The sequence below is a fragment of the Polypterus senegalus genome, chromosome 3 (genome assembly GCF_016835505.1).
Source record: "Polypterus senegalus isolate Bchr_013 chromosome 3, ASM1683550v1, whole genome shotgun sequence".
NCBI classification, from domain to species: Eukaryota; Metazoa; Chordata; class Cladistia; order Polypteriformes; family Polypteridae; genus Polypterus; species Polypterus senegalus.
Genome location: NC_053156.1, coordinates 275907334 through 276051512, shown reverse-complemented (window position 1 = coordinate 276051512; position 144179 = coordinate 275907334). Strand labels below are relative to the sequence as shown.

The 144179-nt window shown below is 40.1% G+C and overlaps 1 protein-coding gene and 1 long non-coding RNA gene across 3 annotated transcripts in view; both read left to right on the top strand.

Moving 5' to 3' along the window:
• Window positions 1-20945, top strand: part of LOC120526190 — a 23534-nt gene extending 2589 nt beyond the window's left edge. Inside the window, exons 2-3 of the long non-coding RNA XR_005633096.1 lie at window positions 19498-19558; window positions 19678-20945. This is a non-coding gene — a long non-coding RNA (uncharacterized LOC120526190). The remainder of the gene's footprint in view (window positions 1-19497; window positions 19559-19677) is intronic.
• Window positions 20946-50180: 29235 nt separating this feature from the next.
• Window positions 50181-118998, top strand: LOC120526184 (membrane cofactor protein-like). 2 transcript variants are annotated; one of them, XM_039749212.1, is made up of 12 exons: window positions 50181-50544; window positions 67646-67825; window positions 79759-79858; window positions 80030-80109; window positions 86455-86631; window positions 86922-87110; window positions 88230-88418; window positions 90314-90364; window positions 91545-91571; window positions 103230-103299; window positions 105584-105612; window positions 117125-118998. In XM_039749212.1, the coding sequence occupies exons 1-11, from the start codon at window positions 50469-50471 to the stop codon at window positions 105609-105611; spliced, it is 1167 nt and encodes a 388-aa protein (XP_039605146.1). In that variant the 5' UTR covers window positions 50181-50468; the 3' UTR covers window position 105612; window positions 117125-118998. The 2 variants fall into 2 exon arrangements, with proteins under 2 accessions (XP_039605146.1, XP_039605147.1); XM_039749213.1 differs by lacking the exon at window positions 88230-88418 and having other exon boundaries at window positions 50189-50544.
• The last annotated feature ends 25181 nt before the right edge of the window (window positions 118999-144179 follow it).

Here is a 144179-nt window from a genome sequence, read left to right as displayed (position 1 = left end):
ACTTTGAAGAACAAAAAAAGTCCGTCTACATGCGGCTCGAACCTTGTGCATGTTTGGTAGCACATATCTGTGTGAGAAGCTCTTCTCAGTGATAAAGACTAACAAAACAGCACACAGGAGTCTCCTCACTGATGAGCACCTGCAATCCATCCTGAGAATCTCCACAACACAGAACCTCACACCAAACAGAAACGAACTTGTGGCCAAAAAAAGATGCCAGGCGTCCAGCTCTAAAATGACATATGAGCAAGACAACTGAATGATTTGATTTGTTATTGCACGTAAGAGCGGGAGTCAACCGTTTTAACAAACAGCGTATTGCACTGATACGAAATAACTGTGTGTGTATATATGTAGATATGTATGTATATGTATATATATGTTTATATATGTGTGTGTATGTATGTATGTGTTTGTATATATGTGTGTGTATATATGTAGATATATATATATGTATGTATATATGTGTATATGTATAGATATGTATATATATATATATATATGTTTATGTGTGTGTGTGTGTGTGTGTATATATATATATATATATATATATATATATATATATATAGACAACAACACTCATCACTCACAACAGTGACAAAACAATTACATTGACAATCAGGTTACGTTATTTTCAAAATGTTTCCTTTTCTTTTTCATTGCTTCTTTAACACGCTACTTCTCCGCTGCTAAGCGCGGGTATTTTGCTAGTTTACTAATAAAAGGCAAAGCCCTCACTGACTCACTCACTCACTCACTCACTGACTCATCACTAATTCTCCAACTTCCCGTGTAGGTAGAAGGCTGAAATTTGGCAGGCTTATTCCTTACAGCTTACTTACAAAAGTTAAGCAGGTTTCATTTCAAAATTCTACACATAACGGTCGACAACGTCCACCATGTTGAACTTTCTTATTTATGGCCCCATCTTCACGAAATTTGGTAGGCAGCTTCCCTGCGCTAACTGAAACCAATGTACGTACTTCAGTGGTATGATGCCACTGTCGGCCACCATATTGAACTTTTCAACAGTCTTTGTTACTTATGGGCCCATCTTCAAGAAATTTGGTACCCGGGTTCCCAACGCTAACTGAATCCTACTTACGTACATATATACGTCCATAGCCTGCAGCTCAGTCACTGTGTGAGGCGGCACTGGGTCCCCCATCCCAACGCCTCCCACGTTGTTGGCTGCCTGCCTATATAAGGCCGTCCGTCGCTCCAGTCTCTACATTCCCTTCCTTGCTTCACCACGGGATTCACGTCTCCCTGCTGATAACTACAGCCTTTTAATTTAATCCACAGCTTCTCCGCTGTTTTATTGTTCATTTGTTATGATTATAGTTATTGTGTAGGTATTTTAGACTTACTTTACATTGTTCAGGTACCCATTTCCTTTATCATTCCAACCGTACCCGCATTAACATGTCTCTCGAGGTGATCACCATCGATCAAAGAACTGTCACTTACCGAGTGGTTTCCATGCCCAGAGATGGCACCTACCTTTTCCATTCTCTTTGTTACATATTGCACGGCCATATCAGGCTCACTCTTGTTATCTGGAAAAACATTGTGTCTTATGTATTGAATGACTGGGACAGGTTCAAGGTGTGGACTGATGACGGTACAGGAGATAATTATACTACACAGGAGCACTATAAGAGTGAAATGCTTAAGCCAACAACAACAACATCATTTATTTAAATAGCACATTTTCATACAAAAAAATGTAGCTCAAAGTGCTTTTCACCTATGCATCTGCATGTGAGTTGATGGCTGCCGCTGAATTGTTTGGTTGTCGCTTTCAAGTGTACCGAAATGGCCAAATATTTTACACCTTTGGACAACCGCCAATGCCTCTTAAACATCTTAGATTCACAGGTGACGATTTCAGTAGTGGACACTTTGATGTTTATGAATGTTTAAACTGTCAAAAGCTGGATGTGAAGTTATCGATGAAACTGGTTGTATACAACGCTTGACAGATGCCGAATGTCTCTTCAACACAAGTCCTACAAATACTGTCGTAATTGAAACAAACCATGAAACTCAAACCGATTATGACAGCAGCAATCCAAGCTGTGAGATTTGAAACAAGATTACTGTTCACATGGCCAACTGTACTTGCATGCTTAAGAATAAGCTCAGTGCACAGCTTGGTCATATTAAAACCGGAGGGCTGAACTGACAACATGGTATACAAAGAGATCCTTAACAAATAATTATTGGTATATTTTCCCTCAATTTAAAAAGGTTTAATTTTCTTCTTAATAAAACGTTTAAGACAGTACTTTGCCGCTGTGAAGCGCGGGTATTTTGCTATATATATAGATATAGATATATATATATATAGATAGATATAGATATAATGTGTGTGTGTGTGTATGTGTGTATATATAGATATATAGATATATATATATATATATATATATATATATATATATATATATATATATATATGTGTATATATAATATATAGATATAGATATAGATATATATATAGAGATATAGATATATATAGAGAGATATATATACTGTATATATAATGTGTGTGTGTGTGTGTATGTATGTATGTGTATATACAGTGGTGTGAAAAACTATTTGCCCCCTTCCTGATTTCTTATTCTTTTGCATGTTTGTCACACAAAATGTTTCTGATCATCAAACACATTTAACCATTAGTCAAATATAACACATGTAAACACAAAATGCAGTTTTTAAATGATGGTTTTTATTATTTAGGGAGAAAAAATCCAAACCTACATGGCCCTGTGTGAAAAAGTAATTGCCCCTGAACCTAATAACTGGTTGGGCCACCCTTAGCAGCAATAACTGCAGTCAAGCGCTTTGATAACTTGCAATGAGTCTTTTACAGCACTCTGGAGGAATTTTGGCCCACTCATCTTTGCAGAATTGTTGTAATTCAGCTTTATTTGAGGGTTTTCTAGCTTGAACCGCCTTTTTAAGGGCATGCCATAGCATCTCAATTGGATTCAGGTCAGGACTTTGACTAGGCCACTCCAAAGTCTTCATTTTGTTTTTCTTCAGCCATTCAGAGGTGGATTTGCTGGTGAGTTTTGGGTCATTGTCCTGTTGCAGCACCCAAGATCACTTCAGCTTGAGTTAACAAACAGATGGCCGGACATTCTCCTTCAGGATTTTTTGGTAGACAGTAGAATTCATGGTTCCATCTATCACAGCAAGCCTTCCAGGTACTGAAGCAGCAAAACAACCCCAGACCATCACACTACCACCACCATATTTTACTGTTGGTATGATGTTCTTTTTCTGAAATGCTGCGTTCCTTTTACGCCAGATGTAACGAGACATTTGCCTTCCAAAAAGTTCAACTTTTGTCTCATCAGTCCACAAGGTATTTTCCCAAAAGTCTTGGTAATCATTGAGATGTTTCTTAGCAAAATTGAGACGAGCCGTAATGTTCTTTTTGCTTAACAGCGGTTTGCGTCTTGGAAATCTGCCATGCAGGCCATTTTTGCCCAGTCTCTTTCTTATGGTGGAGTCGTGAACACTGACCTTAATTGAGGCAAGTAAGGCCTGCAGTTCTTTAGACGTTGTCCTGGGGTTTTTTGTGACCTCTCGGATGAGTCGTCTCTGCGGTCTTGGGGTAATTTTGGTCGGCCGGCCACTCCTGGGAAGGTTCACCACTGTTCCATGTTTTTGCCATTTGTAGATAATGGCTCTCACTGTGGTTCGCTGGAGTCCCAATACACAATACACCTGTCTGGTGTGTTCTTTGGACTTCATGGTGTTGTTGCTCCCAATATTCTTTTAGACAACCTCTGAGGCCGTCACAGAGCAGCTGTATTTGTACTGACATTAGATTACACACAGGTGCACTCTATTTAGTCATTAGCACTCATCAGGCAATGTCTATGGGCAACTGACTGCACTCAGACCAAAGGGGGCTGAATAATTACGCAACACCCCACTTTTCAGTTATTTATTTGTAAAAAATGTTTGTAATCATGTATGATTTTCGTTCCACTTCTCACGTGTACACCACTTTGTATTGGTCTTTCACGTGGAATTCCAATTGTGACAAAATGTGGAAAAGTTCAAGGGGGCCGAATACTTTTGCAAGCCACTGTATACAACCATATTCATGAGTGCTGCTACTTTGGAAACAAAGCACAGTGTAAACCTAAAGTTTAAATTAAGTTCATAGACAGGCTGCCGCTGGCGTTTGTCATGCCCACGGGTAAAGCGGGACACAAGTTTAATGAGAGGACGCAGGATATAAACGAGAGTTTTGATCACTTTGTAACTAAGTTAAAATTGCAGGTGAAGGGCTGTGCTTATGCAAATTCCGAGAGACTGTGTTTGTGGTGGATTGACAGTTAAGGCGGGTGGGGAAGTCACGTCATCATCTCCCCTCCCATTCACCTCATTTCGCTCTGAGCTGAGCTCCACAGCTAACGCAGTGTTACAGAAGCAAGTTTGTGACGCTGCCACCAAATACTCACAGAAAAATTCACAAGTTAATACATATGCTGTCTCTACAGTTTCTCCACACTGAATCCTCCAGGCACTACTTACAAAAGGTTACATTGACAATCGTGTTACGTTATTTTTAAAATGTTTCCTTTTCTTAGCACAAGCACAGCTGAGAAGCTTCGATGCATGTGCTCCATAACGCGTTAAAAAATCACGCATTTAATCACACTTTGCATTACAAACAAAGGGGAACTTATGTCAATGCGACAGCTCAATAGCTCGAATTTAGATATAAGTAGGTTCTATTTAGTCGCCAGAGATATCTTTGTTTGGAATGGAAGTTGAATTTAGTCTTTAAATGTCTATGGTAAAGAAAAAGTTATGCAATGATGACTAAATTTAACTATATAAAGTCAAAACTTGTGTATATATAAAGTCATTCCCGAATATATAAAGTCAAAACTTGATTATATAAAGTCACTGTCGGAATAAATAAAGTCAAAACTTGAATATATAAATTCAGCGTCGGTATATATAAAGTCAAAATTTGTTTCTGAATATATAAAGTCAAAACTTGAATATATAAAGTCATTCCCAAATATATAAAGTCAACATCTGAGTATATAAAGACGGCGTTGGAATATTTTGGAATATATAAAGTAAGCGCCGGAATATATAAAGTCAAAACTTAAATATATAAAGTAAGCGCTGCAATATATAAAGTCAAAACTTCACTATATAAAGTCAGCGTCGGAATATACAAAGTCAGCGTTGGAATATCCATCCATTTCCCAACCCGTTGAATCCGACCACAGGGTCATGGGGGTCTGCTGGAGCCAATGCCAGCCAACACCGGGCGCACGGCAGGAACCAATCCTGGGCAAGGCACATGCATCATTTTCAAAACATTAACTGAACAGTGTTTTTTTAATTTATTTTTCTGAATACGTTTTGTTAACTTAGTTCAGTTCAGAGTTGTTTCAATCAATAGATTTTGACTTTCACTTTATATATTCAGGAGTGAGTTTATATACTCCGATGTTGACTTTATATAATCAGGAATGACTTTATAAATTCCGATTCTGACTTTATATATTCAGGTTTTGACTTTATATATTCCAGCGATGACTTTATATATTCATCTTTTGACTTTATACAAACCGGATTCCAAAAAAGTTGGGACACTATACAAATCGTGAATAAAAACTGAATGCAATGATGTGGAGGTGCCAACTTCTAATATTTTATTCAGAATAGAACATAAATCACGGAACAAAAGTTTAAACTGAGAAAATGTATCATTTTAAGGGAAAAATATGTTGATTCAGAATTTCATGGTGTCAACAAATCCCAAAAAGTTGGGACAAGGCCATTTTCACCACTGTGTGGCATCTCCCCTTCTTCTTACAACACTCAACAGACGTCTGGGGACCGAGGAGACCAGTTTCTCAAGTTTAGAAATAGGAATGCTCTCCCATTCTTGTCTAATACAGGCCTCTAACTGTTCAATCGTCTTGGGCCTTCTTTGTCGCACCTTCCTCTTTATGATGCGCCAAATGTTCTCTATAGGTGAAAGATCTGGACTGCAGACTGGCCATTTCAGTACCGGATCCTTCTCCACGCAGCCATGATGTTGTGATTGATGCAGAATGTGGTCTGGCATTATCTTGTTGAAAAATGCAGGGTCTTCCTGAAAGAGATGACGTCTGGATGGGAGCATATGTTGTTCTAGAACCTGAATATATTTTTCTGCATTGATGGTGCCTTTCCAGACATGCAAGCTGCCCATGCCACACGCACTCATGCAACCCCATACCATCAGAGATGCAGGCTTCTGAACTGAGCGTTGATAACAACTTGGGTTGTCCTTGTCCTCTTTGGTCCGGATGACATGGCGTCCCAGATTTCCAAAAAGAACTTCAAATCGTGACTCGTCTGACCACAGAACAGTCTTCCATTTTGCCACACTCCATTTTAAATGATCCCTGGCCCAGTGACAACGCCTGAGCTTGTGGATCTTGCTTAGAAATGGCTTCTTCTTTGCACTGTAGAGTTTCAGCTGGCAACGGCGGATGGCACGGTGGATTGTGTTCACTGACAATGGTTTCTGGAAGTATTCCTGAGCCCATTCTGTGATTTCCTTTACAGTAGCATTCCTGTTTGTGGTGCAGTGTCGTTTAAGGGCCCGGAGATCACGGGCATCCAGTATGGTTTTACGGCCTTGACCCTTACGCACAGAGATTGTTCCAGATTCTCTGAATCTTCGGATGATGTTATGCACAGTTGATGATGATAGATGCAAAGTCTTTGCAATTTTTCGCTGGGTAACACCTTTCTGATATTGCTCCACTATCTTTCTGCAACATTGTGGGAATTGGTGATCCTCTACCCATCTTGGCTTCTGAGAGACACTGCCACTCTGAGAAGCTCTTTTTATACCCAATCATGTTGCCAATTGACCTAATTAGTGTTAATTGGTCTTCCAGCTCTTCGTTATGCTCAAATTTACTTTTTCCAGCCTCTTATTGCTACTTGTCCCAACTTTTTTGGGATTTGTTGACACCGTGAAATTTTGAATCAACATATTTTTCCTTTAAAATGATACATTTACTCGGATTAAACGCTTGATCTGTCATCTACGTTCTATTATAAATAAAATATTGACATTTGCCATCTCCACATCATTGCATTCAGTTTTTATTCACAATTTGTTTAGTGTCCCAACTTTTTTGGAATCCGGTTTGTATATTCAGAAACAAGTTTGACTTTATATATACCGACGCTGACTTTATATATTCAAGTTTTGACTTTATATATTCGGGAATGACTTTATATATTCAAGTTTTGACTTTATATATTCAGACAGTGACTTTATATATTCAAGTTTTGACTTTATATATTCGAAAATGACTTTATATATTCAAGTTCTGACTTTATATATTCTGACGCTGACTTTATATATTCACAAAATCAATGTATTTGCCTGTTTGGCATCCCATAGTATATGTGTGTGTGTATATATGTACACATGTATGTGTATGTATATGTGTGTGAATATATATAATATATATCTATATATATATATATATGCACCAGCAACACTCATGACAATGACAAAACAATTACATTGTCAATCATGTTACGTTATTATTAAAATGTTTCCTTTTCTTTTTCATAACTTCTTTAAAACACTACTTCCTCTAAGCCGGGTATACTGCTAGTATACTAATAAAAGGCAAAGCCCTCACTGACTGACTGACTCACTCATCACTAATTCTGCAACTTCCCGTGTAGGTAGAAGGCTGAAATTTGCAGGCTCATTCCTTACAGCTTACTTACAAAAGTTAGGCAGGTTTCATTTCGAAATTCTACACGTAACGGTCATAACTGGAACCTACTTATGTACATATATACGGCCATAGCTTGTAGCTCGGTCGCCGTGTGAGGCGGAGTTCCGTCCCTCATCATCACGTTTCCCACGTAATTGAGTGCCTGCCCACATAAGGCCGTCCATCAGCGGCAATCCAATAGAAACACTCTGCCGCTAAATATTCAGATGAAGATGAGATGGTCAGGGTGGTGTTTGGCACAAACTCAGCGAAACTGCGAGAGAAACTTTTAAGTACCGCGTCTTAGCTAACATTAAATAAAGCCTTTGACATCACACGAGATAGCACAAGCACAGCTGAGAACCTTCGATGCATGTGCTCCGAGTGGCTCACGTGAACTGACTGTGAATGCAGAGAACAAGGAAGAGCTCCAAAGAAAGCTGAACAAAAAACGCATTACACAATTGAGAAGGCAGCAAAACAATATGAAGCGAGTAACGCATACAAGCATATTCATAAATGCAGCTACTGTGGAAACAAAGCACACGGTGGAAAAAGTCAATGTCCAGCTAAAGGAAGACAGTGTAAAAAAAAAAACAGTGCATGCAGTGTTTGTGTCATGTCTCAAATAAAGAAGATGATGAACTGTTTATTGATGCAGTAAGAAAGGAATCAATGAATGAAACCTCTTATCTTTACAACAATTGACAAACAAGGAATGTAACTTGAACACAACACATCCTCCAAATATGAACCTGATTGAAGGAAAGAATGATAATCAAATCCTTGATGACAGCAACACTCATAACAGACACAAAACAATTACATTGACAATCATGTTACGTTATTTTTAAAATGTTTCCTTTTCTTTTTCATTACTTCTTTAACACACTACTTCTCCGCTGCGAAGCGCGAGTATTTTGCTCAAAAAAATTTAAAGGAACACTTTGAAAACACATCAGATCTCAATGGGGGAAAAAAACTTGCTGGATATCTATGCTGATATAGACTGAGTAATGTGTTAGTAACGAAAGGATGCCACATCGTTTGATGGAAATGAAAATCATCAACCTGCAGAGGGTTGAATTCAAAGACACCCCGAAATCAAAGTGAAAAAATGATGCAACAGGCTAGTCCATTTCGCCGAAATTTTATTGCAGCAACTCAGAATCGTACTCTGTAGTTTGTATGCCCCCATGTGCTTGTATGCATGCCTGACAATATTGGGGCATGCTCCAAATGAGACGATGGATGGTGTCCTGGGGGATCTCCTCCCAGATCTTTACCAGGGCATCACTGAGTTCCTGGACAGTCTGAGGTGCAACCTGGATGGTGTTGGATGGACCAAAACATAATGTCCCAGAGGTGTTCTATTGCATTTAGGTCAGGCAAGCGTTGGGACCAGTCATTGAGTATCCATTCCTTCATCCTCTAGTAACTCCCTGTATACTCTTGCCACATGAGGCCAGGCATTGTCATGCACCAGGAGGAACCCAGGACCCACTTCACCAGCATAGGGTCTGACAATGGGTCCAAGGATTTCATCTTGATACTTAATTGCAGTCAAGGTGCCGTTGTCTAGCCTGTAGAGGTCTGTGCGTCCCTCCATGGCTATGCCCCCCACACCATCACTGACACCCCCTCCAAACTGGTTATGCTGAACGATGTTACAGGCAGCATAATGGTCTCCATGGCTTCTCCAGACCCTTTCACGTCTGTCATATGTGCTCAGGATGAACCTGCTCTCATCTGTGAAAAGCACAGGGTGCCAGTGGTGGACCTGCCAATTCTGGTATTCTATGGCAAATGCACATCGAGCTCCACGGTGCTAGGCAGTGAGCACAGGGTCCACTAGAGGACGTCAGGCCCTCAGGCCAACCTCATGAAGTCTGTTTCTTTTTGTTTGGTCAGACACATTCACACCAGTGGCCCCTTTGGAGGTCATTTTGTAGGCCTCTGGCAGTGCTTATCCTGTTCTTTCTTGCCCAAAGGAGCAGATACCGGTCTTGCTGATGGGTCAAGGACCTTCTACGGCCCTGTCCAGCTCTCTGAGAGTAACTGGGTGTCTCCTCCCCTTGAGACTGTGCTGGAAGACACAGCAAACCTTCTGGCAATTGCATGTATTGTTGTGCCATCCTGGAGAAGTTGGACTACCTGTGCAACCTCTGTAGGGTTGAGGTATCGCCCCATGCTACCAGTAGTGACACTGACCGTAGCCAAATGCAAAACTAATGAAAAAACAGTCAGAAAAGATGAGGAGGGAAAAATGTCAGTGGCCTCCACCTGTTTTGGGGGTAGTCTCATTTAGTGCTGGGCGATATGGAAAAATCATATATCACGATATGGATTATTTTATATCACAATAATGATATATATCACGATATACCACCCACAATAAAGTACGTTTTCAGTTATTCTCTGAAAAGTTTGACAAAAATATCATTGCATACTTTTTTTTGCAACTTTATTTTGAAGTGACATTTTACTGAACTGTCACAAATGAGAAAAAATACATTTTAGTTTAGCAATATAAATGTATCAACTGACAACAGATGTGGTGGAGGTAGAGCTACAGTAGCCTTCACATTTTTTTATCCACATCATAGTTATTTAAATAGTATTATCAAAATAAACTTTATTTAAAAAAAAAAATTAAAGTGCACAACCATTTCAAGTTTCTGAGCAGAAAAGCACTCAATTATAAAAAATAAACACAAAACATTTATCAAAAGTAAATATCAGAGTTGAACATAACACTGTTTAAGGCATTAGCCATGAATAAAAGTGCAAACATAAAAGGCTACTTTGTAAAAGTAGAAAAACGACTCTGTCAAATTTATAGATAGATAAATACTTTATTAGGGGGTCTTTCTCGGAATTACTACAGTAAAAATGACAGAACTGTAAACTAAAAGTACCTCATACAAATTACTGCACGAGTAACGCACCTTGGGCTATCATGGCTCCCGTGTGGTCATCTGGAAAGTACGCAGTCTGTAAACAGCGAGCACAGAGGATCCAGTCTTTGCTGATGTAATGGATGGTTACGCTCATGTAGGGCTGCGTAGCTCTGCTCGTCCACAGGTCAGTTGTCAAGGCATAATGGACCACACTGCGAACATCCTTCTCTACTTGGGCCCGGCATGCGTTATATAAGCGAGGCAACTCGACTTTACTGAAGTGCTTACGACTGGGCATAACGTACCTCGGTTCAAGGACTTTGACGAGGTCTCGGAAGCTACCCTTCTCAACTGCATACACGGGGGTCATGCCTTTACAAATGTAATGCAAGATGGCACATGTGATTTCTTTATGGCGCTGGGACGTTGTTTCATACGGTGTGCTTTTTATGAAAGACTCTTTAATTTTAGGCTGGCTATATTTTTTCTCGCCACTTGCCCGGGCTGTTTCACAACTTTCTTTACGTCGCATTTCTTCGATTCTCCCGTATTCTTTTCGTGGACCTTCTTCAAGTTGTAAAGAGGTTTGTTGTGTTAGCGTCGGGCGCGGAAACAGTCTTTTGGCAGAGTTTGCATATGACTGTCTTCTGCTCTGTGTCAGAGCTCTTGAAGCCAAAATGCAACCAAATCACTGACGTACCCACGTTTCGGTAAAAGTACTTCTTGGGCTGCTGCCTGCCTAGCAGTTTCAGTTTGTTGCGACTCCGGGCATTCATCTTTAACCTCTTGCATCTCCATCTTTAAGCACTCACGAGTTAACTAGCATAAAGCATGTCGTAAAGCGTCTTGTCGCAAAACCACAAGACGGAGTTTCTTTGCGAAAAAGTTCATTTTTATTCTTGATTATCACTTATATAAAGGGTAGAGTATGCATTGCATAGCGACAAGACATTATCATACATTTGTCATAGCCTATTTAATGCAATATTTTATTTAGTAATTGATAAAATTAGGTTAGAAACGATAGAAACGATAGAAGAGAAATAGGACGATAGACACTTTTCTATCGTCCCCACAATACATATCGTCATATCGCCCAGTACTAGTCTCATTGTTGCCCCACTAGTGCACCTGTTATTAATTTTATTAACAACCCCCTCTGCTACTTAACTCACCAGATCAATATCCCAGAAGTTTCATTAACTTGATGCTATACTGTAATTAAAAAGTCTTCCTTAATTTTTTTGAGCAGCATATACAGTATGTATGTATGTATGTATATATATATATAGATAGATAGATAGATATAGATATAAACTGCTCAAAAAAATTAAAGGAACACTTTGAAAACACATCAGATCTCAATGGGAAAAAGAAATCCTCCTGGATATCTATACTGATATAGACTGGGTAATGTGTTAGGAACGAAAGGATGCCACATCGTCTGATGGAAATGAAAATGATCAACCTACAGAGCCCTGAATTCAAAGACGCCCCAAAAATCAGAGTGAAAAAATGATGTGGCAGGCTAGTCCATTTTGCCAAAATTTAATTGCAGCAACTCAAAATTGTACGCAGCACTTTGTATGGCTCCTGTGTTCTTGTATACATGCCTGACAACATCGGTGCATGCTTCTAATGAGATGACAGATGGTGTTGTGGGGGATCTCCTCCCAGATCTGGACCAGGGCATCACTGAGCTCCTGGACAGTCTGAGGTGCAACCTGGTGGCATTGGATGGACCAAAACATAATGTCCCAGAGGTGTTCTATTGGATTTAGGTCAGGAAAGTGTGGTGGCCAGTCAATGGTATCAATTCCTGCATCCTCCAGGAACTGCCTGCATACTCTCACCACATGAGGCCAGGAATTGTCGTGCACCAGGAGCCACTGTACCAGCATAGGGTCTGACAATGGGTCCAAGGATTTCATCCTGATACCTAATGGCAGCCAAGGTGCCTTTGTCAAGCCTGTAGCGGTCTGTGTGACCCTCCATGGATATGCCTCCCCAGACAATCATTAACCCACCACCAAACTGCTCATGCTGAATGATGTTACAGGCAGCATAATGTTCTCCATGGCTTCTCCAGACCCTTTCACTTCTGTCACGTGCTCAGGGTGAACCTGCTCTCATCTGTAAAGCACAGGGCACCAGTGGTGCATCTGCCAATTCTGGTATTCTATGGCGAATGCCAATCGAGCTGCATGCTGCTGGGCAGTGAGCTCAGGGCCCATTAGAGGACATGGGGCCCTTGGGTCACCCTCATGAAGTCTTTCTGGTTGTTTGGTCAGAGACATTCACACCAGTGGCCTGCTGGAGGTCATTTTGTAGGGCTCTGGCAGTGCTCATCCTGTTCCTCCTTGCCCAAAGGAGCAGATACTGGTCCTGCTGATGGGTTATAGACCTTCTATGGCCCTCTCCAGCTCTCCTAGAGTAACTGCTTGTCTCCTAGAATCTCCTCCATGCCCTTGAGACTGTGCAGGGAGACACAGCAAACCTTCTGGCAATGACACGTATTGATGTGCCATCCTGGAGAAGTTGGACTACCTGTGCAACCTCTGTAGGGTCCAGGTATCGCCTCATGCTACCAGTAGTGACACTGACTGTAGCCAAATGCAAAACTAGTGAAGAAACAGTCAGAAAAGATGAGGAGGGAAAAATGTCAGTGGCCTCCACCTGTTAAACCATTCCTGTTTTGGAGGTCATCTCATTGTTGCCCCTCTAGTGCATCTGTTGTTAATTTCATTAACACCACAGCAGCTGAAACTGACTAACAACCCCCTCAGCTACTTAACTGACCAGATTAATATCCCATAAGTTTCATTGACTTTATGCTATACTCTGATTTAAAAAGTGTTCCTTTAATTCTTTTGAGCAGTGTGTATATATATATATATATATATATATATATATATATGAATTCTACAACCACATCAACTCAATATTCCCAGCAATCCAACTCACAATAGAGAAAGAAATTAACCGACATATCAGCTTCCTAGACATCTACATTGAAAGAAGTAATGACGCCACCCTGACCACTAGTGTTTACCGTAAAGAATGCTACTGCAGACAAGATATTACACTTCGCCAGCAACCACCCAATATCTCACAAACGGAGCTGTGTTAAAACTCTATTCAGAAGAGTCCACACCTATTGTAATACGAAGGACGCTATCTCTTCCACTTTCTCACTTCAAACGGATACTCAAAAACATTCATTAATCGAAGCCTACACAGAAGACGCCAAAAAACTCAACAAACAATTGACTTGAATCAGAACCCCCACCCCACCTGGCACTCACTACCTTATCACCACAATGTGTCTGAAGGTGCTGCACGCATCCTGGCCAAGTCAGGTGTCAGAATAGCACACAAACCCACGAACAATCTGCGCACGGTCCTCTTTAATGCTAAAAACAAGAAATCGACAGCAGAAACACAAAACGCAGTGTACAGCATTCCATGCAGTTCATGCTCAGCTGTATACATTGGACAAACTTCAAAAAGAATCGCAACACATATACAGGAACACCGCAACACCGTCAGAAGAAAGGACTCACTATCATTGATCTATACGCATACTAAATTAACAGGACATAACATTTAATTGGGAAAGTGTACAAATCAAATTTAAAGCCAATAATGAAAGTGCCAGAGAGCTGGCTGAATCCTGGTTATCAAATAAGAACGCAATCAACAGACACTTGGACATAAATCCAGCATATGCAAACTTAAGAATAACGTATTCTTAATAAACAAGACTTTACTCTCAATAACCCCCCACCCCCCGACCACACGGACCTAGCCTACCCGTAAGTTATTGCTATATATTGCCTTTAATTCTTGTAAGTCTAAGCATTATCCTCTGATGAAGACCCCTGGTAGGGGTTGAAAGCTCAAAAATAAAAAACTACTTTATGATACGTGATTCATTTTCTCCCTTTGTGGATCTCCAGCTGCATATATGTGTATATATATATATATATATATATATATATATATATATATATATATATATATATATATATATATATATGTATGTATGTATATATATGTATGTAATATATATGTATATGTACAGTAATCCCTCGCTATATCGCGCTTCGACTTTCGCGGCTTCACTCTATCGCGGATTTTATATGAAAGCATAAATAAATATATAACGGATTTTTCGCTGCTTCGGGTTCTCTGGACAATGTGTCTTTTACTTCCTGTACATGCTTCCTCAGATGGTTTGCCCAGTTGATTTCATACAAGGGACGCTATTGGCGGATGACTGAGAAGCTAACCAATCAGAGCACGCCATTAAGTTCCTGCCTGCTGAATGCAGTGTTAACCAGGAAGTCTCGTCTCGCTCATTCAGCATCAACGTGTTTCGCTGTGTAAAGAGTTGTGCTCTTTTGTGTTTTTCTTTGTGCATAGTCAAGCCCTTCATTATGGCTCCAAAATGATCTGCTACTGCTTCAGGGGCCGTGCCCAAGCGCAAACGGAAGATGTTAACGATTGCCGAAAAGGTAAATGTTTTGGATTTGTTGAAGGCTACGATTCTTTTTATTTAAAAAGTAGGAAAGGAATATAAGATCTACGGCCGCAGTGTCCTTTTAACCAGGGTGCAAAACGAGTTGTAAGTGGATGTAATAAGGCAGTAGTCTGGATGGAATCTGCTTTAGGGATTTGCATTGAAGACTGCCAGAAGAAGAACAACGGCAGTGCTTCACAATCGCCTGAAGTGGCTCCTTTACAAGGGCTGCAACGCTCTCCTTTGTTGTGTAGTAAAATTAAACTCATTGTTATCGGACAAGTCATCGTGTCATTGTTGGTGAGTAACCATAATTAATTTTCTACTTACAGTACTTAGTACATGTACGTACGTTTAGTGTCACTTTTTCTTGCGTTATGTATTTATTGCTGGTGGCCTGTCTATCGTAATGGCTGTAACATATGTGATATCGGAGACACTCAATATCTTTAAAATAATATTTAGGTTTTACTGTATATAAACAGTGTGTTTATATACAGTAATCCCTCCTCGATCGCGGGGGTTGTGTTCCAGAACCCCCTGCGATAGACGAAAAATCCGCGAAGTAGAAACCATATGTTTGTGTAGTTATTTTTATATATTTTAAGCCCTTATAAACTCTCCCACACTGTTAACATTATTAGAGCCCTCTAGACATGAAATAACACCCTTTAGTCAAAAGTTTAAACTGTGCTCTATGACAAGACAGAGATGACAGTTCTTTCTCACAATTAAAAGAATGCAAATAGATCTTCTTCTCTTCAGGAGCAGAGAATTTCAGAGGGAGAGAGAGAGAGAGAGAGCTCGCAAAGAAAAGCAAACAATCAAAAAATCAATACTTGTGCTTTTAAGTTTGCCACGGCATTTTTATAGGAGCATTAGTATCTTCTAAGCAAACAGCCCCTCTGCTCACATCTCCGTCAGGCGCAGAGAATGTCAGAGAGAGAGAGCGAGAGATTAAAGCAACAATCAAAAAATCAATACGTGTGCTTTTGTGCTTTTAAATATGCTGAGCACCGCAATAAAGCGGCATTTTTTTAGAGGAGCGTCTGTATCTTTTAAGCAAACAGCACCTCTGCTCACAGCCCCTCCGTCAGGCGCAGAGAATGTCAGAGAGTGTGAGATATAGGCAGAGACAAGCAAACAAGCTCCGCGCGGGATGCATATCTTATAGCATTGAGGAGTTTTAGTTAATATGTAATACATGCTCTGATTAGGTAGCTTCTAAGCCATCCGCCAATAGCGTCCCTTGTATGAAATCAACAGGGCAAACAAACTGAGGAAGCGTGTAGCATAAATTAAAAGACCCATTGTCTGCAGAAATCCGCGAACCAGCGAAAAATCTGTGATATATATATTTAGATGTGCTTACATTTAAAATCCGCGATAGAGTGAAACCGCGAAGGTCAAAGCGCGATATAGCGAGGGATTACTGTACATAATTTCAATGAATCTTACCTAATATCTAAGATAATACAAAGGGATTATGCTATATAACTCTGCAGGGAATGTTTATAAACAGTGTGGGAGAGTTTATAAGGGCTTAAAATATATAAAAATAACCATACAAACAAACATATGGTTTCTACTTCGCGGATTTTCACCTATACCTTTTTCAGGACTGTGTATTTCAACAATAATGTTTTAAAAATCCAAATAACTTTACAGATCTTCATTGTAAAGGGTTTAAACAATGTTTTCCATGCATGTTCAATTAACCATAATCAATTAATTAACATGCACCTTTGGAATGGTCGTTAAGACCTTAACAGCTTACAGAAAGTAGGCATTTAAGGTCACAGTTCTAAAAATGCAGGACACTAAAGAGACTTGTCTACCGACTGTGAAAAACACCCAAAGAAAGATGCCTAGGGTCCCTGCTCATCTGCGTGAACGTGCATTAGGCATGCTGCAGGGAGGCATGAGGACTGCTGATGTGGCTAGGGCAATAAATTGCCATGTCCGCACTGTGAGACGCCTAAGACAGCGCTACAGGGAGACAGGAAGGACAGCTGATCACCCTCGCAGTGGAAGAGCCCGGATCTCAATCTCATTGAGCATGTCTGGGACCTGTTGGATCGCAGGGTGAGGGCTAGGGCCATTCCCCAGAAATGTCCAGGAACTTGCAGGTGCCTTGGTGGAAGAGTGGGGTAACATCTCACAGCAAGAACTGACAAATCTGGTCCAGTCCATGAGGAGGAGATGCACTGCAGTACTTCAGCATTGTGAAACATTTTTAGTTTATGTCTTATGGTGTTGACTCTTAGTGTTCATACAAATATTTACACATTAAGTTTACTGAAAGTAAAAACAGTTGAAAGTCAGAGGACGTTTCTTTTTTTGCTGAATATATGTGTGTGTGTGTGTGTGTGTGTGTGTGTATATATATATATATATATATATATGTGTATATATATATATATATATATATATATATATATATATATATATATATATATATACTGTATATATATATAATGTGTGTGTGTGTATATATATATATATATATATGTATGTATGTATACAAATAACAAATGTGTGTTTGTGTGTGTGTGTTAGGGATGTAAATAAAAAACATTCAAGCATTTTCTTCTATGCCGTGCACCATATCCCAAATCACAGTGTACTTTACATAAAGCAAAGTTTTACAATAGCCGTCTTGTTAAACAGCAGATCAAGTCTTTAAATCAAATCATTCTTTTCTCGCTGGTCCTTCCTATTGTGCATGCTCTAATGACACACACAGTTCAAATTCAATAATCCAGTAAGTGGTCCCTCACTGGCAGTTGCATTTTTTATAACTCATGCAAGGAAGTAGCAGTGAGGCTATAAGTCAAGCATCAAGCAAATAAAGTACAGGGAAGCATACCTTAATGAGACTCAGATATAATGACTTGTGTAGTATGGTTGTTCAGACTAAGGATTTGTGACCACAATCCTGAGTATAAGAAGCGATGTTTATCATCATTTGTAACAGTTGTTGATATCAGTGAGCACATGCTGCTTCATCCATTTTAAGCGCTGATGGTGTTACTTGAAGCTGTACTACTTATTCTTCTTATAGGCACATTGGTAGGCTTGTGGTGCATAGAGTGGTATACTATTTAATATTTTAGTTTTCATTAAAGAACATTAGATTTTAAAAGCGTTGTGTTTAAAACTGAAGGGCTTGCACTCTAGTGTTTGTTTATTTTTGCTTCCACCCCCACCAATACCCCCCCTTCCCTCTTAGTTCTTACTAGAGTGGCAGCATGGCTTTTTGTGCTGTCTTAGCACCTCCATTTCAGAGCATGTACAATCCCTACCTACTTGCGTGATCACCTTGTAAGATGGTCAATTACTTCATGTCATTTGTTGAATGGTAGATAAGCACTGCACATGTGAACCACCTACTGTCTAACTCTGCATTGCGTAAACAGGTTTTAACTAGATTAATAAAGTTCACCCTGTCTACTTTTTGCTTTATTCCCCTTTATTACATGTTGAGTTGAAATGGATAGAAGCAAACGGAAACAGGCAGAATTAAGCTACTTTATCAGCGACTTTTTCTCTGCCTAGCACAGATTGAGCAAGTAAGAGAGAGAAAGGGAGCACATGGCAAGTGGGCGTAACCAGAATACCAAACAGGAGTAGTCATGGTGCATGCCTTAAACTCCAGCTCCCAATGTTTAAGCTCTAGCCACCTACATTATTATAAAACATGGAATAAATTTGTGTTAAACTAGCAGACATTCAGGAGCCACAGTGCAATGAACATAACCATCCTGTACTTACAAGTATAGTACTTTGCCAAGAAAGACTGACATATCTGTCTGTTTCCAGTTACTGTAATTGGACATCAAAAAATTCAGATTTCTGTGTAAACATTTATACAATTTATGGAATTTCTTAGGTTTTAACACTTTTAATATATATATACACAAACAAATACAGATTTGTTATAGTAAAGTGCCCTATAATGGTGTTCACCTTAGAAAGGTGCTACTGTATATATAATAAAGGATGTTTGTTGTAAAAGCTGCTCAATTAAAATTGCACATGTGCATATGCACATTTATGTTCTTGTGCATACATTGAATGTTATCCATGGAGTTTTTTTTTTTATAATTATTTTATTCTTTTAGTATAATACTGATTAGAAAATAGAACAAATCTAAGCTGTCACTTCTGGATTGCGAAGACTTTGATCGGTCTTGGGATGTAATTATAAAGGACATAAATAATATATTTCAACAACAATCAGTAACTTAAATGCAGAATTTAATTGTTTTAATGTTTATTTTTTTGGTAGACGCAAGTGTCAGAACACCACTGAAATGCATTGCAAGAAAAATGGTATATCATCAGATGAGGTACAGAAATCTATTCCAATTCTTTTCATGCACCAAGTGTTATTTAGACATTAATGGGATGTACAAATTGAACATTGCAATCACACTACATAAAGCACTGTGTCCCTTTTGTTTTCCAGGAATCTAACAAGTTTAACACTGAGAATCTGTGATTCTTCTAGAAAGTCCAAGATGGTTTTTGTGAAAGAGTGAAAGCTTCTTCTTAGAGTGTGAACATCTTTTCCCTCTTGTATGTCCTGCTCACCCCAATTCTGTGGCCATCAGTTCATGTTGCCTTTTTTAGTGCCTTGAACATTACATCTAGAAATGCCTTAGTCATATGAAAGGTAATAAGCGGAGCTAATTTCCTATCCGTAGAATATGCCCTTATCCTTACCTTTGCCAAAATGTCACCTGTAGCCACAATGGAGCATGCTCAAAGAATGTTTGAATGTAACTTGTTTGTGTGATCTTGGGTTTATTATACTCATCCCATTGTTCCATGTTCTTAATGACAGTTGCACTTATGTAATAATGCTTATGATGTTTGATTGAATTTCTCTGCCTTTTTTCCCCATTACAGTCAGTTTATAGGTGTGTTTTCTTATTCAGAATTATTATGGACCTGTACATCATAGTAAATATATTTATTTTCTGTATTATCAGATTATTTTTAAGACATGTTATATTTAAATGGTAGAATCTTAAGTGATTCTGTAGTCCATGTCTGTTTATGTTTAGATGGGGCTGAAAACGATTAAGTGAAAAATCATAAACGAAAGGCATTAACTTTAGGTATAAGCACAAAAAGTTTCACCTTGTTACCTTCAACATAGTTGACAATTGATAAAGCTGAAACAAAATTATCTTAAAAAGTATACAACACCAGTAGTCTAACATTTGCTGACACAAAATTATTAGCTTGTGTGCAAATGTTTTTCTAAGTAACATTTTATTATTGAAATCTTTATGATTAATTTGAAAGCATTTTGAGTGAACATACCCAGTGATGTTGCCTCTAAAGTTGCACTGATGTCTAGGTAGAGAAATAATTTACTAAACTGTTAATAATGCTGAGTGTGGGAAACCATATCTAGCAAATTTAAAGTGTGCCTATTTTACTCCTACTGGTTATGTAGATTTTTAAGATGTATCATTTTGCTAACCAATGTTTAATTTAGTATTTTGCTGCTAGTAATTTCTTGCCAGTCCTTCCCAGGTGTGTGTGTGTGTGGGTTTTCTTCCCATATCACCAAAGATGCGCACATTGCATTCATTGGCAATTCCAACTGGCCCCATGTGAGTGTGAAAAATCAATAATCTTTTTCTGTAATGAATTAGAACATTTTTTTATTCTCATGTTTTTATGAAGAAAAAGATAAAGTTCCTACCGCAGTAGACTTCAAAGGGTACCAGCTCAGAAAAAAAAACAAACAGTAAGAAAACATCCATTGAGAAAAAAAAAAATCTCACTTTACTCAATATATCTGATCCACGTATCGGGTATTGCAGGCCTATGCTCACAATGCCCCAAATACACACACACATTTTCTAAAATCTTCTTAAATGAACCACTTGCTTAAAGTCTTCTTGTGAATGGCTGAGGAGCGCTGTCAAACCAAAATGATCTTTTGAATTAAGGTCTCGAATACTCAATCATTTGTTAGCCAATGTTCCTGCCAAGTAATAGTGCATTTGCTTTACGTCTGATCAAAAATTTCAAAGCACGATCTGAGAGAGAAGTACTGTTCGAGATTACAGATTAAAGAAATGATAGTGAAAACATTATCAGATGGAATTTAAGCCACATATACTATATTGTCATACCTGAGGTTCTCCAGCAAGCAGAACATCGATTCAGCATTGTAGTTTCCTAAGACCCAAAAATGACAAATGAATAAGTCAAAAAAGTGGTCTGTAATTCAAAAGCTTGATCATGTTGTGCTCTCCCATAAGAGGATTTCCAGAAGTGGTTTATTTAACAATATTTTATCAAAAAATAATGTTTTTGAAACATTGTGAGCATAGGAGTTTAGTTTTTTTATGAATATTTTATATTATTTACTGTTTGCACAGCATTGAGAGGCTGGCGAATCTGTCCAAGGATTGGAACTGCCATGTGTCCCATACATGCTGGGATAGGCACTGGCTTCTTCGTGACCCTGCTCTGGATAAGCAGGTTAAAAAGATGGATGAGTCCCTATTGAAGCCTATTGTTTTAGTAACTTTATCATCTCCATTCACCATAAAAAAACATTAGATTAACATTTTTTTCTTGATAATTACTAAAAACAACATGAGTTAAGTACCAGATTTTAAAAAAAAAAGTATAATTTTTTGGTGGATTATTCCTTTAATGCTACAAACCCCAGCTTTGCTGGAGCTGTACATGTGTGTCAGGCTAGCCAAAGTTTGGAGGAGGAGAAACACAATGGCAATCATTTTACCTTTATCTGCGACATATATTCATTACTTTTCAGTTATCTTCATTAGGTTATGACTTCTTAAAGTTGTGTTCTACCTGTTGCCTGCTCAAAACTTAACCGTACGTGAGACCATGTCTTTTCAGAATGTTAAGATCGCCACTTTAGAGTTAAAAAGACAATACATTAAGGATGATAAAAATGTTAACAGAAAGGTTTTAAAAAATAACTAAAATTAAAAATATATACAGTAATCCCTCCTCGATCGCGGGGGTTGCGTTCCAGAACCCCCCGCGATAGGTGAAAATCCGCGATGTAGAGACCATATGTTTGTATGGTTATTTTTATATATTTTAAGCTCTTAGAGACTCTCCCACACTGTTTATAAATATTCTCCGCACAGTTATACAGTAAACCCTCGTTTATAGCAGTTGATCCGCTCCAGACAGATAAATGGATTTCCAAGAAGTAGGATTCTTTATTTATAAATCTAATATTTTCGCAGTTAGAGCATTGAAAACCTGTTTACGACCTTCTAAATACGTTTTTTTAACATTATTAGAGCCCTCTAGACATGAAGTAACACACTTTAATCAAAAGTTTAAACTGTGCTCCATGACAAGACAGAGATGACAGTTCTTTCTCACAATTAAAAGAATGCAAACATATCTTCCTCTTCAAGGTGCGCCGTCAGGAGCAGAGAATGTCAGATAGAGAGTAAAGTAAACAATCAAAAATGAATAGGGCTGTTACGCTTTGAAGTATGCAAGCACCGTGATAAAGCGGCGCAATGAAGGGATCAACGTGAAGGTAGCCTTTCAGCATTTTTTTTACAGTTGCGTCCGTATCTTCTAAGCAAATAGCCTCTGTTCAAACAGCCCCTCTGCTCACACCCCCTCCGTCAGGAGCAGATAATGGGGCCAATCATACGCCGCCCTGATGGTATTGCATGATGGATAAGTATCTGCTTGTATTTCTCAGTGAGAGTGACAGACAGAGAAAAGCAAACAATAAAAAATCAATACGGACTGTTAGAGCTTTTAAGTGTGCGAAGCAGCGTCCGGGAAGCATATCGTATATCATTGAGGAGTTTTATTTAATATGTAATACGTGCTCTGATTGGGTAGCTTCTCAGCCATCCGCCAATAGCGTCCCTTGTATGAAATCAACTGTGCAAACAAACTGAGGAAGCATGTAACATAAATTGACAGACCAATTGTCCGCAGAAATCCGCGAAAAATCTGTGATATATATTTAGATATGCTTACATTTAAAATCCGCAATGGAGTGAAGCCGCGAAAGTCGAAGCGCAATATAGCGAGGGATTACTGTATATATAAAGTTTTAAAGGGAAATTTAATTTTGAAAATGTTTGCATATTTTTGATGACAAAGCAAATTCTACATATTTAAGTAGTACAGTAAAGTTTAGTGTTGATGTGCATTATATTTTAGTCCTATTTATTTGTTTATTTTTTTTGTTTTTTTTAATGGTACCACTTATTGTGTAATGGACTGTTTATTTTATTTGCATTGAAAACGGGTCAAGCAAACTTTAATAGTCTTATCTGTTTAAGTGTGGAAATTTGGCCTCCTGATCTACTTTCAAAACCTTGTTGGAAATATGGATATAAATTCATTGGTATCATGGTGTTTTGATTTTATTTAAACATCTGGATATTCCATTTAGTGAGACAAATTCTCCAAAAAACTTGCATACTGTGCTCTGCATTGCAGATGTGTGTGTGTTTTTCATTTCTTTTTAATAACTAAGTTTTCAAAACTTTTAATTTGAGCGAGTGAGATACACGGCAAGTATTTTTTGAACAACAGATTGTGCTTTGTATTACACCTTAATTATGGAATAGCAAATACTAAAGACATTTTTTTTAATTAACAAAATGACATGTTTCAGCAAAAACGGTGATGCTGTATCTCAATAGTCCTGTTGACTGTATTATGTACTGGTATTTATTCAGTGATGTACTTTCAGTTGTTGATATACCTACCACTGTTATGAAAAATTGCCTTTGTAAATATTGTGATAGTATTTATATGAAGGACACTTTGTAAAATGTGTAAAAATGTATCCTTTGATATATCATGCTGTGCTCATGTTTTGCACATTGGCCTGCACTGTTACCTTAGCCAGTTTAAAAATGTGTTTAATAAGAAAAGCACTACAGGCACAGTACATTTCAATCAAATGGTGTTATATTACACTGCTAACAAAACAGATTTTTTTTCGTCACATGAATCAGTATAGCTGAACTGTACATTATTTTTCATGATGAATTTAGATATTTAATCTGACTTTTTCAATCACACAAGGATTTTAAGTGGCATATGTTTAAAATATACAATACACTATATACTCTATACATGCTTGGAGCAGCTTACCTAAAAAGATATGAATTTACAATTTTCTGCTGTTCCTGGCCACAAGAATATTCCTGTTAAGGGTCCAGCAGTAGTCCACAGTAGCCTTGGTATCACTTTTCCATTTTAGAAATGTCCTGTTGAAACTGTTTGCCATGCTCATTGCTGACTGCTTACTGAATCATTTGTGGGAAATTAACAATGCAAACAGCCACAGCACCTAGCAAGCATTTGCTAGGCGCATCTTCTTTGAGCGTTGCTTCATTCACTACACTTCTCCAGACGGATGTCATTTGCGTAAACCAGCACACCCTATTTCTCTGTCAGCGCTGTGGTGAAACTGGGGATGTAGTGCATTAGAATGTGCCAGTCGCTAGACTTTTATTAATGAAAATTACCAACAAATATAACATGTACTTTATCACCAAATTTCAATCAAATCCACCAAGGTATTTTTAAGAATTTGGAGTATTTAGTTTTTCTTTCCTGTGGTGGGTTGGCACCCCGCTCAAGGTTTGTTTCCTGCCTTGCTCCCTGTGTTGGCTGCGATTGGCTCCAGTAGGCCTCCGTGACCCTGTAGTTAGAATATAGCGGGTTGGATAATGGATGGATAGTTTTTCTTTCATTAATCCTAAATATTGATATAGCAAAATGTCCTTTCTTAGTAGATACCAGCTACCCTAGATATAATGTTCTACCAAATGTCTGCCTTTAAACTGAGCAGGAAATAGTGTTTTTTTGGTGAGTGGGTGAGACATTTTACATTATCTATCTATATCTATATCTATATATATCGAGGGATATCCAGAAAAAAAGGTTACAAGTGCCCTGGAGGGTGCAGGGAATTTTTTTTTTCGAAGGTTGGCATACCTGCGTGTAGGGGGGTCCTAACAGTCAAAATAAGCTTGGGACCGCGTCAGTCAGTTGTGAAATGTCATCACAACAAGCGAGTTCGTCAACCTCTGCTGAGGCCGTTTGCTCCACCTACCGCCGATGCGAGATTCATTCAGAAAAGGGGTTTTGTTGGTGGATTTCATGGCCAAAGGGACCACCATCAATGCTGAAACATATTGTGAGACCCTAAAAAAATTGAAAAAAAAGATTAAAGACAAAAGGAGGGGAATGCTGACTCGTGGTGTGTCCCTCCTTCACGACAACGCCAGACCCCATACCGCTCGTGTGACTCGGGACCTGCTTGTGTCCTTTGGATGGGATATTGTTACCCACCAACCCTATTCCCCGGACCTTGCGCCCTCAGATTTTCACTTTTTCACCAAACTGAAAGAATTCTTGGGTGGGAAACGTTTTTCCAACGATGAGGAGGTGAAGGAGACAGTGGAGAAGTGGCTTTCGGAGGTGGAACAGAGCGTATTCAACGAGGGTATAAAAAAGCTGGTGCCCAGGCTGAAAAAGTGCATCGAAGTTGACAGTGATTATGTTGAGAAATAAACACATATTTTTATTTGCACTATAACTGTCAACTGCATTCCAGCCGCCATGGCTGTCAGTGACTGTACATACAGTAGGTCTTGTTTCGTGAGTAGCAAAAGTTGAAACAATAGCAAAACTCAGTTAATAGGTCCTCCACAATCTCAAGACAGAGGGTCTGGATAGTATATGTAGTTCATGATATTATTTCTTTCAACTTTTTCTCTTCTGTAGTCTTAACACCTCTCCTGTTTTAAACTTCATAAAAAGATTTTCTCTTGGTTGTCTACATTTGAGACTGCAGTGTCATCTTTCCTGTACACACGATAAGGTAATTACACAACAATTACAGGGTGAAAAACAAATGCAGTGCTGACATTTACAGCTTTTCACTCTCACAGTACTGGCACTTTTCACAAAGTCCCCTTGTACTCATTCTAATTACACATTTCCATCTGCAGACTTTGAAGGAGGACCCAACACTCCTCCTTTCTGAAGCGGTTTACATCTACGTTTATACCTGCAGACTTTAATCCACAAAACCCCCTCCCAAATCGTGTAAGAAGCTACTCTTCCACTTCATTCAATAGACAAAACAACTTCAAAATAAAAATGTTCCATTCATTGCATGGACCACCTAAATATGCCACCTGAGAATATCATTGCTGTTTGTAATAAGTTAAAGTAAAACATGATTCAGTGTACAACTTTGTCTGCCTATGTGTATGGCAAAAAAAAAAAAAATACAAGCTTTAACACAAAAATGATGAAAAGCACGAAAAGAAATGCTTAAGTGAAGAACAAAAGAAAAAAAATCATAAACATCTAATAATATATACTCTAAATTCACATTATTATATCTGATTACACGTTTCAATTTAAATAATACCATTAACAAAGGCCAAGGTGACAGTCAGAAGGAAAACCAAGAACTGCTCTACAGCTGCCATGTTTTTCTCCCTGGTAATTATATGTAGCTTGTTCAACAGTAAGGAATTCCAGTGTGCTTGTAATGTTAGTTGGTAAAAGGAAATATAAATATTATATATGCCAAAAAGTAGTTAGTCACATAGTGTGTCTCATTCATCAGATTAGCTGGTGGCCCATTTTCCTAAAACAATTATTACTACATGTTTAACTAAATAAAAAAGAAACATAAACTCAAAATCTGTAGGTGTTAGAAGAATTTTGATTACATTTCTGAACTCAGCATGAAAGAGGTACTTTTAAAACTCCCCTAAGTTGATCTGTGACAGAATCTTTGTTCACCAATGTTATTCTTTAACTGATATATTAATGTATTTTTATGTCGTAGAATGTGGAGTGACCTGCACATCATAGTCTTGATTTTTTTTAATATGCAAATGTGTATAGAAGGCTTGTTTTTGCATTTTCTGAGTCACGGTTTTTGTATTTCTGAGACTTCATTATGTTCTTATCTATTATAATGTTAAATAAACACCTTTTTTTAGAACAGATACTGTATTTCTCTGTGTTACCAGTTGACTGAAGCCCCAGGTCTGGCTAAAGAAAAGCAGCCCCATGGCACCATGGCTCTTCTTTTATACTCCTCCCCTGATTGGTACCTTTCAACAGTGAGATACCATTCATGTTTGCAGACCATGGCTTTTGTAGTAGGATATGCAAAGAAGATATCAGCACAGTCGTATAGGAACAGCTGAACTTTATTTGGAGGCAATCAGAGTCACTGTGTATGCTAATTATTATTTATGGTGAGCTTGAATATGAATGTCAGACTTTGAGCACAGCCACAATCTTAATTATTATATGCTGGGCACACTTATGCATCTATTCTTTTTCTTTCCATAAACTGTTTCACCCTCTTTGTATTGGCCACACTTTCACAATAAAGGTTGGAAAAGATCTGACAATTTATCTAGGTTTAATTTTTTTACATCTCAAAAACCTGTCATGTTAACAGTGGTGTGTAGAACTTTTATAGTCACTTTATGCTGTAAACAGATGTAATGGCTAGCAGGAAGGAAATGTTCAAGATTAGAGCAAAACATTTTGAGGTGGAATTCACAGGGCTGTTCTACAGTGCTGATTTTTGTAAGTGGCCAAAGATTGGCTGCAGTGTATGAAAATAGTGAAATACAGGTTCCCAGCATATTATATGTTTGTTTCAGGCAACATGAGGCGGAAAATCACAAAATCAAATGTTTTATCATTGGGTTTCTAACACTAGAATTGTTTTGTCAGTTCTCAAAGATAATACAAAATCTGACTGGCGTTAGATATTTATAACAGAAGGAAATATCGCAACCATTGAGGAAATTACAATGTAGAATCACTGAGTGACAGTGCATGTAATAGTAGTGCATGGTATACTGGTACTGGAGAAGTATAAATCCCATCTTTTAAAAATGGTACACTACCAGCATTTGGTATTTTTCACTACTGAAGTAAATGTCAGTTTTCCTGTCAATCTCCCACCCTCCAACCTCTCCCAAAATACTCAACTATTGCAGTTTTTGGAAAAGAAAAACCCAGTTGTTTCATTAAGTCTACTACATCAAACTACATACTTCAGCACATCCTCCCCCTTGCTTCAGTGTGATCAGAACTTCATAGGAGGCCATCACCTGCTTTCTTCACCGTGATCAGAACTTCATGGAGGACCAATGGCTTCGGTGCGATTTGTTCGACTTCATGGCTATCGAGAGGGAAGTGGTGCATTGTAGAGAGCACCAGGGAGGCTGGAATAAGATGGTGGGTTTTGGAGTTACCCATTATTTGCTTCAGAAACCAACGTCCAAAAGCTGGTATCGATACCTAAGCCTAACACTGACCCAACAATAGATGGGAACAAGCCCAGAAAGCTTGTTCGTTCTATTCACCTAGATTGCCCAGAATAGTATGAATGAGTGTAGCTTTTTTTTTTGTTGCGGCCAATTTCTTAAATAATAACCAGTTATTTCTGCTAATGAACAGACTTCTTTTACCTTAACTTTAACTAACGTGGTTTCTATGATTCAGATGATTTAATCCTTTCTGATTATTTAAGCATTCAAAAAAAAAAAAACTTTGGATTTAATTCATTTTGTTATGTCAACTTTTGCTTTTAAATAAATTATGGAGATAACTGCTTAAAAAATAGCAGTTAATATATATTGAATATACACTGTGTGCACAATTATTAGGCAAGTGAGTATTTTGACCATATCATCATTTTTAATGCGTATATTCCAACTCCAAGCTGTATTAACTTGAATGCTTATTGGATTTAAGCACGTCAGGTGATGTGTATTTGTGTAATGAGGGAGGGTGTGGCCTAAGGAGATCAACACCCTATATCAAGGTGTGCAGAATTATTAGGCAGCTAGTTTTCCTCGGGCAAAATGGGCCAAAAAAGAGATTTAACTGACTCTGAAAAGTCAAAAATTGTAAAAAGTCTTTCAGAGGGATGCAGCACTTTTGGAATTGCTAAGATATTGGTGTGTGATCACAGAACCATCAAACATTTTGTTGCAAATAGTCAACAGGGTCGCAAGAAACGTGTTGAGAACAAAAGACGCAAATTAGCTGCCAAAGATTTGAGAAGAATCAAACGTGAAGCTACCAGGAACCCATTATCCTCCAGTACTTTCATATTCCAGAGCTGCAACCTACCTGGAGTGCCCAGAAGTACAAGGTGTTCAGTGCTCAAAGACATGGCCAAGGTAAGGAGGGCTGAAACCCAACCACCACTGAACAAGAAACATAAGTTGAAACGTCAAAACTGGGCCAAGAAATATCTGCAGACAGATTTTTTTCAAAGGTTTTATGGACCGATGAGATGAGAGTGACTCTTGATGGACCAGATGGATGGACCTGTGGATCAGTAATGGGCACAGAGCTCCACTCCAACGTGGAGGTGGGGTACTGGTATGAGCTGGTATTTTTAAAGATGAGCTAGTTGGACCTTTTGCATTGAAGATGAACTCAAAATCAACTCCCAAACCTACTGCCAGTTTTTCGAAGACACTTTCTTCAAACAGTGATACAGGAAGAAGACCATGATTTTTATGCAGGCCAATGCTCCATCACTTGCATCGAAGTTCTCCACTGCGTGGCCAGCCAGTAAAGGCCTTAAAGATGAAGGAATAATGACATGGCCCCTTCCTCATCTGACCTAAACCCTATCGAGAACTTGTGGGCACTTCTTAAACGCTAGATTTACGGGGGAGAAAAACAATACACCTCTCTGAAGAGTGTCTGGGAGGCTGTAGTCACTGCTCCACAAAAAGCTGATCGTCAACAGATCAAGAAACTGACAGACTCCATGAATGGAAAGGCTTATGACTGTTATTGGAAAGAAGGGTGGCTATATTGGTCATTCATTGATTGATTTATTTTTTTTGAAATGTCAGAGATGTTTATTTGTAAATTTTGAGGTGTTTGTTTATTATTCTCACTATAACAGATGAAAATAAACAAGTGAGATGGGAAAATTTTCATTTTTCCTTTAGTTGCATAATAAATCTGCACACTAATAGTTGCCTAATAATTGTGCGCACATATGTATTCCCCTGATGATGTTCACACTCACATTTCCGTTGTGAAACATTCAGGTTTCAGGTTTATTAACATTTTGGATTGACTGATAGCACTGTGTTTGTTCCATATTAAAATGAATCCTCAAAAATACAACTTGCCTAATAATCCTGCACTCCCTGTATTTACTCAATATATTTACATTATTTTAACATAATGAATGAAACCACTTTGGATTTAATTATTTTTTTTTTTGTGTCATAGTTTTTCACCTAAATAAATTAAGCAAATTCCCCTTAAAAATATGTTGTTTACTAAATACTGAATATTCTTTTACTTAATGAAATGATTTAAACCACACTTCATTAACGATAAATTGAGGCTAACCCAATCAATACTGCCATTGTCATTTAAAAGTTAAGTATGTGGTGGTTCATACATATTCACATAATAATAAAACAAAATCTAAAGTCTAAGTCCCTGACTCTCTGTGGGCTTCTTTTGAAAAGAGTAGGATGGACCCTGATGTTCTGACTAAATGGCTCACCAAGTCCTGGTAATTCTGGCATTGTCTAACTGTCTCTCTCACCACTTCATAGTTAATGTGTGCTGAGCATACTGGCGTGATAATGGCTGCTGTCTCATCATCCAGGTGGGTGCTACCCATTGGTGGTGATTGAAGTGGCTTTGTCTATGTAAAATGCTTGGAGTTGCAAGAAATGCACAATATGAACATTATTATTATTCTTATTATTACTTTGTTCGATTGCAGATTTTTGTGTAATCTTAACATTTTTTACAATGTTGTATTAGAAACCAAGAAAAAGATGCTTTTCTGATGTAGGGTTGGCAACGTGTACCAAAAAAAAAATCTCATAAATGGTCTTCCACAACTACACAAAGCCCATGGCATTTGGGGAAAATAAAAAGTCAATTTACTAAATGTCTTGAACTTCCCAACTCGACAAAGATGTGCAGAGCTCTTGGAACATGCGGTCAACAAAAGGAGTGGACCAGTATGCAAAATATCATACTTTATGCAAATAGGGCATCGTCATGTGTATAAAACTTGTTCTTAATTCAGTTCTGCATGGGGAAATAAGAATACTATGTTTTAAATAGTAAAAAAGTAAGTCGGGACAACAGTCTCTTGGACGGATTTAGCCTCTGTTCAAAGAAAATAATCGGATTGCTTTGGTTCAACATAAATTGCGTTATTGTGACATCTAACAAATTTAATGTAGTGCAACTATAAATAGTTAAGTTATGCCATCAGAAGTCATTATTTGAAGTTAAATTAACTTGAATTAATGCATAAAGTGAGCATCCCCAGTCACTCATTTTTTTAAGCGCAGAAGCCAAGCGATAATGAGATGAAAAGTGGCATAACCAGCTAACTCGAGGGTTTCAGATTCAGTTCCTGGTGGGCCAGCATTTTCAGTCCAACCAGTTTCTTAAGTAGGATTGCTGTTCATGAAACCTCACAGTGGTCCCACACCAGGCATTTTCCAAACTTTTGTCCTGAGAGTGTCATCAAAATGTTTTGTGGTCAAGAACAAATCAATATTGCTCAGAATGTATTGCGTGATGGGCACATTAATAGAACTGAGCTGAAGTTAGCTGCTCATCTGTTGATGTGCTGTGCGTCTCTTTATCATTTACATTCTAGTTAAGCAAAAAAAAAAAAAAAAATGGTTTGTGAATATTAAAATGCAAGCCAGTTCAAACATAAGGCAGATATATGTTACACTGATCATAGCAATGAACTAATTTAGAAAGTGACTGGAATGACAAACCTACAGCAACAGTGTCTCTCCAAGATCTGCGCTTAACACCCCTTTTATATGAGTTTTAAAAATAAATTGGGGTGGAGAACTTGAAGGCCAACTGCTACGTACTTCTGACTCAGTAGGACGGCCATGTAGGATGCTCTTTTTTAAAAAGAATGATTCAAGATGTGCCTTCAGGCCGATGGTTTCCTGATAATGTCATCTACATCAGAAGCACCAGCCTAATCAAGCACAGTATGAAAACTGAAGGCTTTGGTACATCCCTTTCCTCTTGTAGAAACTGGCTACTCTAAATGGGTAGGGTGAAGTAACAGGAAACGTTACCACATGATAACCTCTGAGAACTGTGGTCACACCCTGTAAAAGTTACACTTTCAAATGAAGTGCTTGTAAAGCCAAGTTTTTTTTGGCTGTAGCTGAAACATTAGAATGTGCCGCTTTGAATGTCTGGAGCCGCTGCGATAAATCTAAAGATTCCCTTATAAGGCGGTCTGTGTACTCTCAACAGTTTCTTCATTGTCTTCAAGTTCTCCTGTTCAGGATGGATGGAGCTGAGCAGCTACATTGTTACTGCATAGCCACACTTACTCTGGCTGCCTGGCTCAAACTGCAGGATTGAAATGTGTTTTTAAGGAGTTCATCCTCGTCAGCAACAACCACTGGTTCATAACTTTCAACATTCAAAGCTCACTTAGCTGGGTGGCATCCTCATTGTGGATTTCTCCCAAGGTCAAAAAAGGCAGCCATGAATCTAGCAATCGGTTTGATATCCCTCCTTGTTCCATTTTTAAGTACAGGAAGGCACTGGTTAGTGCTGCTGGTTTGGAGCACTGAGTGTAAATCTCAAACTGGTCTGTGAAGTTCTTTATCCCCAGTCTACAGGATGTTTCTCCTACACCATTGTTTTCTGTTCCTATATCCCAAAGACATGTAGGGTAGATTAACTGGAAACTCTGAGCTGGAACTGTGATGGAGTGGCGCCTATCTAGGGTTGGTTGCCATCTTGTACCTTGTGTAGCCAGGATAGACTGTGGCTCCCACAACCTTCAACTAAAGTCATGGGAAGAAGTACACCATACGGAAATTGTTGAATTTTTCAACATAGATCAACAGGTAAACATTCAGTCTTCGTGCAAACGGTGCCTACAAACAAAGGTGATATTCTTGAACTAATGATGCATAATATTGATATGGTGTATTCATTCTCATAACCTAAATTAAGAAAACTGTAGATTTGTCACATGGAAAGAAGCAAATCCACCCCGTCATGTGTCATAACTTCAAATCCATCAAATTAGAATCAGGTTGTCCAGATGAGATGCCAGTAATTAGAACCTCCTTACAGGGTATTCATGTGCGCCCTGCCTTATTTTAAACCACTGTGGTGGGCGGCCGGGGACTTTGCCCAGCCGGGACACCTGTATAACGGAGGGCAGCACCCCTGGGTTGTTACAGCACCACAGATTCCCAGCAAGGCATGCTGGGAGTTGGAGTTTGTCGCAGCCCTGTTGGGTTCTGTGGGTGCTGGCAGGGAGTGTTGTAGAACCTGCACAGCCCTACTACGTACACTCCTGGGTACCCTATAAAAGGAGCCAGCCGCCACCACTCTGGTAACCAAAGTCGGGAGGAAGCGGGCGAAGCTTGAGGGAGGAGTGGAGGTGGGAGAAAGAAGAAAGAAATGTGTGCTGTGTGGTGCTTTGTACTGTGCTGTATAAGGTGGGAAGCGAGGAAAAACCGCCTGCCTACTGAATTAAACATGTGTTGTGCTGAACTTGTGGGCTCTGTGTCTGTTGTGTGCGGGGTTTGGGGAGCTGTATGCCCCTGGTGTCCACACCACAGATATTGATGGTCCAGTGCTCTCTATCCTATTTATGTTTGTGGCGTCATCAGGCCAAGACAAAAAGAGCACTTCAACGCTTCCAGAAGGAAGACTGTGGATACCTATGAATCTGGCAAGGAATTTTAAAAGATTCTAAATTATTTGAAATCAAAAATTCCACTGTAAGAAAACTCATCCATAATTGGTATAGATTTCAAATGACTGCAATTTGTTTTATACTAAAAGAAATATCCAAGAACCTGAAATGTTTATGTTGGGATCTGCAGGTAACGCCTGGAACAGTTGGCGTCAAAGTGCAAATATCTACAATCGGAATAACATTACATAAATTTGACCTGCATGAGAGATGTGCCAGGAAAAACTTTGAACATCTAGCCAAAGACCAGGCCTTCTGGAACAATGTGTTCTGGACGTGTGCACCAAAGACAGCATTGTTTGGCCACAGTAACTGTAGACGTGTCTGGCACAAAGCAAAGTCAGATTTCCAAAAGGAATTTCATCCTAAATGTGATGTGTTGTGGTGAAAATGTTATGGTTTAATAATAATAATAATAATACATTTTATTTATATAGCACCTTTCCCATGCTCAAGGCACTCCACAGAGTTTAAGAAAGAACGGCAGGGTATGCAGTATATAGCATTGTACAAACCAAATAAATAAATAAAGAAGATTAAGACAGTAAGTTCAGAGAAAGCCTAACAGACAACATAATTGATGGTCTAGCACACACACACACAGGTTACATGAGCATCTTGACAGAGAGGTGAACTGAGAGAAGGGGAATGAAGTCAAGTAGAGCTAAAAGCCTTCCTGAACAGATGAGTTTTGAGTTGTTTTTTAAAAGAATTCATGGAGTCAGCTGACCTGATTAACTTCGGTAGGTCATTCCAGAGTCTGGGCGCCATACAGCTGAAGGCCCTACTATCACCCATGGAGTGTAGATTAGTGTGGGGCACAACAAGACTGCCAGAATCAGAGGACCTTAGTGAGCGGGCAGGCACATAGTGATGGAGAAGGTCGCTGATGTAGGTTATTTAAGGCTTTGTAGGTTATCAGTAGGATTTTATATTCGATTCTGTAAGACACAGGGAGCCAGTGAAGACGGAGCAGGATGGGTGCGATTTGCTCGTTGCTGCTGGTTCGAGTTTTGAATAATCTGGAGCTGTGATATAAGATTATAAGGGGCACCTGCCAGCAGTGAGTTACAATAATCTATGAGGGATGTGATAAAAACATGGACAAGCATCTTAGCATTAGAAAAGGAGACGAAGAAGCGAACACAGGATATGTTACAGAGGTGAAAGTAAGAAAGTTTCTTAATGTGATTTATGTGAGCGGAATAAGAGAGGGAGGATTCAAAAATGACACTAAGATTCTTTGCGGTAGAGGCAGGTCTGATGAGATCACAGCCAAGATGGACTGGGAAGGAGCTCATTTTATTAAGTTGCACTTTAGTCCAAATTTGCAGGAGTTCAGTTTTGTTGCAGTTTAATTTTAAAGAGTTCTGCTCCATCAAGGTATTAATTTCACTGAGACAGGTTGTGTGCTGAGAAAGCTCTGATGAAGTTTCACTTTTAACATTGAAGTAGAGATGAGTATCATCTGCATAAAAATGATAACCTCGTCCAAAGCTACAAATAATATGGCCAAGGGGAAGCATATAAATACAAAAGAGAAGAGGGCCGAGGACAGAGCCCTGAGGAGCTCCTTATGTGACTGGCGCCAAGCTGGATCTGCTGTTGCCAAGACTAACAAACTCTTGCCTATCAGTCAGATAGGACTTGAACCACTGGAGGGCAGTGCCAGAGATACCCAGCATGTTCTCCATTCTGGACAGTAGAATTTGCTGCCTCAGGGCCTGGGCTGCTTCCAGGCATCAAGTCAGTTATGAATTTTGCGTCATATCACAGTGAGCTTGAAGCGAATGTGAGGCCATCTAGTCCCATACTTGAAGTTGAACTGAAAATTGACCTTTCAGCATTATGTGAATTTCCCCCAGGGATTAATAAAGTATCTATCTATCTATCTATCTATCTATCTATCTATCTATCTATCTATCTATCTATCTATCTATCTTTAATGATCTGAAGCACAGCAGCAAACACACCAAGGAGTCGCTCAAAAAGAAGAAATGGAGGGTTATGGGCTGGCCAAGTCAAAGCCTTGATTTGACCCCCCCAATTGAAATGCTGTGTGGGAGTTTAACCCAAGCAGCATATGCAGGAAAACCCACAAACATATTGCAGCTGAAGGCATTTTGCATGGAGGGAGGAGAAATCAACAGTTTTACACAGTCGATGTCAGAGACTGGTGGGTAGTTATGCCAAATGCCCACAGGAAGCCATTTCTACTAGAGGGCGCAATGCCAGCTTCTGAGGCCAAGGTGGACTTAATTTGTTTTGAATAGACCATTACATGTATTGATGTTTTGTTAAATAAATGATTGAAAAGGCAACTGTTCCTTGTGTTTTTGTTCAAGTAGATCACTTTTATCTGTCTGCATGATGATCTCTTGTTGACCTGTTCAACAACACTTAAATTGTCACATGACTATAAATTAGAAGGGTTTGAAATTGTAAGCATGATAGTCCCCTTATTTTTCAATACTCTCCCTTTTGGTTGTGCTGATTGTACTGCTTTTTAGATTGGCACCATGTAAAATGCTGGGCCCTTCTTTGTCACAAAGGGCCAGTGCCCTATGGCGGACGCTGTACTCTTCCTTGTCATTCAGTTTGCCATATGGGTGTCACTTCTATGTACTGAAAAATGACATTCAGATATATGCTGGCTAGATGGATGGGGTCTCATTAATTTTTTATGTTATGTCATCCCATGTTTTCCTATGTAAATGGCGGAGTGGTGGCATTTACTGGCATTTACTGGATTTTAGGAGGCCCAGGCCCCTAATGGACCCTGTGATCAGAGGTGACTGTGTGCAGAGGGTGCAGACCTATAAATACCTGGGAGTGCAGCTGGATGATAAATTGGACTGGACTGCTAATACTGATTCTCTGTGTAAGAGAGGTCAGAGCCGACTATACTTTCTTAGAAGGTTGGCGTCCTTCAACATCTGCAATAAGATGCTGCAGATGTTCTACCAGATGGTTGTGGCGAGTGCCCTCTTCTACATGGTGGTGTGCTGGGGAGGCAGCATAAAGATGAAAGACGCCTCACGCCTGGACAAACTTGTTAAGAAGGCAGGCTCTATTGTAGGAATAAAGTTGGACAGTTTAACATCTGTGGCAGAGCGACGGGCACTAAGCAAACTCCTGTCAATCATGAAGAATCCACTGCATCCACTTAACAGGATCATCTCCAGGCAGAGGAGCAGCTTCAGTGACAGACTGAGGAGACCCCACACTATGCGACTCTTCAATTCCACCTGGGGGGGGTAAACACTAACATTATTCAAAGTTATTGTCTGCTTTTACATGCATTTTTATTACTATTTAATTTAATATTGTTTCTTTGTATCAGTATACTGCTAGTGGATTATGTGAATTTCCCCTTGGGATTAATAAAGTATCTATCTATCTATCTATCTATCTATCTATCTATCTATCTATCTATCTATCTATCTATCTATCTATCTATCTATCTATCTGTCTATCTATCTAAGGAGCCATGCAGAATGAACATTAATTGATAAGATTGTCCGATGTCCCTTCCAGGACCTTCTCCTGTCTTGTGCCCACTGATCTCAGTATAGTTTCTAGCTCCATATAACCCTGACCAGAAAAAAGAAGTTTATGAAGTTGACGGATGGATTTGTAAATGAATTACTCAAGGGGTTCCTTATTTATTATATTTTAATTCTGTCAGGATTTCTGAGGATGGCAGTAGACCCCCTTGTAGTGAAGGCAGAATTAAAACTGAAGGTATGGGCACCCACCGCCATATCTCCTTTTGATACAAACGTTTTGGAGGCTTGAACTAAAGTGTTTGAACAGCAAGTGATGAAATGGGGCATGTGCTGCACTGTAGATAATGGTGTGTAACAAAACTGGGCAAATGGCCACAACTGAATAGTTTAGAAGTGCCAGCACCAGGCAGTGGTGCAGCTGAGAGAGTAGTGGGAGAAGCTTGCAGTTCATATGTGTAGGAGAGACCGTTGTGATGAATGAGATATTTGATACAAAAATGTCAGTTTGAATTTGTCCAAAATGAAATGACCTTCTCTAGGTAAATGTGGATTTCTAGTAGTGCTTTTTGTTTAGGCCTGGCTCTCAAAGCTGGATGAAGGCTTTCATTTAAAAGAGTCGCCGCAGTCCTGTGAAGAAAGAAAATAAACAGCAGTGTCAGGAAAAGACTAGGCGGCTCTCGATAGAACAAAGTCTCGAGTTCAAGAGCTATAAATAGGGCCACCAGCAGACTAGCCGGCCTCCAGAAGACGTGTACTTAGAGCACATGGCTTTGCTGCTCAGCATAATAAACTTTCAAAAGTACCTAGTTGTGTGTGAAGCCATTTTGCTTATGTCTGAGTAGATATTAGAGAATGAAAAAATGTGCTCTGCATTATAGACTTAAAAAACGCGCATGGGAATGTGCTGCCCACATTGAGCTGGTCTACTGGCATCTGAAGATCAAGGGTGTGTCGGAAGAAGATTATTAGAATAGTCCAAGAAAGGCATGTCGGAGCCAATGCAGTGATGCAAGTGGAAAGTGGAACAACTGAGACTTTTAAAATAAATAGAAGTTTACATCATGGCCAGATTATGTCCTGCCACGTGTTCCAGGTGGCCCAAGGAGCCCAGACGTTTTTAAAGTTCCTCATGCATATTGACTACATTTTTAACCTGTGACTAATTCAATTCAAATGTGCCCAGTCAGAATCCACACTCCCAAGTTTGAGTGTTAATGGAGGTCCTAAATATGGCCTCAAGTACAAAATAATGGTTGAATAATGGCATTTTATGGTTCTTTAGTGGGTTATGTTATTCTGCGTAAAACCATGGCTTGACAAAGCACCATTTCATTCTGGGAAGTGTTAGTTGAAAAAGTTGCTAATATGTAGAAAAAAAGCTGAAATCTTTATTGTATGGTAGGCTAAATAGCAGGGCCCAAAACATGAACTTGGCCCCAGACACACTGAAATCCAATTGAAGCTTTTGATAACTTTACCTATGGAGGCTTTTATAGCTCTGTGTGACCACCAGGAGGCGCACCAGCTCCACAACACCCAACACAGCAGACACAGGCACAAGTCTAGAAATACACACATTTATTTATAAGGTGGGAAACGCTTCCCAAACCGTTCCCACAAGCAGCACAGTACAATAAGTACAGCAGAATAAAAAAAGCACACAGCACTTCTTCCTTCTATTCTTCCATCTCCACTCCTCCTCAGGCAAGCGTCGTCTTCTCCCTCCCGACTCTGACTCCCTGACTGAAGGCAGGCGGCTCCTTATATTATATTATATATTATATTATATTCAGAATTCCAGGAGCACTTCCAGTGTCACGTAATTAGGGCCAGGGAGTACTTCCGGGTAAGGCGGGAACCCTTTATAAAAGGGCTCAACAGTTCCTGCAGCACCACCAGAACCCAACAGGGCTGAGCCGACAAATACCAATTCCCATACAGGCCTGTGGGGATCCTAGGCACTGTTGCACCCCAGGGGAGCTGCCAAATAGCAGCTCGGGGCAGATAGTGGCTTCATAAACCATCTCCCCCGTCCATCTAGTAAAGAGGTGTCTCAGCCGGGTAATGGTCCTGGCTATTCCTCATAGCTGTCAAATCAAGCAAAAAATAAAGTTTGAATACTCAAATGAAAAATGAGTAAATATTTGTATATATTTGAAATTAGGTTAATGATTCTAGCTGTTACTTGTATTTACAAGCTTTTTTATATGTTACTATTACAGTGGAACCTCGGTTTACGAGTGTTTTGCAAGACGAGCAAAAATCTTTAATAAATTTTGACTTGATAAACGAGCGATGTCTTGCAATACGAGCAGTATGGATACACTTTGTCTGCTGAGCGTCATGTGATCACAACTGAGCTGATGGTTCTTCTCTCTCTCTCTCTCCTTATCTCGCTCGCTTGCCCAGCGCGTCTCTCTGTTTACTACAGCATTGTGACTGTGTGTGTGTGCGCTGTGAAGTGCGAGTCCCCATCTTGCTCCCCAAAACAAGAAGCTGAGTCTACGTACTTTAACACCAGCTTTATTCAGCTTGAAACAGCAACAGCGCTGTTATTTATTGCAGCAGGATCTTTATAATGTTCCTTTTATGACCCATTGACGACAGGCGCTTATAGTATGTCTGCGATCTTTTTGGATGCGCTTATACAGCATTGGGAGACTGCGATTGCTTTGGGACACTCTTCCGCGTGTCGTCCCGTTGAGTGGAATCCACCATGAGTCTAGAAACTCACACCAGCCATGATTCTTTTTAAAGGTAAAGTGCAGGTTAATTTGTATTATGTATTTTACTTTATATTTTGTATTAATCATTTTTATATGAACAGTTTTGGGTTGTGGAACGAATCATCTGAGTTTCCATTATTTCTTATGGGGAAATTCGCTTTGATATACGAGAGTTTTGGATTGCGAGCACGTTACCGGAACGATTTATGCTCGCAAACCGAGGTTCCACTGTATATTAATGACAGAAACTTCAATAATATAAAATGTAAATGTGCACAGGCCTGCCTTGAAGCTGCCACCCATGTAAGCTCGTTCAGAAGTATCCCGCTGTAGCCAGGATAGTTTTTAGCCTCCAATGGATCTGCGTACTTCAGATACTACGAGGCCTGCAAATTGCCGCCCCCTTCTTAGTATCTCTAATACAGCTACCCTCTTTTGATCTATTTAGTGCCCGGAGAGCTTTGGTGAGCCCAGACATTTATTAACAGGAGCACTCACATCACTGCTTTCTAGCCAGGCTCATCATGATGTAATCTCTACAAACTTTCACCTTAATATTTGCTGATCACTGCCAATTTTTTTTTTAACCAGTTTCTTAGATCTGTTCATCCGGTCCATGACAAAGATGCAGGCACTAGCACTTTCAGTTCCTGATGGTGAACGAGACCTTTTATTTCTCTGGAAATGTGGCACACCATCAGTTCCGAATATACCAAATAATTTTAGAAGCTACATTGAAATGTGTTGATTCATGCTCTTTCTGAAGCCTCTTTATCAGTAATACAAGAATGCAGGGTGCGGCGAACTCTTGCATAATCATTTCATCAATTAGTCCTTTTATTTTCATTCACTATGTTGCCCTCATGCAGCTCTTGTTTTTTTTTTGGCAGCTGCAAACTCCTATCAGTACTATCCTATTTTACTTTAATTTATACAGTGCAACTGCATGTATTTACATAATACACTGTTCAAAAAAAAATTAAGGGAACACTTAATCATCAAAGTCTAACAGCAAGTCAATTAAACTTCAGGGATATCAGTCTGTTCTGTTAGGAAGCATAAGCGATTGTGAATTAACTTCATCTGCTTTGGTGCAAATGAAAGTGACAACAGGCACACTGGAGAGCCAACAGCAAGACAATCCACAGCAAGGGAACGGATTTGTAGGTGGTGACCACAGACAGTTGCTCTCACCTTATTCTTCCTGACAGATTCTTCTCTAGTTTTGTGTTTTGCTAGTGTCCTTGGGCCTCATGTATAAACTGTGCGCATAAAAATGTTGTGTATGCCCGTTTCCACGCTCACATCACAATGTATAATAACGAAACTTTGTGTAAAGCCACGCACATTCTCACGCCAGCTCATTCCCTGGCGTACGCAAGTTTTCTGCTCACTTTTGCAAATTGATGGCACCCAGCATCAAAGCAGTGCTACGGTTTCTGTGTGGTTTCCCTTTATTTTTTAGATTCACATCCCTGATGCGGCTTTATCAAATGCACTGAAATTAACCACATATAGTTTTTTAGTTTAAGGCATCCGATTGTAATCAGCCTATAACAACAACAACATTTATTTATATAGCACATTTTCATACAAACAGTAGCTCAAAGTGCTTTACATAATGAAGAATAGAAAAATAAAAGACACAATAAGAAAACAAAATAAGTCAACATTAATTAACATAGAATAAGAGTAAGGTCCAATGGCCAGGGTGGACAGAAAAAACAAACTCCAGACGGCTGGAGAAAAAAATAAAATCTGTAGGGATACCAGACCATTAGACCGCCCAGTCCCCTCTGGACATTCTACCTAACATAAATGAAACAGTCCTCTTTGGATTTAGGGTTCTCACGGAAGGACTTGATGATGATGGTCACATAGACTTCTGCCTTTTGATCCATCCATCATTGTTGGAGCATCTTGATAAAGAAACAGAAGAGAGAGTAGGGGTCAGTATGGATTTTGGAGCCACCATGAACAGTTATTATGATGAATTGAACATACAGAGTATCAGGATTAAGTTAAAGCGAAGTTAGGAGAAGGCCATGTTAAAGTAATGTGTTTTCAGCAGTGTTTTAAACTGCTCCACTGTATTAGCCTGGTGAATTCCTATTGATAGGCTATTCCAGATTTTAGGTGCATAACAGCAGAAGGCCGCCTCACCACTTCTTTTAAGTTTTGTTCTTGGAATTCTAAGGAGACACTAATTTGAGGATCTGAGGTTACGATTTGGAATATAAGGTGTCAGACATTCCGATATATAAGATGGGACGAGATTATTTAAGGCTTTATAAACCATAAGCAGAATTTTAAAGTCAATCCTGAATGACACAGGTAACCAGTGTAGTGACATCAAAACTGGAGAGATGTGCTCGGATTTTCTTTCCTAGTTAGGATTCTAGCAGCTGCATTCTGCACTCGTTGCAAAAGATTTATGTCTTTTATAACAATGTATCTATTACAATGTAATGGTCCACGGAATGGCCAAACTATTCCAAATACCATAGCTGCTTTAGCGTTGTTACTCTCATTGTACCGCTCAGAGTATTTTAACGCACTGTATCCAAGTTTGGAATCACAGCTCTACAGCAGCTGATCAGAAAGCTACACCGCAGATTGTGTCAAAAGCAGAGAGAATTATGGTGATACAGTCTCTAGCACACACTGCCTCAGCCATGGGCACAGTCTATTTGAACTTTCCCATCCAGCAAAACCCTTTCCTGTAGGGACTTCACAGTTCAGAAACAGTTTCATCCCAAGAGCTATAAATGTACTCAATCAGTCCATCAAGTGTTCCCGGTAGAACTGTTTGTACTTATAAGTACAATTACCTCACTTTAAACTTGCATTACAATTGTAATATTGCACAACCTGAGCCATGTATGCTTTCTTATTGTATATTTTTCATTGTTTTTTATCGTATTATTATTTTTGTTGTTCTTATTTTACCATTTTATAAGAAAATAAGTTTATGGAAGATTTGCATATTGAATCTCATTGTACCATACAATAACAATAAAGGAGTTCAATTCAACAGAAGAAAGTGCGTAATTACAGATGATGACGACTGGCTTCTAAGTCTGTTTAGATTTTCAGGTGCTATCTTCTTGGAGCTCTTGATATCATTTTTAAAATGAAATGCAGTAAAGTATATGTATTACATTATATAGATAAAATGTTAACATCATTTAAATAATGTATACGGTTAACAATTAAACATGTGGTTACGGTGGACAGCATTAGCGATGAGCTGGCGCCCCATTCAGGGATTGTTCCTGCTTCGCGCTGTATTCTTGCTGGGGTGGCGCGACACTGGATGGATAGATGGATGGAATAATTAAACATGTACTATGAAGATATTTCAATGTTCCTTAAACGTTTTGAAGAATTGGCATTAAAGCTTACAGATGGTTTGACATCTATTACAGAGCTGATTGTGTGGCGACTGGGTACTTGGAGAAAGAAAATAATGGACAGGAATTGGGGGTTAGTACGTTTGAGAGAGACAGTACTGCTGCGATAAATTGTTTTGTTGAGAGTCACGCACGGTGCAGCAAGCATCTTGTGGGAGGCAGGAACAATCTCTGGATGGGGCGCCAGCTTGTCACTACCACTGCACCAACGTGTCTCAATGTTTAATACATGCTTTGATTCAAATCATCATGAATATGATATCAAGTATACATCTTAGTATTTAAATTGTTCAGAGAGCTGTAATATCATGAATGTAATTTATTCTGTGTCCTGTCGGAGGAAGAGAAAGCTCGTTTAAGAAGCACATAGTGATTGACACACATAAGAGTGCATAGAAGAACACATAGAATACGAAGCATTTAATGTGCTACTTTAGTTACTTTAGTTGAGAAACTAGTAAATTAAACAATTAAATAAGCTTCCACATGACACTCAGACAGTGGGCAACGACTCACCTTTTCACAGCGACTTTGATATCTGACAACTTCTTTTTTTTTTTGGCCACTGTGCGACTTTGTGAACTTGAGCTTTCGAGTTTCTCCGACACTCCATGTCACTCGATCAACTTCCTTTTCTTGTTTATACCACTGTTTAAACCAACAAATAGTACGTTTTTCCTTGCCTCCACTTGGTATTCGCTGAAATTCTTCTATTTACCCCCATGCTTTTGCCATTGCCTTTTCACAGGATGCTGAGCTTAAGGGCTATTTATATTGGTTTGCATATTCAAAGAGGCGTAATTCTGTGAGGAGACAGGGTGGGGTGGCAGCGCATGCACATACGATACATATCACACTGACCAGGATTTGTGTAGCAGAAGAATGTGGAAGTTGGTGTACACACAAATTTATGCATCTGAATTTTTTTGTGCATACGCACATTTCTGTTTTTGTCTGTACACCATGTTTTAGTGTGAATTCTACGCACTGTGTTATACATGAGGCCCCTTGTCACTACTGGTAACACGAGGTGGTACATGCAGCCAATTCAGGTTACACAGGTAGTCCAGCTCCTCTGTGCCATCACAATAAGGTCTCAAGAGCATGAAGGAGATACCAGGTGATGAGAACCTCCAGCAGTCGTCCTCCATCATGATGACCTCCCGATACCTTCTTTCCATGTCCTTGATATTCTGATGGAATCTTACACCATGCTCTTCACTCACTGCCACAAGCTTTTCAAGGAAAATTCCAAATGTGAATCCAAACAATAATCTTTGATAGTCACATTGCAATCCAATTCCTTAAATTTAAGCAATATATTTTTCACAATTCTTTATAATTTAGATCTGTATTGTCACCTAAAAACTTAAAAATTGCTTCTTTGACTGAAACCCCAGCCTCTTGTTCCAGGTCATCCATTGCACCATCTCATTCTGCATCAGAAATAAGTTTTCTAATAGCAGGTCTGGGAAAAGAGTTGTTCTTTGTCAATGTATCCTCAGATAACCCTAGAAACGTTTAGTAATAAATATATAAAATGGGGCTCCATCTTCCAACAGGGCTTTGACAGACTGCTTCATTAAACCAAACGTAATATGAAGTGCTGGGAGCAGCACTGGATAAGGATCTCCCTAGCAAGGTCCGGTGTTTTAGGCACCAAGCTGTAGCTTTTCACTAGCGGGTCAATCCTTCTGAACCCAATCTGCTGTTTTCTACTGCTTTGTTAATTCATACTCTCCATGAACCTGGCGAAAAACACCCAAAGCATTCAGTCAACCTCTAGAGGCCATAGTATGAATTAGAAGTACAACAACAACAGCAAAAAGAGAAACACTGTCCTGATCATTTTCAAGTGCACTGATCACGTGCCCGAGTCACACTGAGGTATGTTTGTCACACTCTGGTGAGATTTATCATTGGTGCGAATGGATGGGCCCAGACCCGCTACTACCTGCTGCAAGGACTCATCATCATGTTCAAGTCCAGCTACTGTATATTCTGACTTTATTGTAAAATAAAATAATGGTTTTGCTTTAAACATACAGTTAGGTCCATAAATATTTGGACTGAGACAACTTTTTTCTAATTTCTGTTCTGTACATTACCACAATGAATTTTAAATGAAACAACTCAGATGCAGTTGAAGTGCAGACTTTCAGCTTTAATTCAGTGGGTTGAACAAAACGATTGCATAAAAATGTGAGGCAACTAAAGCATTTTTTAACACAATCCCTTCATTTCAGGGGCTCAAAAGTAATTGGACAATTGACTCAAAGGCTATTTCATGGGCAGGTGTGTTCAAGTCCGTTGTTATGTCGTTATCAATTAAGCAGATAAAAGGCCTGGAGTTGATTTGAGGTGTGATGCTTGCATGTGGAAGATTTTGCTGTGAACAGACAACGTGCGGTCAAAGGAGCTCTCCATGCAGATGAAAGAAGCCATCCTTAAGCTGCGAAAACAGAAAAACCCATCCGAGAAATTGCTACAATATTACGAGTGGCAAAATCTACAGTTTGGTACATCCTGAGAAAGAAAGCAAGCACTGGTGAACTCAGCAACGCAAAAAGACCTGGACGTCCACGGAAGACAACAGTGGTGGATGATCGCAGAATCATTTCCATGGTGAAGAGAAACCCCTTCACAACAGCCAACCAAGTGAACAACACTCTCCAGGGGGCAGGCGTATCGATATCCAAGTCTACCATAAAGAGAAGACTGCATGAAAGTAAATACAGAGGGTGCACTGCAAGGTGCAAGCCACTCATAAGCCTCAAGAATAGAAAGGCTAGATTGGACTTTGCTAAAGAACATCTAAAAAGCCAACACAGTTCTGGAAAAACATTCTTTGGACAGATGAAACCAAGATCAACCTCTACCAGAATGATGGCAAAAAAAAGTATGGAGAAGGCGTGGAACAGCTCATTATCCAAAGCATACCACATCATCTGTAAAACACGGTGGAGGCAGGCAGTGTGATGGCTTGGGCGTGCATGGCTGCCAGTGGCACTGGGACACTAGTGTTTATTGATGATGTGACACAGGACAGAAGCAGCCGAATGAATTCTGAGGTGTTCAGAGACATACTGTCTGCTCAAATCCAGCTAAATGCAGTCAAATTGTCATGATACAGATGGACAATGACCCAAAACATACAGCCAAAGCAACCCAGGAGTTTATTAACGCAAAGAAGTGGAAAATTCTTGAATGGCCAAGTTAGTCACCTGATCTTAACCCAACTGAGCATGCATTTCACTTGTTGAAGACTAAACTTTGGACAGAAAGGCCCACAAACAAACAGCAACTGAAAGCCGCTGCAGTAAAGGCCTGGCAGAGCATTAAAAAGGAGGAAACCCAGCATCTGGTGATGTCCAGGAGTTCAAGACTTCAGGCTGTCATTGCCAGCAAAAGGTTTTCAAAAAAGTATTAGAAATGAACTTTTTATTTCCAGTTATTTAATTTGTCCAATTACTTTTGAGCCCCTGACATAAAGGGATTGTGTTAAAAAAATACTTTAGTTGTCTCACATTTTTATGCAATCGTTTTGTTTACCCCACTGAATTAAAGCTGAAAGTCTGCACTTCAACTGCATCTGAGTTGTTTAATTTAAAATTCATTGTGGTAATATATAGAACAGAAATTAGAAAAAATCTGTCTCTGTCCAAATATTTATGGACCTAACTGTAGATTTTAATATTAGACAATATTACATTTACATTTATCTGCTTAGCAGGCAGTTTTATCCAGAAGATGTCAACATTATCAAGTAAACAGCAGCCTGTTTAGGAGTGTCTTACAGGACAAAGGTATAACATTAATCATAAGTGAAAAGCTCAGAGCAAAATGTATCAAGTTAAATCCCTAGGTTATAAAAACCTAACAGTATCAGTTTGAGAGAAATTCATTAGAGAACACATTGAGGGAGTCACAATTCCGAATGGAGGTGGAAGCTAATTCCACTAGACAGGAGTTACACATGAAAAGAGTCTGGACTGAGATGTGATATCCCGCAGAGGTGGCATCACCAGATGCTCTTCATTAGCAGACCAGAGTGGTCAAGAAGGAACATAGGACCTGAAAGTGTCCACATATACTATATATACTTGCGTTTAAGTTCTCCCACAGATAAGTTGGGGCTTCATTTTACAGTATAATTTCGATTATTTTATAATGTCGGTCGTATAAGTGGAAGTGGAAAACCGCATATCATAATCTCTTGGACCAATAGGATAACGCCCACCTGAGAGAGTCGCCACGGGCGGGCACACTGCCTTTTTTTCTCTGTATTGTGCCTACGTAACCACACATTAATACCCGAATTATTCCGAAGTCACATTTACACTGTTTTGTGTTTTTTTTTGTAACTCATACACCTTTAGAGCATCCCTTATCTACAATAGAGCGCTTGATCAGAAGAAAATATGAAGCTGGTTTTAAATTAAAAGTCATTGAAGTTGTGAAAGAAATTGGTAACTGCACTGCTGCAACAAAATTCGCTGTATCTGAGAAACTGGTTCGAAATTAAGTGTCGTATTCTTGAACGGGCGTATTAGTCGGGTCTTGAAACCTGATCAGTTTTTCAGGTTTCAAGGCCTAACTTACACGTGAGTATACAGTATATAGTATATATAGAGGCGCTGACCCATTGACTACACTGTAGGCAGGTATCAATGATTTGAGACCGTAACAACATGGTCCCTGAAGGACAGCAGGTCCTTGATCACCACCCTAATGTTGCACTTGGAGGGTGTTAGTGATAATGAGCCAAGCTGAACAGAGATGAGGTGCTGAATGAACGGCTGAACTAGGATAACAAGAAGGTCCATCTTTGCCAGGCTGAGCTAGAAATGGTGATCCTTGATCCAGGTTGCAATTTCAGTGAGACATGCAGAAATTCTGTCTTATACTGTGTGGTCCTCTGCAGTGAATGACAGGTGTAGGTGACTATCATTAGCACAGCACTGATTTGAGAAGCCATGGGACAAGATGATGGTGCCTAATGAGGATGTGGATAGAGAGGAGAGGGCCCAGCACCGATCCTTGGGGCACCCCAATGTTTGTCTGATGCACCCTTGACATCCCTCCATGTCAGGGCTCTTCATTCATTTGTTTTGAGAAACATTAAACAGACCTGACATTCTGCCCCTTCTTTCACTTTACCCCCTCTGTCTGGCCAGGTACACAGGGTTTGCATTTTTATCACAATTTATGCTATTTGTTCCAAATTTTTTTGTAGTATTATATATATATGTTGTATTATAGCCTGAATTATTGCCTTTTATTATATTTGAATGTTTTGTATAATCTGTATTTATCTTTATTTAGTGAATATATTTTTGTAGCCAATGTTATATCGGTCCTGTTGTTCTTTCTGAATTTTGGGCATATATATAAATTATTGCTATATAAATAAATTGTGTTATTAGTATTTTTTTGTTTGTTTGTTTTGATGGCTGATCGTTTATAATAATAAGTGACAAAAACTAGAGCAGTTCTATATAAGGCAATTAATATATAGCATAATTCAGTGTAGAATATTTATTGCCGTTTTCTTCACATAGGCTACATGTTTAAAAATATTAGATTGCCCTAAATGTTTATTCTAAATTGGTTTAGAACAATATTGCACACATGCATTATATATTTTAAAAAATGTATCACTTTTATTATTCACGTTTTACTAAACTCTAACGTGGTGTAAACATTGTAATTATATGGAATATTTCGTTTCATGAATGTAAATGAAAAACTATTTTCAATTAACACAGATCTTAATGATTTTAATTTTGTCGACATGTTAAATGGTTCCCACAGACCCGAACACAACGTAAATGTTATTAGTGTATTTGACAGAAACGATCCTTATTGTTTAGTTTTATGTTTGACACGACGTGATGGCAGAAACCCTCCGAACTTCACAATGATTGCGTATTATTTAGTTTGATGTACTGTTTTTCCTTCTCATTTTTATCGCCTGTTTTTTGAATGGGTCCTTGACCTGATGTTACTTTCCGGGCTTTGCCGAGATCTGCCAAAACCTTCCAAAAGTAATTTTACGAAGTCAGTCCTGCAACGGCGGTGTTCTGACAATTTGTCCTACTTTGTCGAAGTATCCTACCTACATTAAACTTATAACGTTATACCCTGTCATCATTTAACATGTTGTATTTAGAAGTCGTCTATCAAATTTATAGAAATGTTAACATTTCTCAATTGATTCAATATGCATCATTTAATGCCCGAAAGAGACACAGCCTGATGCAAAGATTTCACAAGACGTTCATTACTCGTGCATGGATACAATGGCCTGTACAAGATTAAAAGTCACACCATGCAAAATATACAACTTGCCAGTAAATACTTATGCAGTAAACTGTAATAAATGCATTAAAGTAGTAAGGCTAAGAAAAGCATACATAAAGTTGCGTAATTTTGGTCTGCGCATGCGTAATATCAGTGAGCAGATCATTTCGATGGGTAGGATGTTTCGTTAGAACAGAGGCCACTTCCGGATCTGTAACTGCGGGTCTGTAATTGCGGTGACGTAAAGTGCTGCGGCTTTGCAAGTTGATTGCGTTTCGTTTCAAGGGGAAATGTGAGTGCGGCCACTTTAAGAAAGAAAAAAAAAATATTGTCTCCTCCACCCCTTTTTGAATGTTGAGTGGCTCAGAACTGCAGGCGGACCTGACGCACTTTTAGTTTGTTTTTCCTTTTTATCAGCAGGGATTAGTAGTGCGGATCTTCTCATTTTGTGTCGGACGAACGAACAAAGAGCCTGGTACCCCATCATTATGAAAGCCGTGCCCTGTGTTTTCGGAGGATTAATCCAGCTTTTGCTGGTATTGGGCCTTGTTGGACTCGTAGCTGGTGAGTTGAGGCCTGGGTTGTCGATCCGGGTGTATATTGTATTTATTTAGGAGTTCAGGTGGGTAGTGAAGTGGGAGAGGATAAAGGGGCAAATTGGCTGACGGGTTGGACGGACGGGTGTGTCGCTGCCAGGGTTTTCGGGGCTCTGCCGTACACATAATGGGGTAGCTGTGTTTGGAATACTGGTCATTTGCACAATGTGGTTGTGCCGGATGGATCGGTAGAACTCAAAACGTGTTCGGTACGCTGTAACGATTACCGTTTCGAGGGAGTGAGCGCGCCTGCCACGCCCCGCGTCTTTGTGGCGTTTACCTTTAACATTCTGTCCACATTTTTACTGGCACCCCGTCGCGTACGGTAGCACGTGTTAGTATCATATTAACAGCTGATCCTATGATATTGTCGAAACCATAGTAGAATAAGGGTCTAGTGGCAGTCAAGAAAGCTCGATGTTGCCTGTGTGCCCTGAAGGAGATGTTTCATATCGCATGGCACCGGCTTGATGGCAACTCAGGTCTGTACCGGGAACTAAAAAGGACGATTGCGAGAGCGCTGAGAGCAGATAAGGAGGCTTTTGTTAGAATCTGTGATCAAGTGACTCGCCATCTATGGTCTAGTTAGCCATGTCCTGCTTACAGAGGAATGGAAGCATCGCGCACATCCAGATCTGTTCCTCGGAGAGGCGCAGTCAGGGCTGGTGGGGAGCTGTCCTTACTTACACATGATGCTGCAGTTCTGACCCACTAGGCTGGCTACTTTGAGCAGTTGTTCAAAGCTGATACACACACATCAGCAAATTGGACATCTCTGGGCCCACAGTTCTTGAGGCTAATCATCCAATTAGCTGTGAACCACCCAATTTCACTGAGATGGCACAGATGGTCAACCAGCTTAGGGGAGGGAAGGCTGCAGGGATCTGTGGTATTCAGTGTGAACTTCTCCAGGCAGGTGGTAGGGCTGTCCTCCTTGCATTGCCAGCAATCTTTGCTTCCATTTGGGAGAATGGCATCATCCCAACTGACTGGAAAATGTGACTTATTGATCCTATCTGGAAAGGGGTGGGTGATCGCCTGGATTGGGGGGACTACAACTGCTCTCTCTGCCAGGTGAGATCCTTGCAAGGGTCATCCTCAGTAGGATCCGTGATCAGTTGCTCACCTACGAGCGACTGGAGCAGTCTGGTTTCATACCTAAAAAGTCTACCATCCTAGCACTGAGACTCCTCGTGGAGCAGACATGTGAATATGAGCAGATTTTCTTTGCAGCTTTTGTTAATTTTCGTAATATGATCGACGTGAGACTTTGCAGGATCCCCCCAAAGTTGATGAATATTATGACTGGTCTGTACACTGGTACTGTGAGTGCTGTGTAGAGTGAAGGCAGAGCCTCTTGTGTTGTGCTGTGGGATATCCGTCGGTGAAGAAAAATTCACTGATCTTGACTTTGCTGACAATGCTTTGAACTTCACAGAGTCAGTGGAGGCTCTGATCAGGACTCTCGGGAGACCGAGCGAGGAGTCGGTGAGTGTCTGGGCTTGTGAGTGTGCTGATAAAAACCAAAGATAGAGGCCTTTAATGATCACGTGGCCACAGCCATCAACAGTGCGTCTGTCTGTGAAGCAGTGTGTCTGCATTGTGAGGATCCCTCAGTTACGACACTACCCAGAGGATGATCTGGCTCGCTGAGTCCTCATTTTTGAGGACCTGAGTGGCTGTACCAGGCCAAGGGGATGTCCACGTAATATCTGGCTTTAGCACCTGGACGGTCATTTCCGGGAGGTAAGACTGGATCACATGTCTACCTGGTGTGGTTGCCAGTCAGGATCCTGAGCTGTTTCGTCTTGTGGTGGGTGCAACAACGTGCTGTAACGGTGCATGCCCCCCAACCTGACCTGAAACACTCTATTGCACCATCATCTGGGATTTATTTCGCCTTATACAATTTCTTGTATTAGGAATTTGTTAGTTTTCGCATACACCTTGGGGTCAGAGTGCAGGGTCCGCCATTGTACAGCGCCCCTGGAGTAATTGAAGGTTAAGGGCCTTGCTCAAGGGCCCAGCAGAGTAGGATCTATTTTGGCAGTGACAGGGATTCGAACCGGCAACTCTTCAGGATACCAGCGCAGATCCTTAGCCTACTGGGTGTCTGTGGAGATTCAGGTTTGCAAAAGGTGTCTGTAAGTCAAGATTAGTGACGAAAATTGTGAATTGCTCATGAAAGGTGTTCACTTTTTTTTTTTTACAAAACTGTTTTATTATTGAGCCAACAACATTTGTTAACCTAATCTGTGGAAACGATCAATTATTACCCCAGTATCTAAGGTTTCTAGACCAAGCTGTTTAAATGACTACAGACCAGTGGCACTTACATCTATTCCAATGAAATGCTTTGAACATTTGGTGAAAAACATTTTAATGACCGAGACAAAGTCTTTTCAAGACAATAATCAATTTGCGGGTTGTGCAAACACAAGTGTGGAAGATGCTCTGCTTGTTATCTTACATCAGATCTACACCTTTCATGATCAGCCTGGTTCATATGTCAGAGCAGTATTCTTGGATTGTTCAATACCATACAGTCTCATAGACTGATTCGGAAATTGAACAGTATGAACGTAAACCCATTTATTACACTATGGATTCAGAACTTTCTTTTAAACCGTTCACAGACACTTTTTAATAGTCATTCATTCAAACACAGGACGTCTGCAGGGGTGTGTGTCTTACCACCATTACTGTTTACTCTCTACACAAGTGACTTGAGACAGAACAATGACCACTGCTTCATTGTCAAGTATGCTGATGACGCCAGGCTCATAGGACGCGTATCTGGGGAGCAGGAGAGCCACACTGTAAATCAAGTGGACTGGATGGTAAACTGGTGCAATAAAAACTCTCACTCTGAATGTAAAAAAAGACCAAAGAAATGAGATTTGATTTTAAGAGACCGAAATCGGTATGTTCACCGATTGTAGTTCTGGGAGAGGAGGTAGAAATAGTGACTGAATATAAATACTTAGGAACTAACCTAGATAACAATCTCAACTGGAATGCAAATACAAAAACACTATTCTCTAAATGCAACCAGCATTTATTTCTCCTCCATAAACTCAAACTATTTAAAGTAGACACGGACCTCATGTTGTCCTTCTGTCGCAGTCTGATCCAGTCTGTCATCACTTTCAGTTTAATAGTCTGAAAAACCAAAACTCAAAAAAAGCTCCAGAAGATTACGAAGTATGCAGCTAAAGTTATTGGGGCTGATGGAGATGATTTGACTAGGGGGTGTGTGTCAGAGGGCAACGAAACTGGACATCATCTCAACTGATGACAGACCTCCATTACATGTAGAAGTAAACTTCAGTAAATCAGGAAGGACAGTCACTTTGAAAACCCACACCAATCGCTCCAGAAACTGCTTTCTTCCTTGTGCCGTACAACTTATCAATTAGAAATATCGGAGATAATGATTAAGGTTTTGATATATCCTGTAACCCTTTTTTCTTTCTTTCTTTTTGGTGGAAATATGTATTATCTAACTGCCTTACCTTAACCTTTCTTGTTTCTATTTATCTGTTTTATTTCACTTCTGTCTGTTATTAGATGCAAATGAGAAGGCAAATTTCATGTTTTCTTGTGTAAACATGACTAAATAAAGAAACTTTAAACATTTGTTTATAGAAATTACAGAAAGGACCATGTTGTCTGGCTAGAAAAGGTGGCAGTTTTTGCACATCTTATTTGATTAAATGAATAAAGTATTTGTAAACTTTGTGCACATGCTATTCTGCAGACAATAAATCCGGGTTTCCAAGTCAGAAATTCCATATTGTCGCAAAAACCAGACATAAGAGTCATAAAAAGGCCGCCCGTATACTGGTATCCTGGCATCAAAGTTGCAAAATGTATAACAGCACTGATGTGTACAGAACGGAGGGAATAGGGAAAAGGTAGAGGCTTTTAAAGGGGAAGGCAGGAAGTGAGGTCAAAGGGGTCGGGCTCATAAGGGTCTTCAGCCATAGGCTCAAGCCTGGACCTGACATCACAGGGGCCAGAGCCGACAAGGTCTTCCTTCATAGGCTCAGACCCGGAAGTGACATCAACAGGGCCAGGTAGAATCTCCCGTGAATGGTGTGCAGGAAAGCAAGAAAAAGAGTCCGTGCACTCTGCCACATCCCGGTCTGATGCAGAACGGCCCTTACCCAAGCCCTTTAGCTGCCTCCCGTGCGCACGTGTGTGACAATATGAACACCCTCAGAACCTCCACCTGGTGGCGTTGACTCCAATGGGCGCCAATAGAGTGTAGCTGCAGACCTCGCCCTGTTGCACTATGGTTAAGATTAGAGTTGTTGAAGGCTTATCTGTCTCAAATAAAGAAGCCTGTCCAGTAAGACATCTTCTGGTACTTGGAGGTCCAGGGTGGATGCTCTGGGCAGCAGAGTTACCAGATTCTGTAATTCGGAGAAAACAAAGCAAGTTGTGAATTAATATTGCCTTAATCTTAGTCAATTGTGTGAAATAAAAAAAACATATATATAACCTGGTCAGCCACAAATACCAGTTTTTGTGCTCAAATTGCATTTGGAGCAATGTGATAAACATTTAATGTTTCGTTAATAATTTATCTTCATAATAAAAATACAGAAGATCTTTAAATGTTTTTTTTTTTTAGACCAAGTAGCACATCATTTTCGTTTGTTTATTTACTTAGCGAACACTTTTTTCTTTTTTCCACGAACATATTATGAACTTACAACAGAGTTCATTATCAATTAAACATTAGTCTGGATTCTTGATTCAGAGCAATTATTACATGAAAAGAGTACAAATTAATAATCACAAATGAAGAGCTCAGAACAAAAACCTAACAACTATTATCAAGAGAGTCTTCCATCACTTCTTAAACACATTAATAATAATCTTACTACAGTATATAAAAGCGGTCTGGATTGTCCTTCCGTCCCGTGAGTGCTACGCAGGCGCGGAGTTTCACGCACGCCCCGTCCATTTTGCAATGCACAATGGGATTTGTAGTTCGTTTTCCAGGTAAAAGATGATTTTCTACTCCAGACTGTGTGATATCTTCTTCTTTCTTACTATATAAAAGCGGTCGGGATTGTCCTTCCGTCCCGTGAGTGGAAAGCGTAGTGGTATTCTGCTTATCACAGACTTACTACTTGCAGCTTGCGGTACGAGCGACATGATGTGAGCAGAGTTCTGGTGCTCCCATCGTTCCCTTGCTTTTGTGCGCGATGCGCTAGAAAAATAGACAAAATTATGTCTCTGGAAATAATTAATGTTGATGGAGTACAAATGCCTCACCGCGTAGTAAATATCAGGGGTTCAAAAGGCTGACCTCAATATAGAAAAAAGTTTCAATTTCATCACAAAAATAACAGAAACTACGAGTATTAAAGTAATACCGCTCAAATGCAATATAACCAAATGAACGAGTTTGTATAAAATATCAAATTGATCTACATATTGAATTGCCTTAAGAAGTGGTCAACTTAAAAGTCGGTCGCCTTAAAAGGCGGGTCAGCCTAGTATATTGATAATTCTGTACATTTATATAGCACTTTTCTCACAATTCAAAGCACTGTCCACACAGGGAGGACCCGGGATGTGAACCCATGATCTTCTTATTATGAAGCAGCAGAGCTACCCCCGCACCACCTGTGCATTTGAGGGAGTCCGAAGTTCAAGTGGAGGTGGGCATCTCATTCGACTACCAGGAGCTACACATGTATAGAGTCTTGGCTGAATGTGGCATCAGCAGACCTGAGTGGTCAAGAAAGAGCATAGGACCTCACAAGTGTTTCCATATATAGAGGCGCTGACCCTTTGACTATTCTGAAGGCAACCATCAGGGATTTGAATTTAATTTGTGCCGCAGCAGTGAGTGGCACGTACCTACCTTGGCTGGTTGAATATGAGGCATGCCACTACATTTTTATTCTGAGAAAAAAAAAAATCCGTACTCCCAATTGGAAATTCACATGAATGTGCTGAAGTGGAAGCGAGAGACATTTCAACTCGTAGCACCAAAAGCACTGATGACACGTGAATGCAGCATAAAATCCGCTTGAACCAAATTACAATCGAGAGAGTAAGAGTTAGAGACGGGTGGTAAGCCCTGGACAGAGCTCTCCATGAATGTGCTTACAGTATATCTTATGCACAGTTCTGGATTTTTTTGTGTGTGTACGCACATTGCTAGTTTTGTCTATACTCTGTGCTTTAGTGTGACTTCTATGCACGACATTATACATAAGGCCATCACAAGCGAAGAGCTCTAAACCAAGCAGAATGACACAAGACTCATTACTTACAGTATGTCTAAGCTCTAATGACCCTAATATTAAAACAGTTATTAATTAGAAAGGTATTCCCAGAACATGAGAGTATTAAACATCATGAAGGAGTCGGCAGTTCGAACGCAGGTGAGCAGTGTGAACTTGGCCCGGACACAGACGGGCGGACATGTTGTTCTCAAACCACCACACGTTTATTTACAATATTTACAATTAATATAATGGTCACAAAGACCCAGTTCAATGGTCACTCAGACCTAATCACGTGCACAAACCCCAATACACAGTCCTGGCCTCACAATGCCTTGTCTTCGGGCCGCCTCCACAGCTCCTCTTGCCTCGTCCTCCTTCCACCCGACTCTAGCCTCGAATGAATGGAGACGGCCCTTTACAGAGGACCGGATGAGCCCCAGGTGTTCCGGCAATCTTCTTCTGGCACGCCCCAGCGTGGCGGAAGTGCCGGCTGTCCTCCCGGCTGCTCTCCGGGCGCCGTCATAAATCTTCCCCCCAGCACTTCCTGGTGTGGCGGAAGTGCTGGGGTAACAGGTCCCCAAGGCACTGGGGCGCCTCCTGGCGGTGACCACGGGCCCCTACAGGGAAAGGCTTCCATGCCCTTAACCCGTGGCCCCCAAAGCAACCCGGAAGGCAAACCCCACGTGATCCAGGCAGGGCTCTGACCCTCTTCCGGTCCCTCCTGGCGTCCCGGCCGGGTCATGGCCCCTGGCATCCCTGACAGCAGGTTATTCCACCATCTAGGAGCTACATATGAAAAGAGCCCGAATTGAGATTTGATCCCCTCGTAGAGGTTCACTAGCAGACCCGAGTTGGTGAGGTGGAGCATAGGACCTAATGAGTGCCTCCATTGACTGCTCTTTAGGCTAGCAGTAAAGATTTGAACTTCACATGTGCTGTGCCGGTTCCCACTATAGCGACAGAGGAGTGACATGGGCGATTCTCACAGAGTTTTGAGTCTTGGCTTGGTGCCCCTGCTAGTGAGGTGTTGCAGTCGTCAAGGGACAATGTGATCTGTGCTTGAACCAGCAGCTGTGCTGTTTCTCTTGTCAAATACTGCCTGATATGCTGGGTGTTGTGTAGAGTGAATCTGCATCAATGTGAGAGAAGTGCATTGTGGTTAATAAAGGATAGCTAGTGACCAGCATCACAAGGAGATGTACTAGGGATGTCAAATCAAACTTTGCTATTTAAATTGAATTCAAATTTATTTAAAAAGGGTCTCAACTGAAACTCAATTGTCATAGAGCATTTTTTGTTCTACCTGCAATAATTTTGGCATCCTGTTACTCCAGGTGTGGTGTGGTATGCTGTGATGGCCAGTGTGATTTTCTATACTGTGGTATGTTTGACTGGTAATTTGACTTTAAGAGACGCTCGCCAGATTAACAAGCTAATTGTAACGGCCGGCTCAGTTAAGGACATAATCTGGATACCCTCGAGATCATAGCAAAGGAGAGAATTAAAATAAAACTGAGTGCCATTTTAAACAATTCTGCACATCCTCTCCCTGACACACCAACACTGAGGACTTTCATCCAGTGAATCATTCAGCAAAAGTGTGTCAAGAAACACTATGGTGACTCCTTTTATATCAACACCGATATGTCTGTATAATGCCTTACTGGGAATGGGAATGACGAGTTTTCTTTCTTTTTTTAGTCATTCCGGTGTGTGTGTTTGTATATGCTATGTATTTATTTAAAGAGCTTCTATAAAAAGCCAATTTTCCCCTGGAGGAAAAATAAAGTTCTTTCTAACTATCAAAGTTACAGTATTTTAGTGATCTATTTTATGCACTTCACTTCTTTGATTAGCCTTTTCATAATTTTAAATGGTTAGTTTATACCTTGATTAGTAAAACTTCCAGTCAGACCCCCTCCAACTTGTTTTTTTCCTGTCCCACTGCTCTGCACTTTGATCTACAAGTGAACTCTGAGCAGTCCTTCGAAATGCTTTTCCAGTGCTCAAAAAGTATTGTGTTGCATCCGATTCTGACCCATTCACACTTAAACTCGAGACCCCTGACTGTTTAATGCTAAGACCAAAAGCAAATGGAAAGTTTCTGATTTTCCTTTTATTACAAAGCTTTCAGACACCAACTTTGAAGAGCCTCGTCATGCAGTCCCACAATTATTTTCTGTCTTGTTCATGGCTGTTGGTTTGAATCAGAATCAGAAAAAACTTTATTAATCCCAAAAGAAATTACTTCTGTTACAACTTAACAACAGACAAGGGACATGTTACACTAAGAGCAAGTATAAAGTAATCATGTAAATATAAATAAAGTATAATAAATGTAAGTATCAAGCTAGAATGCAGAGTGTTGCATCTTAAGTTAATATTGCACATTCTGAGAACAAATACGGTTATTCTCATGTGAAGAGAAGACAATTTGTTGCACAAGAACAGAGAGTATGTTGCACATTTCAAGTACTTGAAAAAATGTACCTGGATATCCAATAAAGAAAAAGGGTAATAGCTTAAAGTATGGTGAGTGACCAGAAAAGGAGTTCTAGAGTCTGATGGCTGTGGGGAGGAAGGATTTTCTGTGACGTTCAGTGGAGCTCTTGATGCTAGTCAGTCTACTGCTGAAAACGCTCCTCTGTCCATCCACAATACTATAAAGTGGGTGATTAGCATTTTCGATAATAGACCAAAGCCTAGACAGCATTATGTGATCTGCCACAGTTTCCAAGCTCTCCAGTTTCTCTCCTACCACAGAGGAAGCCTTCTGAAATTAGTTTGTTTAGTCTCCTGATGTCTGCCACTTTCAAGCTGCTCCCCCAGCATGCCACAGCGAAGAAAAAGGCACTGGCAACCACACTGTCATAGAACATCTGCAACATAGTGCTGCTGACACTGAAAGATCTGAGCTTGCGTAGGAAATACTGCCTACTTTTGGCGCTTTTCCACTGCATAGTACGGCACGACACGGTTCAGTTCAGCTCACTTTTGGGGGGTTTTCCACTGGGAACAGTACCTGGTACCTGGTCCTTTTTTTAGTACCACCTCAGCCGAGGTTCCAAGCGCGCCGAACCGTTACCAAAGCGTGGCGGTAAACTCTGCTGGTCACTGATTGGCGGAGAAAATCGTCATTACTGCATCACTGGCTATTCTTTTCTTTAAAGGTACACACGTGGAAGTTTGTGTCCGTCTCTCCATCGCTGGCAGTTTGTTGCATAAGTGGATGAATGTTTCTTCAGACATTCGAAAGTTCTCCAGCCACTGAGTGTTTGTAAAACCGGGAACAATCACATCCCACCACTCTGAAGCACGGTTAAATGTCCAAACAGATGGTCTGTTGCGGCGACTTTTTTGCAAAATATGGAAGATCTGTAATATACAGAATCAGCATTTTAATGTTACACTGGCAGTTAAGTTCATTTTATGCTTTGCAACAGTGATAAAAGTTAGCTAGTGATGTGCTTTTTAGATGCTTACCCTTCCGCGTCGTCGAGCTAAAGAGTTGTCGTTGTCTGCGTGTTGTTGTAAAAGTTCCACGGTGTCACGGCAGTAGAGCGGCGCAACTATAACAACACGTGAATAATCCCGCCCACTCTAAAGCGGTACTAAACTGCAGTCGAAACGCAAACCGAGCCGAACCAAGGTGAGCTGTGCTGAACCGTGCTGTGCCGTACTATGCAGTGGAAAAGCGCCTTTTGACCCTTCTTAATAGACAGGGGAGTGGCTGGAGATCGCGATCTTCTTAAATCAACTACCAGTTCTTTAGTTTTACCGGTGTTGATCTGCAGTTGATTCAGCTCACACCAGTCAACAAAATTGTCCACTACCTTCCTGTATTCCGTCTCTTCTCCATGTCTGATACTACCAACTATTGCAGAGTCATCAGAGAATTTCTGCAGTTGGCAGCCCCTGTGTTGTAACTAAAATCTGTAGTGTTCAGGGTGAAGAGGAATGGTGACACCCAGTGCCTAAAATGATGAGGCGTAATTAAAAATATTTTGCCACCTTTATTAAAATATTGCTTCCTCTGTAAAGTAGTAACAAGTAGGCAGATTGTGCAGACCCTGACTTGATACTGTGACAGTCCCATTTTCCTGGGTGAGTAGACAGAAGCTGAATGGCTTTTTATTCTGAATGTGTGATGTTGACTGTACCCTGCCATCACCTGTTTCACACTTCCAAAATAATAAAACAAGTCTGCGTCCGACCTGACCGCCTCTTGCTTGCTTTTTACTTCTCTGTTCTCATCCTGTTGTTGTCTTCAATCAGTCAATCAAGAGTATTTGTCATTTCATCTATATACAGTGACATGAAACAACATTCCCCCAGGACCATGATGCTTCACAAAACACAGGACAACAAAGAATCCACAACACATAACATAAAGACACATAATATATAACAAGGTGCATGTGAGTCAAATGTGCAACCATGTGCAACACTGCAGAACAGAACACAGATATCAGACCGGTCCATGAGTGTTCAGGAGTCTGACTGCTTGGGGGAAGAAACTATTACAGGTTCTGGTGGTGAGGGCCTGAATGCTTCGGTACCTTTTTCCCAATGGCAGGAGTGTAAACAGTGAATGTGAAGGGTGTATTGGATCATTCACAATGCTGCTGGCTTTGCGGATGCGGTGGATGGAGGGAAGAGAGACACTGATGATCTTCTCAGCTGTCTCCTCTATCTGTTGTAGGGCTTTACGATCCCTGACCGTGCAATTTCCAAACCAGACAGTCATGCAGTTGCTCAGGATGCTCTCTATGGTTCCTCTGTAGAATGTTGTTAGAGTAGCTGGTGGAAGATGGGCTTTCCTCAGCCTGCGCAGGAAGTAGAAACGCTGCTGGACTTTCTTGGCTAAAGAGCTGGTGTTGTGGGACCAGGTGAGGTTCTCCGCCAGACGGACACCCACGCATTTGGTGCTATGGACGACCTCCACAGTTGAGCCGTCAATGTTCAGTGGCAGATGGTCACTCTTAGTCTTACTCACTAAGTTGAATTCTTCCTGTCCTAAGACTGCCTTAGCTGTGCCTGTTTGCCACCAAGGCACATCTCATTATATCTGCACCATGAGATTCCTGACGAATGCTGCAAGTGACACCTATGCAACGGTGTCATAAGCGCTTCAAGATTTGAGGATGCACAAGTTTTAAAAAAAACAAAAAACCAAAACAACTATTAATAATAATGATTTCCGCTCCTTTTCATGGCTACTTTTATGGCATGCTGTCCCGGGAAGGAGTTTCACACCCAACCGTTCGTACTAGACTGAAAGAAATATGGTGGTGCAGATGCTAGGAATTTTGATGGCTCTTCTATTTCAGTAACAGTTACCCGAGTACCACTAAGATTCCTTTTTTTTTTTTTTTTGCCACACGTTATTTCTAATTTGAAAATACAAACCATATATTTTTGAATAATTTGACAGCCCTATTATGTACTGACTTGTAGTTGTTAATGGTATTGAACTGAGCTTTAGGGAGGTAAATTATTAAATAGCCGGAAAGGCTGAAGGAAATGGCCAGTACAGCTGACAGCAGTGATATGAGAATGCAGTGGACTAGAAGGTAGGGCCTAGTGAGGTGGTGTCCAATCAAAAGAGGAGAGAATGGAGTACCAATTCTTCGGGGCACCCCTGTGCATGCAGTGCAACTTTAACATCCTCTCTTGGACACCTGGTAGGATCTGCCCAAGTGGAATAATTCAAACCATCCGAGTTCAGGCCCTGTTATGTTTAGGTCAGAGAGGGTGGCAGCTTAGAGTTTCTTTCATAATAACCAGCACTTAATTTGTAAATCATGAGGTGCTGCAGCTCCTACTTACTGCCCAGAGGCAGATTAGAGGTGCACTTACAACAGAAATTTGGACCCTGAAGTGCAAAGCAGCTCTGTTAATGTTGAATTGCATTGTTTCCTTAGAAGTATGGCGTCCTTCAACATCTGCAATAAGATGCTGCAGATGTACAATCAGACGGTTGTGGTGAGCGCCCTATTCTACGCAGTGATGTGCTGGGGAGGCAGCATAAGGCCTTGTTCACACGGGCGTTAAGTTTTTGGATAAACAAACTTGCTCTGAACGTCCTAGACGTTTATGTTGCATTTTGTGGTGGCGATCGATTGACTTCTACACCGGCGTTCGTTTGTCTCTGTCTAACGCCAGCCTGCAGCCCAAATTGTAGTTTGTGTGTTAACCTGCGGAGGCAGTGTCGGGAACTGGATATGAAAGCCCTTGTCGTTTTATTTGAGGTGCCTCCTTTCAATATGGACCATTTTGCTATGTTAGATATTAATCTTGTTGTTTTAAAATACTCTTAATACTGGCGTAGGGAGAGAAAAATCGCCGCCGCTACTGGGTTCATCCTCTGACTGCACAACGTCGGGTTAAAGGAAGTTTTTGTGCTTTATGAAGAAGTGCAAAATTTCCGCAAGTTTTTAATTACTGTTGGATGTCGGTTTCCACTTTTGATTGTCTGCTGCAGCTGGTGCAATGCCACATTGCACCGATCAACCAATATGCGACTTGGTGTTAGCCCCAAGAGAGACTACTTGTCACTTTGAGGTAAGGAAACAGTAGTCGAGTGTGCGCTTACACGGGGTTATGCACTGAAATGCCCCCGCTCCTCCGGCGTAAAATAAACGCGCAGAAAGCGAACTAGAAGCGGTTTCCTTGCGTTCGTTGGGTTTTGAACGCCAAGAAAAGCTGCATGCAAGCGTTTTTGATGCGTATAAGCGCGCAGCGGACAAACGCCGTCACCAATGCCCGTGTGAACACTCTCATTGACTCCTACGTAGAAGACACTCGGCGCTTGATCTGCGCTCACCGGGCCTTCGGATGCAAAAACGCTCGATTTTAACGCCCGTGTGAACAAGGCCTAAAGAGGGACACCTCACGCCTGAACAAACTGGTGAGGAAGGCAGGCTCTATTGTAGGCACAGAGCTAGACAGTTTGACATCCGTGGCAGAGTGATGGCCTGAGCAGGCTCCTGTCAATCATGGAGAATCCACTGCATCCACTGAACAGGATCATCTCCAGACAGAGGAGCAGCTTCAGTGACAGACTGCTGTCACCGTCCTGCTCCACTGACAGACTGAGGAGATCGTTCCTCCCTCACACTATGCGACTCTTCAATTCCACCCGGGGGGCTAAACCTTAACATTATACAAAGTTTTTGTCTGTTATACCTCCATTGTTATCACTCTTTAATTTAATATTGTTCTTTATGTATGCTGCTGCTGGAGTATGTGAATTTCCCCTTGTCATTAATAAAGTTCTTTCTTTCTTTCTTTCTTTCTTTCTTTCTTTCTTTCTTTCTTTCTTTCTTTCTTTCTTTCTTTTCTTTCTTTCTTTCTTTCTTTCTTTCTTTCTTTCTTTCTTTCTTTCTTTCTTTTCTTTCTTTCTTTCTTTCTTTCTTTCTTTCTTTCTTTCTTTCTTTCTTTCTTTCTGGGATATTTATGTGTCTTGCTTATCTTACAATCTTAAATTGTTTCAGCTTCCATTGTCCACACTGGTCGTCTTCATCTCCATCGCCTTGCTGCCACTCCTTTTATTTCTCAGCCACCATGTTCATACTGGAAGCAGCTTTTTTTGTTTATTTTGTTTTTATTCAAAATTTGTTTTGATTTCTTTTTCACATCAACCATTCAAAACACATATGTAATGTTAGCTAGGCTACTTTTATAAAGATTAGATAAAGTCTTGTTTATTTAAATGTTATAAAACATACAAAAATAAATGATTTATGTAGATTTTGTGGTCCTGGAGCTGAGCCCCGGCAAAAATTAACTGCTGACAGTAATTCTTAAAATTGCTGCTTGGGGGTTGAGCACAGCATAAGGATTAACAGCCACTGCTATCTCTTATGAATGGAAGTATTTAAAATTACAGTCCAAAAACAAGAAACTCTTAGTCATAAGGAACTAAAGGCTGTTGTTTAGCCATGTCATTGCTTCCCATGCTCAGTCTTAGGAATATTTTGCATTTAAAGATTTTTTCCATCAGGAGGACGTGTCGTCGCTGCTTTTATTGTTGGGCGGCCAGAAGAGGTGTTGGACTCATTCCAGGGCAGTTTGGTCTTGAGACGTTATGACATTTTGGTCCAATGCCTTTTTATTTTATGAGACGTTGGCTGTGAATAAGCTTGTCTATGTTGAGCCCAGTTTTGTAACTTACCATTAATGTAATAAATCCTTTCAGTGGTGCAGGCTAAAGTTTGGGATGAAGGATGGGGCATACAGTTAAGAAATACTCCACCAAAAAAATTTTTTTTAAATGTTACTAACCACATGTGGTTTGTAGTGATGGTCAAGAAAAATGTTTAGTCTCATGTTTTCATGCAGAATGGTGGTAACAAGTAGTAAGGAAGTAGTTCTCAGTCTGGAAGTTCTTTCACATGGGGAGGAGACCAGGAGGACAAATAAACTGGCCAGTGGGGCAAGAAAAAGTCTCTGACTGGTATCAAATAATGGATGGACCAGCGACAGACAGGAATTGGGAGAAGTTCCACCCTGCATATGCCAGGTGGCAGTGGTCCTCGTGTGGGAACCTAGTTGGAACACCAGCAGGGTTGGTTTTGCATATGGAGTCCGGAAATGCAGCCTTGTTGGGGATCAGTCGAGGGTGCTGTCAGGGGAGGACCTCCCTACTTTTTCTATGGCTCAGAAGTGCTTTCAGGAAGATATGGCATGGAACCGGAGGCATTCCTGGGACTGATTTGAAAGGGAGCCCACTGCCACATGTGGATGGCACAGGAGGCAGTGGGCAACACTTAAAAGGAGGACGGAAGAATTGGTTTATTTTTGTTTTTTTTTTTTGTTTTTTTTAGGGTAGTCTTTGCAGAAATGATTGTGGAGTGTACTTTTATTTAAATCAATATTCTTTATTTGAACTCCAAAGTTTTTCTGGGCATTACTGTGTCTGTGGTTTGGGGCTCTCTGGTGCCTTCTGTCGATTCTCCAGGGACCCAGACAGGGCTGTATTTCCAGACTCCATATGCCAAACACCTCTCCGGGTGCCCTGACTGGATTCCTATGCGAGGACCCCTGCCACCTGGCATCTGAGGGCTAGAACTGCTCCTGATTCCTGGCTATCACTGGTCCATCCATTACTTGACACCGGTCGGACACAAAATTATTTTCGTGCCCCACCGGCCGATCCATTTGTTGTTCTTCTCTAGCCTCCTGTCTGGGTGTGAAACCATCCTCCTTCCTGGCTGGGATGCCTGTTCTCCACTTACAATGTATGTGTACATATGATGGATGTAAAAGGAATTACTGACAGACAGCACCCTCTGGAGTCATTCACACCTTTGTTAAAGGTGAACAAAAAAGGATATAAGGAAGATGTCTTTATTGTTCATAAGCCTTGTCTTACACTCACATTTTGAGATATATCTGACATGGCAGAGGTAAAATTATTCAGTGGAAAAAAACTTTTTTTCTCAAAAGTTGCTTTTTTTTTTTTTTCCTTAAACCACAAGTATCAAAATTTATCGAGGGGGATTTGGCTAAGGACCTCCAGTGGCAGACCCCTTTGTGGCTGCTGTAGTTACAGGACCTTGTGATGTCTCTCAGAGGGCCTGTGGATGGAGGTGTGAAGTGGAGAGTATGGGCACAGCTCTATCTTGAAAATGTGCCCCCTGCATTAAAACATCAGTTTAGTGAATAAACATACATACTGTACATGTGTAAAGGTATCTATGGATGCAAGCATAAATAATTGATATATTTAAGAAATGTAATGTATTTTAGTAAGAAAGACTAATGTTATACCTCAAGTTGTTGATTTATTGTACTGTGTAAGGTTGCATGTGTGTTACCCTGCGTGGCCAGAGAGTTGAGCAGGAGCCTTTAAGGACGAGCTCCCTCAAATCTGCTGTTTTATTCCTCTCCATTTACTTACCTCCTCATAGAGGCAGTTAGTCTCAAATGAAATGCTGCTTGATGAATGATGTGGCACTGCAGAAGACCATCTGTGACTCTGGTGTAATTATAACAAGAAAATCAGAATTATGATTTATTTTCTATTTCTGCTAGTGAGAACATCTTCGCATAAAAACAATAGTCAGGGATCTTAAGTTTTAGACTGAATTGGATCAATGCCAGATGCAGAAACATTCTTTTAGTGTACTTGGGTTGTGTTTAAAAATCTGTGCTTGAGTACACCCGCAGATCAAAAAAAATGCAATGGGGTAAAACAAAAAAAAAACGGCCAAAATGTGTTGTTTTCAGGTGTGGCTACAAATTTTACTAATTAGGATTAACTAACCATTTAAAGGTATGAAAAGGTTAAACATGGAAGTGATCTGCAAAATACTGCAACAGTGCATCCTAAGATGATGCCAACATTAGTGGTAGGTAAAGCAAACAACTGCTGTTTTACAGTCGCATGTCAGATTTTGCTTTTGAATCACACCTTTCTCAGTAAATTCTATGTGAAATAGTGACTTTTGATCAGACGGCCTTTTTCCTGACTTTTGTATGCTGGAATACAACAATTATACTGCTCCTTCAGAGTTACTCCATTTATTTATTTTTTTTCCTCTACAATCTTTTGTTAAAATTGCTTTCAAATCACGCAAACCTTAAATTCTGCATTTATTTTTTTAAAGTCTTTTCTCTGTTCACTTACATCACCGTCAGTGTGTCTTATATGAAACTGACATGATGTTTAGCATATTTGACCCTGTGGTTTTATAGCTTTATTCTTTTCCTGGGACAATTCAACCTTTTATTTACACCTCTGCCCTGCAATTTTTCTTTAAGTTCTTGAGATAACCTGAATGTTTAAACCTTGTCATTTTTCAATTTTAGGAAATTGTGGTACGCCTCCCTCTGTTACTAATGCGGTTCCAAAGTTTGATCTTATGGGTGATTACAGTGATGGATTCAAACTGTCATATGAATGTATACCTGGCTATGTGAGAGAACAGGGATCATATCAAATCACGTGCTCTGGAAGTACCTGGTCTAGTCCAACTTTAAAATGTAAAAGTAAGTATCACTTCTGATATTAAATGGACTTTTGTGATTAAGGAATGCCTTTTTTTTTGATACAGTATACTTTATCAATCCCCAAGGAGAAATTGCCTTTTTGCAGTAAGAGTGCAGGGTCAGTCATTGTACAGAGCCCCTGGAGTAATTTTCACAAACTTGCATGAAGAATGCTGTGCATTTATATAATAGCGAGGGATGCACTGACAACGTTTCTCTAAGTATAATTACTGATGCTTGACTTTTAGTACTCGCCAATACTATTGTATTGAGACTAAAGTCTAGAGAATAGTATTTTTGTTTATTATGTTTATCAGCTGTCAACCTCACTGTTAACATCAGATATAAGACTCGTAACTTGGAATAAAATAATTCAAAATTAGACAAATAGCTTTGTAGGGTATATTCCATACAATACAATACAATACAATACAATAGTATTTTTAAATTGGCTCAAATTTCGCAGAAAATAAATAAACATCGCCTACACAAAATTAATTTAGGTAAACCAAACCAACATTATTTTAAGTCTTTCAACATGGAATGTAATAGTATAACACAGAACAACACAGTTTTTATAGGAATTTGGCTAAACCTATGGGCGGCACGGTGGCGCAGTGGTAGCGCTGCTGCCTTGCAATTAGGAGACCTCCCTCCCTGCATGGAGTTTGCATTTTCTCCCCGTGTCTGCGTTGGTTTCCTCCAGGTGCTCCGGTTTCCTCCCACAGTCCAAAGACATGCAGAATAGGTGGATTGGCGATCCTAAATTGTCCAGTGTGTGTGTGTGTGCGCGTGCTGCCCCGCCCTGTGATGGGCTGGTGCCCTGCCTAGAATTTTTTTTCCTGCCTTGCTCCCTGTGTTGGCTGGGATTGGCTCCAGCAGACCCCCCGTTACCCTGTAGTTCGGATATAGCGGGTTGAATAATGGATGGATGGCTAAACCTAACTATCCCATTTTTAAGATCGCTATCCTAGTGTTGTAAGGTATTTCAGGTCAAGAATTTTTGAGGGACACCTGCTCTTGGATAGATCTAGGACTCCTTTGGGAAGACAAGTGACAGATTTCTTTTGATGAACAGAAGCATCTCTGCGTGTTCAGCTATAAGCTTGTTTCTGGTTTCATTAGCACATGTGAGAGTGCACTAAATAATCTTTCTCTTTGTACAGTATGGATGGGACTGAAAGGTATTTCCTTGACATCTGTGGAACTGTACTTTAACTGACCAGTCCTTAAGTAGATTGTCTGGACAAGAAACTGTGGTCTCTCCCAGATATGTTTTCAGCTCATTGATGCCACTGCATGTTCATTTGAGATCTCATTTAACATATGCTCCAAACTATCACTCGGCTGGTCCTTCCATATTTATCGCTTCAGTTATATACATTGTTTCAGATACATTGGTTTGAATACATCCGTTCAGATATATACATTGGTAAAGGGATATCTATTGCTTGAAATATATTCATATATATACATATACATACACAAACAGTGCATCCAGAAAGTATTCACAGCACATCACTTTTTCCACATTTTATGTTATAGCCTTATACCAAAATGGATTCAGTTCATGTTTTCCTCAGAATTCTACACACAACACCCCATAATGACAACGTGAAAAAAGTTTACTTGAGGTTTTTGCAAATTTATTAAAAATAAAAAACTGAGAAATCACATGTACGTAAGTATTCACAGCCTTTGCTCAATACTTTGTCGATGCACCTTTGGCAGCAATTACAGCCTCAAGTCTTTTTGAATATGATGCCACAAGCTTGGCACACCTTATCCTTGGCCAGTTTCGCCCATTCCTCTTTGCAGCACCCCTCAAGCTCCATCAGGTTGGATGGTAAGCGTCGGTGCACAGCCATTTTAAGATCTCTCCAGAGATGTTCAATCAGATTCAAGTCTGGGCTCTGGCTGGGCCACTCGAGGACATTCACAGAGTTGTCCTGAAGACACTCCATTGATATCTTGGCTGTGTGTTGAGGGTCGTTGTCCTGCTGAAAGATGAACGGTTGCCTCAGTCTGAGGTCAAGAGCACTCTGGAGCAGGTTTTCATCCAGGATGTCTCTGTACATTGCTGCAGTCATCTTTCCCTTTATCCTGACTAGTCTCCCAGTACCTGCCGCTGAAAAACATCCCCACAGCGTGATGCTGCCACCACCATGCTTCACTGTAGGGATGGTATTGGCCTGGTGATGAGTGGTGCCTTATTTCCTCCAGACGTGACGCCTGGCATTCACACCAAAGAGTTCAATCTTTGTCTCATCAGACCAGAGAATTTTGTTTCTCATGGTCTGAGAGTCCTTCAGGTGCCTTTTGGCAAACTCCAGGCGGGCTGCCATGTGCCTTTTACTAAGGAGTGGCTTCCGTCTGGCCACTCTACCATACAGGCCTGATTGGTGGATTGCTGCAGAGATGGTTGTCCTTCTGGAAGGTTCTCCTCTCCACACAGGACCTCTGGAGCTCTGACAGAGTGACCATCGGGTTCTTGGTCACCTCCCAGACTAAGGCCCTTCTCCCCCGATCGCTCAGTTTAGATGGCTGGTCAGCTCTAGAAAGAGTCCTGGTGGTTTCTAACTTCTTCCACTTACGGATGATGGAGGCCACTGTGCTCATTGGGACCTTCAAAGCAGCAGAAATTTTTCTGTAACCTTCCCCAGATTTGTGCCTCGAGACAATCCTATCTCAGAGGTCTACAGACAATTCCTTTAACTTCATGCTTGGTTTGTGCTCTGACATGAACTGTCAACTGTGGGACCTTCTATAGACAGGTGTGTGTCTTTCCAAATCGTGTTCAATCAATTGAATTTAACACAGGTGGACTCCAATTAAGCTGCAGAAACATCTCAAGGATGATCAGGGGAAACAGGATACACCTGAGCTCAATTTGAGCTTCATGGCAAAGGCTGTGAATACTTATGTACATGTGCTTTCTCAGTTTTTTTATTTTTAATAAATTTGCAAAAACCTCAAGTAAACTTTTTTCACATTGTCATTATGGGGTGTTGTGTGTAGAATTCTGAGGAAAAAAATTAATTTGATCCATTTTGGAATAAAGCTGTAACATAAAATGTGGAAAAAGTGATGCGCTGTGAATACTTTCTGGATGCACTATATAATATAAATATATATATATATATATATATATATATATATATATATATATATATATATATATATATATATATATATATATATATATATATATATATTTGGACAGAGAGAGATTTTTTCTAATTTCTGTTCTGTACATTACCACAATGAATTTTAAATGAAACAATTCAGATGCAGTTGAAGTGCAGACTTTCAGCTTTAATTCAGTGGGTTGAACAAAACGATTGCATAAAAATGTGAGGCAACTAAAGCATTTTTTTAACACAATCCCTTCATTTCAGGGGCTCAAAAGTAATTGGACAGATTAAATAACTGGAAATAAAATGTTCATTTCTAATACTTGGTTGAAAACTCTTTGCTGGCAGTGACAGCCTGAAGTCTTGAACTCATGGACATCACCAGATGCTGGGTTTCCTCCTTTTTAATGCTCTGCCAGGCCTTTACTGCAGCGGCTTTCAGTTGCTGTTTGTTTGTGGGCCTTTCTGTCCGAAGTTTAGTCTTCAACAAGTGAAATGCATGCTCAGTTGGGTTAAGATCAGGGGCCTCATGTATAAACGGTGCGTACGCACAGAAATGTTGCGTAAGAACTTTTCCACGTTAAAATCGCGATGTATAAAACCTACACTTGGCGTAAAGCCACGCACTTTTCCACGGTACCTCATACCTTGTCGTACGCAAGTTCTCCGCTCGGTTTTGCAGACTGGCGGCACCCAGCGTCAAAGCAATGGTACTGTTCCTGTGTGATTTACTTATTATTTTCATGACGCGGCTTTATAAATACACCGAAACTAACCGCATATTGTTTATTAGTGTAATGCATCTGATTGTAATTAACTCGTAACAATATAATGGTCCAGGGAACAGCCATAGTATTCCAAATACCATAAATGCTTTAGCGTTGTTACTCTCACTGCACCTTCCTCTTCTTATTTTTCTTCTTCTTCTTTCAGCTCCTCCCGTTAGGAGTTGCCACAGCGGATTATCTTTTTCCATATTACTCTCACTGCACCGCGCGGAGTATTTATATCACTGTATCTGAGTGTGAATCACAGCAGCAGCTGATCGGAAAGAGAATTATCGGTATACAGCTTCAAGGACACGCTGTCTCAGCCACTGCAAAACGTTTTAAAGCCTTTCCTGTACGGACCTCGCGGTTCAGAAACAGTTTCATCCCAAGAACTTTAAACGCACTCAATCAAGTGCTCCTTGTAGAACGGTTTGTACTTATAAGTACAATCACCACACTGTAAACTTGCACTATAGTTATAATATCGCACAACCTGAGCCACTTTATAAAGCGCGTATTTACATATGATGACGATATCATTTTTATGGTGAAATGCAGCAAAATATGTTTGTTAAATTATACAGATAAAATTTTAACTTCATTTAAATAATCTATATTCTTCACTGGGAGTGTCGTTAAGGATAGAATAATTAAACATGTACTACGAAGATATTTCAATGTTCTTTAAACATTTTGAAGAATCGGCACTAAGCTTACAGATGGCTTAACGTCTATTACAGAGCTGATTGTGTGGCGATCGGTTACTTGGGGAAAGAAAAGCAAGGACTGCAGGGGAGGCTACGCCAATATATATTAAAAATAAAACAGAAAGAGAAAATAACAACACAGCAAAAAACGCAGTGACAAATTTCGGCAAAAGTTAAATGCTTGTGTCATGAGCACAAGGCGGCTATGCAGTGTTTGCAACAGACGTGGCCATCCACCGTGCATGACATTGGCGAGCGAAGGAGTCACCGATTCTTCCTCTGCCCACTGCCACCACAAGCCTAGAGCCGCCCCTACGTGATTAAAGTGGAAATGTCAAGATTGAAGTTGACATTTCGTGCTTTTTCCCCACTGTGTGCCTTTTTTTCTCTGTACCCTAATAAGCTTTCATATGACACTCAGACAGTGGGCTACAACTCGGCTTTTCACGGCGACTTTGATATGTGACTTGTTTTTATTTCTGGCACTGTGCGATTTTGTGAACGTGAGCTTTCAAGTTTCTCCAACACGCTATGTCGCTCGATCAACTTCCTTTTGTTGATTATACCACGGTTTATTTGAACAAATAATATGTTTTTCTTTTGCCTCCACTTGGTATTCGCTGAAATTCTTATATTTTCCCACGTGCTTTTCCCATTGTCTTTTCACAGAAGGCTGCGCTTAAGGGAGATTTATATTATTTTGCATATTCAAAGAGGCGTAATTCTGGGAGGAGTTGGGGCGTTACATAAAGCACGTGCACAAGCGTTACTTTTCACGCTGACTGAGATTTATGTAGCAGAAGAACGTGGAAGTTGGAGTACGCACAGATTCCTGCATCTGGATTTTTCTGTGCGTAAGCACATTTCGGCTTTTGTGCTAACGCCATGTTATAGTGCGAGTTCAACGCACGGCGTTATACATGAGGCCCCAGGTGACTGACTTGGCCATTCAAGAATTTTCCACTTTCTTTGCTTTAATAAACTCCTGGGTTGCTTTGGCTGTATGTTTTGGGTCATTGTCCATCTGTATCATGACAATTTGACTGCATTTAGCTGGATGTGAGCAGACAGTATGTCTCTGAACACCTCAGAATTCATTCAGCTGCTTCTGTCCTGTGTCACATCATCAATAAACACTAGTGTCCCAGTGCCACTGGCAGCCATGCACGCCCAAGCCATCACACTGCCTGCCTCCACCGTGTTTTACAGATGATGTGGTATGCTTTGATAATGAGTTCTTCCACGCCTTCTCCATACTTTTTTCTTGCCATCATTCTGGTAGAGGTTGATCTTGGTTTCATCTGTCCAAAGAATGTTTTTCCAGAACTGTGCTGGCTTTTTAGATGTTCTTTAGCAAAGTCCAATCTAGCCTTTCTATTCTTGAGGCTTATGAGTGGCTTGCACCTTGCAGTGCACCCTCTGTATTTACTTTCATGCAGTCTTCTCTTCATGGTAGACTTGGATATCGAAACGCCTTCCCCCCTGGAGAGTGTTGTTCACTTGGTTGGCTGTTGTGAAGGGGTTTCTCTTCACCATGGAAATGATTCTGCGATCATCCACCACTGTTGTCTTCCGTGGACGTCCAGGTCTTTTTGCGTTGCTGAGTTCACCAGTGCTTGCTTTCTTTCTCAGGATGTACCTAACTGTAGATTTTTCCACTTGTAATTTTGTAGCAATTTCTTGGGTGGGTTTTTTCTGTTTTTGCAGCTTAAGGATGGCTTCTTTCATCTGCATGGAGAGCTCCTTTGACCGCATGTTGTCTGTTCACAGCAAAATCTTCCACATGCAAGCACCACACCTCAAATCCACTCCAGGCCTTTTATCTGCTTAATTGATAATGACATAACGACGGACTTGAACACACCTGCCCATGAAATAGCCTTTGAGTCAATTGTCCAATTACTTTTGAGCCCCTGAAATGAAGGGATTGTATTAAAAAAAAATACTTTCGTTCCCTCACATTTTTATGCAATCGTTTTGTTCACCCCACTAAATTAAAGCTGAAAGTCTGCACTTCAACTGCATCTGAGTTGTTTCATTTAAAATTCATTGTGGTAATGTACAAAACCAAAATTAGAAAAAAGTTGTCTCTTTCCAAATATTTATGGATATTTATGGATAATATACACACTCAACACACTAGGGGGTTCGATAAATTCTGTAAAGAATGATACCAAACATATATATGTAGATTTTAAAATAAACCCAATTTAAAGCTTAACAAAAACGTCACTATTGCACTTTTAGGCTTAGGATTCAGCTGCTTTGGTGTTAATGAAATTAACAGGTCCAGTAGAGGGGCAACAATGAGATGACCCCCAAAACAGGAATGGTTTAACAGGTGGAGGCCACTGACATTTTTCCCTCCTCATCTTTTCTGACTGTTTTTTCACTAGTTTTGCATTTGGCTATGGTCAGTGTCACTACTGGTAGCATGAGGCAATAGCGGGACCCCAAAGAGGTGGCACAGGTAGTCCAACTTCTCCAGGATGGCACATGTGTCATTGCCAGAAGGTTTGCTGTGTCTCCCAGCATAGTCTCAAGGGCATGGAGGAGATTCCAGGAGACAGGCAGTTACTTTAGGAGAGCTGGACAGGGCCGTAGAAGGTCTTTAACCCATCATTAGGACCAGTATCTGCTCCTTTGGGCAAAGAAGAACAAGATGAGCACTGCCAGAGCCCTACAAAATGACCTCCAGCAGGCCACTGGTGTGAATGTCTCTGACCAAACTATCAGAAACAGACTTAATGAGGGTGGCCTGATAGCCCGACGTCCTCTAGCTGGCCCTGTGCTCACCGCCCGGCACCGTGGAGCTTGATTGGCATTTGCCATAAAATACCAGAACTGGTAGGTCCATTATTGGTACCCTCTGCTTTTCACAGATGCGAGCAGGTTCACCCTGAGTACATATGACAGACATGAAAGGGTCTGGAGAAGCCGTGGAGAATGTTATGCTGCCTGTTACATCGTTCAGCATGACCAGTTTGGTGGTGGGTCAATAATGGTCTGTGGAGGCATTTCAATGGAGGGACACACAGACCTCTACAGGCTAGACAATGGCAACTTGACTGCCATTAGGTATCGGGATGAAATCCTTGGACCCATTGTCAGACCCTATGCTGGTGCAGTGGGTCCTGGGTTCCTCCTGGTGCACGACAATGCCTGGTCTCATGTGGAGAGAGTATGCAGGCAGTTCCTGGAGGATGAAGGAATTGATACCATTGACTGGCCACCATGCTATGCTTGCCTGACCTCAATCCATTAGAACACCTCTGTGACATTGTTTCAGTCCATCTGACCCCAGGACACCATCCATCATCTCATTAGGAGCATATATATATTTTGGTTTAAATGAATCAGTTACACACTGTACATCGGTTCAGATGCGTATGTTCACATATATATAATATATATATATACACTGCTCACAAAAATTAAAGGAACACTTTAAAGAAACACATTAGATACATCAGATCTCAATATGAAGTTGGATATCTATACAAATAACGACAGGGCAATGTCTTAGGAACAAAAGGGTGCCAAGTCTTTTAATGGAAATAAAAGTTTTCTGCCTACAGAGGGCTCAATTGTGTAGACACCGTAAAATCAGAGTGAAATGAAGATGTGGCAGGCCAGTCCATTTATTCAAAAACTTAATTTCTGCTACTCATAATGCTTTTCAGTATCTTGTGTGGCCCCCACGAGCTTGTATGCATGCTTGACAACGTCGGGGTATGCTCCTAATGAGACGGAGGAAATGCCACAAGACACCATCCGTCCAGATCTGTATGAGGGCATCCCTGAGCTGTTGTACAGTCTGAGGAGCAACCTGGCGGCGCCTAATGGACCGAAACATAATGTCCCACAGATGTTCTATTGGGTTTAAGTCAGGGGATCGTGAAGGCCATTCAATTGTTTCAATTCCTTCATCCTCCAGGTACTGCCTGCATACAATGCCACATGAAGCCGGGCATTGTCGTGCATTAGGAGTAAACCAGGACCTACTACACCACGTAGGGTCTGACAATGGGTCCAAGGATTTCATCCTGATACCTAATGGCAGTCAAGGTGTCTTTGTCTAGCTTGTAGAAGTCTGTGCGTCCCTCCATGGATATGCCTCCCAAGACCATCACTGACCCACCACCAAACTGGTCATGCCGAATGATGTTACAGACAGCATAACATTCTCCATGGCTTCTGCAGACCCTTCAACGTCTGTCACATGTGCTCAGGGTGAACCTGCTCTCATCTGTGAAAAACACAGGGTGCCATTGGTGGACCTGACAATTCTAGTATTCTATGGTAAATGCCGATCGAGCTCCACTGCGCTGGGTTGTGAGCACAGGGCCCACTAGAGGACATTGGGCCCTCAAACCACCCTCAAGAAGTCTGTTTCTCATTGTTTGGTCAGAGACATTCACACCAGTGGCCTGCTGGACATCATTTTGTAGAGCTCTGGAAATGCTCTTCCTGTTTGTCCTTGTCCAAAGGAGCAGATACCAGTCCTGCTGATGGGTTAAGGACCTTCTGTGGTCCTGTCCAGCTCTCCTAGACTAACTGCCTGTCTCCTGGAATCTCCTCCATGCCCTTGAGACAGTGCTGCACATCCTCTCTCAGACACACTGAGTACTTTCAGCCAGCAAATTAATTATCAGAAGTGTGTCAAGAAACGGTACTGGGGCTGATGTCTGTTCAGACCGAAATGTGGTTTTGATGCACATTTCAGATAAGTAATGAGTACTCAGCAATGACTCCAAAACCAATGACCAAATTTTTTGGAGATGTTCATGATATTATAAGCTAGCTTTAGTTAAAAAAAAAAAAAAGACCAATTTTAAAATCTAGTTTGTTTTTTTTCTTTCTTTCCAGTACTCAATTTTTAATATTATAATCACTAATAACATGGTAATTTTTTATTTTGGGGATAGAATAGTATTTACTCAAAATATAATATATTTAGGGAGATATAGCCAGTCAAAGTCATAATCCCCATGCACACAATAAGTTCAAACCTTGTAATCTTAAATCTCTCTTAATATTAATCGAGGACACATGCAATTTCAGTTCCATATGACCAAATCACCTTGTCAAGTTTCATTACAATCTGTGATTATTTGACATGGAATTACCCTTTACCAAATAACAGTTGGGTGAATACTTGAAGGTGATACTACTATTTAAAGCTATTAGTTACTACTAGCCATGTGCGCCCAACTACGTTGCGCATGTTAAAGTTGTCTGTGAAGGGCTACCTGTTTAAACGCGGCTACCAGTCGTGAACTGGCCCTTCGTCGCACAGCATTATGATTTTTTTATAAGGGAAACAAAATTACAAAAGAAAACCCCTGGATATTGATTCGATTGGAACAGCCTACTCGGAATCACTGTCCGAATCGTAATTATGTAGTGGTGTAGGAGCATTTCTGCTTCTGTCCGTTCACAGTTCGTCTCGTTTTCACGATGCTGTCATTTCCTCTCACGATCTCTTCTCAACCTTTCTCCAATCTCAGAGGTTGCTTTGTAGCAATCCAAAGAGTAAGGCAATATACATGGAGAAATGGTTATAAAAGGAGGACACATAGGTATCCAGGCTCTTTAAAGCATAATTAGAGATCACTTCACTGACATGTGAGCAAGCGACGGTACAACTGTGAGATGTGCAGCACTCGCCGGCTACAACGTAACAGTAATAATTTCCGGAACGTGCTGTTACGTTGTCATTCATTTTACCCACTGTCTTTCTTTCATTCATATGTTACGTAGGCACGTACCTTTTATCTTCGGCAATCTCATTCTCTAACCAGGCCTCAGGAGCTAACCAGCGTAACACTGTCCACCACCCCTTTCGTTATTACGGCACATTGTTGACATCCGTGAGTAACAACAACGTACTAAACTGGAAGGTGGTCTACGCCTGCGTGGAATTCGATCTATATGAAGATCTCTTTAGTTAATTTAAAGCACATGTTTAGTCTGAATGTCTGTGTTTTGAGGTGTGACTGGTGTATCACAGTCTTCAGTAGTATAAGCCTGGAGGAAATTCATAATGCAATGCCTATGTTTTAGCTGTCTCTCTACTGCCATCTAGTGCGTCGTCTTCTAATTCATTCACGGACAAAGATCAAGATCCAAATGAAGATAATATATAGAGATTGCTATTTACATATTTTTAAACTGTGTCTTAGAATAAAAACAATATTTTTTATTTGAGTAATGGATCTAATTTTAATAAAAAGCAGCTGTTTTGCACTTAAAGTTTGCATCCTGTTGAGTGAATTTTTCTTTATTCATACAAAGTTTTTTTTAAATCTGTGGGAGATTGAATGGGATTTTTTGCCAGGGTATTAAATGGGTAGTGAGTATCATGAAGTTTCACTGCTATTGTAATCAACTACTAACATTCTGATATTGAGGCAACACTATTGGCTGCGTATGTGCCAGAGCCAGTGACCGCATTTTCACAAATAAGAGCATTGCATTCATTGTTTTAACTCCGTCATACCAAGTCTTTAAATTCTCAATGAAAATGATGAGTAGGGTCTCCATAGTAGGAAAAGCCATCTCATTGACCACATCGGTGATATCGTGCAGAGCAGGAAGGTGCTACATTCTCTGTTTTAGATTAGTCAGAAACTTAAGCCTAACTAATGAGTCGGAGTGTTTGGTTATGCAAAAGTTAAAGCGAGTGGATACTTAAAGGGAGTATGCTTGAACTTCCCTAGCCACTGTGGGGACTCTATAGAAACCCCACTCTGGAGGTACTTTAGTTTTCTGTTCACCTAAAAATGTGTAAAAGCAGAATATTACTTTGCAGTGAGCCAAAACTATATTGTATTCCTGGGGTGTGGGGTACAAATAGCAAATAGCTTGTTTTTTTTTTTTTACAAAGAAGTTGACCAGCAACACTGTTATGTGTGGGATACTAAAGTGTTATTAGCTGTTTATGTCAATTGTTTTTGTTTTTAAGGAGTCATTTAATCATTTAAGAAACATAAGCAAGCAGTGATTTTTGTGTATTGATAAACACAGTCAGCTACCATAATTTATATACCACTGCATAAAATGTTTTACATATGTGTATCCATTGCAAAAGTAATGTCACTGTATTATACTATATAAAGTAATTTTTGAGGTTTTCTGGCTTTGTGTCAAAAGGATCTGTGAAATGCTTAATTAATGCTACATTTGTCCTGTTTATCAACCTGCACTTATCGTTCTCTTTTTAAAGACGCTTGTAAAAATGGTTACTTTCACTGTGTTTATTAATTTACTTTTTGCATATTAAAATGTATTGTTTTTATGTCTTCCTTTCTCTTTTCTAGGGAAAGATTGTGGAAGTCCACCAGAACTTTTTAATGGACATTATGAGACAAATGAGGGAACAGAGTTTGGTGCAACTATAACCGCTGTATGCAGTGAAGGGTAGGTTTAACAAGAAAATGCCTTCTAGTCCTCAGAATTGGGCTAGTAATGTTTCTTCTTGCCGGTGCTGTACTACTGCTGATGCGGGATCTGTTAGTAAAGGCTCTTTGTTGTATATAATAGTTTTTTGTGGTTTGAAAATGTGAGTGTGTACTTATCCTATATTTTCAGGTATGTCCTTGGAGGCAGAGATAACCGTTTAACTTGTGGTGCTGATGGGATGTGGTATGGTGGCAGTCCAGTTTGTGATCGTAAGTAGTATTTTTGTTGTAGAAGAAAATGTGTAATGGTTAATTATTTTAGTTGAAGGTCTTATAAAAAGCTTGTCATTGTCATGGCCATGTGCATTTAATCTTTGCATGCAGTAGAGTTCTTCTTACAAATTAATAAGTTCTAGTGAGGGTAATGAGGTCTGTCTGTGGTCAAAGTCACAACCACTGATATTTTATTCAAGTGGTGAGATGTTATGAAAAGTGAAGGGTTACAATATAGCTTTTTGCACACAAGGAGTTATGTTGTATAGGTTAGGTCATCATATTTAATGGCCTTAAAAGCTGCACCTATAGGTTATCGCATTTAAAAATGTTTGAGGGGAAACCCTTAAGTATCTCTAGATCCATTTAACTAGTGTATGTATTTGTGTGTGTGTGTGTGTGTATATGACTGGACCTTTTGTTTTCCAGAATATTCAGAAACTAAAGATGTGGCATTCATTTTTAAAGCCACATTCAAAGCCAGTTAATGAACACATTTTTAGTCAGCAGTAGCAGTAGAGGCTGGTTGATGGGCAGTGTGTACGTGGCTTAACAATACCTGTAATCACAGTTTTTGTTTGTAACAGAAAATTAAGAGCATTTTAACAGGCACGTGTCAAATGAAATGAACAAAATCCTCCTCATCTAATGCTGATGAAGCAGTTTCAAATACTGTTTTGCCTTCCACTACCACTGGCTGTGCTTTCTGATTTAAGCTGTTACTTCTTAGTTGTCGTACAACATATTTTTCTATGGTATGTTACAAGATCAGTCTACTTTGTAGCTTCGATTTAGTTCACAGAACAGCTTGGGCCAATGCATATCCTAGGCGCATTGGATACAAGGCAGGAACCAGCCCTGGAAAACACATCCATGTTTAAAGAGAAGTCATGTAGACATTTCTACTGAGGCTCCACCCTTGCAAAAGGGGTTTTGTGCACCTTCAAGGAGGGCCTTATTGACCCCATTCATCTTTACTGAAATACATAGCATTTCTAAGACTGGACATTTCCACCTAATGGGATTAATGAAGGCTACTTCACTGTGCATTTGCAAAAGGAACAAAATAATTGTTATACCCATTTTGGAAAAAAACAAACAGATGGTTGCCGACAATGTTTTCGCTATTTACAGTGCATCCGGAAAGTATTCACAGCACATCACTTTTTCCACATTTTGTTATGTTACAGCCTTATTCCAAAATGGATTAAATTCATTTTTTTCCGCAGAATTCTACACACAACACCCCATAATGACAACATGAAAAAAGTTTACTTAAGATTTTTGCAAATTTATTAAAAATAAAAAAACTGAGAAAGCACATGTACATAAGTATTCACTGCCTTTGCCATGAAGCTCCAAATTGAGCTCGGGTGCATCCTGTTTCCCCTGATCATCCTTGAGATGTTTCTGCAGCTTAATTGGAGTCCACCTGTGGTAAATTCAGTTGACTGGACAGGATTTGGAAAGACACACACCTGTCTATAGAAGGTCCCACGGTGAGTAAGGGTGAGGATCTGACTTTCTAGCCTTTTGCCAACTTGATGCAGACCAACTGCAACTGTGGGCATTCGCCTTTTTTTTTCTTTCTTTTTTTAATCTCTTAAATTTTGTCAATTTTAAATATTTTACTCTAGTGAACAAATTACAAATCATTAAAACCTAAAGAGGTACATCACTTTCAAATCAGAACATACACAAAAAAGGGAGAAAGAAAAATATTTAATATGAAGTTAATCACCTGAACATAATAAAATATCCAGAAAACTAGCAGGCATAATTAAAGAGGAGAACATTGATACATTCCCTGTTTGATGTTAAGGGTGTTTTGAACTCCTCATCCTAATGTGAATGATATATTTATATATATATATATAAGTTTTAAGTCAAATACGACACCATGCTGACAGTGTATTGTAATATCAGTACTATACTTTCTATTGAACTTCCATATGTCTTGTTACAACACTTTTTGGAGTTAAGCTGGGAAATGCCTTGCAAGAACTAAGCGCTTATTTCATTTACTTTAGTTTGCATTTTCCATGAGCCTAAATGAAAGGATTTAGATTAACTAGGGCAAGGTTCTTCAACTACTTTCTCTTGAGGGCCATATTACCAAATGTAAAATTTTTCTGATGTCCAAGCATAACTCTTGGCTGTCAGCATTCACATGTGAACAAGATGAGCAACGCTAAATATAATACTGTGTATCCCAGGGTTTATATTGACATTAATATTGATATTTAAATCAACTAGTGGTATTTGCCCCCTGCTCACTTCACTTGCCAACCCCCAGGCCTGCACTACTCGCTAGCCACTTTGCAGTTCAGCACCTCGCGTAAGGGGATGCGGATGTGCAATTTAAGAAGATTTTTATTTTCATGGGAATTGTGACATATGCATAATAGAACTAACTATTTTATATTACTGCAAGTAATTAACCATATTGAAAAAGACTAAAATATAATAATTTGAAAGTAAATTATGTTTCATGTTGCATTTAAGTTATTAGTTGATAATACGATTTTGTTCCGTTTGGCTTTGAAATTAACATGCAAAAATTTTTTAAACTTCCACTTTTACTGTAAAACTTAAGTAAAACAATTTTTTGAATGAAATTTTTATCAATATCGCATTGAATTTTCATTCTGTGTTTAGACTTTCATTTTGACAACACAACGTATAACTGCCCGTGAGTGAATTTCATTTCTTTCTTTCTATTAAATAAAATGACTTTCGAATGTTTGGCTCTGAGATTTGTTAATTGTCTTTGCAAAAGCTATGCTAACGGGAAACTGTCAATGTTATAATACGAATGGCATATCGAGATCTCCTTTGTTGTATAATGTTTTCCATGGAAGATGTACTACATTACCTTTCTTGGATACATCCTTCTTTCAACAGTAATTTGTGTGGTGGAAGACGGGACGGTGTTAACGGTTGTAGATATTTTTCGGGATGTTGTAAGTTGATATTTTCATCTTCCGCGTGATCACCACCAACTGTTTCAGCAGAGTCTATTGATATGCATTTAATCAATTCGCCGTGTAACCAATCGACAATTTTCGCATTAATTTGTTTAACTTTATTGTTTCTCATTGCTAGGATTGCCCGTGTATTAATTTTTACTGTTGATACCCTTCATAATAAAAATCTTCAATAAGATTTGGACATAATAAGTCTTCTTTAATTGAGAACTTAAATTGAAGAAAACATTAAAATTTATAAGAGCTGAGAGAGCAGAAAATGTGTCTGTCAAAAGCATTCACACAAATGAGAGGTGAGAGGACCGTGGGCGTGGTTGAGTATGGTTGAGGGGAGGGCAGGACTTAAAAAAAAAAATAAAAAATAAAAAATCTCATGGCCAAAGTCTCATCTCGTGGGACTTGAAAAAATATTCCAAAAAAGTCTTGTCTCATCTTCCAAAAAGTCTCATCTTGTTGCAGGAATTTTTTTTATTATAATAGAGATATGAATAGCACAGACACAAAAAACTTACAAATTTACTTAGGAATGACATTTAATTTAATAACAATGGTCTGAACTATCAGTCCCTTGACAGTATACGGTAGGCCGATGTAGCCTTTTTCTGCTCAGAACATGATTGAACCAGGATAACTTGTCTGCTTTCATAGCTCATTACTAGGCTTTGCACTTTGTCTATGAAAATCTGAGACTGCTGAAAAATTTGTATCAAACTTTGAGTGCTTTGTGTTAAAGTGTCTTCTCAAATTGTGTTCTTTCATGTCAGAAACAGACTTGTTACAGAACATACAGTTCTAGTTTTATTAAAACTTGCACAAATACAGTAGCTATTTCTCAGTCCAGTTCTTATTAAACTGCCTATTTTCATTGCCAACTCTTCTCATTTGTTAAGGTTGAGAAAGACATGTTTGTAGATATTTGCTAGTTGAATAGAGGAGTCGTGGAATCTCAGCACCCCCAGCAAAGCACTGGAACCGCACATACTTCAGAGGCATCTAAACCTGCTTGGGCAGGGCAAAAACGACAAGGCATTTTCTGTTTAAGGAATTTGAATATTGTGCATTGGTGCTCAAAAACAAGTATGTTTGCAGTAATAAATACATTTTAATGGGCCAGATGAAGAGCACTAATGTGAGGGCTACTGGTATAGTCTGATGATATTACCCATACCAATTATTGTAGCATTCTATAGTACTGTATATAGTGAATTCAGTAAGTATTCAGACCCCTTCTCTTTTTTTATGTACATTTTGTTATATTGAACCCTTGTGCTAAAATTATTTTGAAATAATTTTAACCCTTCCTCAGGCAACACTCATTACTTCCGAATGATAAAGCGAAATGGGGATTTTAGGAATTTTGGCAAATTATTAAAAATTAAAAAAAAAAAAAAAAGTAATATTACATTGACACAAGTATTCAGACTCTTGGTACTTATTTGAAGCACCTTTGGCAGCAATTACAGCCCAGACTCTTCTTGGGTATGGCGCAACACATGACCATCAGTTGTCTAGTCTGACATACCCAGTTACTTACTCCAGCTAGTCCTGCGACTTGACCCAAAATATACCAAGCAGGTTTGAATTTTTTTTTAAGTTGTTAAGGGTAGACTATATGTGAATGAGAGGCGACCACCAAGGACCGCTCTCCTGGAAGTACATTGCATATAATGCTGTGCTGAGCATTAAGGAATGCCGATGCTCTGGACCTTGAAAACCGAAGAGAGGCTTGTCTGTCTAAAATGTCTACTTTTTATGTACCACACACAGCAGAATGGAAAAAGGAATGAAAATAAAGAACAGATTGCATCTAAACTTGCTGTACCTATTTACCCTTTGTACAGCACCAGCTCCACCAGGCTACAAGTTTGCTGCCAGAAAAAGGGGCAAGCAGGACTCTGCTGGAAGATTTGCACACAGTTGCATAATTTGAGATGGCCAGCGATTGCCAGTTGTGTAAGCTGAAGTAATCCGGTGATGAGATCACCAAGTGCAGTTGTCAAATTTGATGTATCCTCTCACTAGAACTCATATAATGTAACATGAGCTTTAATTGCATCAACCATGGCAATTCAAGGCCTCTCCGCAGATATTCTTTGAAGAGTGTTATGGTTGTTGTCCCTCTATTTAGGTTTTGCTAAAGAATTAATAAATTAGACCAAGTAGAACCATCCATAAACCCATCTTCCAGCAGTTAGCTTAAACAGAGTGTCCTTGAAACTTTCGACCAGTCTAGATTTTATTTTTGCCCAGCTAGATTTGTAATAACGAATGCACACAAACAGTATTGCTTGCATTAACTGACAAAAGAAACATGAAACGTGCAAACAATATAGAGATATTCCATCAAGCCCTGAGAGACTGAAACTATTGAATGTTTTTTTTTTTTTTTTTTGTGTGTGTTTGTGTGTATGTTTGGCAGCCTCCTTACTGTCAGTGGCCTACAACAATATCCGTCACCTCAGGTGTTTCCCCACGGCCATATCGCACTGTCTTGCCACATACTGTTCCTGCTCACCCCAAGACTTTTTTTTTTTTAATTCAGAAAAATGTTTTGTTCCTTTTCTGCGTCTTAATTTTTCACTGTCTGTAGTAATGTGTAGTGATGCAAATTAACATTTTATTTGTTTGGGTGATGAAAAGTAATGTTGAACTTTAGAATATGTTTTAAGCTCTGCTTTAGAGTTATGTTTAATACTACAAGTGCAACACAATTGTTTGAAGTGGAAGCTTGGAGGATAAGAGTTGGATTTGTGTGCTTCGAGAACTTTTTGTACAATAAGCAGTGAAGAAGTGCTACATCTGTACTGATTATTGTTTTATACTTTGCTTTACTTTTGTGGTGTTTAATATATAGTGCTGAAAATATTTTATAATAGATTGCACATTATTAATTCTATACCAATTAACAAGGTACTTTTTATTTTAATGGGACCATATGAAATTGAAAATTTAAACTCTCAAATCCACGCAAATCCATTTTGCTTGTTAACGTCCAGTGCATTTGTAAATAGTCCTTGATATACACAGTAAAGTATCAGGAAGGTTGTGTTTTTTTTTTTTTTCTGATCAATTAAGACTTCATAAATGGCTGTTATCTCTGCCTTTAAATCTGCTGCAAATGGAGTGCTCTGTCTTAGGAGGTCCCCAATGATGCCTTATGCATTTGTGACATCCACCTGTGTTGAGGACAAAGTTAGCCACAAGGTAGTTTGTTTTAAAAACATTGCAGGAAAGCTAATAAGTTGAATTAGGAATGTTGTCTTTGTAATGTAAAACATGACATTTCTTGCATTTGTGAAGTGTGGTGTTTTAAAGTGAAAAAAGTCTAACTGTAATGTCTTCTCTGTTCCTAAAGGTGTGAAATGTCAAGACCCACCTGAGATTGAAAATGGGTCTCATAACCCCGAGAATGGTATCGTTTCTGGATCTGTTGTAACTTACAAGTGTATTCCTGAACTTGATCTAATTGGAATTGACAGGATTGTGTGTGACAACAATGGAGAGTACAATAGTCAGCCACCAGAGTGCAAAAGTGAGTATGAATATGGCTGACTTGCAGCATTGTCTATTATTAGTGTAAAACCTGACAACTGACTGATGCATATTAGGTGTGTGTTTAAGAGGAAGAGGTTTTTTGTTTTTTTTGGTGGAAAGGTCACTAGATGTATTAAAAAGTTGTCAAGTTTTTAAAGTGGTGTGAATGTGGAATAGGTGCTTTTTAAAAGCAACCGTTACTCATCCTACGTGATAGGACTTAACACTTATTGTATTAAACTGATTAATATTCTCTCCTTTGCTGCGTTTATTTCTGTGTGCATCCAGAGGTTAGCTGCGATAACATTAACGTAGTAAATGGACAGAAGACATCAGGATTTGGTCCCTCATATAGATACAAGAACTCCATCACATTCACTTGTAACATGGGATTCCAATTAAAGGGACCAAGCACCATAGTCTGTGATGAAAATAACAGATGGAAACCTGATCCTCCAACCTGTGTAAAGGAAAGCGGTAAGTAATAAAGCACGAGTGAAAGTAAAATCTGGTATGCTATCTTTGTTACTTTAAATCTCCCATAAGTCAATTTTATACGTCACTTTCAGAGTTTTTTTTTTTTTTTTTAAGTAAATTGTGGTCCATCATTCTGCAGTGATGTTTTTTTGATAGTTGTTATACCTAAATGTAATCCCTGCTGTGATAAAGTGTCTGACGAGATATCCAGACATCCAGTATATACAGTGTGCTGATGAGTGCAGGATCACTAAGAAGTTAAATTTAAATCACCTAAAGTGCAAATAAAGGTTGTAATCAAAAAATGCACAAATGTTACATTTTGTGTTTAAAAAAAATAAATAATTGCAACTCATTATTATACTGTATTTCTTAAGAGCTAACATGAGGAAGAGGATAATCCATATTATTTTCACTAAACTATTACTAATTGCACCTGCGCTCCACTAGGACGTCACACAGTCTGAACATAATGTTTTTTGATTTATGTTCAATATAACCAAATATTTTATTTTACAAATTAATATCCTCTGTTTCATTTCTTGGACTAAGAGAATATTGTCACAGCGTAATTATCCTAGCTTTTTTCCCCCCAGACATTGTCTGTCGTAAATTTGCACCATTCATCTGATCGGGATGATTAATGATCTTTTTGCCTGCATGCTATCCTTGGTGTTCTTCAAAATCATTTTTGCTGTCTTTTCAATTCTGATGCAATCTGTAAATTTCACAAATTTGCTGACTATGCCAGAATTCGCATCATTTAATATAAATTGAAATGAGCAATGATTCATTATTCTCAGCGCTGAGATTTTTTTAAGTCTTTACAAAATTGTCATATCCTTCATACAATATTCAAACTATAAGAAGTGGAACACATTACCACTTTTTTTTTTTACAAAATTCTCTTATTCTTTATATAATATTCAGGATATAACCAGAAGGTTTTTTTTTTCTGCTAGATGTATTCAAAAGTTGTCAAGTTCTTAAAGTGGTATGAATGTGGAATAGCTGCTTTTTAAAAGCCACCATTACTGTTTCTACTTGATAGGACTTAACACGTATTGTTTTAAACTGATTCATATTCTGCCTTCTGCTTTTATTTCTGCGTGCATCTAGAGGTTAGCTGCCCTATTGTTAACGTAGAAAATGGACAAAAGACATCAGAAAGTAGTCCCCCATATAGATACAAGAGCTCCATCACATTTACTTGTAACACGGGATTTCAATTAAATGGACCAAGCACCATAATCTGTGATGAAAATGGCACATGGAAACCTAATCCTCCAATTTGTGTAAAGGCAGGCGGTAAGTAATAAAGCACGAGTGAAAGCAAAATTGGGTTTGCTAACTTCATTACTGTAAGTGTCCCATAAATCATTTTTATACATCACTTGCAGAGTTTTTTTTTTTTTTTAATATATTGTGGTCTATAATTCTGCAGTGATGTTATTTTTATACCTAAGCTTAATCCCTGCTATGATGAAGTGGTTGACAAGATCTATAGTGTGTTGATGAGTGCGGGATCACGTAGCACTTTAGGTAATATGAATTTAACTTCTAATAAAGTTTGTAATCAAAAATGCACAAATGTTGCATTTTCTGTTTTGCAAAAAAAAAAAAAAGTTACAACTCCTCATTATACTGTACTTCTTAAGAGCTAATAATGAGGAACACAATAATCAAATATTAAACATTCACAGCACCAATATTTGTTTTTTTACCAAACTGCTACTGATTGCACCTCCTCCTCACTAGGACATCGTACAGTCTGAGCATCATCCATCCATCCATCCATTAACCAAACCACTATATCCTAACATCCCACTATATCCTGCTGGAGCCAGTTCCAGCCAACACAGGGCGCAAGGCAGGAAACAAACCCCGGACAGGGTGCCAGCCCACCGCAGGGCACACGCACACACTAGGGACAATTCCGGATCACCAATGCACCTAACCTGCATGTCTTTGGACTGTGGGAGGAAACCCACTCAGACATGGGGAGAACTCTGAGCATAATGTTTTTTGATTTATGTTCAACATAAACACATTTTATTTTACAATTTAATATCTTATGTTTTATTTCTTGGACCGTGAGAATATTGTCACAGTGTAATTATTCCTAGTTTCTTTCCCCAGACTTGGCCTGTCATAAATTTGCATCATTAATCTGATATAGATATATTTTTTTTGTCTGCGTGCCATGCTCTGTGTTCTTTAAAATCATTTTTGCTGTCCCTTCAATTTTGATGTCATCTGTAAATTGTACAAGTTTACTAACTATGCCAGAATCAACATGATTTATATAAATTGAAAAGTGCAGTGTTTCAATCACACATCACAAAGGGGCTCCCAAGATTATTTTGGTCCAGTGTGGGGAATTGTGCTGTTATTTGCACTTTTGTGTCTCTGACAAATTAACCAGCTTGAAACCCAGTTCTGTAAGTTACCTCTGCTGCCAGTGAGTTCTAGTTTCAGAATTATTCTTAGTGCTGAGATTTTTTAAGTCTTTACAAAATTGTCATATCCTTCATACAATAGATGAGTACGGTAAAATGTCATGAAGTATTTTTATTAATAGTGTGTGATAAGAGAGAAATCGAAGGCATTTTTTTCTACATTGAAAAAATCGTGAATAAACAACATTCCAGCTATCAAACTGCCTTCATTCACACAGATTTGGGAAGTAGTTTTATTTTTTTAAAGGCTGAATGGAAAATAAAGAAAAATGCATGTTCAGATATTAGCAATGAGATAAAGCCTCATTTCTGTTATCAACCTTAGCCTTCAAACTGGAGCAGCATACTAAAGCTAGGGTGTTATATAATTGATTGCTCACTTTAATTTTGCTGCTTACTTGTTATGGTTATTTTTTACACATAAAGTGACATTCTATGATATTTTAATTAGCCCTGCATCGTGCTCACAACTTAGATGGCATTTGACAGATTTAGTTTGCGTGCAGGTTTCTTAAACTTATCTATAGTGCTTCTAAAAGTTAAGTCAGACATCGGCAGCACTACATCTTAATTTTCATTGCTCTGTTTGGTGGGGAAAGTAGTTGTATATCTAAGACTTTTCTTAAAACAGAAAAGTATTTAGTATATTGGAAAAGTATTTAAAATATTTAGAAATTGTCACATTTAACAAGATCTGACATATGACCTTTTGTTCCTGTTTCCCAACCCCTCCTCCTTCCTCAGGAACAGTCAGTCCTCCAACCACTACTGCTTCTCCTTCTGGCAATAAAACAGGTAAAGTATTTCCCCAGTAGATTTAATATGAGCACAAATGACCTTCCATTTAGTTTTGTGTTTTAGGTCAGGATGAACTGTTTAGCTTCCTTTTACTTTCTTATATACAAAGTATAGGGAAAGTATTGTAATCGTCCAAAAATTCGACCTTGAGATTTTGACGAATCTTGACGTTTTAGACCTCCCTGAGTCTGATTTACTTTCTCGTAGGGAAAGTATTGTAATCTTCAAATATTCGTTTTCGAGATTTTGATGAATCTCAACATTTTAGACCTCCCTCAGTCCGAAAAACACCTACCGTTTTTTACCGTTTTTAGAATTGTGTGTGTGTATGTATGTGTTTGTGCGTATGCGTGTGTGTGTAAACACAATAACTTGAGCACGCTTTCAGTTAGGTCAACCAAACTTTGCATACAAGTATTAGGTATAAAACATAGATTTCTGTCAACTTTTGAGCTATTTCTGATAAATGGAATTGGTACTTTTTGATTCATGCAGCTTTTATAAAAAATTGTTCAATATATTATTGATTTGATTTGTTGTTAATGGTTCTTTAATGTACAGTACATAATATAAAAATATAACCATTGTCTTTTGGTTTACTACTCAAATATCCATCCCCATATCTGAGTATACAAGAAAGTCTAGGGGAGATCATGCTGTTTTTTTGCAAATATTCACAATACTTCCCACTGTGTGTGTGGTTTTTTTTTTTTTTTTTTAATATATAAAATAATGCTTGTATTTAGTTTCCTTACTTCTTCCTTCAGCCCATTGGCAGGTGAAATGGTTCTTCGGGTGTCACAGTGATTCAGCAGTAAGGATAAAATTGACAGTTGTAGGGTTTACAGTTGGGTAAAGATTCATTGTTAGAGATACCATATTTGGTTTTTAATTTAATACAGCCGTTTCTGTGTGTTTTTGTAAAAAGGCTTTCCTCTTTAATGTCTTTTCATTTAGTTTTCTATGACCTAAGCATTCTGAACTTGTGCTTATGATATAGAAAAAGCATTTTCCCTTATCAGTAGTCTCTGCATGTAAACAATTTGAGTTTGTCTTATCAGTTTAGACTTTGTAGAATAACTTATTTAGTGTATTTCTAATCATTTATACTGTTTGTATCTGTTGTGACATTTACTAATGTGATTAATTCTAAATTGCCACTTTCTGTTTGTTTCAGGTGTAATTGTTGGATCGATTGTTGGGGGTAAGTCAGAATACTTCTTAATTAAGGGTATTTGCAAGTGAACAGATAATAATATCTGTAAACCTTTTACAGTGTTTCTTCAAATCAGTATTTGTCATCATGATATAAATATTTTGTTAAAAAAGTAAACTCTGACCCTAACCTCCTCCTTCACTTACATAGTACTATTTTTAGTGAGAGAATCGCATGAAAATAAAAAAGCATATACCTGAAAAAAGTGAAGCTATTTGCTGCAAGAATGTAAATGTACTGTATACAGTGGGTACGGAAAGTATTCAGACCCCCTTCAATTTTTCACTCTTTGTTATATTGCAGCCATTTGCTAAAATCATTTAAATTAATTTTTTCCCTCATTAATGTACACACAGCACCCCATATTGACAAACAAAAAAAAATAATTTTTGAAATTGTTGCAGATTTATTAAAAAAGAAAAACTAAAATATCACATGGTCCTAAGTATTCAGACCCTTTGCTCAGTATTTAGCAGAAGCACCCTTTTGAGCTAATACAGCCATAAGTCGTCTTGGGGAAGATGCAACAAGTTTTTCACACCTGGATTTGGGGATCCTTTGCCATTCCTCCTTGCAGATCCACTCCAGTTCTGTCAGGTTGGATGGTAAACGTTGGTGGACAGCCATTTTTAGGTCTCTCCAGAGATGCTCAATTGTGTTTAAGTCCGGGCTCTGGCTGGGCCATTCAAGAACAGTCACAGAGTTGTTGTGAAGCCACTCCTTCGTTATTTTAGCTGTGTGCTTAGGGTCATTGTCTTGTTGGAAGGTAAACCTTCGGCCCAGTCTGAGGTCCTTAGCACTGTGGAGAAGGTTTTTGTCCAGGATATCCCTGTACTTGGTCGCATTCATCTTTCCCTCGATTGCAACCAGTCGTCCTTTCCCTGCAGCTGAAAAACACCCCCACAACATGATTCTGCCACCGCCATGCTTCACTGTGGGGACTGTATTGGACAAGTGATGAGCAGTGCCTGGTTGTCTCCACACACAACGCTTAGAATTAAGGCCAAAAAGTTCTATCTTGGTCTCATCAGACCAGAGAATCTTCAGGTGTCTTTTAGCAAACTCCATGCGGGCTGTTATGTGTCTTGCACTGAGGAGAGGCTTCCGATAGGCCACTTTGCCATAAAGCCCTGACTGGTGGAGGGCTGCAGTGATGGTTGACCTTCTACAACTTTCTCCCATCTCCTGACTGCATCTCTGGAGCTCAGCCAAAGTGATTTTTGGGTTCTTCTTTACCTCTCTCACCAAGGCTCTTCTCCCCCTGGTAGCTCAGCTTGGCCGGACGGCCAGCTCTAGGAAGGGTTCTGGTCGTCCCAAACGCCTTCCATTTAAGGATTATGGAGGCCACTGTGCTCTTGGGAACCTTAAGTGCAGCAGAAATTTTTTTTGTAACCTTGGCCAGATCTATGCCTTGCCACAATTCTGTCTCTGAGCTCTTCAGGCAGTTCCTTTAACCTCATGATTCTCATTTGCTCTGACATGCATTGTGAGCTGTAAGGTCTTATATAGACAGGTGTGTGGCTTTCCTAATCAAGTCCAATCAGTATAATCAGAGCTGGACCTAAATGAAGGTGATCTCAAGGATGATCAGAAGAAATGGAAAGCACCCGAGTTAAATATATGAGTGTCACAGCAAAGGGTCTGAATACTTAGGACCATGTGATATTTCAGTTTTTCTTTTTTAATAAATCTGCAACAATTTCAAAAATTATTTTTTTTTGTCTGTCAATATGGGGTGCTGTGTGTACATTAATGAGGAAAAAAAATACATGATTTTAGCAAATGGCTGCAATATAACAAAGAGTGAAAAATTGAAGAGGGTCTGAATACTTTCTGTACCCACTGTATACTCTTTGTCCTAAAGCTAAAACTAATTAACACTAGAATTACCAGAGCCTACGAAAAAACTCGTAATTCCGTCCCACCTTAAACTGCTTCTTAAATCCCTTCACACCTCTCTGCCAGCGTCCTTTGTTCTCTAAATGTGCTGATAAAGAGAAGCTAGGAGCAGCCGGCTATTCCATCCCCCCACCAATTTAGAACGTGCACGAACTTCTCTCAGCTCATGCCTTGATTGAGTATCTGGGAGTGAAGTGGAGTTTTAGAGTGAAAATAATAGATCGTTGTTTGGAACACACGCATTTCATGTCTGTTCCGTTTCTACAGTAATCTGTGTCAACACATTGTTAAAACAGAAACTTTTTTTATATTCTAGTAGTAGATGACAAAATGTAGGCATAAACTATATAATGTATGAAGCCTGAAGTCCAAATAGCAAAGAAACATTTTCACAAGAATAACACAATTGCACTTTTATTCAAACATATAACCGCAGAAAGAAAAAGCCGCCTTAACATGCGACATTGACACCAGTTTACTATAACTGACTCCGTGGTTCAATAGATACAGCCCCGCTTGGAATCAAAGGGTCACGGGTTCGATCCTGCGCCCCTCCCTTTGAGAAGTAAACTGTTCTTAGTCTTACTGTTTTAGAATAAAAACATACATTTGATTTCAGTCTGTAACAGCCGGTGCAATTTATGATCTTTGTAAAGGTTAGCTTTTTTTTTTTTATTCACTTTTCACTCTCTCAGTCGCGTTCAGAATCAATCCATACAACCCCATCTGACACGCTGTTTTCACTAAAGACGCCGCTATAGCTCTGCAGTGTACCACGATGCATACTAACGCCCCCCCACCCGGTTCTGACACACAGACGCTGGCGAAGCTGTCTTCTTCGTATCTCACCGTCACTTGATTTTCTTTTTATTCAGTTTTATTGAGTGTTCCTGCCAGTCCCGCATGTTGCTGTATGCTGGATATGTTCATATGTATTGTCTCTTTCTTTCAGGTGTGTAATAGAAACCACAGCATAGAGAGAAGTGTGTACACTGCTTCTTACAGGAAAAGGCGATGGAAAAAGTGCACTTGAATAAAAGTGCACTTTTGTTATACTTTTACACCAATATATGTTCCTGTGTTTGAACGACACGGGCAGATGGGGAGTGTCTGATGATTGCATATAGCGCGGTTACTGGTCTTTACCATTCTTTCCTCTGCCTGTCCTGGAGTACAAAAAGAAAAAGCATACAGCAACATGCGGGACTGGCAGGAACACTCAGTAAAACTGAATAAAAAGAAAAGCAAGTGACGGTGAGATACTGAAGAAGGCAGCTTCGCCAGCGCTTCTGTGTCAGAACCGGGGTGTGATTGTGCGTTAGTATGCATCGTGGTACACTGCAGAGCTATAGCGCGTCTTTAGTGAAAACAGCCGTGTCAGATGGGGTTGTATGGATTGATTCTGAACGCGACTGAGAGAGTGAAAAGTGAATAAAAAAAAGCTAACCTTTACAAAGATCATAAATTGCACCGGCTGTTACAGACTGAAATCAAATGTATGTTTTTATTCTAAAACAGTAAGACTAAGAACAGTTTACTTCTCAAAAGGAGGGGCGAGGATCGAACCCGTGACCCCTTGATTCAAGCGGGGCTGTATCTATTGAACCACGGAGTCAGTTATAGTAAACTGGTGTCAATGTCGCATGTTAAGGCGCTTTTTCTTTCTGCGGTTATATGTTTGAATAAAAGTGCAATTGTGTTATTCTTGTGAAAATGTTTCTTTGCTATTTGGACTTCAGGCTTCATACATTATATAGTTTATGCCTACATTTTGTCATCTACTACTAGAATATAAAAAACGTTTCTGTTTTAACAATGTGTTGACACAGATTACTGTAGAAACGGAACAGACATGAAATGCGTGTGTTCCAAACAACGATCTATTATTTCCACTCTAAAACTCCACTTCACTCCCAGATACTCAATCAAGGCATGAGCTGAGAGAAGTTCGTGCACATTCTAAATTGGTGGGGGGATGGAATAGCCGGCTTCTCTTTATCAGCACATTTAGAAGACAAAGGGCGCTGGCAGAGAGGTGTGAAGGGATTTAAGAAGCAGTTTAAGGTGGGACGGAATTACGAGTTTTTTCGTAGGCTCTGGTAATTCTAGTGTTAATCAAATTACAGAGAGCACAGTTAACTGCATTACTGTGTTAGTTCTTGATGAAGTAAACAGAATGACAGCAACCAGCAAACATTAACATTGGGGTAAAACCCAACATGGCACTTTGGTAGACACTGGAATGCCTGTTACCTGAAGTGTTTAAGTATGGATGCAGTGTGGAGGTTATATTCCTTGTAGACTTTAATCACATGTTCAGTTTCACTGCGAAGATTAGACATTACCAAGCATAAAATTCCTCCATTAACCTTATAGGAAGCAAGCGTCTTAAGAGCAACAGATACTCTGTATCAGCACAAAGATTCCTGCAAAGGTTGAAGACTTCTCCACTCTGACATCCACATCTAATCTGGAAAATGCAACATATTATTGTCAGTCCCACTTCATTCAATTCAGAGTTGTTAGCTATGAGTACTGTTTATTTTTGGCCTGAGTGCTGCATTAAAACAAAGCAAAAGTACACCATTCTCATTCAGCGTGTTTACATGTACACACGTAACCAGATTAAGATGAATAGCCTGGTTAAGGCAGAAACCTGGTTTCTTAATAATTTGCATTTACTTGCACAAGTAATCTTCTGGAGGTCTCCTTAGACAAATAACTCCGACGTCATTAAACTGCAAAATAGGGCTTTACGTTATCATTGACCACCATGAATTTAAAGTAAGCATGACACCTGTGATCATTTTCTTGTGTTTTATAAATATGTTTAGTCAATTTGACGCTTTATTTATAGATTTCTCTTACCAAAGTCCATGCAGTAGCTCTTTTCTTCTTGGCTGGGCATTTGAGCCCTTGAAAGGAGCCTGCTATGTGTGTTTCTTGCCTTACACCCAGTGCTGCTGAAATAATAATGCAGGTATTTTACTGCAATAAGATAAATATTGCATTTGGTTACTTATTACTTTAAAAAATAACCAGACTCCTTAATGCACATCACTTGTAGCACATTACCCTACTGCTCTTGATATTGTGTTGCTGAGCTTAGCACTGTACATTCAGCTCATCGATATAAATTTAGCGATGTCTAAAATATTGATGCAGATTATTTTAGCCAGGAGAAGGAATGATGCAATCATGAGCAGGCTGATTGACTGCAAAGGGCAAATGCAGACTACAAAATCCTTAACAGTAGGATGATTCACGGCAAAAACTATCTCTGTTAATCAGATGTCTCAGAGGCCAGAAATCTCTAATCGGAATAAGGGTTTACATGTCATTTTTGAAATTGGGTTTCTGGGAATAATAAGGTTATTGAAGTATATTTAAATGTGTTTTCTGCAAGCAAACCAAACAGATCAGAATGCAATATTTTGCTGTTACAATGTTACATATTGTGCCATCTTGTTAGCCTTGATTTGGCAATAAGTAATGTTATTTGTCATTGCAGTGGGGCTTCTATGTTGATTTTCTGGTTTCTGAATTATTTACTTAAATGACAAGGGTTCTACATCGGATCAAGAATGTACTTTTGCCATACTTTGTATATGTACATGGGAAGCTGTGCACTCGTGACGTAAATAGGTAAATAACACTAGGTCTGGCTTTTATGTAAGTAACATATAAATGTTAATGTTTTGGGCACATGCACCGTCCTTTGTATGTAAGAGCCAGATCTACAGCGTAAAGTCATGAGTGCAGAGCTTCCCATGGACATAAAAAATTACAGCGATGGCAAAAGTACATTTTTGATCCAATGTAGAACTGTCATCATGATTTCCGCTTACCTCTGTTATAGCGCATCTATGTGAAAACAGCAATGTCAAATGTGGGGGGGGTCTGGGATTGGGGGTATGGTGAGTTGAGATTGTGGCTGAGAAAGTAACAATAAAAAAAACAAAGCTAACCTTTGCAAGTATCATAAATTACACCGGCTGTTACAGACTGGAATCGAATGTAAGTTTTTATTCTAAAATCGTAAGAATACAAGCACCTCAGTTCTCAAAACAGACTCGCCAAGGATTGAACCCGTGAGGCTTTGATTACCAGTCAATGGCTGATACCGTTGCACCACCGATGCTGTGATAACGAATGCATGTCAATGTCGCAGGTAAACGTGGTTTTTCTGCAGTTACAGTGCTTTCGGAAAGCATTCACAGCGCATCACTTTTTCTACATTTTGTTATGTTACAGCCTTATTCCAAAATAGATTAAATTATTTTTTTCCTCAGAATTCTACACACAACACCTTATACTGACAACGTGAAAAAGTTTACTTGAGGTTTTTGCAAATTTATTAAAAATAAAAAAATTGAGAAAGCACATGTACGTAAGTATTCACAGCCTTTGCCATGAATCTCAAAATTGAGCTCAGGTGTATCCTGTTTCCTCTGATTATCCTTGAGATGTTTCTGCAGCTTAATTGGAGTCCACCTGTGGTAAATTCAGTTGATTGGACATGATTTGGAAAGGCACGCACCTGTCTATATAAGGTCTCACAGTTGACAGTTCATGTCAAAGCACAAACCAAGCATGAAGTCAGAGGAATTGTCTGTAGACCTCCGAGACAGGATTGTCTCGAGGAACAAATCTGGGGAAGGTTACAGAAAAATTTCTGCTGCTTTGACGGTCCCAATGAGCACAGTGGCCTCCATCATCCGTAAGTGGAAGAAGTTCGAAACCACCAGGACTCTTCCTAGAGCTGGCCGGCCACCTAAACTGAGAGATCGGGGGAGAAGGACCTTAATCAGGGAGGTGACCAAGAACCCGATGGTCACTCTGTCAGAGCTTCAGATGTCCTCTGTGGAGAGAGGAGAACCTTCCAGGAGGTCAACCATCTCTGCAGCAATCTACCAATCAGGCCTGTATGGTAGAGTGGCCAGACGGAACCAACTCCTTAGTAAAAGGCACATGGCAGCCCGCCTGGGGTTTGCCAAAAAGCACCTGAAGGACTCTCAGACCATGAGAAACAAAATTCTCTGGTCTGATGAGACAAAGATTGAACTCTTTGATGTGAATGCCAGGCGTCACGTTTGCAGGAAACCAGGCCAATACCATCCCTACAGTGAAGCATGTTGGTGGCAGCATCATGCTGTGGGGATATTTTTCAGCAGCAGGAACTGGGAGACTAGTCAGGATAAAGGGAAAGATGACTGCAGCAATGTACAGAGACATCCTGGATGAAAACCTGCTCCAGAGCGCTCTTGACATCAGACTGGGGCGACGGTTCATCTTTCAGCAGGACAACGACCCTTAGCACATAGCCAAGATATCAAAGGAGTGGCTTCAGGACAACTCTGTGAATGTCCTTGAGTGGCCCAGCCAGAGCCCAGACTTGAATCTGATTGAACATCTCTGGAGAGATCTTAAAATGGCTGTGCACCGACACTTCCCATCTAACCTGATGGAGCTTGAGAGGTGCTGCAAAGAGGAATGGGCGAAACTGGCCAAAGATAGGTGTGCCAAGCTTGTGGCATCATATTCAAAAAGACTTGAGGCTGTAATTGCTGCCAAAGGTGCATTGACAAAGTATTGAGCAAAGGCTGTGAATACTTATGTACATGTGATTTCTCTTTTTTTTTATTTTTAATACATTTGCAGAAACCTTAAGTAAACTTTTTTCACTTTGTCATTATGAGGTGTTGTGTGTAGAATTCTGAGGAAAATATTAATTTAATTCATTTTGTAATAAAGCTGTAACATTACAAAATGTGGAAAAGTGATGTGCTGTGAATACTTTCCGGATACACTGAATATTTTTGAAAAAAAAGTGCGTTTGTTCTGTAATATTTGTACCTTTTGTAAAAGTATTTGATATTTGGAATTCAGGCTTCATACATTATATAGTTTATGCCTACATTTGTCATTTCCTACTAGAATATGAAAAAGTTTCTGTTTTAACAATGTGTTTACACAGATTACTGTAGAAACGGAACACACATGAAGTGCATGTGTTCCAAGTAACGATGTATTATTTCCACTCTAAAACTCCACTTCACTTCTAGACAATCAATCAAGGCATGAGCTGGGAGAAGTTTGTGCATGTTCTAAATCTGTGGGGGGATTGAATGGTCTGCTGCTTGCAGCTTGTCTTTATCGGCACATTTAAAAGACAAAAGACGCTGGCAGAAAGGTGCAAACGGATTTAAGAAGCGATTTAAGGTGGGACGGATATACGAGTTTTTTCGTTGGCTCTGGTAATTCTAGTGTTAAATAGGTTTTCCCTTTTGCAGAAAGGAGTGCGCAACCAGTGATTACATTCATGATATTACAACTCTCTGAACATTTTAGAGTACTAAGATGTGTACTTGATATAATTTTCATGATGAAATGGGGGCATGGTAACGCAGTGTTAGGGAAGAGCTGGCGCCTCATCTAAGGATTATTTCTGTCTCCTGCAAGATGATTGTTGGGACACGCGTGACCCTCGGTGAAATAGTTTATTGCAGCAGTATTGTCTTTTTGAAACATACCAACCCCAAATTCCTGTCCTATTTTCTTTTCCCAAGTAACCAATCACTACAATGTAAGCTCTATAATAAATGTCAAACCCAGCTGTAAGCTTAGAGCACAGATTCTTCAAAACTTTTAAAAAATCTTCATAATACATGTTTAATAATTCCATCCATCCAGGGTTGCGCCATTCCCTGCCAGCATCCATGCAGATGCTGGTGGCTTTCCTGAAGCAGCGTGTGCTATAAATGTCCTCCATGTCTTTCTGATCAGCTGCTTTGCAGCTGTGATTCCACGCACAGATATAATGGATTAAAATACTCTAAGTGGTGCAGTGAGAGTAACATCGCTAAAGCATCTATAGTATTTGGAATATTTTGGCCACTGCATGCACGCAAGCAATTATACCACGTTATAGTTTAGATCTGGCCGTGCTGTCTGTGTATATGCTGAAAAAGAAGAATTCTGACTGCATTCTCGATACCATTGCTTGCGTACTGAATTGTCTATAGCTGCACTTTATGTACTGATCTTTTCCTAAATAAGAAGTGGCATTGCACATGTACTTTGTCAACATGCCTAAGTTGATCAAACACAGGAAGCTCTGCAGTGTACTTTGACTTTATGCTATAGGAAGATAAGTAAATAAATATAGGTAAACATTCAATGTGGCGTTTATACAAGTAACATGCAGATGTTTTTCATATAGAGACCATTAAAAAACATGCTGTAATCCCAAACTGAACTTTGCACGATACCCTGGTGAGGTCTGTAGACCCTGCTGTTTCATGGAAGGACATGTGTGGGGCGGATTCATAAACAGGATGATGGCCAACCTGTTGCTGCATCCAGACTGTGCCATCTTTCACCTTTTTTTGCCCTCTGTTATAGCACGAATTTATTTGAAACCGCAGTATCAGATCGGGGGGAGCGTGAATGTAAGAATAAAACTGAATTTAAACAAAAAAAAAGGTAACCTTTACAAGTATAAATTTACACCGGCTGTTACAGCTTCAAATCAAATGAATGTTTTTATTGTATAATACTAACGATAAGAGCAGCTCACTACTCAAAATGGTAAATTTAGGAAGAAGCTGGAATCGAACCCACAACCTCTTGATTATGAGTCCGCCTTTCTTACCTCTTGAACAGCCAAGTGGTCATGTGAGCATTGTACCTTAACCCAATTTCTTTTTCTTTGGTTATATTTTTGATTAAAAGTGCCCTTGTTTTGCTATATTTGTACCTTTTGTGAAAGAGTTTGATATTTGGATTTCAGTCATTGTACACTTCATGTCAAAATTTTTTCATTAGTACTATAACATGAAAAAGTTCCTGTTTTATTTATGTGTTCAGCATTTCTTGCTTTGCATTTCCTGTCATCCTACATTTACCCAGATTGTTGTAGACATGGAAAACACATGCATGTATTCCAAATAACGATATATTATTTACCCTCTATAACTGCACCATTAGGGGGATGCGATAGCAGTTTGCTTGCTGCTTGTGCTGATCAACACATTTGCAAAACAAAAGACACTAATGGAGAGTTGCGAAAGAACTTAAGGTGGCCCGGGATTATGCCATTTTTTGTAGGCTTCAGGGATTCTAGTATTAAATGTATATGTACTGTCAGGTCTGTGTTGCTGCATGGGGTATTATTGTTGAGCATTTGTTCCTGTTTGTCACAGCAAAAGTGATTTGAAAAAGCACAGTAGACAAATGGAACACAATGCACAGCAGCCCTCAGCCACAAAATGTAACAAAAAAGTATGCTGATGCCAGGTTGTTTTTGTTTGTTTGTTTGTTTTTTTATTATGAATTCATTTTTGGCACTTTCGCTCTGTTCCTTAATGCAGGGTCTGATGATCAATTATTTATTAGATAGATTAGATTGGGTAAAACTTTATTAATCCCATGAGGAAATTCAAATGCATATAGCAGCAGATACATACAAATTAAGAATACAGACTCCCCTGAATGGTGACTATTCTCAAAGACTTCTTGGCACGTTGGAAGTCTACCACCAGTTCCTTTGGCTTGCTGATGTTGAGTGCTAGGTTGTTGTCCTCTACAACCTTCTTGTACTCTGAATTGTCTCCATTATCAGTGCAGCCTCTGATGTATGAATTGTCCATTATTAATGCAGCCTCTGATGGACAAGTCATCTTGAATATTTCAGTAGATAGCAAGTGCTGGTATTGTGCAGGAAGTCTGTTGTTTAGAAGGTAAACCATATGTGAGACAGAACAGTTCCCTGAGGTGTTCCATCATTACTTACATACCAGCTTTTCTGACGCATAATCCTTCAGCCTCACAAACTGCTGTCTGTTTGGACAGGTAGTCCATGATCCAGGAGATTGTGGAAGCATCAAGATGCATAGCCTTGAGCTTTTCCCCAGTAAATGAGGCAGAATGCTGTTAAAGGCACTAGAAAAGTCAAAGAACATTATCGAGACTGTGATACCAGCTTTGTCCAAGTGGCAATAGGTTGTGGAGCATGTAGATAAAAGCATCCTCCTCACCTATTTGTGTCTGATAGGCAAACTGCGGAGGAGCCAGATGTTCTGCAACCAGGGGTCATAGCTATTTTAGGATCAGCCTCACAAAGGTCTTCCTGATGTATAAAGTAAGAGCAGCTGGTCTTTAAGTCCTTGGGATCACTGGAATGCGCGTAGTTTGTCACTGGGACCACACAGAATAATTTATACAGCGGAAGAACCTTCAGCAAATTCAGGGAAATGGGGAACAGGCACTGAAGCTTTCCCTTTTATGGTTGTTCCTCTGTTCTCTACACATTATTTTCCAAGGTCAGTGTATTTCAGTCTCTTAGCATATGATATCTCCAGTGCAGAATTTAAATCCATTCGCGTAATTTATTTATTTATTTTTTTCCCCTGAAGGGAGCTCTGGCATTTATCTTTTCTCATTCATAATAAGTACCAATCATCACATAATCCGTATTGTCATGTCAGTCAGTGCCAGTGTACCATGGCAGTGCCCCCTAAAAGCAATTAAATTCAGAAATTTCAATAGGATATGTAGGTTTGCGTGAGAATTTCCAGAGCTGTCTATTCATTTGCTCATATGTTATAGAACGTACTGTACATTTTTCATTTTAAGAGGCGTAATTCTAGCAAGTAAAAAGAAATATAGTATTGTTAATTGTGATTAATGTGATGTTGATAATGTGAAAAATTAGTAATCTTGTGTCCCTTTGTTTCCTTTGTATAGGTATAATTGCAATTGTCTTGCTCATAGCAGTTGCAGTTGCTGTAAAAAAGTACATTATCAAAAAAAATAGGTGAGAGGTTTTTATTGTACTGTTTGACTCATTTTTGAGGCTTTCGTTTTCACGGATCAACTGTATTGTTAACATTTGTGGACAAGTGAAGAATTGCATGTCCCAGACAAGGGAATGTTTTGGTGCCAAACTGGTCATCCCTGGTTACTTCAATGTTGTTTAATGATAAATACAGGCGCCCAGTGGTGCAAATGTAACAAATGGTAGCAAACAAAATAGCCCAAGTTGGACTTGTATTAACTCGGGTTATATCAAAAAAAGCTCTGTGTGTGTCATGCTTTACTCGCCTCCTTCCACCAAACTCATTATACAGTGGGTACGGAAAGTATTCAGACCCCCTTCAATTTTTCACTCTTTGTTATATTGCAGCCATTTGCTAAAATCATTTAAATTAATTTTTTCCCTCATTAATGTACACACAGCACCCCATATTGACAAACAAAAAAAAGAATTTTTGAAATTGTTGCAGATTTATTAAAAAAGAAAAACTGAAATATCACTTGGTCCTAAGTATTCAGACCCTTTGCTCAGTATTTAGCAGAAGCACCCTTTTGAGCTAATACAGCCATGAGTCTTCTTGGGAAAGATGCAACAAGTTTTTGACACCTGGATTTGGGGATCCTCTGCCATTCCTCTTTGCAGATCCTCTCCAGTTCTGTCAGGTTGGATGGTAAACGTTGGTGGACAGCCATTTTTAGGTCTCTCCAGAGATGCTCAATTGGGTTTAAGTCCGGGCTCTGGCTGGGCCATTCAAGAACAGTCACAGAGTTGTTGTGAAGCCACTCCTTCGTTATTTCAGCTGTGTGCTTAGGGTCATTGTCTTGTTGGAAGGTAAACCTTTGGCCCAGTCTGAGGTCCTTAGCACTCTGGAGAAGGTTTTGTCCAGGATATCCCTGTACTTGGCCGCATTCATCTTTGCCTCGATTGCAACCAGTCGTCCTGTCCCTGCAGCTGAAAAACACCCCCACAGCATGATGCTGCCACCGCAATGCTTCACTGTGGGGACTGTATGGGACAAGTGATGAGCAGTGCCAGGTTGTCTCCACACATACCGCTTAGAATTAAGGCCAAAAAGTTCTATCTTGGTCTCATCACCATCTCCGAGTCCTTCAGGTGTCTTTTAGCAAACTCCATGCAGGCTGTCATGTGTCTTGCACTGAGGAGAGGCTTCCGACTGTCCACTTTGCCATAAAGCTCTGACTGGTGGAGGGCTGCAGTGATGGTTGACTTTCTACAACTTTCCCCCATCTCCTGACTGCATCTCTGGAGCTCAGCCAAAGTGATCTTTGGGTTCTTCTTTACCTCTCTCACCAAGGCTCTTCTCCCCTGGTAGCTCAGCTTGGCCGGACGGCCAGCTCTAGGAAGGGTTCTGGTCGTCCCAAACGTCTTCCATTTAAGGATTATGGAGGCCACTGTGCTCTTGGGAACCTTATGTGCAGCAAAATTTTTTTTGTAACCTTGGCCAGATCTGTGCCTTGCCACAATTCTGTCTCTGAGCTCTTCAGGCAGTTCCTTTGACCTCATGATTCTCATTTGCTCTGACATGCATTGTGAGCTGTAAGGTCTTATATAGACAGGTGTGTGGCTTTCCTAATCAAGTCCAATCAGTATAATCAAACACAGCTGGACTCAAATGAAGGTGATCAAGGGTGATCAGAAGAAATGGAAAGCACCTGAGTTAAATATATGAGTGTCACAGCAAAGGGTCTGAATACTTAGGACCATGTGATATTTCAGTTTTTCTTTTTTAATAAATCTGCAACAATTTCAAAAATTCTTTTTTTTCTGTCAATATGGGGTGCTGTGTGTACATTAATGAGGAAAAAAATTAATTTAAATGATTTTAGCAAATGGCTGCAATATAACAAAGAGTGAAAAATTGAAGGGGGTCTGAATACTTTCCATACCCACTGTATATAACCTGGAAACCAGAAGGGATGGTGTCAGGTGCTCTCAGAGGGCATCTTCTCATTGCTGTTGGAGAGTAGGGGAGGACATGGTTAGCAACAGTATTCCCTTTCAACCCAGGGTGGTACAACATTCCTTACAGCAGCCCTGAGGATGATCCACAGACCCAGATCCAAGTTGTTGACTCATTCTGACTGGAAAATATTGCTTATATACTGTACCTTTCTTTATAGCACTGTTTTACTTGAATTGTTAATTTTGTCTTAGACTATTAACTTGATTTCTTCTTAAACAATTGTATTTAGTTGTGCATGTGCAATTGAGTTAGTCTGTTTCTTTTTTTTAATGCAGAGGTTTTTTTGTTTGTTTTCCACAGCTCGGCAAAGGATAACAGGGTTCTCTAAGGTAACCTTCACTTTCTTATGGCTGCTGAATTATATGTTAAGATTTTGTATGTTTGCTTTTCTGGTGAACAACATCCATACTTAGTAGTGTCTTTGCTTATTTTGTTTGTAATGTAAAATTATGCAATGTGGTGTTTTAATGGACAAGTTCATTCTGTTTATTGATGAAGCCTTTGGTTGGGTTGTGTACCACAAATGATATGTTTTTGGAACTGAGTAATCATTTCCAATTGTCGTGTTTGTTATATTTGCTTTAACTTGACAAGTGCATTTTTCAGTTCAATCCCCAGCTTTGTCTGTGACCCTGAGTGAGTCAATCAAATTGCATTTTGTTCAATTTAAAAATATTTCTAAACAGCTGTTACATACATTCATATGAAAATGTTTGGGAACCCCCCTTAATTCTTTGTATTTTTGTTTATCATTGGTTGAGCTTTCCAAGTAGCAACTTAGTTTTTCACAGCACTGTATTAAAAGGATTTGCCCCCTTCCTGATTTCTTATTCTTTTGCATGTTTGTCACACAAAATGTTTCTGATCATCAAACTCATTTAACTATTAGTCAAATATAACACAAGTAAACACAAAATGCAGTTTTTAAATGATGGTTTTTATTATTTAGGGAGAAAAAAAATCCAAACCTACATGGCCCTGTGTGAAAAAGTAATTGCCCCCTTGTTAAAAAATCACCTAACTGTGGTGTATCACACCTGGGTTCAATTTCTGCAGCCACCCCCAGGCCTGATTACTGCCACACCTGTTTCAATCAAGAAATCCCTTAAATAGGAGCTGCCTGACACAGAGAAGTAGACCAAAAGCACCTCAAAAGCTAGACATCATGCCAAGATCCAAAGAAATTCAGGAACAAATGAGAACAGAAGTAATTGAGATCTATCAGTCTGGTAAAGGTTATAAAGCCATTTCTATAGCTTTGGGACTCCAGCGAACCACAGTGAGAGCCATTATCCACAAATGGCAAAAACATGGAACAGTGGTGAACCTTCCCAGGAGTGGCCAGCCGACCAAAATTACCCCAAGAGCAGAGAGCGACTCATCCGAGAGGTCACAAAGACCCCAGGACAACGTCTAAAGAACTGCAGGCCTCACTTGCCTCAATTAAGGTCAGTGTTCACGACTCCACCATAAGAAAGAGACTGGGCAAAAATGGCCTGCATGGCAGATTTCCAAGATGCAAACCACTGTTAAGCAAAAGAACATTAGGGCTCATCTCAATTTTGCTAAGAAACATCTCAATGATTGCCAAGACTTTTGGGAAAATACCTTGTGGACTGATGAGACAAAAGTTGAACTTTTGGAAGGCAAATGTCCCGTTACATCTGGCGTAAAAGGAACACAGCATTTCAGAAAAAGAACATCATACCAACAGTAAAATATGGTGGTGGTAGTGTGATGGTCTGGGGTTGTTTTGCTGCTTCAGGACCTGGAAGGCTTGCTGTGATAGATGGAACCATGAATTCTATTGTCTACCAAAAAATCCTGAAGGAGAATGTCCGGCCATCTGTTCGTCAACTCAAGCTGAAGTTATCTTGGTTGCTGCAACAGGACAATGACCCAAAACACACCAGCAAATCCACCTCTGAATGGCTGAAGAAAAACAAAATGAAGACTTTGGAGTGGCCTAGTCAAAGTCCTGACCTGAATCCAATTGAGATGCTATGACATGACCTTAAAAAGGCGGTTCATGCTAGAAAACCCTCAAATAAAGCTGAATTACAACAATTCTGCAAAGATGAGTGGGCCAAAATTCCTCCAGAGCTGTAAAAGACTCATTACAAGTTCTCGCAAACGCTTGATTGCAGTTATTGCTGCTAAGGGTGGCCCAATTTAGTTATTAGGTTCAGCGGGCAATTACTTTTTCACACAGGGCCATGTAGGTTTGGATTTTTTTTCTCCCTAAATAATAAAAACCATCATTTAAAAACAGCATTTTGTGTTTACTTGTGTTATATTTGACTAATGGTTAAATGTGTTTGATGATCAGAAACATTTTGTGTGACAAACATGCAAAAGAATAAGAAATCAGGAAGGGAGCAAATAGTTTTTCACACCACTGTATATGACATGCCTTATGGAAACAGTAGTATTTCAGCAGTGACATTAAGTTTATTGGATTAACAGAAAATATGCAATATGCATCCTAACAAAATTAGACAGATGCATACATTTGCACACCCCAACAGAGATATGACATCAATACTTAGTTGAGCCTCCTTTTGCAAATATAACAGCCTCTAGACACCTCCTGTAGCCTTTGATGAGTGTCTGGATTCTGGATGGAGGTATTTTTGACCATTGTTTCATACAAAATCTCTCCAGTTCAGTTAAATTTGATGGCTGCCAAGCATGGACAGCCTGCTTCAAATCATTCCATAGATTTTCGATGATATTCAAGTCAGGGGACTGTGATGGCCATTCTAGAACATTGTACTTCTCCCTCTGCATGGAGGCCTTTGTAGATTGTGTTTTGGGTCTTTGTCTTGTTGGAATATCCAACCCCTGCGTAACTTCAACTTTGTGCCTGATGCTTGAACATTATCCTGAAGAATTTGTTGATATCGGGTTAAATTCATCCAACCCTCGACTTTAACAAGGGCTCCAGTCTCTGAACTAGCCACACAGCCCCACAGCATGATGGACCTCCACCAGATTTGACAGTAGGTAGCAGGTGTTTTTCTTAGAATGCGGTGTTCTTCTTCCACCATGCAGTGCTTTTTGTCATGACCAAATAACTCCATTTTTGTCTCATCAGTCCAAAGCACTTTGTTCCAAAATGAATCTGGCTTGTCTAAATGAGCATTCGCATACAATAAGCGACTCTGTGGTGTGAGTGCAGAAAGGGCTTCTTTCTCATCACCCTGCCATACAGATGTTCTTTGTACAAATTGCGCTGAATTGTAGAACGACGTACAGATACACCATCTGCAGCAAGATGTTCTTGCAGGTCTTTGGAGGTGATCTGTGGGTTGTCTGTAACCATTCTCACAATCCTGCACATATGCCGCTCCTGTATTTTTCTTGGCCTGCCAGACCTGGTTTGGTTTAACAGCAACTGTGTCTGTGGCCTTCCATTTCCTGATTCCATTCCTTACAGTTGAAACTGACAGTTTAAACCTCTGAGATAGCTTTTTGTAGCCTTCCCCTAATCCATGATACTGAACCATCTTTGTTTTCAAATCTTTTGAGAGTTCCTTTGAGGATCCCATGTCACTTGTCACTTTTCAGACGAGAACCAAAGGGAAGCACAACTTGCAACTGACCACCTTAAATACCTTTTCTCCTGATTGGACACACCAGTCTATGAAGTTCAAGGCTTAATGAGCTCATCCAACCAATTTGGTGTTGTAAGTAATGAGTATTGAGCAGTGACAGGCATTCAAATCAGCCAAATTACAAGGGGACCCACATTTTTGCTCAGCCAGTTTTTGACATTTGATTTAACTTCATACGACTAAATATTGTTTCACTAAAAATCTTTGTTTCGGTAAACACCCCAGCACTCAGATGTTCCTAGGAAACGAAAGACATACTACTGTTATCTTTTTTCATGAAAGTACAGTAAATTATTATGCAGGCTGAGAGGGGTTCCCAAACCTTTTCATACGACTGTAGCTCAATACCTGTAAAATGCCTTGTAAAGTTGGTCGCCATGTAACAGTATTACACAAAATTGTTTTTGTGAGGAACGATGATGTTGACTTAAGAACTAGTAATGTAAAAAGGGCTATTGTTCAGAAATGTTAGGTACTTTCTAGTCTCACTAACTTTGTCTGGTCTCAATTTTCTGATAGATAAAATGTGAGCAATTTTTATTTTTTGTATTTCAGAGGCCTTGTCCTCTAACTGTGTAACAAAGCAGCAGTATGAAATGGCCTTCACTCAGTTAGCAGTGAAACAGGAATTTTGCAATGCTGAAGCTGTTTAGTCTGTACATTTTATATTGTCACATAAACATTACTGGAGGGTGGGATGGTAATGAGGGTCAGAGTTTTGGATTAGATAGTGGGCATCTTCAATAAAGTTAGGTCAATCTACTCCCATGAAACCTCATGTGGAAAAAGTGTTTCCAGGTTTATGTCTTTAATACAGTAACCCCATAATATTGCATTTTTTAAATTACTTTTTACATTTACTTAAACACTGTTGTCGACTGAGGGAACGCACTGGTCACAGAGGAAATGTTGGGGCACCAGCTGGGTCGCCCTTTTTAATAATCACAGTAGAGGCCTAAACATACATCTGACAAAAAAACACGAACGCATGAGTGAGTTACGTAAACATCTAATAATAATAGTATTGTAAACCCCAATGAATGTAAAACTGGCAATCAACTTTTGAGCAAATTCGGAGGAGGTCAAAGTAAAAACCCACATCTAAAGCTAAATTTATTTCAGTTGGCTTGCCACTATTGTGTGATAAGTAGTGTGGATTTGCAATGTTAGATTTGCAGTTTGTGGTATCTTGTATTTAACACTCCATCATTTCCAATTATGTACGTTTATTTGGGGTTTAGTTCAGTTCTTATTGACTACAATTTTAGTTCCCTACTTTTTTTTAAGTAAACTGTTGTTTCTGTACACTTGGCCTGTTTCACTTTGTGTACTGCTTTTCATTTATACCCTCCAAAACTTTGTAATGGTACAGCAAAAAATACACATTCAAATCTGATTGAAGCTACCATTTTTACAGGAATGTCCTACATAAATTAAATGTATCCCTAAAATCTCCATTGTTCCTGCTAATTACCTGTGCAATTCAAAACAATACAGTTTTCCAGTTAAATGGTGTTTTTCAGTGATCATCAACAAAACTCAAGGTCAGTCACTAGGAAAAGCAAGAATTCATCTACAGCAGGAATGTTTTACTTGTAGGCAACTGTATGTAGCATGTACAGTATAAGAGTAAGGAGCTCCAGTGAACTAATAATTAAAACATCCTTCAAATATTATATACAGAATAGTACTGAGTTACCTACAACAACATTTATTTATATAGCACATTTTTATACAAATGATGTAGCTCAAAGTGCAGCATAGTACATCTAATACATCTGTTTAATTGACGGCACTATAACACTGGCCTACTGTCATAGAAAATTTCTCCGGCAAAGCCAGGTAGCACAGCTAATTAAATAATGCATGTATATTGATTGGAAAATACCAGAAAACATGTTACATTAAAGGAAGCAATAGCCATGTACGCAGAAATGACATAACAAAGACACACCTGTAAGATGTGAAGCTGTCCATTATTTTTGGTTCATTCTAGACTTATAGTTGACAGTACAGTCTGTCATTGGAAACTTTATATTACCTGTTGCATGGTGTAGCACAGGGGTGCCTAATGCGTCGATCGCGATCAACCGGTAGATCGGAAAGGGAGTGCAGGTAGATCGTGTTGCATTCAGAAAAATGTTTTTTAAATTTTAATCTATCATATATCCTCCCTATGGCATTTGCCACTTGATTGATAAACAGGGCGGCCAGTCTGAGATCTCCTTTCTTCTAACACACTGGTCATCCCACACACACGATCAAACGCACGAGCTACTGCAAAACTCCTGCTATCTAAGTGATCTAGTTAGCCTCCCAATTTATATTGACTAAAGAAGGGATTTGTTTTCTCTCACAATGTCACAATCAAAGTGCGTTTGTCTGATATGTCAATCTATCATTGCTATTCCAAAGAAGGAAAATGTGGAAAGGCACTTTCGAACTGTTCATAAAAACTACAAAACTGACGTCCTTCTGAAAAGTGATCCGAGAAAGAGAAAGGAGAGGGAACTAAAATTGCAGTAAAGTTTACTTGAGGTTTTTACAAATTTATTAAAAATTAAAAAACTGAGAAATCACATGTACATAAGTATTCACAGCCTTTGCTCAATACTTTGTCGATGCACCTTTGGCAGCAATTACAGCCTCAAGTCTTTTTGAATATGATGCCACAAGCTTGGCACACCTATCCTTGGCCAGTTTTGCCCATTCCTCTTTGCAGCACCTCTCAAGCTCCATCAGGTTGCCATTTTAAGATCTCTCCAGAGATGTTCAATCGGATTCAAGTCTGGGCTCTGGCTGGGCCACTCAAGGACATTCACAGAGTTGTCCTAAAGCCACTCCTTTGATATCTTGGCTGTGTGCTTAGGGTCTTTGTCCTGCTGAAAGATGAACTGTTGCCCCAGTCTGAGGTCAAGAGCACTCTGGAGCAGGTTTTCATCCAGGATGTCTCTGTACATTGCTGCAGTCATCTTTCCCTTTATTCTGACTAGTCTCCCAGTTCCTGCTGCTGAAAAACATCCCCGCGGTCCCCACAGCATGATGCTGCCACCACCATGCTTCACTGTAGGGATGGTATTGGCCTGGTGATGAGCGCTGCCTGGTTTCCTTCAAACGTGACGCCTGGCATTCACACCAAAGAGTTCAATCTTTGTCTCATCAACCAGAGAATTTTGTTTCTCATGGTCTGAGAGTCCTTCAGGCGCCTTTTGGCAAATTCTAGGCGGGCTGCCATTTGCCTTTTACCAAGGAGTGGCTTCTGTCTGGCCACTGTACCATACAGGCCTGATTGGTGGATTGCTGCAAAGATGGTTGTCCTTCTGGAAGGTTCTCCTCTCTCCACAGAGGACTTCTGGAGCTCTGACAGAGTGACCATCGGGTTCTTGGTCACCTCCCTGACTAAGGCCCTTCTCCCCAGATCGCTCAGTTTAGATGGCCGGCCAGCTCTAGGAAAAGTCCTGGTGGATTCGAACTTCTTCCACTTGCGGATGATGGAGACCACTGTGCTTATTGGGTCCTTCAAAGCAGCAGAAATTTTTCTGTACCCTTCCCCAGATTTGTGCCTCGAGGCAATCCTATCTCAGAGGTCTATAGACAATTCCTTTAACTTCATGCTTGGTTTGTGCTTTGACATGAACTGTCAACTGTGGGACCTTCTATAGACAGGTGTGTGCCTTTCCAAATCATGTCCAATCTACTGAATTTACCACAGGTGGACTCCAATTAAGCTGCAGAAACATCTCAAGGATGATCAGGGGAAACAGGATACACCTGAGCTCAATTTGGAGCTTCATGGCAAAGGCTGTGAATACTTATGTACATGTGCTTTCTCAATCTTTTTATTTATAATAAATTTGCAAAAACCTCAAGTAAACTTTTTTTACATTGTCATTATGGGGTGTTGTGTGTAGAATTCTGAGAAAAAAAATAATTTAATCTATTTTGGAATAAGGCTGTAACATAACAAAATGTGGAAAAAGTGATGCACTTTGAATACTTTCTGGATGCACTGTGTGTGTGTGTGTGTGTGTATATGTGTATATGTGTATGTGTATGTGTATATATATATATATATATATATATATATATATATATATATATATATATATATATATATATATATATATATATATATATATATATATATATATATATATATATATATATATAGTACAGTGCCAAAAGTTTGTACACACCTCCTCATTCAATGTGTTTTCTTTATTTTCATGACCATTTACAGCACTCCATCACTCTCCTTCTTGGTCATATAGCCCTTACACAGCCTGGAGGTGTGTTTGGGGTCATTGTCCTGTTGAAAAATAAATTATCGTCCAACTAACCTGACTTCTGCACAACACAACTGCTGGTCCCAACCCCATTGATAAAGCAAGAAATTCCACTAAATAACCCTGATAAGGCACACCTGTGAAGTGAAAACCATTTCAGGTGACTACCTGTTCATCGAGAGAATGCCAAGAGTGTGCAAAGCAGTAATCAGAGCAAAGGGTGGCTATTTTGAAGAAACTAGAATATAAAACATGTTTTCAGTTGTTTCACCTTTTTTTGTTAAGTACATAACTCCACATGTGTTCATTCATAGTTTTGATGCCTTCAGTGAGAATCTACCAATGTAAATGGTCATGGAAAACACATTGAATGAGGAGGTGTGTCCAAACTTTTGGCCAGTACTGTGTACGCTCTTGGTAATGTGTGTGTGCTATATATATATATATATATATATATATATATATATATATATATATATATATATATATATATATATATATATATATATATATATATATATATATATACACTCACCTAAAGGATTATTAGGAACACCTGTTCAATTTCTCATTAATGCAATTATCTAATCAACCAATCACATGGCAGTTGCTTCAATGCATTTAGGGGTGTGGTCCTGGTCAAGACAATCTCCTGAACTCCAAACTGAATGTCAGAATGGGAAAGAAAGGTGATTTAAGCAATTTTGAGCGTGGCATGGTTGTTGGTGCCAGATGAGCCGGTCTGAGTATTTCACAATCTGCTCAGTTACTGGGATTTTCACGCACAACCATTTCTAGGGTTTACAAAGAATGGTGTGAAAAGGGAAAAACATCCAGTACCAGTTACGGCAGTCCTGTGGGTGAAAATGCCTTGTTGATGCTAGAGGTCAGAGGAGAATGAATGGGCCGACTGATTCAAGCTGATAGAAGAGCAACTTTGACTGAAATAACCACTCGTTACAACCAAGGTATGCAGCAAAGCATTTGTGAAGCCACAACACGTACAACCTTGAGGCGGATGGGCTACAACAGCAGAAGACCCCACCGGGTACCTCTCATCTCCACTACAAATGGGAAAAAGAAGCTACAATTTGCACGAGCTCACCAAAATTGGACAGTTGAAGACTGGAAAAATGTTGCCTGGTCTGATGAGTCTCGATTTCTGTTGAGACATTCAAATGGTAGAGTCAGAATTTGGCGTAAACAGAATGAGAACATGGATCCATCATGCCTTGTTACCACTGTGCAGGCTGGTAGTGGTGGTGGTGTAATGTTGTGGGGGATGTTTTCTTGGCACACTTTAGGCCCCTTAGTACCAATTGGGCATCGTTTAAATGCCACGGGCTACCTGAGCATTGTTTCTGACCATGTCCATCCCTTCATGACCACCATGTACCCATCCTCTGATGGCTACTTCCAGCAGGATAATGCACCATGTCACAAAGCTCGAATCATTTCAAATTGGTTTCTTGAACATGACAATGAGTTCACTGTACTAAAATGGCCCCCACAGTCACCAGATCTCAACCCAATAGAGCATCTTTGGGATGTGGTGGAACGGAGCTTCGTGCCCTGGATGTGCATCCCACAAATCTCCATCAACTGCAAGATGCTATCCTATCAATATGGGCCAACATTTCTAAAGAATGCTTTCAGCACCTTGTTGAATCAATGCCACGTAGAATTAAGGCAGTTCTGAAGGCGAAAGGGGGTCAATCACCGTATTAGTATGGTGTTCCTAATAATCCTTTATGTGAGTGTATGTATATAGAGATTATATTATATATATTATATATATATATATATATATATATATATATATATATATATATATATATATATATATATATATATATATATATATATAGAGAGATCTATATTTAACCTGGTCATTTTAAAAGTAGCTCGCAAGCTAAAAATGTTTGGGCACCCCTGGTGTAGCAGGAAACCCCTTTTTAATTATGATGGAAATGGCTAGCCTATTATTTAATGCATCACACTTTATTACAATATGAAGTTTACATCTGATCCCAGTCAGATGCATTGAACCAGCTCACAATCACAAATTATATCTGTTGTCTTCTATTAATCCACACTGGTCACTTGAAATTCATGGGTAGCACACACATCTTCCATTTGTATTTCCAGTGGCTACAACAGAGTGACAGAATAAGTTTTTATATTCCCACGAAGGGCAGAAAGTGTACATTTACTTCTGTCATGATGTACTTGTCGGCTGTGAAAGACTTTATTAAGGAAGCCTATGAAATGAAATTTGTGTTTTTCTGCGAAGTATGTCCTCATGAGCAGGGATGATACTGTGTCGTAGGTGCAGTCGCTTGCTCATTTCATCATTTAGAATAGAGCTTTGACAACTTCACATGTACATTTTAAATTGGAGCTGCTAATTAGCTAAAGCCCATCATCATATTGCTTGTCTGAATGAACCCTCTACATGCAAACGGGTCAAAAAGCCAAGCATTGACCAAAATAAATTAGAGTAAAATGAATACGAGTGCATATGACTGCCTCAGAGCCCACTGATGACCTCACCTGTCACCGTAATTTAAAGTAATCCGCTCTCGTTGTCTGTGCTGCTCCTTCCCCAAGCTGCCTCCCTTCCAGTATCCTCGGTGCAGTTCCTGCCCTCGCCCCATGCTGTGTAAATTAAAGCATGTGTTTGGTATTTTCCAAGTTGAAGTTATTTTTTCACAATTAAAATATATATGTATTTGCCATCGGAAATTCTGTTGTGAAATGAAGCATTTTTTTCTGCATTTTAAAAAATACAGTGTTTGTAGTTTAAGATGGAATTCGAAAGGCACAAGCCTGAACTTCGAACAAAAGCCTTGTATTCTTGGCCTCTTTCTCTTTGGATCTCTCTTAAATAATAAACACAAATGCTGTATTGTTTGAAATGTATTAAAAACATCTTTTAATTTAGAGCATAATTTACTGTAGCAAATTAACACACAGTTGTAAAAAATAATAAAAATAATAATAGTTTTCACATGAAATGTACCAAAATGATCCTTTAGTATGCTTAAAGGCGTTTTGTTGTGTCCATTTAGAAATTTAACTGAAGCTATTCGCTTGTGGAAAGCTCACACGTTAAACACAAGCTTAAAAAAGGAAAAGGACAGACATGTAAACAGCATAGTATTGGAGATATCTTTATGTATGATTCATAGAGAAACATCAGCTTTACAAAATAAGTTGGTCCTATCAACTCACAGATAATGCTGCCTCACGGCGGGCTCCTTGGCCCAAGTTCTTACATCTGTTTATAAGCAACAAGGGTGGTACACAAGGTAACCAGTAAAGCGCCTGAAGTTTACATGACTACTGGACCTGATTAAATAAAAGATTTACACAAGCACCACAGAACGAGATCTGTAACTACGTCTAGAAAATAAATGTACAGAATGACTCTACGTGACTTTCTATACCAGTGCCCAAACAGAAGCAATTCATCTGAATCGAATTTTAAAAAAACAAAGTACTCATTTATTTTTGCTAATCTGTTTTTTCTAAGTTTCATTACTTACGTTTCAAGCACTTTACAGTTTCTGGAGCACAAAACTAAAAAGTCTTCAATTTGTACCGTTAACCCTTCCCTTGAGCCGAAAGCTTTTTTAAAAGACATCAGTTGGCATTTGATACCCAGAGTAGATGAATATTTAAATTTCTGTTTCTCTAATAGATTTTTTTCAGTTTCTTCTTGTATGTTTTTAAGAAGCAGTGTGGTGTGGGCAGGTCTGCTTACCCAGGGTGCACCTTGGACACTAACTAATGTGTGATTGCCAGTTTCTGGGAAGTCCTATACTCTCAGCTGACATATCAAAATGCATGACGGGTCACAATGAAGTTTTGGCTCCTTGATTCGGCCATACTGAATATTACTGCTAAACGCTTTTTCTTTTCTTTTCTCTTAATAGGAAGCCTGCATCTGAAAGAAGTATGACAGAGTGGCACTAAAGAGAGGCGATGGAGGACTTCACATCTTCCTCTTGAATAATTTTGCATTCACATTAATTGAATGAGGAGAAAAAATCATTCGTTTAAAAAGAAAAAAAAACAAAACAAAAGCTTTGCTTGAAAACTGCTGTTAATAGTGGCTCTGGAGCAGTGGCTTGCCAACTTTACACTGAGGCTCTTGAGAGCAAGAAATTGTCATTCGCTTAATTTGAAATACCTAGTAGCAGTCAAGATTTGAAAAGGCCACATTTACTGCACAGAAGCTTCTCCTGCTTAACTAACTTCAATTGTACTTGTCTGTCAAAATGTCATGTTTCACAACGCTATGGCCTTTATTCACTGTTTTCATAAAATGTAATAATCAAAACTGTACAGTATAACCGTAAACTCTTGTCCTTCAAAGGAAACTCATAAAAAGAAGAAATATTCACCAATGCCTGGAAGTAACATTATCACACTGGTAGTATACTTTGTCAGTGTTCTAATCAGAATTACGTTTCATATAGCATCAAATGAATTTTTTTGCTTAAAATATAGTATGGCAAACCTAAAACTGGAAAAAAAGTCTGACTTTCTACTTCCATTGCTTACACAGTGGCAGTAATTGGTAAAAGAAGTACAATACAGACACATTATTTATTGGCCTTTCCTATTTTTAAGCACATAAACTTCACATAAAATTGAGAGATAGTAATAGACAGAAACTGGTTTGTTGCCTAATTACCAAGTTGAAGCGTATTACACAGAGACGTATTTTCAACAGAATCTTATAAATGTTCTCGTCTTGTAGCAGAGGCTCCTTTGCAGTAATTGTCAGCTTTGTTAAAAAATGCACTTTAACCGTATCAGACTGCTTGTTCATGATCCATAGTTGCGTAAATTTGATAATATGCGATATTAGCATCAATTCAGTGACCTTCCCAAAACAAACACCTTATTTGACAGTTGTCAGCATTTAGTACAGCTTATAATTTGCATTATTTTAATAGTTGTAGATATAAACTGGTCTTTCCTGCATTACTGATGGCAGACTTAAAATAACTGGTCCAGCCATTTCTTCATATTTTGTTTCAGCTTTTCCAGCATAGGCTTGCAGAGAGCTGGAGCCGATCCTCTCCGTGGTGGGTGAGCCACAGGACTAAGTGCTGGGTGGGAGTTCACTCGGAGAAACCCTTATGGCCTCATCAGCCTAAATGGTTTTAGAACTGATGACAGATGCGTCATTTTGTCTTCAGATTTCAATGGTGTGTGGAGGAAAATCGGGTGAATACCAGTAGAGCATCATATGCAAAAAGTAGACCACCCAGGCAATGTGCTGTCCAGTTGGCCCACTGTACTCTCAAACAGCAGAATTTAGGATTCTTAATGGGGATCTAAACCACAGACTTATTTTGATTGTAGGCATTCGGACGTACTGTGATGAAAAGCAAAGCACCAAAGGCTCAACCCGCGTGTAGGTTACTTTGTATGACGCCACTTACAAGTAGCAGGAAGGTAGTAGGAGCTTAGCACCTTAATGCTTGGGTGTCGTCGGCGTGAAGCAAAAGTTTAACTGCTGTGATTGTAAAGTCACATGTCTGGCAGGATTGGAAGGCTGTGGCTTCTTTTTATTTTGTGGCCACTTTTTTTTTTGTCTCTTATGATGATTATTTCCATGACGTAAATTAATTTTGTGCTGAAAAATGACCACAATGGTTCTAATTTTTACTGCACTTACGTAATTTATTTTATACTTGCGTGATTTTTCTTCTGTCTAATGAATATTTTTGTCATTATTGTTTGCTGTTTCATCTCATGTTTAAAATGTAGATCAGATCCTTGCTTTTTATACAATGAACACCTTACATCTGCTGCAAAATCCAATTTACCCAGGAGTCTCGGCTGATTGCTCTGTCTGATGCAGTGCTTCCCAAACTCGGCCCCCGGGGACCCACTGTGGCTGCAGGTTTTGTTCCAACCATCGGTGATAATCATTGATAACAACTGATCTCATTTAATTAGCTGGTTTTGTTTTTCTCTTCTCTTGATCTGCATTCAGAAAAACACAACAGCTTGGTTTTTTTACATTTATAATACATTTATTCTTATTTTTTTTCTAAAGCTATAAATGCTTAATTCTCTTAACTTGTTTTTCTGTTATTTTCTACTTTTCCTGTGTAGTTTGGTCCCTTCATTTAACCCTAATGCTGACAATTAACAACCAGCACAGCAGACACCCAGGATGATGAAAGCAGCAATGACTTCAGTTTGAGAGTCGTAAATAATTAATTAAATAACCAGAACACCAGGAAAAGCAGGTTTAAAGTACTGTTAACAATTTAAAACAAAATGACATATTCCCCATATAACTACTTATTACATTTTAATACAAATCTACCAATTTGTAAATTGACTCCAAAACACAGAAACAGGGAAATAATAACTCGATGAATTAGGCTGAGAGGCCTGCAGACACAGGGGGTCCCCAGGACCGAGTTTGGGAGGCGCTGGTCTAATGGTTTCTAGATTCCCTGTGACTTCCTTTCACTTTAAAAATGTTTATTTTTGTACTCTACCTTTATGAGATTTTCTTTTTCATTATTTATGTGTAAATGCAATTTGCTAAATGTGTGAGCCCAACAGTTTTATTCAGTGAGACTGAAATCACAAATAAGTAACTGTAGCACACGCACAGTTCTGCTTGCACTATAAGATGGAGAAAAATGAGAAAAATAATTGTAACTGTTCAATGTCTACAGATGTCTTTAGCTTTCAAATTGGCACTTTTGCTTCTTTTACTTTTAATTTTGATTTAAGTTATCTTCATTTTTTTCACTATTTTCTTAGAAGTAAGCCTTTGAGTAAGTGCCACCAAATGTTAAAAATTGTGCCTTTCAAACAATTTAGTACTTTTGTTTTAAACGATTACTCCACCCAAACACATTTTCTTTATCTGTTACATATCATGTTTTGTTTCTAGCAATGAGTGAGAAAAAAATCTTAATTTTTTGTGTTTTTATGTAGAATGGAGCTTTTAAATTTAAGACCCACCTCTCCCCTCGCTCACTAGTCATTAATTCAAAATGGTACATTGGTGCTTGTGACTTTTTAATGCCACTGACCTTCTGTTTGTTGGATTGTGCATACAAGGCACACGGTGTATTCCACCTGATGAAGATGATGATGATTTCACATGCTTCTCATTGACAACGCTTTGCAATGTTGATGCGCTGTGAAGCAGAAAGTTAACCAATAATATTGGAAATGACTGGTGAGGTGAGTCTTCTGTTTAAAAGCTCAATTTGGTTTGAACATGCTCTGTAGCCATTCATGAATTCATTTTCAATAAGTGGTTTATTTAACAATATTTTAGCAAAAATAAATGTGTTTGGGATGTTGTAAGCATATGACTGGATATTTGGCATATGAATTTTGACACAAGTAAATGGAGATTTTTTTTCCAAGGACTTTTGGTTATTGTTTGCTGTGCTGGTCCCAACTGACGCCAGTTGTGTCAGGAACTTTGATCTGTCGCTTTTCCATAACAACATAACATTTATTTTTGTTAAGACTTGTTACAAAGAAACGGCTTTTCCTTAAACTGTAAATTGTTAGTAAAGGTGTGTGTGTAGAGAAAGGGTCACATTCATGGGGCAGTGCTAAAGAAACAGTGTGAGAAGTCTGTTAAAAAAAGAGCTGACCATCGTCAATAGCTGCGTTACGGCTCTTAACGTGCACTGTGACCCCTGTGTCGCTAGAACTCTTTATAGGTTTGGGGCTTTTGAACTTCAGTCGTGAAGCGTTTTTATCAAAGCAGCACTTCTTCCAGGCAAGTAATATTTTAAATTTCTTAATGACACTTTGATCAGGCAACACCGGAGCAAAAGATCAGCTTGTTCTTCTGCAGTATTCTGATTGACTGCTGTTTAGATTGGTTTTTGGGTGATTTGGAGCAAAGGTCTGGAAGTGCCATCTTTGTGCACAAATTTATAAAGTACCCCTTTAGTGTTCATAGGTGTCTTAACATTCATGTTGCTGTACTCGGAGCAAATCTTCTTCTATAAATCACCTGTAGCTCACAAACGGTTTGACCTATTGACTTGAAATTTGGTTCACATATACTACGTGACGTCTACTATCAGCTTTCACGGCGATGATTTTAATTACTCTCTTTATTTTTACTTTATTTTATTGTAGAATCAACTCTTGGCAGCGCGCAGAAGGGCAGCGCATGCATATGGGCGTCGTTCTCATTCCCTACCACAACAACATTTATTTATATAGCACAATTTCATACAAATAATGTAGCTCAAAGTGCTTTACATAATGAAGAAAAGAGAAATAAAAGACAAAGTAAGAATTAGAATAAGACAACACTAATTAACATAGAATAAGAGTAAGGTCCGATGGCATAAAAAACAAAAAAAAGACTCCAGACGGCTGGAGAGAAAAAATAAAATCTGCAGGGATTTGAGGCCAGTCCCCTCTGAGCATTCTACCTCACATAAATGAAACAGTCCTCTTTGTATTTAGGGTTCTCTTGGAAGGACTTGATGATGATGATGATGGACATTCCCTACCAACTTTGCTAATCATTCTTGAGGCAGATTGAAGACTTAAGTGTCAGCTTAAGTGAAAAATTATGGAAAACGTACTAAGCAATTGTAACACAAAAACTTAATCAGTTTTAACGAGAAAAGATGCCGACAAAAGAAGAGAAGCAGTGGGCTGCTAGGGTGAAGAAAAGAAGAGCTGCTCAGCAAGTGCATCAACCTCTGAGGACATAAATGCTAAACGTACAGAGAAAGAAAGGATGAAAACTAGGAATGCTCAAGTCAAGTGTATTCACGGCACGTTATCGTGTAGTGCGCCGTTACTGGTAGTTATATAAATAGTATAATATTCTATATTAAAATGTGAATTCATTCAAATATATTTAATTGTAGATTTAAAAATTTGGGGGCTCTGTTAATGTTCCTGTCTCAGGTACACCCAACTTGATCATTAACGCCGTTGCTCCAAGGTAAGATTTTAACAAAAAATGAATGATAGTAAAACATAAACTAGAAGAAATACATTGATAGGAACAAAAAAAGATGGACCCCAAACCCCCACCGAAGCTCAGTGGTAGATGAATCTGGTTCTAGAGAGGCACTGTGACCTGGTAATTGTCCTGTTGTCACTTCCTTCAAGCAGACCCCATTCTACCACTTACCCTGGAGGGCCGCACTGCCTGCAGGTTTTTGTTTCAACCCGGCTGGTTCATTTGAAACCAATCCTTGCCAAAAGCAGACCGTACTTAATCGCATGGCTTGTTGGTTTTTAACTCTGTTAAGTCAGTTCATTCTTGTAGATTTTTTCCTTTCAAATGATATGTTGTAGAGATACACGGCACATCAGGAACCGTATTGTTATCAGTCGATGATCATTAAAAATGACGACATTAGCACAGATCATATGTGTACAGTTTAACCAGTATTGATGACCGATATACTTCAGGCTTGCCAAATTTGTCCGTTCTCAGAATATTTTTAATAATTTTTTTCATTGTTCAATGAGGCAGCCATAAACTGCAGAAAAACACACATGCAAGCACACCTCCTTGCTCTCTCAGCCAAAAAAAACCCCACCAATTTTCATAGTTTAGATTTTGCACGTGGTTCACTTGATGGACAACTGTCATTAGTAAAGCCGTGTGCTCGTATTTTTCTTTGAAGAAGGAAGACAGCAGAGCTGCTGTCTGGTGTGCCTGCAAGTAATGATCATGGGAGGAGGCTGCAGAATTAAATCATTCAGTGCCAAAAATCGAGACTGTTATTTTAAAAAATGAGTTCATCAAGAACACGGGGACACAGTTGGAAACTTGTTAAGGGGAAATTTTGCACAAACCTTAGGACGTTTTTCTTTACACAAAGAACGAAAAACACTTGGAATAAGCGACCAAGTAGTGTGGTAGACAGTAAGACGTTAGGGACTTTCAAAACTCGACTTGAGGTTTTTTTGGAAGAAATAAGTGGACAGGACTGGCGAGCTTTGTTGTGCTGAATGGCCTTTTCTCATCTAGAATGTTCTAATGTTCTAAAATGTGAAGAACCACCATACATGGATCTTCTAGCAGCTCATGCTACCAAAACAAAACTTGAGTCACATGCTACCAGGCCTACAAGCGGTAGCCTCATACAGCAAACCATTCAAAACGTGAAGACATTTTCACAAGACCACGCCAGAGCTAAAGGCATAACTACTAAAATAATGGAAATGATTGCCCTTGATGACCAACTTTGTTTCCCTAGTGGAGGACGAGGGACTGCTGCACCGTTTAGAACCTCAGTACATTCTTCAAACAGTCGATAGTTTGCAGACGTCTTACTGCCTGCATTATATGACATGATTGCTATGGGTGTCCATGATACAATATCACCAGCATTACCTTCTCTACAGATAAGTGGAGCTCGGACATCACCCCCATGAGCACGTGGAGCCTAACGGCACACTGGATAGACGAGAAGTTTGAGGCAAAGAGCATCGCGTTGCATGCTAATGAGTTATCCGGTTCTCATTCTGTAACTTTCGTTGCACAAGCTTTCAATTCAATGTCAGCAAAGTGGAACATTTCAAAAATTAACGTGCTTCGTGACAGCGCTGCCATTACGCCAAAAGCTATGGAAGAAGGTGGCATTAAAAGTTTAGGCCTCGTGGCTCACACTTCTGTAAATGAATGCTCTGAGCCAGAGAAGCATCTCTAACTGCCATTGGGAAGCAAATAGTTAAAACACTCGCGGCTCGCCAGAACAAGAGCAAGACGACCCGACTCACTGACCCGACACACAGTGTGTGTTATACACTGAATAAGAGCTTCCTGTGGAGGACTTGTGGAAAACATGATTACTGGAACCATTTGAGCAGCTTATTAAAGGAATACATTTGCATTCTTCTACAATTTAGGATGTCCTTACGTCTGTTGCCAAGCTGGCATTTAAGCGCTCCAAGTGTGGCAGGAGATCAGATGGCAAAAAACACTTAAGTGGAGCATTCACCGAGCCAGTGTACCAGCGATTTACTGTCCTTGAACCACATTACAAAGATCTTTTTTTCTTTTTTTGGAGCATTGAAAACGAGATGTCAGCTGTGAAGGAGATACAGAGAGCAACAGCCAACCATAAGAGAGAAGGATTTGCCCTCGGAGATAGATTTGTGGATGCAAAACCACATTTAACTCCTGCTGAGGTAAAATAACTGAATCATAAAATTAATCATAATAATCATTAATAATTAGGTTGACCAGAGATCACAAATTAAAAAACCTCAAAACATTTATTTCAATTTTTTTTTGTAACCCACAAATCATATACTGCAACCAGGGCCATTTCTGAGCATAGGCTGCCTAGGTAGATAGAGCTTTGTGTGTCCCAGAGGGCAATTTGGCTTTTTACAGAATCTTCTAGAAAAATAAACAAAAAAAAAAAACACGTACAAACACCAGAAAGCTGAAAGTCCTCAGTTAAAGGCGAGAAACTGGAAAGGGAGGAGTCTGTCAGAGGCGGGCATTAAAGGCAAGTAACTGGAAGGGGAGGAGTCTGTCAGAGGTGGGCTTTATAGGTTATTAATCGGAAGAGGAGGAGTCTGTCAGGGGTGGGCTTTATAGGCGAGAAACCAGAAGGGGAGGAGTCTTTATAGGTGAGAAATCGGAAGAGGAGGAGTTTGTCAGAGGTGTTCTTTATAGTTGAGAGACCAGAAGGGGAGGAGTCTGTCAGAGGTGGGCTTTATAGGTGAGAAATCAGAAGAGGAGGAGTCTGTCGCCCTCACTGGCCATCTTCTTGATACTGTGGAGGGAACAAAGGAGGAGAAGGTTAGCCCAGGCACCACGTCTCGGCCTGGGCCCGGAGTGTGACTCACAGACATGCAAGAGTGACAATGCATACAGGTAAGAAACACAACCAGCGCCATTTTAAGCCATTCTTCTATGTCTGCTGTGTTGAAATACATTTTTTTACCATGAAGGATGACCAATCAGGAGGGAATGAAATGTCATAATGAGCAGGATGCAATCAGAGAATAGCTACGTAATAGGCTTATGCAAATCCGAGCACACGCAGAGTCTTTATTCAAAAGTCTCCATTTTCACCCTTCCACGTTGGAACACCAATGCTGTGTTTTCTGAAATCTCAGTCTCTAGAGAGCGTTTTCAAAAATCTCTATTTTCTGGCATTAAACTGGGGGGGGGGGGGGGGGTGATGTGGACAAAATGCAAAACCAAAGACTAATGTGCGCATTTCAAATGAAGTTGTACTTGGATAGATATCACCTTCATTTCAAAATGGGAACAAAAAAAAGCCTCAGTGTGTCTTTTACGGGTTATCAGCGTGTTTGTGTAATCCAGTACTATGGACACACAGCAGGCATTTCTTAAACTTCATCAAATAAACATTTTAAAATCTAAAATGAAGATTGAAAAGGTTCTGTTAGAATAAAAACTAATTAAGGTAAGTGAGCAAAAATAAAAACTAAAATTGTATTAGTGAAAACTAAGGCTAAAATGAGTTGTATAGAAACAAAAAGTCGAAGTATAATAATCTTTTTTTGGCACTACTGTATAGCCTTCTGATCCGCATGGGTTTCACTTTCCCTGTTTTTCTACAACGTCAAGAGACAAACCGCTTGTGTCCTCCTGTGTGTGCCCAGCTGACTGCCCATTTGCTGCTTTTAAAATGACTCGGCAAAACTCTGCCATTGCAGGAATCAGCAGCTGCCTGAAGGTGGCAGTAAAGGCAAATGGACAAGTCTACTGCTTCATTTAGCACAAGGGCGACCGGTGCAGTCTGGGCTCGTAGTAACAGCTTAGAGCACAGCGAGATCTTGAAGTGTAAAAATCAAACTCGGTAATTCAGGGCAAAGAAAACAAAATAGTACAGCAACACCACTGAGCCTCTGAAACCATCTGCACGTGACTGAGGTGTCTGGGAGGATTCTCAGGTATTCCATTTGTAGAAAGTCACTTTGGTCCTAACAGCTCAATGGTTGTGGAAGTCCAGAGGATACCAGCCTCCCATTTTGTCTTGCATGTAAAAACGTCTACGTGTGGAGGTGTGTCTGTCTGCCTGTCCGGCCCGGAAGTGAGAAGCTACTACAGCATGAAGCTCAGAGAGTCGGCAAGGTGGCCCCAAGTTAACGAGTCAGAAGAAGAAAGCGACTCTGTTGTCAAAGTATAACCACCGAGAAAAAAGAGAAACTCTTACAAAAGCGATGCGAGCAGGGCGGCAAAACGGTATCCCTTTAACTTCTCCTCCCGCCGCTAATACACAAGCGAGGTGAGAACATCGGCAAAACGACTCCTCCTAGGAGAGACGCCCAGAGTTGCTCCTTCCAATTACCTGACATCTCTACATTTCAGTTTTTTTTTCCCTGACGATTTTAATAGTTTCTAGAGGCCGGGCTTTTTACAGCACGGGCTTACACAGCTAGTATATATGGTATTTATAAAAAAAATCTTGGAAGGAGACGAGACGTGATTTTCTCGGAGACACTTTAACGTCCCACGAGACTAAGAGTAGGACAGCTGCTGTATAGGCTTTAAATGTTCGAAGCGCCATGCGAGATGTAGATCACGCGGCACGGCAGCACCAGCAAACCAGCAGCTGATCGAGCAAAGAGGAGGTAAAAAATAATGTAATTGTTTCCCATTGTATTACCATTCAAGAGGGGATTTCAGAGGAGTGACAGCATCCCCTTAGCATGCGTTCAGCCCCCTCTTCACAACATGAGCGCCCGAGACATGAAATGGCTGGCGCATTGCACACCTGGTTTGTTGCCGAGCAAAGCCCCCTAGTTTATATATATATATATATATATATATATATATATATTTATAATTGTCACACGATAAGTCAAACACGTGTAAAGGGTTGAGGCATATATTTGGGGGCTCACACAGTCTTCCACCTGCTAGGCAATAGTACCCTGACTGCTGTTCGATACCAGGATGAACTCCTCAGAGCAGAGCCATTGTCACCTTATGCTGGCACAGTGGGCCCTGGCTTCCTCCTGGTGCAGGACAATACCCAGCCTCATGTGGCCGCAGAGTGCGTATTCAGTTCAAGGATGAGAAGCACATTGATGCCATTGACTGGCCCACACGTCCCCCAGCTCTCCTTGTGTAACGGCCCGTCTCCTAGTGTCTCCTCCATGCTCTTGAGACTTTATTGGGATGACAACATATGAATGGGCCATCTTGGAGGAGATGGACTACCCATGCAACCTGAATTGGCAGGTACCACCTTGTGCTAGCAGGAGTGACAAGGACACCAGCAAAACACAAAACTAGAGAAGAATCAGTAAGGAAGGATAAGGAGAGAGCAGCAAACTGTGGCCACCACCTGCAAAGCCATTCCCTCTTTGGGGTTCGTCTTGCTGACGCCTCTCCATTTGCACCAAACAGGTGAAGTGGACTCACAATCACACTTCACTCTAACTGGGCAGACTGACACTCCTGACCAGTCCCTAACTGACGTTGTGTTAGACGGAGATGATAAAGTGTGTCCTTAATGTCACTCTCTTGTCACTCATCAACAGCACTGATTCTCATTTAGCTAATAAGCTGACATTTGGCCGCCGTATGACAGGACGTATCTGCTCAGAAGGTACATTATGGTCTATCAAAATTTAGGGGTGAAGAACCTCCCACAATAGAAAATCTAAATGTCAAAATGCTGTGACCGATTTGATTAAAGTTTGGTTTTGTTAAAGAAAAAAAGAAAGTTAATTGACATGAGTTTTTCTATTTGTTGACATTTGTCATTAATATTCTGTCACACCACGTCCTCTGTTTTGCCACAGAGCTGACCGCGATCACGCAGAGAAGTCGAGTGTGCCAGTTTATACAAAGGCTGTCTGCAGAAGTGAAGCGAGAGGAGGAAGGCTACTCATTTAAAATAACCGTCTCGATCCACTGGACTAACTACCTTCATATTTTAAACACTTCAATCATGTCTCCTCTTAATCTTCTTTTGCTTAAACTATAAAGGCTCAGCTCTTTTAATCTTTCTTCATAACTCATCCCCTGTAGCCCTGTGATCAGCCTAGTCGCTCTTCTCTGGACCTTTTCTTGTGCTGCTATGTCCTCCTGGTAGACTGAAGACCAAAACTGCACCCAGTACTCCAGATGAGGCCTCACCAGTGAGTTATAAAGCTTGAGCAGAACCTCCTGTGACTTGTACTCCACACATCAAGGCGCTATATGACCTGACACTCTGTTAGCCTTCTTAATGGCTTCTGAACACTGATGGAAAGTCGATACCTTAGAGTCCTCTGCGCCTACTAAATCATTTTAATTTGTACTTTTATTTTACATACGTTCCATTGTGAATTCAAACCTCACATTTTTCCTTCCTATGTGTAATTCTTTACATTTACTGACATTAAATTTCATCTGCCCAAGCCTGTATGCTATCCAAGTCCTTCTGTAATGATATAACGGATTCCAAATTATCTGCTAATCCACCTATCTTGGTATCACCTGCAAACTTAACCAGCTTGTTACTTCTATTCCTATCTAAATCATTTATAAATATTAAAAATAGCAGCGGCCCTCACACTGACCCCTGCTGGTCACCACTCTCAACATCAGTCAGTTCTGATGAGGTTCCTTACACCATCGCCCTCTGTACCTGAGCCCATTCTGTACCCATCTACACACCACACCCTGAACTCCCACTTCTTTTAGTTTGATGCCCACCCTCTCATGTGGCTCCTTATCAATTGCTTTCTGGACGTCCAGACCAATAATCTCATAAGCTCCACTTTGATCGTATCCTGTTGTTGCCTCCTCATTGAATTCCAGCATGTCAGTAAAACACGACCTCACTCTTCTGAACCCAAGCTGACTGTTCAGTTAAACTCCTGTCCTTGCCAGGTGTTGCCCAATCTTATCCTTAATAATTCCTTTCTCATTATGTGGCATATTCAACAGTAAGCAGTTCAAGTGAACTAATAATATTACTCCCCATCTTAAAAAAAAAAAAAAAATACAAATATTGTATACAGCGTAAGGGAAAATCAAGACCATGAATGTGGTTTGGGGTGCCACCCTGGTAATGTCGTATAGCTGAATTACTGTAAACAAAAGGAAACGCGTAACAATTGCAGAACATCTTCATAGATGCAGGCTCAGAACAGAACTGACTCAAGATGGCGGAGCCTTCAGGTTTAAGTCCTGACAGGAAGATGCGGGTTCAGGTGGGCAGACACCAGAAGTGATGACAGCAGTGGTACAGAGGGAGGAAAAGTAAAGGCATGGGCACACAGCGCCAACCCCTGGAGTGACAGGGAATTAGCATCAGTAGAGCCGTTGTGCTGTGCCCTCTGCGCTCATACGTGACAACAGAATAAACCTTAAGTTCCGTAGACGCGTCTGATTCACTCTCACTGAAGCCCACTGAGTTAGTCGGGTGAAGCCCAGCTCATGTAAGTGCTGCATGTGCCCATATCTCCAAACTGGTCAGCCATCTGCCTTCTGTTTTGCTTTCCCAGTTTGGGGTCACACAGCTGAGACAAATCAGGACATAAACGTTTATCAGCGGTCCGAAGGCTGACATGTCTGATTGGCTCGGCTCAGAATAATAAAATGTGCACCAGGGTAAAGTTCCTTTTTTATGCTTCTGAGTCATGTGGTGATACAAGGTAATCAGATTGATTAGAGATTCCACAGAAGTGTAACCCTGTTAGACATTAAATAAATAAAGCCTGAGTGTTCATCCTTTAAAAAGTTCTTTTATACATGCGGGACTTGCAAAAGTCACGTGAAAAGTTTACCACGTGTGAAGTCATCAGTCACTAGAGGTCATTGACCGGTGAGCCCCTCTGTGGTGCAGAACATTGTGAAGAAGAAGAAGGCCAGACCCCTGAAGCAATCCTTAATGCTTCTTTATATTCTTTTTATATACAAACACCACATACATTTATATATATTTATACATTTGGGGGCATCTCACAAGTCATGTAGTCCAAAGCAGGGGTCCCCAACTCCAGTCCTGGAGGACCACCATGGCTGCAGGTTTTCATTCTAGCCCTTTTGTTTAATGAGTGCCCTGTTTGTGCTGCTAATTAACTTCTTGTCAATTCATTTTAGTTGACTTGTTCTTTAAGATTTGCCCCCCTAATTTTCTTCATTTCTTTCCTTAAACTAAAATGAAATGTGAAGTGAGTGAGCCAACAGAAGACCAACTAAGTCAGGGCCTCAAACTCACACCAATTTCACTCCAATCAGTTGCTCCATTAGGCGTTGATTCTTGTTGTTAAATAAATCCGTTCTTTAATTCCATGGCTTGTTGCTGCTCTAATTGTGTCATAGCAGACATGTCCGAAATTGCTGATTTTCTCTTTTCTAAGAGCTCTGTGAAAATGTTTTCAGGACCTGAGCACATCAGCATTGCTAAGACCTTCACCTTTCATTATTGTCAGATATTGTATGATGGACACCAGTTGTTTTGGCTCATCTTGTATCTCATTACTGTTTGGCTGCTAATTAAGGAAAAAGAAACAATTGAGGGGTCTGAGTCTTCAAGAGCAAGTCAATTAAAATGAATTCAAAAGAAGTTAATTAGCAGCAAAAACAGGTCACTGATTAAGAAAAGGATTAGAATGAAAACCAGCAGCCACTGCGGACCTCCAGGACTGGAGTTGGTGACCCCTGGTCCAAAGCACTCTTATTACCCAAAATACCCTTCCACGGGTCTTTTCATACGACACTGTAAGACTTTTGCTTTTCTTTCTCTTTTCTTCTTTGCCTCCACCCCAGGTGAGCTTTGTCTTCCTCAATGGGGGGCTCCTTCTTAAGCCGGACCCTTGAGCATTTCTGGGAAGAACATCTGATGAGAAGACTCCTACTGGCCGCTCCATCTAGTGGACTGAGTAGAGCGACTGGACAGCTGAAAGACCACCTATGGTGGGGCTAAGAGGTGAGTTTTCTTTTTTTTTTTTAAGGATAACATTACCCCTCTTGACTATTCTGGTCAATTAGTGGTGATGCCATCTTAGATCATCCTGACAGCAGCAGGGCAGCGGCCACCCCCTGGCAACACTCTGGCAGCAATGGAGCAACAACGACCACCTGGAAGTTCTCTGGTGATGAGGCGGGCAGCAGCTTGGCAGAATAAAGCAAACCTGTGACAAGTAGGGTGCTGGCTGATGGATTAAAAGATATGGCAGCAGGAACTGGTGGTCCAGTTAAACATACGTACACTGACGATAAAAGTGTTCACCCCTTTGAAAATGTTCACATTTTATTTTTATACAGCATTGAATTCCTGAGGATTTGAATTGTCCTTTTTGACACTGATCACTGAAAAAAGACTCCTCACTGTCAAAGTGGACCAAATTAATTACAGATATGAAACACAGTAATATATATATATATATATATATATATAAATAATCCACACTTCTATTAAGTTAAAAAGTGTACTAAAAAGTAAAATATAAATCTCTCATACATCACTCGTAAAATAAAAGGCATGAGAGACTTATTTTTTACTTTTTAGTACACCCTTTAACTTAATATAAGCATGGTTTTTAAAAAGTATTTTTTTTTATTTATATATATATATATATTATTTTCAACTTTTTAGTCTTGGGTTTGTTTTAGTATAATTTTGTAATCAATATTTGAACACTTCCTTTAATATTAGCGCCATCAACTGGTGAAATCTTGAACTGTTCTTCATATGAAAATGTCATTTCTTAATTAACATGAATTAATTGTTCAATTAGTGAAACTGATTATTGATTCACGTATTGTCATCGGAAGTGAGTAAGTCTGCAAAACTTCAAGTCATTTGGACAATAGGAAGTGGGTTAAATATCGATCACAAGATTTGTACCAGGCAACAAACAGGTGAAGGTAAAAGAAGTGTGGTAATGATAATAATGAATCCTATTAGTGCATTACTCATGTAAAAAACAGTGGCCATGTTAAAATATAAAATGCCAGTAAGGGTGCCCTGCTGTAACGATAACGTGCAGTGAATACCCTTGACTTACAGTTTCCTCCTCTTTCTCTGTATTTTATCACTCATTTGCTCCGATGTTAATGCCTTTGCTGCTTCCTGAGCCGCTCTTCTGTTCTCCACCCTAGCGGCCCGCGGCTTCTCTTCTTTTGTTGGCATCTTTTCGTGTTAAAACTGATTAAGTCAGTGTTTGTGTTGCAATTACTTAGTACGTTTTACTTACTTTTTCACTTAAGCTGGCACTTAAGTCTTCAATCTGCCTCAAGAGTGATTTAAGATATGAAGAGGTAGGGGAAGTGATGGCAAAGGTGGTAGGGATGAGAAAGGCTCCCGTACAAATGTGCCACACGGCCGCCCTGCTGGCCGCTACTGAGAGTTGATTCTACAATAAAATAAAATAAAAATAAAAAGAGGAATATCCTTGGAGGTCAATCGTCGCCCCGAAAGCGGACAGTAGATGTCATGTAGTATATGTGTGCCAAATTTCAGGTCAATAATTCAAATGGTTTGCGAGCTACCAGTGATTTAAAATCCCGGACAGACAGACGGACAGCCATGGCAGTGTATTATATATAAAGATAAACAGAAAACGTTTCCAGAAATCCAGAGCCGACAACACCTTGAGGCGGACTCACTAGACTGGCCGACTGCTGCTTTCCACTTTCTCTGCTCTCTTGAACGCATTGTGTGATTGGCATGAAGGAACTGCAAGTAATGGAGGACGGCTGGCTGCCTGTGGAGGAGGTTAATCCCGTTTATCCCACACAGATTGCAGCTTCTCTCTATAATGTAATGTCAGGTGATGGTGTCCTGGATCCATTATGGCTCCCCCTTCGTAGGAGTGGCTCGTGTTTCACTTGCCTGCGCCTGGAGGAGTAGAAGAGCCTGAGCAGCCCGAGGTCATTCCCAAAGGGTTTGTTTTCACTTAGAAACATCAGGATTCTCCTCAGGCAGAGGCTCGGCAGGCAGAGAAGGTCCGTCGGTGCGGCTGTGCCAACTTCAGAATGGGCAACATGCGGACCCCTCGGGAGACTCCCCGCTAAACTGCACCAGTTGACAGCGGCTCTTTGACAGTTCAACTCGATTTCAGGTTATTTGTGTGAGTGCAGGCTCGGAGCGCTGGGGCGCAGGAGTTCACAAGTGGATCAAAGCGCAGACTTGTCACATAATGGATACACGTAATGACGCAGCTTTGTTTAAAGAGGGAGGAACACATAAAGTAGTGTGAAAATCATTAACATAAATGGAAACTAACAATATCTGTCCATTAATTCATTGTTGAGCTACGGCCAGTTGACATCGGGGGAGAGGACAACAAAGACTCCACTCGGCAGCATCTCTGGAGGAAATAAACCGCTGGGTGGTCCGCAGTCAGTTAGGACAGTGGGAGTCAAAGGCAAAGTGAGACAAGGTCACAGTCCTGGGGACGCATTCATAAAGCTTGTGCGTATTGTCACACACGTGCGCATGGGAGGCAGCTACAGGATCCGAATGAGAGAAGTGCCATGCCAGACCAGGGGGTGGCGGAGTGCACTAACTCTCATTCTCACTGCTCTGCAGACCAGTTACAGGAATCCCTGATGACATCACTTTCAATTTTCCACCCCTGCTGATGATGTCACTTCCGGCTTCCAGCCCCACTAATGGCATCACTTCCAGTCCCAGCACCACTGATGATGTCACTTCCGCCCCACTCATGACGCAACTTCCATTTCCAGCATCAATGACATCACTTCTGGTTGCGGTCCTACAGATGACATCACTTCCTCCGGTCTACTTTTAAAGCCTCCATCTTTATGCCAACAAGGCAGTTCAGTTGTGGACTCAAAGCTGCACAACTCTGTACTTAAAAATCTATCCACTGCAGCCAGAAACAATATACGGGTGGCTGCCCCAGACCTCTTTAATGTGTGTTTTTTGTCGTGCGTATGACTCTATGCAACTTCTTGTGCAAATGTTGGGATTTATAAAGGAAAACTTGACAGGGGAACGTGTGTATATTCAAAGCAATTCTGACCCAGTCGTGCACAATATTTCAGAGAGACTGAGAAATGACAACATCGTTGATCAAGTGAGGCCAAACCAGCTAAATGACAACTTGCACATAACAACATGTAACATAATAATAATAATAATAATAATAACGTATGGCAGATGCCTCTTCTGTATATGGTTCGGGGGAACAGGCATGGACTGATCAGTACCTCCCTCGGGATGCTAGATGGCAGCCCCCCTAGGTGGCAGTGGTGCCTCGGATTCCCGCACGGCTCCATGGGAGATGGAGTTCTCCACGACCCCGTTGAGATCTGGAGGTGCCACCAGAGGGCGCTGCAGTGCTTCCTGAGCCCGTGTGGGTGGTTCTTCAGCCGCAGTGGGTGGCTGGCACGCCCCCTAGAGTTGCTACACATGACATAATAACACACAGTAACAGATCACTGAGCCGTTATTATGTGTGTGGACGTGACAAATACTGTATATTACACCTCAGAAGTGATGAACGTGATTTGATTCCCTTTTTAGAGGGCCAAAGCTGCGTATTTACACTGATGAACTTCTTCTGGTTATTTATCACTTTATATCGGCTGTTTGTTGTCCCTTCTCAGGTCAGGAATATCTCAGCCAAGCTTCACTCCATCATGCTTTAAGCCTTTAATTGACCGGCAAGGTGCTACATCCAGTTTTCATATGGTGTGGGTGTGCGTGCATATAACATAACAGGTTTTTGCTAACATAAAAGGGTCATTTGCAGCAGTGTCCAGTTCTCCTATCGTAATCTGAGCAGTTTACCGCACTCCAATTACATTAAGGGCATCTAGCGAGAATGAAGCTGCTTTTATTAACTCTCAGCAGTGACAATCCATTAGTGCACAAGTCATCTGTGATGCCAAACATTGTCACTCGGAGGCCTGCAGGAACTTGTGATTGTGATAGCTTTGACAGGCGTGATGGTGTCGTATTGGGTGAATGGCTTGTTACGAAGGTAGCTGGTCGAACCCTCAGTGTTGCATAGGGGCTCTGCTACTCATTGTAACAGCAATCTCGTCATTAAACATGCCAGGTGATACTGGTTGCCCACTTACGCTTTTCCTGGCAGAGTGCAGAAGAGAGGCGCTCTAATTCCGCCCAGGATCGGTTAAGAGCTGATGTCATGTGTCCATATTGGTCAATAAATCAGTCTGAGCAGCGGTTGATTTCTGTTTTACATTTCCTGGATGCTTTAGATAAAGAGAGACAAATAAAATACCTGATGGAAAATAAAAGAATTTCCCTGTGGTGTGGTGTGGTGTGGTGTGTGCGGTAAAGAAGTGAAGAACTTTGACCTCAACTCCCGTCACCCTGGTGTTGCCCTTAAGACGTCACTTACTTGTGCATGTGTGGGCAGATTACAGCATGAGAAGTGAACACCGTGGGGTTTTTTGCTGTAAATTTACGCACTTTCCTCCAACAGGGCTGGGCCAGGGTAAAGTCTACATTTGTTTTCTATTTATACAGTAAATGTTGACACAGTAACTTTGCTTTTATAGCTGATTTGGATCATAAAGATTTAAATGACTAAGCATTTAGATTAGAAAACAAAGTCAACTCAAATAAAAGCAGAATACAAGTTTAAATTAGAAATCATGTGCAGCGTGTTCTTATCTTTACTTCGCTGTTGTTTCCTCTTCTGAATTTCTTAAGTGCCTGAAGCAGAGCCCATGACAGGAGTGTAAGGTTTAAATTTGCAGATAGGATGGATTGGCAGATAACCTGGAATCCGTTATATCATTACAGAAGAACTCGGAGAGCATACAGGTCTGGGCAGATTTGTGGCAGATGGCATTTAATGTCAGTAACTGTAAAGTATTACACATAGGGAGTAAAAATATTAGGTTTGAATACACAATGGGAGGTCGGAAAATTGAGAGTCCACCTTAGGAGAAGGATTTAGGAGTCAGTGAACCATCAAGTACCAGTCAGTGTTCAGAAGCCATTAAGGAGGCTAACAGAGTGTCAGGTCATATAGCGCCTTGATGTGTGGAGTACAAGGCCAAGGAGGTTCTGCTCAAGCTTTATAACTCACTGGTGAGGCTCCTTCTGGAGTCCTGGGTGCAGTTTTGGTCTCCAGTCTACAACAAGGACAGAGCAGTACAAGAAAAGGTCCAGAGAAGAGTGACTAGGCTGATCACAGGACTACAGGAGTTGAATTATGAGGAAAGATTGAAGGAGTTGAACCTGTTAACCATTTAATGTCAGTACATGTAAAGTGTTAGATGTAAAGAGTAAAAATGTGAGGTTTGAATACACAATGAGAGGTCTGAAAAACGAGAGTCCACCTTATGAGAAGGATTTAGAAGTCACAGTGGACTCTAAGCTATTATTTGCCAGAAGCCATTAAGAAGGCTAACAGAGTGTCAGGTTATATAGCGCCTTGATGTGTGGAGTACAAGTCACAGGAGGCTCAGCTCAAGGCCTTATAACACACTGGTGAGGCCTCATCTGGAGTTCTGGGTGCAGTTTTGGTCTCCAGGCTACAAAAAGGACATAGCAGCGCTAGAAAAGGTCCAGAGAAGAGCGACTTGGCTGATTCCAGGGCTACAGGGGTTGAATTATGAGGAAAGATTAAAAGAGCTGAGCCTTTATAGTTTAAGCAAAAGAAGATTAAGAGGTGACATGATTGAAGTGTTTAAAATTATGAAGGGAATTAGTACAGTGGATCAGGACTGTGACTTTAAAATGAGTTCATGAAGAACACGGGGACACAGATGGCAACTTGTGAGGGGTACATTTCATACAAACATTAGGAAGTTTTTCTTCACACAGAGAACCAGAGACCCTTGGAATAAATGACCCAGTAGTGTGGTAGACAGCAGGACTTTAGGGACTTTCAAAACTCGACTTGATGTTATTTTGGAAGAATTAAATGAACAGGACTGGCGAGCTTTTTTGGGCTGAACGGCCTGTTCTCCTCTAAATTGTTCTGATGTTAGTGTTACGTGAATGGCGAAAACCCGGCTCTGTCTGTCCAGAAGTCTCTCGTGAACTGGGAGGTCATTGTGGTCGCTCTGTTTACAGCCCTGGTAGCGTAACCCACACTGATACCCACACTTTTCTGGGTTTAATAGGACCACCAGGTTGAAGTCTCATGCCTGTTAGGTCCCCGAGTATCATTTTAAAAAGAGGATGACACATGTGCAGTATTTACATTCACTGATGCAGCAGACAGCAGGGGATGCTGCCAACCAGTTAACAAACTGGCACACATTTAAGTACGGCCGACGTAAGAGAATGCATTATTCAAAATTAAAGACTGCCTCGTGTTAAACATTTGAGTGCCCACTCCCTTTACGTGCTGCAGCTGCTAACACTTTGAGATGTCAGAACTTGAAACATTAAAGTCTCTAGGGTTCTAAGAAGCCGTGACCTCCAATCTGATAAGACCACTTAACACTTGGCCAAGTGTGATGAGTCTGCGTTAAAAATGACACTCTTGTCACTTCTGGATTGCAGGGGTGTTTAGTATAATAAGCACACTTTGGTGTGAAGCAGGGGGTCAGCGTGGCCAAATAAGAAAATTGTCAGGTCCAGTGGTCTGCTATGCTCGTAACCACCACTAGAATATCACTAGAACGCCTTATACAATATTTAGATATAAAATTAAGAATGGGGTCAAACAACAATGGTGGTGGTCACGCTGCTCCTACATGTGATCCATCGAGTTTTGTAATGGCTGACTTCACAAGACTGTTGGCTGCACATCCTGAACGTATGACAAGGCTGGCAACAGCAGCTAATCTCGCGCTCATCAGGAAGGTTCAAAGAGGAACAGACCGTCATGAAGGGGAGGAGGAACGTCACGCAGCAGGCCCCTCAGCACCTCTGCAGAGATGTCTTATAACGCTTACCATCTGGAGTGGCACTGAGCTGGAGCAGCCTGAACTCCCGGGGTCTGCCATCACACTGTAACCCTTACAAGTCTTTTTTTTTTTATTTATTTCTTTTATGTGCATGCTTTTTCTTTTTATTTATATTTTTAAATGTTACAGTGTGCAGTTTGTAAAGGTGTGGATACATTTGTTAGTACCCCTCCATACAAAAAAGAAGAACCCACAATTGGCTAACTTGAAAGTGACAAAAGTAAATGGCACCCATGATTGTTTATTCCTTATCTCTCTATTCTATAAAGAAATCTTGGGATGAGAGACGAGACATGATCTTTTATAGAGAGACACTTTCACGTCCCCTGAGACGAGACTTTGTGCCAAGAGATTTAATCACGGGGCCCGGGGCCGGAAATAAAAGACAAAGAGTAGATGACAAAGTAGAACGTCGTAAAGAATTCAAAAACATTGACGTGATGCACATGCAGAGCAGGTTATGTGAATGTGAAAGTCTCCAAAAAATGATAGTAAAGATCGCATTAACGCAAACAAACGGAAATTATTACTCTGTGAAATAACGGAACAGCAAAAAGAGATCCGATCGGACTAAAAACTTTAAGTTGTAGACTTGTAGATCCTCTAATTCATGTTGCCATCAGGGAAAAGTAGTGTTTCTTCAAAATGAAGAGTCGTATCTGCGAGAAATAAAAGATTTGTTGTTTGGTCCTGTCACGCTTGGGTCACAGGGCTGTACAGATACACCGGAGATTTTAGAAACACAAACGTCATTCAGACGCTTCAAACAAACATAAGTCTCTTTCAGGAGTGAATCGAGCTCCATGTGTAGTCGGAGGGGACAGTTCTGTCTCTCAATTAAAAGAATAGAAAATCTTCCTCTTCATAGGGGTGCGCCTCGGGAGTGGGACCCCCAACAGAAGCAGAGGATGTCTGGTGGAGAAGAGAGACAAGGCAGTGAGACAAAAGGACAGCCGCTTTACAGGCTTTTAAATGTTCGAAGCACCTCACGAGATGCAAGCCAGCAGCTGATTGAGCAAAGAGGAGGTTAAAAAAAAAACTGTATGTTTCCCATTGTAGCACCGTTTAAGAGGGGGTTTCAGAGGAGCGACCGCGTCTCCTTGGAGGTGCTTTCAGCCCCCCTCTTCGCAACGTGAGCGGCAGAGGCGCAAAGTGGCTGGGGCCTAGCGCGGGTCGGGGGGACTGGCGAGTAAAGCCCCGACTTTGCTTTAGAGTTTTAATTCAACCGAATATTTTGAATAATAGCACAAGTAAAAATGGCGTGGACACAACTGAAAGGACCCTTAACGTAATGTTATGTTGTACAACCGTTAGAGGTCATCACTGCAAACAAACGACTCGTGGAGCTCTCAATGAGACTTCTGCACCTGTCCACTGGTAGTCTGGCCTACTCTTCCTGAGCCAACCTCCAGTTGTGTCAGGTTTGAAGGGGGTCTTCTCCAGACTGCATGTTTCAGTTCTTTCCATAGATGTTTGACAGGATTCAGATCAGGGCATATAGAAGACCACTTCAGAACAGTCCACTGTTTTGTTCTTAGCCATTCTTGGGTGCTGTGTGTTTTGGGTCCTGTTTATCCTGTTGGAGGGTCCATGACCTGCAACTGAGACAGAGCTATCTGACACTGGGAAGTACGTTTTGCTCCAGAATGTCTGGATAGTTCGTCCATCCATCCATTATCCAACTTGCTATATCCTAATTACAGGGTCATGGGTGTCTGCTGGGGCCAATCCCTGCCAACACAGGGCACAAGGCAGGAAACAAACCCCGGGCAGGGTGCCAGCCCACCGCAGTGTCTGGATAGTCTCGAGATTTAATTGTTCCCTGCAAGGCACCCTGTGTCAGACACAACAAATCAGTCCCAAAACATAACTGAGTCTGCTCCATGTTTCACAGAAGGTGTGGTGCTCTTCTCTTGAAAGCTTTTGCTATAGAAAGAAATGTTGTCTGTCTGGCACACAATTACTACTACAAGAGCTACTAGGGCAAGAACCTTGATGATGCTCTTAAATGTTCTAGAAATTCAAAAAGATTTAGGTAACTGAAATCTGGTGGCCATGACTTGAGGTCATTTATTTACAGCAGTGATAACCGCCATGATGGCAGAAAGTAAAAGAACAGCAGCAACATCTGCTGAGTGTAATGCACATCACAGAAGTGGATTAAGTGAGAAAGAATGACAAAGAATATGAAGACAAGATGCTGAAACACATAGACAAGCAAGAAAGAATCCTGAATATAACATTTTAGGTAGCACCAACTTGGTGGCCACAAAGGATGGCAAAGTGACCTGTGGTTATGTGTTTATGGCAAAATAGTTGCAAAACCAAGTAACCGGTACCATGATGACAGAAAGTAAGAAAAGCAGCAACATCTGCTGAGCATCAAGCACGTCACAGAAGGAGATGAAGTGATGACGAACAAGAAAGAATTAGAAGACAAGATGCTGAACCTCACTGACAAGCAAGAAGTAGCCTTCAATACAAAGCAAATGGGCAGCAGACAGACATGATGGGTCACGGGCATGAAAGACAGAGTCCGGGGACACCCGACAGAATGAAGTGCAATCGAGAAAATGGTCAAATAGATGAAACTTCTGACCATGTGACAGCATTGCTTTTACATCCTCGCATTGATGTTTCTGTGAGGACCACGACTTATCAAAGTGACACCAGCGATGTGATCAATGTCAAGCTGTACTTTGACATGTTGAAAACAAGAGTGTGATGCCCAAATAGAAAGGTTCTGCATACTCTAGATGAGCCACCAAAAGTGATAGCATATATCCTGACTCCTCGAAGAGCTGAAATTAGTAACTGCAGGTCCTTATCTTTAACTTGACTTTGACTTGCATTTGATTTCAGAACCGTAGGTCCGTGTGGTTCATTAGTAATAAAACAAAGAAAAAAAATGAGATAATAGTTCAACCAAAGTGGAACAAGATGGTGGTGTAACATGATATGGTTTATTTAAACCAACACAGGAGGTGCCATGTGCCAGATGAAGCTGAAGGTCATTTAAAACTACAACAAACTTCACAATGGATGTGCTTGTTCACTGGTGTGGTAAGAAAAATGACAGGGGAGTGCCAGCAACCAGCACTACAGGCTAAACTACCTCAGCGGCAGAAAGAACGAGATACAACAAGACGAAGCCCTCGCCTGGATGTGGCAGCATGGCGGTAGGTGGTGCACTGAGCTTTCTTTTTGCCTTTCTGTGCTGTGCGTCTGAAAGCCTCATGAGAGAATATGAAAACACAATGAGGCTGCAGTCTGGGGAATCACCAGACCGAGAAAAACAGTTTTGAAAAATGAACGTCTTGGCATCTGCAAAAGCCACATTAGCTTTGTAGTGCAGAGCACAAAACATCCCACAAAAAGCGCAATCATGAATGAAGTGGACATCGGAGTTTTCTTACATTTTTAAGGGGATAAACTCAGGATTAGAGGAGGCTGAAATTAATCTTGTCAATTAAAACTCAAAGAACTCCAAGAGGATCACCTAACTTGCTGAGAGGTCCTTTTGTAGAACTAATGTTATGATTCGGTTTCTTTTTAAAATATTCTTGGCTTTCTATTGCACCTTTTTGTGATTTTGCTGTTGCCTTTTAGGTTTTCACTTACGCGGATTCTGATTCCACACTTTAAAAACATGATCTTAAATGACCTTCACTTCTATCGTTTTCAACACCATCCTGCAGTTTATGGATGCCATCTTGTTTTTGGTAGTCAGGTTGGCGATCGTGACTTGTGACATCAGCAGTGCAACGTTATTAAAGGTCACCACCACACACTCCTGGGTCATCTGAGATTTGGATAAAATACTTTTACGTGTGTTGTGCTTTGCTTTTTGTTCTTTTGTCTTGGTTTATAAGTCACATTGGATAAGTAAAGTCACGTCAATGCTTTTTACTTTATGTTTTAGGCTTTATGAAAAGACAGGGCTGACATTTTGTTCTGAACGTCACTAGGTCTCTGCTTTAGGTTTAATCTCCTAAGCCTTATTTGAACGTGGCCCTGTCTGTTTCTTCGTGCATAACATAATCTCACGTGAGCCAGGAGTTCGCAGCGGTAGCCTTTAAAGTCTTTGCGCTGCTGATGTCACAAGAGGCAACCTACGAGCCGATTACCGTAGTCATGTATAATGAGGACGCGGGACTCGGAGTCGTAACCTTAGAAAAATGTTTATTCAACGAGAAGCAGGAAGTTCCCAACTCCCCAACAACCTGGGCATACCGCAAAGCATCATGGGAATAGTAGTCCTATTACTACACCTCCTCCTTTTAGCTTTAGTCGTCTTTTCTTTTTCTTTTCTTTCTTTCACAACAACACTTACTGAACACTTTTTTTTTTCTTTCTTTCACACAGCAAAACATATGCAACCACTTAGATTTAGAACACTTGTGCGATGTTATTTTCTCTGATAGTTCACAAATCCATTCTGTCAGGCGCTTTCACCATTTGACCAGACCTAGTAATAGTTCCTGTGGGTCGAAGATGGCTTCTATTTCGCCTCAAAGTACCCCTATCTGTTTCTACCACATATGATCTGGGAGTACTGGCAGACCTGACAACTGCACCACTAGTTCCTTCTGTAGTGATCCAAACCTTCTGTCCAGGTGTGAGTTGTGACAGAGGTCTGGACCTGTGTCTCCTGTTGTAATATCTTGCCTGCTGACGCCATCCCTCTTCATCCTTCATTCGAAAAGCAAGCAGGTCCGGCCACTGAGGATCCATTTTAGCTGTTGGTTGGGGTAGGGACGTACGCAGGTTTCTCCCCATTAGCAGTTGGGCTGGTGAGAACCCATGTTCCAGTGGAGTGGCTCTGTATGCCAGTAATGCTCTGCTATGATCAGGATCCTTCTTCCACAAGTCCTTTATAGTCTGCACTGCACGTTCGGCCTCCCCGTTGGCTTGGGGATAACATGGGCTGCTGGTGACACTCCTCTGCAAACATTTTGAGTAGCTCTGAAGAAAACTGTGGCCCGTTATCAGAAACAACAGTCTCTGCGGTTCCATGTCTTGCAAAGATCTCCTTAATAGCTTTGACGCTGACTTCAGCCGAAGTGCACTTAAGCTCAACCACCTCAATATATCTTGAGAAAAAGTCTATTAAGAGAAGGTTTTGTCTCTTGGACCATTCAAAAAGATCCATACCGACCTTTTGCCATGGGCGGTCTGGGACCTGAGTTGGTATCACCCTGTGTTTTTGACATATCTCACAGCTATCCACCATGCGACCAATCTCTGTGGAGATGCCTGGCCACCACACAGACTCTCGAGCTCTGGCTCTGCACTTGGAAATCCCCTGATGGCCTTCAAGCAGACGCTCTAGAATGTTTGCTCTGAGGATATGTGGTATTACCAATCTCTGTCCTTTCATCAGAAGATCGTTTGCAAGATGAAAGTCCATTCTATGCTGCCAAAAGGGCTTAATGTCTGGGTCTAGCTGGCATTTCTCTGGCCATCCAGTGGAACAGTGCTCAATCACTTTTCTACACACATAATCTTCTTTTTGTGCCTTCTTTACAGTCTCCAGCTTCCTGTCTGAGGCTGGGAGACCGATCACCAGACTGTCAACAAAAACTTCCACCTCTTTTTCAAACTGCAGCTCACCTGCAGAGGGCGGACCAGGTAGCGGTGCTCTAGACAGGGCATCAGCTGTGACGAGGTTCTTTCCTGGCACATGAATGATGTTAAAGGTAAAGCGTAGCAGTCTTAAACGAAACCTCAAGACCCTCGGAGGAAGATCGTCCAAGCCCCTAGTGCTGAGCAGAGGGACTAGAGGTTTATGGTCTGTCATTAAAGTGAAATGTAGACCCATTAAGTATGATGACAGTCTTTCACATGCCCATGTGACAGCTAACGCTTCCTTTTCAATTTGGGCGTAGCGCCTCTCGGTGTCTGTTAGTCCTCTTGAAATGTATGTAATGGGTCGCCATGAACCATCTTGCTGCTTTTGTGTAAGAACAGCTCCAATCCCATATGACGATCGTCCGCTGCCACTCTTGTGTCTGCCATGTTAGAGTACTGAGCAAGTACTTCTGGGGAGCTTAGTATCCCTTTCAGTCCTTGAAAAGCTGTTTCTTGGGGCTCTGCCCAACTCCATTCATTTCTCTCCTTTTGCAGATCCTTTAATGGCATTG

Excerpts from the sequence above, each read along its gene's own strand:
- LOC120526184 (XM_039749212.1), top strand. The coding sequence starts at position 50,469 with ATGAAAGCCGTGCCCTGTGTTTTCGGAGGATTAATCCAGCTTTTGCTG. Across the intron at positions 67,826-79,758 it reads TCCAACTTTAAAATGTAAAA|GGAAAGATTGTGGAAGTCCA; the intron begins GTAAGTATCACT and ends TCTCTTTTCTAG. Across the intron at positions 80,110-86,454 it reads TGGCAGTCCAGTTTGTGATC|GTGTGAAATGTCAAGACCCA; the intron begins GTAAGTAGTATT and ends CTGTTCCTAAAG.